We start from the raw sequence: 144,179 nt of genomic DNA, 5'->3' as shown, positions 1-144,179 counted from the left end.
ACCAAACTGCCCCAAGACCACGTCTCTTATCATAGATATTAGATGACCCAGCTGGAAGAGAAAAGCGCAGAAAAAGAGGAATCCATCATGAGGAATAAGACCTGTGTAGAGAAACAGGATTGAAGCCTTTTTTTTTTTTTTCTGAGGAAAATAATGGTTGGTAATGTTATCTTGTTCACAGTTACAAGAATCCTGTGCGCCGAGGCTATGGGTTTCGAGTTTCTAATATGTATATAAAGTTTCACTGCACAATGGATCTTTTGTGTAGTGCAAACTGAACCCCCCCGTCCTCTTGTAAAATAAATGCATTCATGTGCTTGTGGGGCTGCGAGGACTCAGGTTTCTGCTATCTTTGTGTTCCGTGTCGTCACTCGCCCCCACATCTCACACAGGCAGGCGCTCTGCCAGTGCCGCTTCCAGCCACGGATTAGGGAGAATCCGGGAAACAACGGGGTCCTGACAAAACGGCAGCATGACAGGTAACCGAAGTTGCACAGGGGAGAGAGGAGGCAGACGATAATTACAGAGCTTTTTGTTTTCTGGGCATTTTTAGCTGGCTACTTAAGTGCCTGATCCCAAATCTGTGCCTTGTAATTACAGTAGTGGGCCCCATTAGGGCAGAGGTCTTGGGGGGGATTATGCTCCTTCTCTTCTTTCCTTTGTGTGTGTCTATATGGGTTTGAGAGAGAGTGTGTAGTGTAGTGTGTGTAGGTGTGTGAATGCAGGCACATTTGTGTCCGTGGTGTCATTGTGGTGTCTATCTAGCTCGCTGGTCAGGCTCCAAGCTTCAACTCACAGTGATACAGTCTATTCACTTCCTGGTCATGAGGAGGCTGTGTAGCTCTGCTCTGAGCATGTGTGTGTAGTACAGCAGGGAGCCCCTCTCATCCTGCGTCACACAGCCACAGAGCCAGGCAGAGGAGCAGGAAGAGATGGGCCTCCCCCAGACTGATCCCCCTGTGTCCACACAGACACAGACCCAGCTCACACACTCAGTCTGATACGAGCCACTCTGACTACTGCCACTGTTTCTCTTCCCTTGTTCCTTCCTCCTCCTTTCTCTTCCCTTCTCTATCTTCCTCCTCCACCTCTCTCTCCTCCCTCTTTCTTTCTTTCTTTCTTTCCCTCTCTCTTTCTCCTTCCCCCACTCTCTGCTCTCTCCTCCTCCTCCTCCTCCTCCTCCTCCTCTCCCTCTCCGTGCTGATGTGGGGAGATTTGTGGTGATTATGACAGGGCTGTCACAGTGATGAGCAGGCGGCGTGGCGTGTGTCATGTCGACTTGACGGGCCCCGTTGGTGTCACGTCTGTGGAGACGGGGCGGCGCCCGAGCCGGGCCGGAACAGAGCCACCAGATTAATGGAGGAGCGCCAGCAAGGCCTCTTACGGAGGGATTTGTAGTCAGCCAGAGATCAGGGGGCAAAGCCTGGCATTGTCTTTAGCACATTAAAGGAGCAAGCAGCGGCCCTGAGTAGGCAAACAAACAAGACAGAGGGACTAAACCACTGTGGGTCGGCTGAAAATGACACATTGCTGACTCCACCCTCTGGGCTTGGGACAGTAAAATGGGCTGTCATGCTGTGTGAGATCCATCCCAACCAGCCAACGTGAGATAGATGCTGCCTCTTTAAGCTGCTAGCTTTCTTAATAGATTCTTAAGCACTGGCTTTAGTGCATGTTAAACCAGGATTACCCAATCAATTATGGCCTGTACCAACTAGGATTACTTAAAACACTACATTTTTCTTGTTTAGAGGCTAAAAGTAGGGCAAACTAAGGGAGCAGCGCTGCCGTTGATAAGAAGAGCAGTCTACCAGGGGTCACAGTGACCCCAAACATGGGGGCCACGAGGCGGGGACAACACTCCAGCGGCATCATGGGTAGTGGACGGTCCAGATGGCTGCACATCGGCCCATCTGAAGATTTGTAGAGCACAAAACTTTAGCATACTTAAGAGCTGGGAAAAGGGAAAATGGGAGAAATGTTTACTTAGAGGACACAAAATGACACACACTTTTGGTTTGACACAGAGGACTCCAGTGACATGGATCCTAGTAGTTGTGGAGAAAGAAGTCAGGTACTTGAAGCATGTTTAAGGTGCTGCCAGGCCATGAGAAGCTGTGTGAATTGTTGGAGTGTTTTGAGTGGGTGTGGAGAGCTGTGGGGGTGAAAGGGAAAAGCAATAAATATACATGGTCATAAGCTCTTCATCCATCTAGTCTTTCATTGAAGAACAGAGTGAGCTGGGCTGGAGCTAACCTTCCTGGAACCTGATATGGGAGGTGTGTGAGTGTATGTGTGTGTATCTTTGTAAGTGTGTGTATGTGTGTGTGTGTGCGTGCGTGCGTACATGTGTGTATAGCTTCAATCCGGATCCACCCCAGCTCTGAGAATACACACCCGGCCTCTCACTGAACTCTGCTTTTGTTTACATTTTAATCGCAATTAACAGCTGTAGCCGGCTGTACAATGCCTAGCTAGCAAGTATGGACATATACTTGCCAAACCAGATTTCTCTGCTCAAGTGTGTCTGTGTGTTTGTTTGCTCTGTCCAATGTGAACTACCACACACTCTTTACATTCTGCTAGTGCTAACGCACTGAAGCCCTGTGTAGTTCTGTAGTCCTAAGGTGGCTTAATGTTGGCTCACTAGCTGTCCGTCATGTTAGGTCCTCTGTCTCCCATCACAGAGTGTTAGACCCTGGTCTGCAGTGAAGAGTCCTCTTTAGAGAGGCTGTGCTGGCCCTTAGAAAAGGCCTGGATGCCATCTTAACCTCTTCAGAGGGGTCAGTCCCTTTAAAGAGACAGAGCTCAAGACCATGGAAGAATCCTGCTAGACCTCTCTCACAACTCTACCTCCCTCACATTCCCTCACTCGTTCACCTTTCCCCACGTTGTCAAGTCAGTGGCGAGTGACTGGTGACTAACAGGCCTCTCCTGAGAAGTCAGCTGTCTTAGAGGAAATAAAGAGTTGCCCAGCACTCAGTCAGGCCTAATAGGAATGTGTTATTGATGCTGGACGTGGATGGAGCTGGGGCCCGGGCTGGTGAGTAGGCTGTGTCAGGAGGTGAAAGGGACTGGACCACTCCACACGGTCCACTGTAGAGGGACAAAGGCCAGGCATACAGGCCAGGTGTCCTGTTACCCTGTTGGGGCTGAGTGAGGCCTGAGGCTGGGCCTGTGTTTATAAAACATTTATACATATGAATAAAGCGTATTGTATTATTTCTCTGTGTTCATAATTACTGAGGTTCATTTGATCTGAACAGGAATGCTGTTGAATGGTACCGTAGGTTCCCTTACACAGTTGTCAGTTTTTATCAAGTGAAAAGAGAGAGCCAAAAGGAAAGAAAAGATTCCAACAGAATCCAAAACTGGTGAGAACAGCAGAAAAACTAAACAAAAAAATGTGACTCTGTTTGTCCCCATTTTTAAATGAATCCTACTTAATTAAGAAGCAATGAGAGGCCACAGATAGCATTCCTTAATTAGCTTAAGCTGGCTGTTGTAACCAGATCCAGTGCATTAATGACAACACAGGCCCTGTGAAAAGCATCATTGTTCTCCAGATAATTGTCCTTTTAGTTAACACGGCCAGGAAAAGGCTGTCCTTGTTAGGGGAGTTGGCTGGGGATGTGGACAGCCGGAGGGGAGGCAGGGATGGGACTGGGACTGGAACTGGCCCTGTGCCCGTCGTGACAAGCCCACTTGTGCCCTCTGCTGAAATCCCCTTGGCATGCAGGGGAATTAGCCTTCCCTGGGGTGAGGCAGGGGGGCCTTAATTATATACCCTGCATCTTAATGAATGAAGAGGGATCAATAAAATAAGGCAGATGTATGCAAACAGCATGCTGATTATGCTGCCTAATGACGCCTCGTGTTGCTGGCAGAAGAGACCTGGGAGGAGAGGGGGACGGAGAAGGGGGGAAGTCAAGGTGCCAAAACCAGAGATGCGAATGAGTATGTAAAGAAATCTATTTGAACAATGTCAATATTCTAGTCTAAATGTTTATCTACCTAGAAACAATGGATGTGAAAGGTGTTTGGCCTCTGAATCTACAGTGTTTCATTAGCTAGTTAGTTCCTGGATCAGATCTTATCTGGCTGGTTTTATATTTCTCTGGCAGAAAGGGGAGAAGCACAGTGAATGTCCGGACAGAGAGACAGAGAGACAGAGATAGATGGGGGTTGTAAGGGACAGAAGGGTTGGAGTGTAGGGCCAGGGTGGGGAGGCTGGTTGGTTTGGTTCACCTGTTTGGAGCTCGGCCTGCACCTCTGAGGTCTCCATTGTATCAAGCCAGCCAGAGCTGTTAGAAACTCTATACCTGCCTTTACGAAGAGAGGGAGGGCAGCCAAGAATGAACTGCTGCTTCATCCTGGCAGCCAACGACCATGCTGTCTGCCTCCAGTCATGGTGAACATGAGAGGGGAGGGAGGGAGGGAGGGAGGGAGGGAGAAAAAGTGAAACAGTGCTGCTGATGAGTCCCTCTAAACCTCGAAAGGAGGGGAAAAGGTGGATTAGTTGAGGGAGGAATTATGTATCTTTGTCTGGGGGCTCGGTGTATCTGGTCAGGTTCTGCCAGGAAGAAAGACAGTGTTCTGAAGTAAAATAGATAAAACACACGTCTGCACTTCCTCATCGAGAGAGGGGGTGGCTGGGCTGGCGTTGGGCAGCGGTGTCCGATTACACAACGTTTCACATTTTAGCACCGCTCTCTCTTTTTGCTTTGTCTATGTAAAACTCTCTGTTACAAAACGACATTTAAGGGTGTTTTGTCCTCTTGTCTTTGAAGATGCCTGGAAAGAGCACCACTGGCCCATGGCCTGACGCCAGCAGCCGTCTGCTATAGCTACAGAGACTAGCTATATCATCAGATGTTTGTCAGTGGGAGTGGAGAAAATCCCACAGTTGACTGTGTCAGGCCGCATTACAGTAATGAAACAGAAACTGGCTCCACCTCCAGCCAATGACAGCCTCCCTCTACGTAATGCATCAGATGCTTTATAACACCTGTGCCCGAGCAGGCTGAGGGTTTGATTACGCACCCCTACAGTCTCGCCCTCACAGTGAAACCCTAGCACACCTCCAGAGGCCAGGACAGTCCAAGGAGAGACCAGAGAACAGGTGGTGACCCCGCGCGGCCCAGGAGTATATTATTGACCAGGGTCCAGTGGCAGGATTGATTGCTTTATTGTATTGCCATGAACCTCAGTGGCCGGAGACCTCTGGTTAACCCTGGCCTGGTCGCAGCGCCACAGTGACCCTAACCTTAGCTAAAGAGTTATGTGGCTTTGACCTGATCCCTGATTGGGAAGGGGTTGACTGCCCAGCCAGACGCTGGCCTGAGTGGACAGCTAATGTTGCGTACTCCTCATCTCTTCTCTCTGTGTCAGGCCAGCCTGCTGGGTAATTTAGAGGCTGGGGGTTGGCCGGAGCCGCCCTGCCACAGGACTGACCATGTGCCCTGAATCCAGACCCTCTAGACCCCAGAGATGACCTGGCGCTGTTCATCATGTCAGCAGAATGGGAGAGGGATCGAGACCAGGGACAAAATGCTCATTCATCTCCACCAAATTACACCAAAAACACTGCATAATCAATACATCTTCATCACCCGTCCTCACCTCAGCCCTAATGGTCAAGCAGACAGCCGGGGCGCTCTCTTAGTGAAGGGGATTTATTATCTTTACACCAAGCCACGGTGCTAAAAAGCCCATTTATCATGAAATATGGACGAGATGGGGTATGGAGACTCAGCTTCACTGTGGCTTCACTAAACCCAGTAGAACTGAACCCCATGTCCTCTCTGTTAAATTCAACCACAGGCAAATGGGCTGCAGGCCTAGTTTTACGGGGGTAGAGGCCATAGTGACTAACCTCTCACCCCACATACAAGGAAAGATGGGAGGCTGCAGAGTGGGTGCTCCTCTTGCTTAAATACAGCCCCCCTCCTTTCCCCCGTCCCTGTCTCACCCCTTATCTGACAGACAGACAGACAGACAGACAGACAGACAGACAGACAGACAGACAGACAGACAGACAGACAGACAGACAGACAGACAGACAGACAGACAGACAGGTTATCCTGCTATAGCTCCATACTTTTAGCTGTCAGTCCCTGCTCCTCATCAAGGGGCTCCAGACAAGCACAGCAGAAGGTTGAAATATGCACTCAACAAGCTTGGTAAACAGTTGTTTCTGCTACATGTCTCCCCCCTCTCGCTCTCTCTACCTTTATTCCTTACCTTTGTTGTATTTGTTAGTTTCTTCAGTGGCAGCTTCCCAAGGATTCCATCAAAGGGACGTTGAGAGAGAGAGAAGGATGAAGGCTTAAATGTTTGACTTACGGAGTCTTATTTTAACGATCTGAGAGACATCCGATCCCAGCTCCTCTACTGTACCTGCAAACAGCAACATGGCTCTTTCTCTCTCCCCTGTTTGCAATGCAGATGTTTAGCTGTTTTATTTTCCCTGATAAACGGGAGGCAGGGATGGCGAGAGGAGAAGGGGGCTGTTTGAAGTGGATCCTCTAGTCCCCTGTAGAGGGGGGGGATCTCCTCAGAACTGGGCCTGGTTCTGGATTGGCTCTGCTTGTTGATGCTCTTTATCCAGCTTTGCTGCTTTACCAAAGGGGAACGTCCAGAGGGCCTCAGAGGGTTGAACAATCACCTCTGTCCATAATCAGCCTTCATCAATCCCACTTCAGGCTATATATAGACCAGGCCTATTTACTGACCGCTATATTTGGATCATTAAGGAGATTTCTCTCTATTGTTTTCATCAGTTTCCAGATGATGGTACAGAAGTTACATGACGGCAGAGCCTCCGAATGAAAGTGGGTGATGGAGGCCCAGCTCCCTGTAATGTAATGGCTGTGCCCAGGAAGTGTGAGTGGTGTGTCTGTGTGGAGGCCAGCCTGGATCCTGAGACAGCAGGCAGGAGGAAGGAGTCAGGAGGTAGGGTAGGGTGTTTTGTTTTTACAGGCGCTCCCATCATACCTGCCCATAGAGGGGAATGCACCGCTGCCACGCCCACGCAACTCAACTGCAGGCGCTATCTACTGCTAATTACCAATAATCATATAGTGGTGGCAGGACAAACAGGTGTTACCTATGTGCTCTGAGTGTCAAAACACCCTCCATCTCCCCACCACATCTTTCTCTCAAAGTACAAGAACAGAACTCCAGAGCATAACGTATTAAAGAAGCACACAATAGGCATTAAGGTGCTCTCTGTAAGAGCCTATCGTTTTTTGATGTCTCTGCAGAAAGCACCTCTCTCCCTCCCTCACTCCCTCTGTCCCAATTAACACTCAGCCCCCATTACATTGATTGGGAGGGGTGTAGTATTGGATAGGTGAGCCATGAACACATTGATCACATTGACCGGACGTGTGAACCATGAGAAATGGAAACTGTTGAGCTGGAGCTTTCTTTCCTAGCAGTAGAGTGTCGAGAAAGTGCAAGCGGAGTGAATGCTGCTGCTGGTAGCCGTTGAGTGTGTGTGTGTGTAGGTGGTAGACTGGGTGTGGGTGGGTGTGTGTGTCGTTGTGACAGGGCTCAGTACGGGGGCTTTCATGTGGTTTCAGGGGGCTAATAGCGTGAGGCACACGCCACTCCTTAGCTCTTTTCTACTGGGGCCTTGAGTGTGGCGGTACTCTTTGTCCCCCCCACGTGCAGACCCCACCCCTCCTCAACCCTCCACCTCTCTATAACCAGTCAAAGGGCAAACTGCCACCCCACCCCCCCTAAAGGTGCACCTGGCATTATAGAGTCCAGTCCAATTAGGACTCCCCAATTACAGGTCCTGGGCCAATTAGTCACCCTCTCAGCTTACACTGCCCCCCTCCCCCTTGCCCTCCCCCCTCACAGCTCTAATATTAGGGCATCTGTCAGGGATGGAGCTGAACGCCCTACTAGAGGGTGGGGGTGGGGGTGATGTTCTGAACTGCACGGCAGGAGAAAGAATGTTCTCTGTTCCTGTGTATATGGTGTAGAGATGGTGGTGGAGATGTAAATACCGGTAACAGAACATGAATCACGCTGCAGGTCCCATCGACAAACCCCAACACGCACATATATTGGAAGAAAAAATGTACTCTGGGCAATTTAAGCTTCTAGGGCAAGACAGTTGGACTTGCAGTACTTATTCACCTCTGTCACTATGTACACTGAGTGTACAAAATATTAGGAACATCTGCTCTTTCCATGACATAGACTGACCAGGTGAATCTAGGTGGAAGCTATAACCCCTTATTGATGCCATCTGTTAAATCCACTTCCGTCAGTGTAGATGAAGAGGAGGAGACGGGTTAAAGAAGGATTTTTAAGCCTTAAGACATGTGTGCCATTCAGAGGGTGAATGGGCAAGACAAAAGATTTAAGTGCCTTTGAACAGGGTATGATAGTAGGATCCAAGCGCATTGGATCGTGTCAAGAACTGCAACGCAGCTTGGTTTTTAATGCTCAACAGTTTCCTGTGTGTATCAAGAATGGTCCACACCCAAAGGACAACCAGCCAACTTGACAACGGTGCAGAGCATTCGAGTCAACATGGACCAGCATCCCTGTAGAATGCTTTCGACACCTTGTAGAGTTCATGCCCCGATGAATTGAAGCGGTTCTGAGGGCAAAAGGGGGTTCAACTCAATATTAGGGAGGTGTTCCTAATGTTTTATACACTCTGTGCATGTATGTGTATATTTGTCACTGTTGTGTGTGTGTGTGTGTGTGTGTGTGTGTGTGTGTGTGTGTGTGTGTGTGTGTGTGTGTGTGTGTGTGTGTGGTAGCACTGTATTGTATGTGCATACTCGTGGCCCCTTGCCAGTTTCTTGCTGGCAGTTGTAGTGTCTCCTGCCTATGCCCAGTACACTGGCACCCTCGCCTGAGTGGAAACTCACAGCTCCAGAGAGGGATTTCATTCACAATATGGCACTATATCTGGCTGCTCTCCCTGACCACACACACACACACACACACACACACACACACACACACACACACACACACACACACACACACACACACACACACACACACACACACACACAGAGTAGTGGAGACCTGGCAGCTGTGCTGTCCTCTGCTCAATGTGTGACATATTATCTCATCGTATGGGGGATTGAGTAGAGCAGTCCAAAGGCCCGGGGTTAAGATTCAGAGTGCTTTGGTTGTGATCTCTCAGCCTGGTGTTTCCTTTAGTATTCAGATAGCACTCTCCCCAGAGCTAGAGCTTGTTTATCTTGTTAGCCGGCATGCTCTTTCAATGTCAAAACAATGACATCATTAATTAAACGTGTATTAAATGCGCCGTTTTCAAGGTCCACTAGGCAGTGCTGATTCTACTGCTTCTGAGCCACGCACATTCCCCCCAGTTTCTGCCCTGCATTTCTTACATGGGGAGTTATGTGAGTAAATGTAGTCAGTACTCTGTGATATTTTTGTTTAGTTTAGTTTTTAGCCGTACTCCCTCTGTGCTGCTCGTAAGTGAGCATGGGTTATCTCTGCTGTGTGGCGTCTCTGGTCACTGATCTGATGCCCATCTTCTTCTGTTGTAATTGTGTGTGTGTGTGTGTGTGTGTGTGTGTGTGTGTGTGTGTGTGTGTGTGTGTGTGTGTGTGTGTGTGTGTGTGTGTGTGTGTGTGTGTACATATGAGATATGTCAACATTGCAAATACTTTAGTTTGCTCACTCTGGCCGCACAATAAAGAAGAACTTCAGCCAAACTGCCTGCATGTACACAGAACAGCCACCCCCACCTGGAGTCAGTGAGTGAGGGAGTGAGTGAGTGAGTGAGTGAGTGAGTGAGTGAGTGAGTGAGTGAGTGAGTGAGTGAGTGAGTGGGCCTGTTTGGTAACAGAACCAACGGTCACCAACCCCCACAGATAGAGTTAGCCTAGCTAGAGCAGCGCTACAGTTAGCCTAGCTATGGCTTACTCCAACCTGATCCTGTTTCCCTGGGAGCTGTTCCATCAGCTGGTTTTGGGTTGATGGACAGCTGTTTATCTGAGCTTGGTGAATGGGGCCAGTATGTCTCTCTCTCTCTCTCTGACTTTACTTGGTGTACCTCTGCCAACGATAACTGTGAGGGCGTGGTCTGATTTGTCTGTTTGCTCTAAACATGTTCGTTGTTGGCATGTTTCCTTTAATGTAGGTGTGTTAGTGTTACTCCATTCCCTCTTTGGCCTGTGAGCAAGACCCTGGGAGACCCTGGGTAATGAAGACCCTGGGTAATGAAGGAGACCCTGGGAGACCCTGGGTAATGAAGGAGACCCTGGGAGACCCTGGGTGATGAGGGAGACTCTGGGAGACCCTGGGTAATGAAGGAGACCCTGGGAGACCCTGGGTGGTGAGGGAGACCCTGGGAGACCCTGGGAGACCCTGGGTGATGAGGGAGACCCTGGGTTATGAAGGTGTGTGTGTGTGTGTGTGTGTGTGTGTGTGTGTGTGTGTGTGTGTGTGTGTGTGTGTGTGTGTGTGTGTGTGAGAGAGAGAGTGAGAGAAAGCGAGAAGCACAGTAAGCCTTCAGGCCTCTCCCCACGTCTCCCTCTCCCTGAGAGATGCATCTTTCATTGGTTTGTAGCCCCTGATCCTGCAGCTAATTACTCAGCAATGTAAATTACAGTAGGGCTGAGCTGAGCCCTGGCCCCTACTGGCCCTGTCCATCAGCTCCCTCTCTCCTCTCTTTTCCCCTCCCAGCTCTCCTCCCATCCCTCCACCCTCCCCTGTAGCTCCCAGCTAAACAGAACAAGCCACATCTTAGTATACACCCCTCTCTGAGGGAACCCGGGAATAAATCCCTAGCAGATGATATTTTCTTTACTCTCTCTCTCTCCTTCTCTTTCTCACTCTCCCTCTCTCCATCTGAACTGCTTACTCCCTGCACCGCATGTGAAGTTCAGAGTGAAAACATCTTTGGTTAATATTTAACTGCTAGGTCCTGGGGTAGATGGGTGGAGAGCGGAGAACTAGGCTAGTTGGACACACACACACAAACGCACCCACAGCGGCTCAGTGAAAATGTGTGTCTGTTCTCTGAGGAATGTGTGGGTTCTCTTCCAGCCTTTGACCTTCGGACCCCAGGCTGACACGTGACTGAGATTCTTCAGCTCTGTAGAGGGCTGCAGGACACACACACAGACACAACACACACACGCACTTTTATCTAGCCTGTCTGAAATAGAAGACAGTCACTCGGGAGCAGTAGTAATACCCTGCACTGTTCCCACAGCCCTCCCCAATGAGATGAGACTCAAACCACAAACAAATAAAGAGCATTGAATTGGCTATAGGTGGACGACCAGTGACTGTTCTAAGATGGTGCTGGGGCTGTAGTTCTCCCTGTGGAGCGTGGGTGCTGTAGTGTTTCTCTCCTCGGCTCGGCTAGCTGCGCTCGGCGGGCCGCCCAGCTGGGAGCCAGATGTGGCAGGCCAGTCATGTGGTGCTGGAAGGCAGGAGATAAGAGAGGCAGGGCCCGGTCTCTGGTTCGGGTCTGCTCCGCAGCGGTTCAACTAGATGTTGCGGTCGGTACGATCTGAACTTTGACAGGTTGTGTCATGCTTAATGCCTCACTTCCCAAACACAGCTCAGTAGGGCTGATTTATATCTAACAGGTGCTGCAGTGGGCAGGCAGTGCAGGGAGTGGGATGAGAGGAGCGGTGGAGAGCGAGAGGAGAGGAACGGCATGTGGCCATTTCATTAAGGCGGTAGAGCCAAGGGGAACAAGGGCTACAGTGTGTGTATGGAGACGAGGGGCAGGACTCTGCTCTTTCTTAAACACAGCCACAGTCCACGGGCCCTCAGCTTGGCCTGCCTGGCTGGTTGTCACTCCACCCACTGCCTAGATCAAGTCTGACGAAGAGAGGGTGAGGAGGAAGAGGGTACTCAAAAACACTTGTCATGCTTCTTACAATATCAGACTGTTTTTCTTCCCGTCTCTCTGTTTCCTCTCTCTATCTCTGTTACCCTCCCACTTCTCTCTCTCTCTCTCTCGCTCTCCATTTCCTCCCTCTCTCTCTCTGTCCCCCCCTCTCTCTCTGTTTCCCCCCTCTCTCTGTACCCTCCCTCCCTCCCTCTCTCTCTCTGTCCCCCTCTCTTTCTCTGTACCCCCCCTCTCTCTGCCCCTCCCTCCCTCTCTCTGTACCCACCCAGAAAGGCTGAGGGACTGTGACTGCATTTCCAGCCCAGGCATCAATCTCTGAGCCCTGGCAGCCATCACAATGCCCGGCTTGTCTGTGAGAGTTGACGTGCCAACAACTTTGATCGTCTTATGTTTTGCAGTGCGGTGTCGGATTTCTCCCCAGCCTCCTATCTGTGGTGTCCTCCTCACCCCTTCTCACCCCCCACTGTCTCCCTGCTAGAGGGATCACTACTGAGAGATGCCCTCACTCTCTCCCTCTCTTCCTCCCTCCCAGCTCCAGTAGCAGTCCCAGGGGTCCGTTCTCCTCCGGTCCTGATACATAGATGGATATTACCCCAGGACCAGACCAGAGCAGAGCAGGCATCCCAGGCCGTTAGGACATTAGCCAGATGAGACTGGTCCATTGTTTAGTGTTTTGTTTTATGAGCGGGTCATTCTGTCTCTGCTGTTGGCAGTCAGTTGTTCCCACCCTGGGTATTGTGAGTCAGGTCCCTCAGGAGGTCTGGGGCTCAGCTCTGGCCTGGCCTGGACTTCAGTGGGCTGCTGGGCCTGTCTGTCTGGGAATCCCACAGCTCCTCAGCCATCTTGAACACAACCCGGCTACATGGTATGGTTACATTAGGAACGCTTGTGAATACGACTTCAGTTCTGCTTTACTCCTTCAATTGTTTTTGCATAGCTGCAGTTTTCTGCGGAGACGGAAATGTAGTTTGATGTTCTAACACTCCTGAACGCAGAGCGTCGAGGCCTCTTTCAGCGCCGCCCTGCAGGCCACCTTGTTACACACTTAACAACTTGTTTTCTCTTTGTGTTTTTCTTCCCTCTTCCTCTGTTGACAGTTCCTCACCGCTGCTCTGCTCTGAAGGAATGCGCGTCACCTCTCAAAGTTTAACTTGGCTTCTGTCCTTGTAGACCGTGGGGCAGGTTCTGAACCTTTTCTAACACGGTGATTGCATCAAGATATGATTTATGAGTGGTCTGTGTACAAACCGCCACACTGTTAACGATGACGTGTACCATCTGTAAGTAGACAGGTGCTGAATGGCTTGGACTCCAGAGACATATAGTCCCAATGCACCTTCTCATAGTTCCAACTGCAGTATCCTCCCTCCCCTGACTTTCATCATTTAAATGGAACTAGACAAGAAAATGGCAGATGAAAATGAAAGGGATCCGGATATGACGACTGTAAATTCAGCTGTCAACTCCTCTTTATTTATGTCTCCAGTGAGAATGAGCCTGGGTAGCCTCACTAGTCTGGGAAGCTGCATAGCTCCATGTAAAAATAGCCTGTCACTAAGTGTGAGCACGGGTGCCTAATTAGAGCTGTAGTCCAGTGTTGAATGAGAATAGCCAGGCATTACGCGCCAGTGGGATCACTAGTGCATCTCTTTCATTCTCCCTGGCAGTCCCAACTCCCACTCCCACTCCTGAGTTTTTCTTTCAAAACGGAGCGGCCTTCACATTTCTGGCTAACTCTGGGTCTGTTCTCTCGTCTTTGTTTTCTCCAAATGCCCGGACGTTGAGTGTCCCAACACTCCTCCTTCGCTTCCTTCTATTTAAGCACAGGACACATTATTCCGTTAACTTTATTAACACTCCATAATTCTTTAAAGGAGGGGAAAGCTGCAGAAATGAGTTCTCCCTCAAGGTTTATTGTTTAAAACGAGCACAGCTCTTTCCCAGCATAAGAGCTTCAACTAAGCAGACAGGAATTCAGGCCTGGCCTCATAAAATAAGTATTTGTGTACCGGAAAGTTTTTCGTTTTTTCTTTCCAAATCTTTGTCATTAATGACTTTAGCAAATGTGTAGTGTTGAGTGAATGGAGAGGCTGTGCAGGGTCTTCAAAGGAACCCTCTAATTATTTATCCAGGATATCCCGCTCTAGAATTAGAGGCTGGGTCACCATTGGCTTTCATGCCATTTTTCTGCAAAGAAATCATTTCCACAGAATGGTTTCACTGGGACACCCTCTAATCCCTACTCTGCTTTCTCTCTCTCTCTCTCTCTCTCTCTCTCTCTCTCTCTCTCTCTCTCTCTCTCTCTCTCTCTCTGTGTGTGTGTGTGTCAGTGCTAGTCTGCATGACTATGTGTCTTTCATTCTGATGTGTGGAAAGAGATCGTAGTTTAAGTGTCCATTCCTTAGACATCATTCTCCACACATTAGGTCCAGGTCTCAGCTCTCACCCCCAGACAGCTGTCACCTACTCAGGTTTCTTGGTCATTTTGCCTTCGCATGCCATCTAAAGGGTTATCTTATCACCCTCCTCAGGTTTTAACTCTTAACAAAACACTGGGCCTAACCCGAACCCCCAGTCTGTCTGGTGGCACTGCTTCAGCCATTGTCTGCTAGGCCTGGAAGCTCTATGTAACCCTCCAGCTCCCCCCTTCATTGTCCCCCTGATATCCCTAAATACCCCTGTGGGTGGACCAGATCTGGGCTTCCCTGGCCTTCATATAGCTGGCTTATTGTCACAGCTTAACCACTTGTGTCTATGTAATATATTTAAAGGTATGAGGCCTTCCCTACTAGTTTTGCTCAAAGCCCTCAACAGTCCATAGCTGTGTTTGTGTGTGTGTGTGTGTGTGTGTGTGTGTGTGTGTGTGTGTGTGTGTGTGTGTGTGTGTGTGTGTGTGTGTGTGTGTGTGTGTGTGTGTGTGTGTGTGTACATGGATGTGTTGGCGTGTGTTCCATGCCCCTTCAGGCTGTTCCAGAAAGAGAGTGTGTCCCTTTAAGAATGCTCTTCTGAGAATATTTGTCTAATTCCAGGTGCCAGCGATCTCTGTGTTTTACCAGGTGCAGGCCTGGATCATTACAAAGGTATTTGTTTTCCAGATTACATGGTGCGGCCCAGGATTAGAGGCGCGTTATCCCTGTCCCCCTCTGTCTGTCAGGCCCTGATCCTCAGTGTGGGGCCTGGCTGCCTGTGTCCTGCCTCAGTCACACTGGAGGCTAGGCTAGGCTACACCTGGCTCCTGGTTAGGGATCTGTCACGCCACAGCCCAGAATAACCGACCTCCCAGCCTGGGCCACTGTTGGCTGTAAGGGTGGTGGAGGAGGAAGGACAGGAACTGTCCCTGTCAACAGAGGCTGGGTATGCAGATCAGACTTTCACCCAGCCGTCCTTAATGGGACGAGAAGTAGTGTGGTAAGGACTTTTCCTTGTCTGCCCCTATCCCCTCTATCCCTGTGGTTTAAGATGGGCCGGACAGGACAGGGGAGCTGGCTGGGAGGTAGAGGGGGGTAAGGACTTTTCCTTGTCTGCCCCTATCCCCTCAATCCCTGGGGTTTAGGATGGGCCGGACAGGACAGGGGAGCTGGCTGGGAGGTAGAGGGGGGTAAGGACTTTTCCTTGTCTGCCCCTATCCCCTCAATCCCTGGGGTTTAGGATGGGCCGGACAGGACAGGGGAGCTGGCTGGGAGGTAGAGGGGGGTAAGGACTTTTCCTTGTCTGCCCCTATCCCCTCAATCCCTGGGGTTTAGGATGGGCCGGACAGGACAGGGGAGCTGGGTGGGAGGTAGAGGGGGGTAAAGGCCTGGGGGGTAGCGGGGGTCAAGAAGTCCAGTCCCAGTCTCCAGTAGCTGGACAGCTGAATTCCTCTCCAAAACGTTTGCATAGTGCCTTTGCGATTATGATAATAAACAGTTTTATCATCGGCCTCCCAATCAATAATGCGGCTTCTTAAGGTTTAATATTTCAATGGTATTGATTATCTTAACAACCGTGTTTGTGGTCGGCTTGCCTTAACTGCAGGCCTGCAGGACAAATTTGAGTGTGTGTGTGTGGGGGGTGATCTAGATGATCAGCAGTTTTACTGCAGCTTTTCCTATGACTGTTTAGCATGTAAAGACACCCTCAGATCAGCGCCTCACCTCTAAGAACAACTATGTGGGATCCTATCCTCTCGCATTCCATTCAGCCCTGCTCTATACATGGCTGCCTATCGTTTGCAAGCATCTAAGCGCCCATAACATTAAAACAGTCCTGCGCTTCTCGCGGTCAGTCCTCTTTCCCCCCATTCCACCCTCATCCTGTTGCAACCAAATGAAATGGACTGAGTGAAAACAGAGAAGTTGATGGCTCCAAAAGCCCTGTAGTTAGCACATTTAACTTCCATCCTCTCTGGAGAGAAGGCCTGCTTCCCTCATATATAAACAGGGGGAGATTTGATAATTAGTGGAAATGAATAGAAGGCCTTGGGCCTGGCAGACTTTCAGACCTTGGGCCTGATCAGAAACATCTCCCCTTTCCCCACTCACCTTTGGTTGGAAAGGTGAGTGGGGAGTGGAGGAAGCTTGGACTAGAGAGTTGTCTTATCTCTCTCGTTCTCTCTCTCTGGGAGTCTCTTCTAAGCTGATCTTCCCAGGAATGGGTAGTCATGATGTCGTCTGATTGATTAGTGCCAGACTAACCTTTCCACTGGGCTCTGGAATGCCCCCTGTGTCCCCGTGCATTCCCCCTAACCTCAATGAGAAAATCGTCACAGCATGCTATGGAATAGATGCACTTTTATACAAGACCATCACTAATCAGTCAACTTAGCCTGCTTGCCTGTCTGTCTGAACTGGGGCAGAGAGGGTGGACATGTAATTAACTGACCAGCCTGGTTTTTGTGAGCCTCTGTTAGCAGGTAAAGGAGGGCCTACACACACACACACACACACACACACACACACACACACACACACACACACACACACACACACACACACACACACGCTCCTGCTAACTCAGGACCCCCCTGCTGTGTTGTGGCGCATGCTGTGCCTGCTCTGTGCACCAGGTTGCCTGGGGGCGAACGTAGGTTTTGCGGTGTGAGCATGATTGCCCATCTCTGATTATACATCAATACCTTTATCCCAGAGATAATTTATGCATTTACTGAACACAAAGCTTTATCTAAACGAACCACTGGGGACATCACATGGAAATAACACAGCGCCGACATCCACTATGGTTTGTTAAAAAGAAAGATAGCTCGCGGCTGCAGTAACGAGAAGTTGTTTTTGTAGTTATTAAAACAGTGTCTTCTCTGTTTCATTTTCTACCTGACACTTTGCAGAAACTCGCATGCTCCTCCGTAATCTGGAGTCCAAGGTCACAGATCAGTTGAAAATGACTGTGATTGCATACAATGTTAAAACAGAAGAGTGGCTTTTGTGCAAACGGATCGCTTAACAAAAACAACACAGTGAGGAAAACCAATGTCTAACAGTATGCATTTTTAATCTGAATGTATTCAGTGTGCTCCCCCTCTCCCTCTCTGTGGTGTGAGTGAGATGATGTGAGGTTTCTCTCATTTGTACTCCCAGTCTGCCACAGCTCAACGGCCCCCCCATGCTGCCTGCTAATTGGCGGGAGACTGGGAGCTTCCTGCTGTGTGTTCGCTGCTTCCCCTCGCTTTGCCACCCCACCAGTTCTTTCTCCACAACTGAGTAATTAACCCACAGCTAATGAACTACTTCTAATTACACACCACTGTTTCCATCGCACCCTCCAAAAGTGAGGAGACACTCTGCCGCCACGTTTCAATTCCTTCTGGAAGGCTTTGAACCTACCTGCTCTCTGATTGCCACTTTGTTCAGACTGTCAGGAGCTATATCACAGCCCTGTCACTTTGTTCAGACTGTCAGGAGCTATATCACAGCCCTGTCACTTTGTTCAGACTGTCAGGAGCTATATCACAGCCCTGTCACGTTGTTCAGACTGTCAGGAGCTATATCACAGCCCTGTCACTTTGTTCAGACTGTCAGGAGCTATATCACAGCCCTGTCACTTTGTTCAGACTGTCAGGAGCTATATCACAGCCCTGCCACTTTGTTCAGACTGTCAGGAGCTATATCACAGCCCTGTCACTTTGTTCAGACTGTCAGGAGCTATATCACAGCCCTGTCACTTTGTTCAGACTGTCAGGAGCTATATCACAGCCCTGTCACTTTGTTCAGACTGTCAGGAGCTATATCACAGCCCTGTCACTTTGTTCAGACTGTCAGAAGCTATATCACAGCCCTGTCACTTTGTTCAGACTGTCAGGAGCTATATCACAGCCCTGTCACTTTGTTCAGACTGTCAGGAGCTATATCACAGCCCTGTCACTTTGTTCAGACTGTCAGGAGCTATATCACAGCCCTGTCACTTTGTTCAGACTGTCAGGAGCTATATCACAGCCCTGTCACTTTGTTCAAACTGTCAGGAGCTATATCACAGCCCTGCCACTTTGTTCAAACTGTCAGGAGCTATATCACAGCCCTGTCACTTTGTTCAAACTGTCAGGAGCTATATCACAGCCCTGTCACTTTGTTCAGACTGTCAGGAGCTATATCACAGCCCTGTCACTTTGTTCAGACTGTCAGGAGCTATATCACAGCCCTGTCACTTTGTTCAGACTGTCAGGAGCTATATCACAGCCCTGTCACTTTGTTCAAACTGTCAGGAGCTATATCACAGCCCTGTCACTTTGTTCAGACTGTCAGGAGCTATATCACAGCCCTGTCACTTTGTTCAGACTGTCAGGAGCTATATCACAGCCCTGTCACTTTGTTCAGACTGTCAGGAGCTATATCACAGCCCTGTCACTTTGTTCAGACTGTCAGGAGCTATATCACAGCCCTGTCACTTTGTTCAGACTGTCAGGAGCTATATCACAGCCCTGCCACTTTGTTCAAATCAGTTCGCCTCTGTTGTGCAACACGGAATGGATTAAGAGAATTTTCAAGGTTCTATTTCGAGTCCATGAACAAAGGAGGCAATTGATACTACAAATTCAATTTGTCATACTTTCTCTGGCCAAAGAAAAGCAGTGTAAGAGCTGAATGGTAACAGGCATTAATGCTGTAATACAGAATGGTCTGCATACACCAGTACACCTCCAGGGTGTTTTACTGTGCCATATAGTAGTCAGCAGGGCCATTTTTGACCCAATCTTGATCTCATTCCAGAATTTTGGCAGGAAATGTTTTGTAACTGCAGTGATGCATGCTGGGAATTGTAGTTTGGTCCACATCCTCTCCTCAGAGCCTGGCACCTGAAGATATAGTGGTTGTGGCATGACAGATGCAGCATGCCTCAGATAGCCCTGCTATCAGCTCCTTGATGCACAGTACTCCCAGCCACACTACACTGATCCCCTCCTCCCTCCTCACCCACCAATATACTCCCCTCTCTCCTACCCAGCCAGAGCCCCAGCCTCGGTCTTGACACAGACACGGCTATTTCTGTTCCACAGACTGATAGCTCCAACTGAAGATCATTGATTTTACGGGAAGCCCTGTTTACAGACTGAGTGCCATCGACCTGAGGTGACTTTTTGCCTCCTGAAGTAGGAGCAGCACTGGAGCATTCTTGTGTCTGTATTATACACTCACAGGGAGGAGGAGGAGAGGGAGGAAGTTTACAGTACACAGAGAAAAGACAAACACTGGCCTGATTTGAAACACTTTGATGTTCTGTGTTAGGAATCATACTTAATTAGCACTGTAACATATTTTGTTAATTGTGTAAAAACTAATTGGCCTAGATGTTAGTATTGTATATAGTAGAGAAAATTGGTCTGGGGGTGATAGGGACAGCCGGTGTAAGGCCGAGGCGGCGAGGAGGAGAGAAGCAGCCTGTGCCTCAATGCAGTCCCTTAGGAAGATCCCACCATCTAAGGCTTAGGGTTAAGGGTAATACAGGGGCCTTATGTTGGGCATTACCATGGACTTAAGGTAAAGAGTGAGATGTATGCATACATACATTGTTGATTAACTGGGGCAAGCCTTGGAGAAGAGCCCCTGTTCATTCTGCCTGAGGACTACAATGGTTCCCCCATCGATAAGCACGTCCCCTGTGCAACATCAAAGGCCCTCCCTGATTTATCAATAAGAAGCCTTCCTTCCCACATTTTCCTGTAACTTGCTTAGCATTTACACCATTGATTTTCCAATAAGCACCCATACCCTGCGGTGGCTGGCCAGGCCGAGGCTCTGTGAGATGGCTCAGACTCACACAGACAGTCCTCCTGAAGGACAATGGGAGATGGAGGGGGGGGGGTGTAGTGGCTTTTTGGGGGGTTCATGAGGTGAATGAAGGGGGGCTATTTTTATTTTTAAAGGTATCCCCTCGGCTAGCAATGTTGGGGTCTAGGTGTAGATGGATGGGGGTGTTCTCAGCTGGGGCTGGGCCAGAGTTAATTCCCCTGGAGACCCTAGTTCTCCATGGTCCTCTGGAGGCCTGGCCCCCAGGCAGGTGATTGTGCATGCTTATAATCAGATGGATCCTTAGCCTTTAATTCCTCCCTGGCTTGGCCGGTAAATCCCACATAATGAAAGGGCCCATAAATAAAAACTTATCTCATTTTCCATCCCTGCAAAATGACAACCAGACCCACTCTCTGACAGGGTTCATTAGGACCTGGGCCCTTTCAATAGGCTCAACCTTATCTGCTTTGTTAGGATGGGGGGAGGAGAACATAATGCTTTTTATGCCTCTAAGTCAGAGACAGGAGAAAAGAGGGTCTGGCGTTTGACTTCTATAGAAGAGGTGTGAGGATTGGTGGCAGGACTGCCCCCTATGGCCAGGCCCTGTGTAGTGTGTATGGACATGCTCCCTCCCTTTCTCCCAGAGTCCAGGAATCCATGCTTTTCTTCCCTCTGATTATCTCTTATTGTGAGTTGAGGCTTGTTTTGGCTGCTTCTTGTTTGTCTCTCAGCCCAGTGGGCCCGGTGAGGGAGGGAGAGAGACAGAGAGAGTGAGAGATGGAGGGAGGGAGGGGGGGGGGGGACAAGGACAGGGTTGGAAAGCACAGGCTATGGCAGGAATCCTGTTGTTTTCCTTTAGCAGCAGCTCAGATACCAATATGCAAAGGAAAAGTCCAAGTCATTTGCATAGTACAGTACCTAACCTTGGGCATTAATGTTAACATACTGTACTGCAGGTACTACCTTTACTGACATGATTCATCATTTTAATGTGTGGTTATTACAGCACAGAGACACTTTGCCCCATACTTCCCTCTTCGTCCTTCCAGCGCGTCTGTCCATCTCCCTCATTTAGTGCCTTTGAAAGATTCAAGCTTTTCCTGCTCTAAACAGGTGTCGCTTAGAGAGCAGACCTCCTGAAGACAAACAGGGAGAAGCTTTGTATCAGCCGGCCCATCTGCGACTCTCCGACTCCAGACAATCCCATTGCACATCAGTAACCACTACAGGTTATTGAATTAGACCATCTTGATTTTAAAGAGCAATCCTGTTTTCTAGTAAGCAGTGGACACGCTGAGCTGGCTCAGGCCACGGCTCAGCCTCCATCACTAGCCAGGGGTCATCCTCCTCTCCTCTCCCACTCTAATTGCTTTAGACACATTACAAGGGCGTGATGCTAATAGATGCATAGTGCACACACATACAGTTATACAGTAGCTACATGCTAGCACTGCTGTTTAGACTCTGAGAGCCATAGAGGGATATTGGACAAAGAACTGGAGAAATGTAGTGAATGAGGGATGTAAAGCAGTAGTTTAGGCTGGTGTGTTGTGTGTTTTTCCACCCCACCCCTCTGTGGGCTAGCTATGTGCCCCATGTAGCAGGCAGTGATGTGGGCACAGTGTTCGGGGCATGGTCAGGACAGGCAGTGATGTGGGCACAGTGTTCGGGGCATGGTCAGGACAGACAGTGATGTGGGCACAGTGTTCGGGGCATGGTCAGGACAGACAGTGATGTGGGCACAGTGTTCGGGGCATGGTCAGGACAGGCAGTGATGTGGGCACAGTGTTCGGGGCATGGTCAGGACAGACAGTGATGTGGGCACAGTGTTCGGGGCATGGTCAGGACAGGCAGTGATGTGGGCACAGTGTTCGGGGCATGGTCAGGACAGGCAGTGATGTGGGCACAGTGTTCGGGGCATGGTCAGGACAGGCAGTGATGTGGGCACAGTGTTCGGGGCATGGTCAGGACAGACAGTGATGTGGGCACAGTGTTCGGGGCATGGTCAGGACAGGCAGTGATGTGGGCACAGTGTTCGGGGCATGGTCAGGACAGGCAGTGATGTGGGCACAGTGTTCGGGGCATGGTCAGGACAGACAGTGATGTGGGCACAGTGTTCGGGGCATGGTCAGGACAGGCAGTGATGTGGGCACAGTGTTCGGGGCATGGTCAGGACAGACAGTGATGTGGGCACAGTGTTCGGGGCATGGTCAGGACAGACAGTGATGTGGGCACAGTGTTCGGGGCATGGTCAGGACAGGCAGTGATGTGGGCACAGTGTTCGGGGCATGGTCAGGTCAGGCAGTGATGTGGGCACAGTGTTCGGGGCATGGTCAGGACAGGCAGTGATGTGGGCACAGTGTTCGGGGCATGGTCAGGACAGGCAGTGATGTGGGCACAGTGTTCGGGGCATGGTCAGGACAGACAGTGATGTGGGCACAGTGTTCGGGGCATGGTCAGGACAGACAGTGATGTGGGCACAGTGTTCGGGGCATGGTCAGGACAGACAGTGATGTGGGCACAGTGTTCGGGGCATGGTCAGGACAGACAGTGATGTGGGCACAGTGTTCGGGGCATGGTCAGGACAGGCAGTGATGTGGGCACAGTGTTCGGGGCATGGTCAGGTCAGGCAGTGATGTGGGCACAGTGTTCGGGGCATGGTCAGGACAGGCAGTGATGTGGGCACAGTGTTCGGGGCATGGTCAGGACAGGCAGTGATGTGGGCACAGTGTTCGGGGCATGGTCAGGACAGACAGTGATGTGGGCACAGTGTTCGGGGCATGGTCAGGACAGACAGTGATGTGGGCACAGTGTTCGGGGCATGGTCAGGACAGACAGTGATGTGGGCACAGTGTTCGGGGCATGGTCAGGACAGACAGTGATGTGGGCACAGTGTTCGGGGCATGGTCAGGACAGACAGTGATGTGGGCACAGTGTTCGGGGCATGGTCAGGACAGGCAGTGATGTGGGCACAGTGTTCGGGGCATGGTCAGGACAGGCAGTGATGTGGGCACAGTGTTCGGGGCATGGTCAGGACAGGCAGTGATGTGGGCACAGTGTTCGGGGCATGGTCAGGACAGGCAGTGATGTGGGCACAGTGTTCGGGGCATGGTCAGGACAGGCAGTGATGTGGGCACAGTGTTCGGGGCATGGTCAGGACAGGCAGTGATGTGGGCACAGTGTTCGGGGCATGGTCAGGACAGGCAGTGATGTGGGCACAGTGTTCGGGGCATGGTCAGGACAGACAGTAATGTGGGCACAGTGTTCGGGGCATGGTCAGGACAGGCAGTGATGTGGGCACAGTGTTCGGGGCATGGTCAGGACAGGCAGTGATGTGGGCACAGTGTTCGGGGCATGGTCAGGACAGACAGTGATGTGGGCACAGTGTTCGGGGCATGGTCAGGACAGACAGTGATGTGGGCACAGTGTTCGGGGCATGGTCAGGACAGGCAGTGATGTGGGCACAGTGTTCGGGGCATGGTCAGGTCAGGCAGTGATGTGGGCACAGTGTTCGGGGCATGGTCAGGACAGGCAGTGATGTGGGCACAGTTTTCGGGGCATGGTCAGGACAGGCAGTGATGTGGGCACAGTGTTCGGGGCATGGTCAGGACAGACAGTGATGTGGGCACAGTGTTCGGGGCATGGTCAGGACAGACAGTGATGTGGGCACAGTGTTCGGGGCATGGTCAGGACAGACAGTGATGTGGGCACAGTGTTCGGGGCATGGTCAGGACAGACAGTGATGTGGGCACAGTGTTCGGGGCATGGTCAGGACAGGCAGTGATGTGGGCACAGTGTTCGGGGCATGGTCAGGTCAGGCAGTGATGTGGGCACAGTGTTCGGGGCATGGTCAGGACAGGCAGTGATGTGGGCACAGTGTTCGGGGCATGGTCAGGACAGGCAGTGATGTGGGCACAGTGTTCGGGGCATGGTCAGGACAGACAGTGATGTGGGCACAGTGTTCGGGGCATGGTCAGGACAGACAGTGATGTGGGCACAGTGTTCGGGGCATGGTCAGGACAGACAGTGATGTGGGCACAGTGTTCGGGGCATGGTCAGGACAGACAGTGATGTGGGCAGAGTGTTCGGGGCATGGTCAGGACAGACAGTGATGTGGGCACAGTGTTCGGGGCATGGTCAGGACAGGCAGTGATGTGGGCACAGTGTTCGGGGCATGGTCAGGACAGGCAGTGATGTGGGCACAGTGTTCGGGGCATGGTCAGGACAGGCAGTGATGTGGGCACAGTGTTCGGGGCATGGTCAGGACAGGCAGTGATGTGGGCACAGTGTTCGGGGCATGGTCAGGACAGGCAGTGGAATCTGGAGGAGGGGCTGATGGAACAACAGATTACAGGAAAAGGTGTGAAGGAGATCCATGTTCAGACAGGATGGGTGCTCATCTCATTGCTACTTCTTCTCATTAGACAAATCACCCACTGGAAAGTTTGTTCCTTTTTTTGTAGTTAGCTGCAAAATATGATCCAGGTGTCTTTTGTTTCATAAATAAATTAGTTATTTTATTTGTCTGTTAGACAAGGCATGTATTTTTTTATTTTTTTTATCATTCGCTGTGGTTTTGTTTACCTCAGTCCATTTGGTTGAAATGTCTGCAGAGCGCCTAGTATTCGTTCTCTTATTAATGGAGCAGATAGTAAATGCAGACTGACCTGGTTACTATCCCCTCTCTCAATATGGCAGCCAGCTACAAATCATGTCTGTCTGGATCAAGTAATCCTCTTAATAAGCCTACTATCTTTCATTCTGAATGCAAAGCAACAGAGAGGTCATCAGTGTGGCTCGGTCTGTGTGGAGTACAAACAATGAGAGCAGGTGGACATGGGCTGACACAAAATGGTTGCCTACCTTCACTGTTTTCAGTGGAAGATCCTGCAACTACTACACCCGCCTTGTCTTCATTACGCTCAGATAATGCAGTTAAACATACAATATGGGGTTTCTTATCAAACCAATTATGTGCATTAATCACACCTGATTAGAATTCACTCCTCCAGTCGGGGCATACGGTCGTAACGGTCATAATTAGCAAATCCAGTCAAAATGTGCATGCTAAAAGTGCATGCTAAAAGTGCATGCTAAAAGACTTGGCCCGTTGTTTGAGTAGCATAAGTGCATATAGGGGGGGGGGGGTATTTTCTATCAGACATTAATGAAGAGCGAGGCAGACATGATCAATCTCTCCAGTGTGGGCCAGCCCTCTCTAGTTAATATGGTAGGGGTGGGGGTAGAGACACACTGTCTGATCACTACAATTTGCATCCCTAAGTAAGTAAATAAGTAAATAAATCAAGTGGCGGCAGCGAATGTGCTAATCAGCCGGGACATGGCGGCTGGGCTGAGCATAGTGCCGGGAAACTTTGCTCATGTAATATTCAGTACTGGCTGGGTTAAAGGGCAGGCCAGAGTTATTGGTTTCAGCCCGGTCGCCCCCCTTTAATCAATGCTGCCTGCATCCCTTTAATACAATTATTAGCTCAGCAGTATCTCGCGCTATCATTTTATCTCCTCGCCACTCTAAATTGCGGCCTGTGTATTGCTGGGCCACTGGTGCTCAGGGCATGGCCAGCTCCTGAAAGCACAGCTCCCATTTATTCTTTCAGAGGCAGAGGATGGCTGGAGTGTTTGAAACCAGGCTGACCGAGGAGGTGGATGCCAGACCTAAACACAGCTGCATTTCAGACCCAACCCAGATGGTGTATTTTGGGCTTTACTGAAAACATTGCCTTTTTTCCTCTCCTCCTCTTTGAGAGAGTGTGTATGCGAGGATACAAGTAATTACCTGCGTTGCATACTGCGTTGTGTGCACTCAACGAGAGAGGAGTGGGTGATGTGTTTTTCTATGCATGATTTCTCTTATTTCAGTAGGAAGGGAGAGGGCTGTAAAATGGCTGTGAAGTTATCAGCAGTACCCTTCACTTTTTCTCTAGTTATGTAAATGTATCATGTCCTGATGGGTGGTTTCTCTGTGTCTAATTATCGCACAGTGAATCTATTTTATCCATTAAGTTAGGCCTGTTTCTCCCTCTTTCTGACTGGAAGTTAATTAAAAACGGATGTAGGATTTGGAGAATGTAAGATTAGGGGTGTTGTTTGGAAGGTGAAGATAAAAGATGGTAACTTCCTGAAATGGCAGGAAGATGAATCGTGGGACGACTTATTAGTGCTCGTCTCAGGTATTGTGTTTAAGTACCTAATCTAACATAATGAGCCCTCTGTCATTTACCTAATTAGATCTCACACTTTTGGCTCTCACCCGATGCACTATACATTAAATGTGTTCTCGCCTGGGTTCTATAGATAGATGTTCCTTTGAAGGTGCTTTTTATCCCCCTTTACGTGATGAGAGCATTAGGGGAGGGGAAAATATGGAAGTACTTAGGATGAGAACAATGCTATGGGTTATGATTATGAAAGGAGTTCGTACAAGCTCAGGGAGAGAGAGTGCATATGTGTGTGTCCTTGTTGATAACCATGGTCCTTTCATATATGCATTACCATTAGAGTCTCTTACCAATCTCTCTCTCTCTCTTCTCTCTCTGTGTCTTCAGGCCTGGATGCGATGAACACCTCATGTAGGCATCAGCATGGACAGCTGTGAGTCTCCCGTGGTTTCTGGGACAGACGATGGGCTCGGCTCCTCCACCACCTCCCAGCAACAGCAGCAGCAGCATTACCCTCTGCAGACCTGGAACGATCACTCTAACTCGCAGGTCCCTCCCAGCAGCCAGCCCTCTTCCCTGGAGCCCCTGTCTCTCTCTGCACCCTACCCCTCTGTGAGAGAGCCACAGCAGCAGCAGCATCCAACCCGGACCCCACCCCTGGCCCACAGCGACAGCTCCGCCTCAGGCCAGCTGCACCCCAGAAGAGAGGAGCTCAACGAGGAGCAGGAGGGAGTGAGCTGCGGAGAGGAAGAAGAAGAATTGGAGGACTTGGATGAGATGGAGATCGACAGCTGTTTCCCAAGTCTGCAGCCCTTCCCCGGAGTACCCATAGCTCCTGGAGGAGGGGGCATGCCCACGCTGCTACGCCAGCAGCCCAACCGACGAAGGGGTGTGGCGGAGAGCGGGAGTGAGGAAGGAGAGGAGGAGGAAGAAGAGGAGAACAGTGATGTGGAGAACCTGGCTGGAGAGATAGTCTACCAGCCGGACGGCTCAGCCTACATTGTTGAAAGTCTCAGCCAGCTGATCCAAAGTGGAGGGGGTGCTGTGCCCGGCCTGCTCCCCACAAACTCTCTCCCCGTGGCGGGGAAGCCGGGGGAACCTGCTGGGACCTCATCCTCGGTGTACCCTCAAATCATCAACACGTTCCACATAGCCTCGTCGTTCGGGAAGTGGTTTGGTTCCTCAGACCAAGGTTTCCCCAATACCTCCACCCTGGCAGGCCTCAGTCCTGTCCTGCACAGTTTCCGCGTCTTCGATGTGCGGCACAAAAGCAACAAGGATTACCTGAACAGCGACGGGTCTGCCAAGAAGTCCTGCGTATCCAAAGATGTTCCCAACAACGTGGATTTCTCCAAATTTGATGGGCTGGCCCTCTATGGCAAGGGAAAGCCCATCCTCATGTGTTTTCTCTGCAAACTGTCCTTCGGCTACCCGCGGTCTTTCGCCACTCATGCCGTCCACGACCACCGCATGACCCTATGTGAGGACGAGAGGCGGCTGCTGGGGGACAATAAGGCGTCTGCCATCATCCAGGGCATCGGGAAGGACAAAGAGCCCCTCATTAGCTTCCTGGAACCAAAAAACAAGAGCTCTCCTGTGCCGGCGCCCCCCACCATGGTCCCCATGAACTCTGGCCAGAGCTTCTACGGCACTTTCAGTGGGGTCCACCTGGAGGCAGGGAGCAGCAGTGGGGGCAGCGAGGCCCTCCTGAATAAAGACTTTGACTCCTCTGGCCTCCAACAGCAGCAAGGCTCCCTCCTCGCTCTGGGGGGGCTGGGCAACCCCAAAGCACCTGCTCTTACCTCAACCCCAGGCCCTGCCAAAGACTCCAACGCCCTGCCCAAGCAGGGAGGGAGAACAGAGGGGCCTGCTGGGAAAGAGGGGATCCGCAGGCGGGAGCACGGGGACAAGGAGGGGCGAGAAGGCAAGGTACGCTTGGCTAGCCAGGTGGGGGGCTCGGAAGAAGAGGAGGAACTGTTATTAGAGGAAGAGGAAGACGAGGTGGAGGAAGAAGGAACTCCGCTGGCCTGTGTTGGTAACAGTAGCTGTGGCGTTGGAAAAGTGGGGGAACCGGCTGTATCAAACCAAAGCATTTCCAAATCTCCTTTATTGATGCCTAGTAGCGCTCTCCAGCCTACTGCCTGCCCATCTGCAGCCAGCCCCACGCTCAACAGCAAAGCCCCAGCTTCCACTTCTTCTTCCTCTGTCAGGGAAGAGGGCTCGGCGGCAGACGGTGGGGGGAGGACCTCGGAGCTCCCTCTGAGCTTTAACTGCCAGGGGCCCACTGTCCCCATGGCGATGGCAGCTGCAGCCAGCAGAGGGAGCGAGGACGTCGCAGCGGGCACCTCCTCACCTCTGGCCTCCAACGCCTCCGCCGACGAAAGTGCCAATCGAGATAGTGCCACAGCTCCTGAACCAAATGATTGCCCGGCAGAGGGAGAGGATGACAGCGGAGCCCTTCTGCACCATCACCACCTACACCATCACCACCACCACCTCCACCCCTCAGCCCACACCCACTCTCACCCACACCCCCACCCAGGGGGGTCCTGTGAAATGGGCGGTGGCGGTGAGTGCCCTCAGAACCACGGGCCTGGAGGAAGTGGGGTGGAATGCCCCAAATGCGACACCGTCCTGGGCTCCTCGCGGTCCCTGGGCGGGCACATGACCATGATGCACTCGCGCAACTCGTGCAAGACACTCAAGTGTCCCAAGTGCAACTGGCATTACAAGTACCAGCAGACCCTGGAGGCCCACATGAAGGAGAAGCACCCAGACTCCGGTGGCTCCTGTGTGTACTGCAGCAGTGGCCAGAGCCACCCGCGTCTGGCCCGTGGAGAGAGCTACACCTGCGGATACAAGCCCTTCCGCTGCGAGGTCAGTACTTCAACCTAGTCAGTTGAAGATCCAACCTAGTCAGTTGAAGTACTGACCTCAGCCTAATGACTAGTATACTGACAGGTGGTAGGACTTTGAATAGAACTTTAGCACAATGTGAAATATGTTGATATGTTGACATGTTGACTGATATGACATATCAATCAACATGTCATGATATGATTTATATTTCATGGACAATAAGTTAGAGGCAACAAAGATTTCCACTTTACAACATGAGCAAAAATGAACATCCGTTCTCTATTTTCTAGGTGTGTAACTACTCGACCACCACCAAGGGCAACCTGAGCATCCACATGCAGTCGGACAAGCATCTGAACAACATGCAGACCCTGCAGAACGGAGGCTCCATCCCCTCCGCCGAGCAGCAGGTGTTTGGCCAGCACCCTGGAGGGGTCGGAGTGGTGACCGTGCCCTCTGTGACCCAGGCCAGCACCCACCACCCGCCCCACCACCACCACCCCACCCAGTCCTCCACTCACATGACGGGGCCCTGCGGTTCCCCCTCGCCCACCAAGCCAAAAAGCAAGCCCACATGGCGTTGCGAGGTATGCGACTACGAGACCAACGTGGCGCGGAACCTACGCATCCACATGACCAGCGAGAAGCACATGCACAACATGATGCTGCTGCAACAGAATGTGACCCAGATGCAGCATGGTCGGCTGGGCCTGGGGGCCATGCCCTCTCCCTCCGAGGCCGAGCTCTACCAATACTACCTGACCCAGAACATGAGCCTGCCTCCAGGCCTCAAGATGGACCCGGCTGGAGCTGAGGCCCAGTTCCTGTTGGGAGGCTTCCACCTGGACCCCAACATGGCCGCCTTGGCCCCCCAACTAGGTGAGCTCTCTCAGTCTGCCTCTGCAACAGTGGAACAGTGGGAGCCATTCTGGCTCTTCCCTCAGTACTGCCTCAGGTCACCACAGAGAAGGCAGACTGCAGTTCAGTACGAGTTCACAAGGGGTGGGATCGCTCTCACTGCTGCCAGCTGTTTATTTTTAACCATGAAACACACAGTTATAAACAGTATGTGTCTAAATGGAAGATTCAGCTTTGATTAAACAAAAAAATGTTTCACTTTTTAACCCATTTAGACATAGGCTAATTGTGTTCATTTATTTACTGAATGTGTGTAGCGTGGCCAGTAAATGAATGCATGAATGGTAAGTCATTTTATATTTACATTCAATGATTTATAGTGTAGTTATCCCCATGAGAAACAGTAGAGCAGCCTTTTCTCTGAACCAACATGCAGGCAAGGGTTAACCAGGGAACACATTAGCCCTCCCTCCCTCTCACACACACTGTATACACACAATCCTATCTTTCATGTTGGCAGCTCTCTTTTTCTTTCTGTTTCTGTTGCCCGGAGGTACACCTGCCCTACTGAACTTAACATCATTCCCCCTCTTTCCAAGCAAAGAGCCCCATTGAGAGATCAAGATAAAAGGGGGGAGGTGAAACAACGGCAGTGTATAAAACACAATATTTCTAGAGGGTGGACCTGACTCACAACAATGCCTTTCTGTCTTAGTGTAACAGACGACTTGTTAGTTGTTACCATATGACCGTTTCTCTCTCACCAATGTGCCAGGCACAATGACTTCCATGCCTTGTTCTGTCTAGTTGGAGCTGAATCGATATCTTCCCAGGAAAAGAGAGGATCCTCTCCAGACTGTGGCCTTGGTATTATGATAAGGTTTCACTCTGCCTCGGCTGAGAAGAGGGGACCTATAATGGCTAGTGAAGCTATTGGTGGAGCTTCAGTTAGGGACTTTTTGTGTTGATTTTAGAGAAAGCGGCCCCTGGTTAAAAAACGACCCAAGCCATTAGAGTTATGAAAGCTTTTCTGTCTCCATCAGTTAATAAGCGGTGTAGGTAGAACTTCTCTGAAAGCTCCTATATAGCCTCAAATATGCCCCCCAAACTCACATATCCACACTTCACTTCACTTCATTACAAACCTAGGAGTTTAGTTTACATTTCCCGTCTATGTCTCTCTATCTGGGTCACACTGACTGGGAAAGTCCCCCTGTTGATACCTTGTTTTCCTCACAATAGGCAGTGTGAGAGAGAGAGGAAGAGAGAGAGAGAGCAGCTCAGTGAGCCTTCCTCTTGTTCGCCCATGTCCTCCAGGCCTCCGCTCCTCTGAACATCAGCGTTTTCATGTCATTATTTCCAAACTGCCACTGAACTCCGCCACTGGAGCTCTCTTTTTTCCCTCAACGTTGTAATTGCAGCTATAAATTTTATCTTGGTCAAAGAAGGGAGGAGTAGAGGGCCCAGTATGGGTAATTCAGCGGCATAGCTGAGTGTTTGGCGTGCCAGTTACAACCCCACAGTTTGTACAGACTTGTCTCCAACTGTCGCCGGTTCAAAGACACGAACAAGAATTGATTGCTGTGACTAATTTTTTATCCCCTCTCTTGCCATCTGGTTCATTTTCCTGTGAGGGAACGTTTAATAAGCATGTTACAGGGAGGCAATGATGAGGCATTACTCTCAGCCCTAAAACGACCACTGTGTTACACGGAGGCAATGATGAGGCATTACTCTCAGCCCTAAAACGACCACTGTGTTACACGGAGGCAATGACGAGGCATTACTCTCAGCCCTAAAACGACCACCGTGTCATCCCGAGCCACACACATTTTGATTGACTGTACACACTGATACACTCCATCACACACACACACCACTCTGCCGTCATATCTCTGTCTGTGCAGCTCGAGGACAGATAGTATCCGTCTGTACCTCCCTCCCTTTGGTCCTCTTTTCCACTGTGTATTTCGGACTTTTGAGGACATTGTTAGACAGAGAGGGAGATGACAAATCCTGACCTCACATGATCTCACCCTCCTGGTAATCCTTATCCCCAGGACTGAGCTGCTGCAGATACAGAGAATGGGGGGGCTTAGCTATTGTGTGTTCTACTTTGTTGTCCAATATACTGCCTGAATGCTGCAGCATCTTAGGTAGAGCTCTCTGAAAATCTAGCAAAGCTGGTCCACCACTAATCTTTTGGAAGTTCCACCAAGCCCTGTAGAGACACGTTAATATATTCACAGCCTGGACTTGGACTCTGCTTATGTTAAAGACTAGAGTTTCCAAGATTTCCCAATGATGTGTGTTTATCTCAAGCCTTTTAATGTTTTTTGAAAGTGAAAATATTTCCACAGTGTCCTGCCTCCCTTTCCCTAAACAGTGATACGGACTGACAACGTCTCAGTCAAAATATTCTAGGTTATATTTAACAGAGGCCTGCTTACATCTAAAACACATGTAGGGACCGCAGACTGAACCTATTCTCACACAGCCGTGAAGGCAGAGGTAATCACTGTGTCTGTGTCGGAGCATGGAGTCTACAGTGGAAAGAGTGCGAGAGCCGCACGGGAATGAGAGAATAAAGATGAGGAAAGGAGAGGAAGAGATAGGGGTAGTAACTAGTGAGGTGACTGAGAGAGAGAAAGAAAGAAGGGGGGGCCCTGGCTGGGGAGGTGGATCTGTGAGTGATTTCAGAGGGCTTCGCAGAGGTCTCCCCCTCCCGGCTATAAAAACTCAGGTAATGGAGAAAAGTCCGAGAGCAGGCTGCATACTGCAGCAATAAATAAAAAGAGGCTGCTGGAATTAATTTAGTGTAAAGCCAGGCAGGGTCAGCCGGTGCGCTCAGTCTGGGCAGTGATAGATTAAAGATCAGCGAGCAAAAAACTCCCCAGCCACTCTTACCTCATTTTTACCGCCTTTTCGTTTTTTCCCTCCTCCTCTTCAGACTGTATATATGGTTGTTTCTGTTGTTGGATCTGGATGCGTGCGTTGTTCTTTTACTTCCCCCCTTTCGCTCAGTACCAAGTAGGATTCATCTGGTAGGTGTCTGTATCGATTTAGCAGCTATGCAAAGTCGAAAAAGGCAGGAGAATCCAAAGAGAAAAGTGGATTTTTTGTATTATTATTCTGTGGACAAGGGCACTGGATTTGATTTACAGTAATGTATGCTTGGGAACTCTTTAGTTCTCTTGTAATGATAGAATAACTTTCTTTTTCTGCGGAGCTCACGGCCTCTGGAGTTGATTTAGTGCCGGGCCGTGAAAGTGCACCAGTCCAAACAGGACGACGTGTATATCCTTACTCTGGCAGTGCAACATTTCTGCACCCTGCGAAAAAGTCCAGACTTTCTTTCTCTCGGCTCAAAGGAAGGATAATCTTGATTTAATCAAATTAGGTACATAAATACACACATGCACATTATCCTCAGAGGGGTATTGGAACTAGAGAGCAAATCCACTTGGACTGCAGAGACAAACATGGCTCTTTGTTGAAAGTTGAATCGTACACCTTTCACTTTTCCAAGGACATTTTCCATGCTGAGGGAGGCTCAAAAAACTGAGAGCCCCTTTGGAAAACCCCATGCTTCCACCCCTCTAAGAAACTCTAAATAACTCCTGATGTCCAGAAAAGTACATGTAACACAAAGTGAAATAGAGTGATGGCTAGATAGGAATAATCCCTGAAAGCTGTACTTAGAATTCAAAGTTTGTGAAATTTGAAAATAACCAACTACCCGTGTGCGTGTAACCATCTAAGCACTCTCTCTCTCTCTCTCTCTCTCTCTCTCTCTCTCTCTCTCTCTCTCTCTCTCTCTCTCTCTCTCTCTCTCTCATTCTCTCTCTCTCTCTCTCTCTCTCTCTCACTCTCTCTCTCTCTGTCTGTCTGTCTCTCTCTCTCTCTCTCTCTCTCTCTCTCTCTCTCTCTCTCACACACACACACAATTTCTCTCTCTCTTCCCTCCTCTCCCTCTTTCTCTCTTTCCGTCCCCGGTGCTCAGTAGGTGGGGAGATCCCCATGGACGTGCGGCTGGGCGGCGTTGGTGGTCAGTTGGTGTCTGAGGAGCTGATGACCCTGGGGGAGAGCTTGTCGCAGACCAGTGACCCCTCCCTCAAGCTGTTCCAGTGTGCCGTGTGCAACCGCTTCACCACCGACAACCTGGACGTGCTGGGCATGCACATGGGTGCTGAGCGCAGCCTGCCCGAGGAGGAGTGGCGCGCCGTGGTGGGCGACTCGCATCAGTGCAAGCTGTGTCGTTACACCACACAGCTGAAGGCCAACTTCCAGCTGCACTGCAAGACCGACAAGCATGTGCAGAAGTACCAGCTGGTGGCCCACATCAAGGAGGGGGGTAAGGGCAACGAGTGGCGCCTGAAGTGCGTGGCCATCGGCAACCCGGTGCACCTGAAGTGCAACGCCTGCGACTACTACACGAACAGCCTGGAGAAGCTACGCATGCATACCATCAACTCCCGCCACGAGGCCAGCCTCAAGCTTTACAAGGTACGTGCCTCATCTTCACCTCTCATCCTTCCTTTCACCCTACCGTTCTTCCCTTCCACCGTTCATCCCTCTTCTCTTCTTCCTTCCTAACGTTACATTCCTCCACGGTACTCCACTGCAGACCTCTGGATTCTGCTCCGCTGCTAGTCTCTTCCACCGGTCATGAATGATGGCCCTGTTGTCTAACCCTTCTGTTCACAGGGCCCATAGAGAGGAGGGGGGGGGGCTAGAACATGGCAGGTGGATCCGGGTAAGGAGGATAAGGGGTGAAATCACTAGGAGAGGGATGAAGAAGTGTGAGGAGACAGAGGTTTGGTGTTAATACTCCTCGGGGCGGGAAAGGCAGAATCGTTCTCGACAGCCGTATTGATTTTCGCTGGACTTGGAGCTTCACCTTCTCCTCTAATCATTCCATAATAGCCAATGGATGAACACTCTCTGAACAAATGGCCATAAATCTAACAGGCCTGATTCCACTTAGGCACCTATCCTGTGTGTCTGCGGCTAGGCTAGGGCTACTCTGTGTTTAACCCAACCTGGCATGGCTACATAGACGGCTAACACAATCACACACACACACTAAGACGTAAACAAACACATACCGGTCACCCACGCATTCACACACCCACACAACTGTAGCTCATCACACTGCTCTGTCCCCAAACACACTGTGCCTTTATTTACACAAAGACTCCACTCCATTCTCAAGTGTTAGGCTATTGGAAAGTAAATGGGCAAAACAAACTATATATTCTATTGGTTTTATACAAGCTTAACTCTTATTTTCTGTCCTTTTGCAGTATAACTGCTCTTGGCAAATAGTGTAATATAGGAGGGTGAAAAAGGAGGAGACATTATTGTGTTTTTAATCACATTAAAAAGCTAGGATAGAATAGACCAATTGAGAACCCTCTCCAAACGCCTGTCTCTCTGGCCCTAGTGAAAGCCCCTTGCTTTATGAATGGTTCCTGGGATCCGCTGATGTTTTTATTGCAGGTTTCCTGTCTGAAAGGCCTTTGTAGTGAGAGATCCTACAGTAACTGAGACAAATGTTTTTTCAACACTGAGGGGAGGTGTGAGGCTCTGCTCCCAGGTCGACCATTAGGAGGGCCGGAGGGAGCAGGCTGTGTTGACGTTCGATCAGGGTAGGGTAGGGCCCCGGCCGCCGTCCCAGCAGCCTCTGGGCCTGGAGAGAGACAGAGAGCAAGGTTATAGTGGAGCTGGACTGGAGCGGTGTCTCCACCACTCATGCCCAGACACGTAGCCAGGATATTTACAAATACCACACTGATTAAAATATGTAACACAATCTGTAGGACACGCTGGGCCTGGCCTGTGGAGGCAGAGAGGCTGAGAGTGGCCTCCTAGTGCCCCAGGCTGGGTTCATCCTCACTGGGCAGGGCTGGGGTAACGCTAGGTGTTCTCTGTGCCACTGAAACAGACGGGGCACTCTGCCCACATGCCAGTGGCACTGTCTCACACTTGACCGAAATAGATGGGCCCTGACATCCTGCACTCACACCTAAGGTGGAAAATAATGTTTTGTCTGAAAGGAGAGTGAAGAGTTTATATTACATTGTCTGTCTGCCTGCCTTCCACTTTATCATGTGCCAAAATGGTGAAAGGAACAGACAGTTTTTTTCCTTCCCTTAACTTTGCTTTACTGTAGAAAGTTGACATACTGTATATGGTAATACGACTGGGGAGGATTAAATATGTACAGTGCCTTGCAAAAGTATTCATCCCCCTTGGGGTTTGTCCTATTTTGTTGCATTACAACCTGTAATTTAAATAGCTTTTTTATTTGGATTTCATGTAATGGACATACACAATATAGTCCAAATTGGTGAAGTGAAATTTTAAAGAAATGTCAAAAAGAAAGAAAAAAAGAAAAGTGGTGTGTGTATATGTATTCACCCCCTTTGCTATGAAGCCCCTAAATAAGATCTGGTGTAACCAGTTACCTTCAGAAGTCACAAAATTAGTTAAATAAAGTCCACCTGTGAGCAATCTAAGTGTCACATGATCTGTCACACGATCTCAGTATATATACGCCTGTTCTGAAAGGCCCCAGAGTCTGCAACACGACTAAGCAAGAGGCACCACCAAGCAAGCGGCACCATGAAGACCAAGGAGCTCTCCAAACAGGTCAGGGACAAAGTTGTGGACGACTACAGTTCAGGGTTGGGTTAAAAAAAAATATGCGAAACTTTGAACATCCCATGGAGCACCATTTAAATCCATTATTAAAAAATGTAAAGAATATGGCACCACAACAAACCTGCCAAGAGAAGGCTGCCCACCAAAACTCACAGACCAAGCAAGGAGGGCATTAATCAGAGGCAACAAAAAGACCAAAGATAATCCTGAAGGAGCTGCAAAGCTCCACAGCGGAGATTGGAGTATCTGTCCATAGGACCACTTTAAGCCGTACACTCCACAGAGCTGGGCTTTATGGAAGAGTGGCCAGAAAAAAACACTAATAAAGAAAACAAGAAGCAAACACATTTGGTGTTCGCCTAAAGGCATGTGGGAGACTCCCCAAACATATGAAAGAAGGTTCTCTGGTCAGATGAGACTAAAATAGAGTTTTCTGGCCATCAAGGAAAATGCTATGTCTGGCGTGAACACAACACCTCTCATCACCCCGAGAATACCATCCCCACAGTGAAGCGTTGTGGTGGCAGCATCAAGCTGTGGGGATGTTTTCATTGGCAGGGACTGGGAAACTGGTCAGAATTGAAGGAATGATGGATGGTGCTAAATACAGGGAAATTCTTGAGGGAAACCTGTTTGTCTTCCAGAGATTTGAGACTGGGATGGAGGTTAACCTTCCAGCAGGACAATGACCCTAAGCATACTGCTAAAGCAACACTTGAGTGGTTTAAGGGAAACATTTAAATGTCTTGGAATGGCCTAGTCAAAGCACAGAACTCAATCCAATTGAGAATCTCTGGTATGACTTAAAGATTGCTGTACACCAGCGGAACCCATCCAACTTGAAGGAGCTGGAGCAGTTTTGCCTTGAAGAATGGGCAAAAATCCCAGTGGCTAGATGTGCCAAGCTTATAGAGACATACTCCAAGAGACTTGCAGATTGCTGCAAAAGGATGCTCTACAAAGTATTGACTTTGGGGGGGGTGAATAGTTCTGCACGCTCTAGGTTTCAGTCTTTTTGTCTTATTTCTATTTTGTTTCACAGAAGAAAAAAAATATTTTGCATCTTCTAAGTGGTAGGCATATTGTGTAAATCAAATTATACAAACCCCCCCAAAATATTTTAATTCCAGGTTGTAAAGCAACAAAATAGAACAAGTGCCAAGGGGGTGATTACTTTCGCAAGCCACTGTACAACACAATCTCACCCCCGGAACACAGAGCCCTGCTGGCCCTCACTAAACAGGCAGCTCCCATCACTCCAGACATGTGTAGTGGTGAAAAAATATGTTCACAAATTGACAAGAATTATTACTGCATTTCACGACCCAAGATTTGATTAGTGGATGATAAGTAAATGGTTCTGAGGCCTAGCTCACTGCAGCACAGGTTGGCTTCCCACTTGACAATGTCACAGCCTTTGTGACGTGTTAGATTTCCAGTCCTTGTAGAGTAGAGTGAATGACAACCAGACAGGCAGGCAGAACCCCACAGCACAGCAGGCCCTTGAGCTCAGCCACAGCCTCAGCCTTCGGCTCAGCCTGGCAGATTATGCAAGGATGAAGAAAGGAAAAAAATAAAAATAATTTATTCCTCCCAAAAGAAATGTGAAGCGAATAGCAGCATTTTATTTTAACCTTTTTGGGGAGAAAATAAATCATCAAGTCAGCATAAACAGGCTGTAAGATGTGGGAGATCCTTGGGACACTTCACCCAAATCAAAACTGGTTTGCATTAAACAGGCCCTTTGTGTCCACGGCTCCGTATAAATTGGAGCCTGTAATTACTGGAATTAAAAAGGAAGGTTTAAACTGAGGGCTAAGCTGGATGGGATAATTTGAGAGTCTGTGGTATGTGGCCCATATTAGGGCTTTCTAAAAATATCCCCCCCACCACCCCACGTATTGGAATGTTCCGAAAGACCACGGAAAACTTGAGCGATGCGTCCTCACCGCATGGACCACCACGCAGTGGGGGTGATGCTGCAGCCTCTTCCTGACTCCCTTGTGCTGGGTTTGAAGACACTCAATCAGGAGCCCCACTCTGGCTGCAGTTGACACACCCCTCTGCTCTTAAATGAACTTTCACCTTCCCTTCACATCTCCCCACTCACTGTCGGCTTTGTAGTGGCGGTAGTGATGTCATGATGGTCACCCATAAGCTCAAGCAGATGGCCCTACACTACAATATGCAGGTCACCCCAAAGTTAAGCTCTCTTTTATTGGAAGCTTCAGCTCCCCCACTCTCCCTAGAGACACTCTGGCCTGGTGGGGAAATCCACCTTCTACTCCTGATTTACAGTTATTCACAGTTACCTTATGGTAGTAGTAGTAACACATCCCTCCAAATGTCTCTGACAGAGACTCACACAGGTTTATTAAATGTTCTCAGTAGGCCTCAGGTGCTTGTCTGTAGGATGTGTAAGAGTGAAGGGGAGAGGAGGCTGGGAGCCGGCCAGCTCCCTCCCAGTCCCAGGCCTGAGCTGCTGTACTCTGCCTCACTCTGCTTCTGCCCACACAGGATGGGTGGAGCCTGGGCCGGCCAGGCCTCTGCTTCCAGGCAGGAGTTTTGGGAAAAGGGGAGGAGCATGGAGGGCTAGCTGGCTACCTTCCTTGTCTCGGAGGCCGGTGCGATCTGCGGTAATTGAGATTGATTGGATGTTATTTTTCCCCTTGCAAATGTAGTCCATTAGCTTGGCACATGCATAATCAGTTTAGAGCGCAGTTAGCTGAATGTAATCATGTTCCTCGGTGTCTGCTCGCACAAAATCCACTCCAGATGCCGCTTGGCCTCGGAAAGAGAGGAAGAAAGTGCCGTCACTATCACATGGGGAATCTTTAACCAAGAAAGCCCCGACACCCCTCCCTCTGTCCTGGCCCTGCTCTATTAAACACACAACTGTACAAACTCTCCCATAGACACACACACAACTGTACAAACTCTCCCATAGACACACACACACACAGCTGTTCAAACTCTCCCATAGACACACACACACACACACACACACACACACACACACACACACACACACACACACACACACACACTGCCTCCCTTACACCTGAAAACAGGCCTTCAGAACAGATCACATGTTCTCAAGTCTTAGCTGCTAAGACTAACGCGTTGCTGACTGGGACCCAAGCCCGGCCCACTAACCAGAGCAAAGCATCTGTATCTTGGACGCCTCTCCTCTCCTTATTTTCCCCTCCAGTGCGATCCAACTGGATAACTGAGCGGTTAGGAAAGAACATGTCTGAAAAAGCATAGTAGGAGCAAAATGTGTGTAATGTAAATGAAGGGATTAGCTGCTACATGGAAATGCATTAAGATGTTTCGTTGAGGATCCTACTCAGCACAGGCACTCTGGTCCTCTGCCCCAGACTACACACTGACCTGCCCCATTAATGATCATAATTATCAGGATTGATTCCAAATTCTCCTGACCATCAGAGGAGAGGGGAAACCATCATCATCGTAACGAATAAGTAATGGTTTCACTCCAGAAAGGATTGTTTTTTATTATCAAATAAAAGTGGAGAGAGTAATTTGGAGTTAAAGTCACAGGGGAGCATTTAATCGCTGTTGGGATCCGATCCGTCATGGCCCATTCATCTGCCAGCCGATCAGCCCAACCTCAGCCCTGTCAGGAGACAGACAGACACTCACCACCACCACCAGACAGCAGTTAGAGGAGGGGAGGGGGGGACAGACAGAGAGCGAGCGCGAGGGGGGAGGGAGACGGAGAGAGGCTCATTTAGACAGAGATACTCTGCTAATTATCATGGCTGGCCTGTGATTGTTCAGTAATAGTGCTCAGTGGGAAAGGTTGCAGCGGTTCCAGGAAGAGCTCGGATTTACTGGTACTACCGCTCTAATAAAGCGCTCGCTGCACATCCTGGGAGACAGCCCATTCCCCTGTACACACACACACACACACACACACACACACACACACACACACACACACACACACACACACACACACACACACACTCCCCCTTTACAGCAATCACCTTTACAGAGGCTAGGGGGAATAGCTACATGCGTCTGTACAGATCACATTCGTTAGTACATAGTGCAGGTCATATGATATTGTGTAGCTCAGTACAAGTGGGTGGTAGCCGGTGTAATGTAAAGCTGAGGAAGTGTTTAAATTGTGTGTGGGGCCTCCTAACACTCCCTCAATCAACAAAGCAATGATCCAGAACCCCCTTCCCCTTCCCACCTCCCTCTGGCTATAGCCTGCCTGCAGGGTGGTGAACTCTGAGCTGCATTGCCTAAACAGGACCCAATCACTCCAGAGGGTGGGTGGGACCACAGTGCTCTCTCTGAGGAATAGAGCTCAGAGGATCAGTCTATGATTGGCTGTAGTCGCTGTCAGTCAGGCTGTGAGGGGTGTGGTATCAGAGAGGGAGGGTTCAGGACTCAGTGTTTGGCAGTGTGTTGGAATTTCACAAGTCCTCCAGCTCCCACCTCGGAGAAGGCCATGCGCTGACCCGTGGCCCAGCTGCTGCACTGCTGCTGCTGATTGGGAGTGCATCTGCCCCTCTGTGGGTGTTTCCAGGGCCAGCACACAGAGAGAGAGAGGGAGGGAGAGAGGCGCCCAAGCAGGGTAGGCCCAGCTTTATTTGAGCCTTTTTCACAAGCTGTTTACCTAGATTGACTAATAGAATGGCTAAATGGGCCCTGGCCTGTACTCCCTCCCTCCTCACTGTGTGTCTGGTTAGAGATAGGGACGTGTCCAGCACTGCGTCATATCTCCGCAGGCCCACAGAGGGAGGGCCAGAGGGGGGAGGAGTGGGATGTTATGTTTCTGGTTCAGTCGGGAGTTGGAGTTCTTGGTTATTGTGTTAATGGTTGTTTGTTTTGACTTTAGTTTTTTTCTTTGGGCAGCCGGACAAGAGCAACTGAGCACGCTCCTGCCGGTGTGCAAGGAAGCCGTTGATCCTATTATCTGTTGCCTGATCAGCAGAAAAGGCTGATTGGCGGCTGAAGGGGAGGGTTAGGGGAGGACTCAGGGAGAGGAGGACTAGAGCAGCTCAATGTATACTAGAGGGGGAAATTAGTAGAGTTTTAGGAGGTATGTTTGGTGTTGTCAGTGTATACTAGAGGGGGGAATTAGTAGAGTTTTAGGAGGTATGTTTGGTGTTGTCAGTGTATACTAGAGGGGGAGTTAGTAGAGTTTTAGAAGGTATGTTTGGTGTTGTCAGTGTATACTAGAGGGGGGAATTAGTAGAGTTTTAGGAGGTATGTTTGGTGTTGTCAGTGTATACTAGAGGGGGGAATTAGTAGAGTTTTAGGAGGTATGTTTGGTGTTGTCAGTGTATACTAGAGGGGGAGTTAGTAGAGTTTTAGGAGGTATGTTTGGTGTTGTCAGTGTATACTAGAGGGGGGAATTAGTAGAGTTTTAGGAGGTATGTTTGGTGTTGTCAGTGTATACTAGAGGGGGAGTTAGTAGAGTTTTGGGAGGTATGTTTGGTGTTATCAGTCTATACTAGAGGGGGAGTTAGTAGAGTTTTGGGAGGTATGTTTGGTGTTGTCAGTGTATACTAGAGGGGGAGTTAGTAGAGTTTTGGGAGGTATGTTTGGTGTTGTCAGTGTATACTAGAGGGGGAGTTTTGGGAAGTATGTTTGGTGTTGTCAGTGTAGGACCTAGATCTACAGGTATAACCCTCCCTCCTCCTCCCTCCCTTCCACCTACAAACAGGACTTACTGACACCCCTATCACACCCCTATCACACACCAACACACCCACATCCCTCTCTTTTTCACTCTCCCTCTGTCTCATTAATTTTCCTTTTTTCCAGTCTGTTTCTCTCCTATCCCCTTCCATTCCTCTCCATTCTTTGTCTCCTGAAAATGAATAAACAAGGCAAGTACCCGTCACCCACAAAACAAACCAATACAGATTGTAGGCCAGTGGGTGGTCTTGTATGGGGCTCTGCTTAAGGTTAAATATCTTTAATCCAACCAGGCTGGAAAACTAAATATTCTCCCTAGCCAAATCCTCTTTCTGCACTCCCCAACACCGCCACCCCTCCTCATACTCCTCCCTCGTCTCTTTCTCTATTCTTCCCTTAGTCTTCTCTCTCTTTATAGTTGCTCACTCTTCACTTTGGAGCAAGACATTTGTTGTTTATGCTCTAGTTAATTTATTCACTCTTCACTTTGGAGCAAGACATTTGTTGTTTATGCTCTAGTTAATTTATTCACTCTTCACTTTGGAGCAAGACATTTGTTGTTTATGCTCTAGTTAATTTATTCACTCTTCACTTTGGAGCAATACATTTGTTGTTTATGCTCAAGTTAATTTATTCACTCATCAGGGTTTCATAAAACAGCTTATAAAGGATAAACACAGGGTCTCACCATAAAAATAGAGCAAACAAATCTAACTTTTCGAATGCTGCATTTCTCCTCTACTCCCCATGATGGACCAACCGTAAGACTGAGAGCTGCCGGCGGCAAGGTAGCCTAGTGGTTAGAGCTTTGGACTAGTAACCGAAAGGTTGCAAGTTCGAATCCCTGAGCTGACAAGGTACAAATCTGTCGTTCTGCCCTTGAACAGGCAGTTAACCCACTGTTCCTAGGCCGTCATTGAAAAGAAGAATTTGTTCTTAACTGACTTGCCTAGTTAAATAAAGGTAAAACAGATGAGAGGAGGAATTATTGAGAGCGCAATTACATCTTACAGAATCAACTTCCTGTGCCGAGCCTGACGAGAGGGTCTCTTTCTCTATCATCTAATCAGTGTTTTACCCTACCACTGCCAGCCTCAATCTTGTAAAGATGATATTACAGACGTATCAGCCAAAGTCCTATCTCTACCCCCCCCCGCCCACACCATTTCCCATCCCAGAGATAACAGGGAGATTGCATCCCCTTCCTTGTCTTCAAAAAGACCAGATAAGAGCCACATTTTATCAGCAGGCTCTATAATTTGGTGTTAACTTTGCACATATTTGCAAGTCAAAGTGCAGTGAAATGACAGGCCAGGTAGATGGTGTCTCTTTGTCTATCGTGGCCTCTCCTCTCCAGTCTCTCCTGGGGCCATCTGGCTGGCCATTCCGTAGCCAGGACAACCAGGAGAGTAAGTGCAGTCGATGGGCAGGTAAACGCTGCCTTGATGAGGCCTGGACCGGAGCTCCTTGGGATCTGTGTGGCTCCTAAGCTGAGGGGATGGAGAGAGAGGCAGGCTGGCTTACCGGCTCACCGCCATCAATACATCAGTGGCTTAGCGACCAGATTAACAGCCTGCGACTGGTCAGTGCCACAAAACTGCTCCACTCGCCTCTCTATTCAGTGGGGCTGTGGGGAAGGCAGGGGGGTGAGGGGGAGTAGGGAGAGGGGGGATCTCAGTCATCAGGATGAGCACACAGGGACCCCTGTCTGTTTAGGTTTGGGCTGCCGAGGAGAGTCTGGGGACAGATAAATAACGGGAGTGCAATGGAAATGTGGACCTAGCGGTTTGAATTTCACTCCCATTACCTTGTAACACCCTACTAGTGAGTTTAAATGGGTATTTGATGGGTTAAGTCTAATGCTGGTGGTATGCATTTTATTTGCTATATTAAAGGGATACTTCAGGATTTTGCATGCAGTTTGAAGGAAGTTGCTAACTAGTGTTAGCACAAATGCTAAGTAGCGTTAGTGCAATGACTGGAAGTCTACTTTAACACCAGCATGCTACCAGCAAAGCCATAGACTTTGGTAACGGCTAGCATGCTAGTACAGTGGGGCAAAAAAGTATTTAGTCAGCCACCAATTGTGCATGTTCTCCCACTTAAAAAGATGACAGAGGCCTGTAATTTTCATCATAGGTACATACAGTCAATAATACAGTATAAACAAGTCTATATACGATGTGAGCAAATGAGGTGAGATAAGGGAGGTAAAGGCAAAAAAAAGGCCATGGTGGCAAAGTAAATACAAAATAGCAAGTAAAACACTGGAATGGTAGATTTGCAGTGGAAGAATGTGCAAAGTAGAAATAAAAATAATGGGGTGCAAAGGAGCAAAATAAATAAATAAAATACAGTAGGGAAAGAGGTAGTTGTTTGGGCTAAATTATAGGTGGGCTATGTAAAAAATGAGAAAAGAAATTCCAGAAAATCACATTGTAGGATTTGTAATTAATTTATTTGCAAATTATGGTTGAAAATAAGTATTTGGTCACCTACAAACAAGCAAGATTTCTGGCTCTCACAGACCTGTAACTTCTTCTTTAAGAGGCTCCTCTGTCCTCCACTCGTTACCTGTATTAATGGCACCTGTCTGAACTTGTTATCAGTATAAAAGACACCTGTCCACAACCTCAAACAGTCACACTCCAAACTCCACTATGGCCAAGACCAAAGAGATGTCAAAGGACACCAGAAACAAAATTGTAGACCTGCACCAGGCTGGGAAGACTGAATCTGCAATAGGTAAGCAGCTTGGTTTGAAGAAATCAACTGTGGGAGCAATTATTAGGAAATGGAAGACATACAAGACCACTGATAATCTCCCTTGATCTGGGGCTCCACGCAAGATCTCACCCCGTGGGGTCAAAATGATCACAAGAACGGTGAGCAAAAATCCCAGAACCACACGGGGGACCTAGTGAATGACCTGCAGAGATCTGGGACCAAAGTAACAAAGCCTACCATCAGTAACACACTACTCCGCCAGGGACTCAATTCCTGCAGTGCCAGACGTGTCCCCTGCTTAAGCCCGTCTGAAGTTTGCTAGAGAGCATTTGGATGATCCAGAAGAAGATTGGGAGAATGTCATATGGTCAGATGAAACCAAAATAGAGGAGGAGGACAAAGAATGCTGAGTTGCATCCAAAGAATACCATACCTACTGTGAAGCATGGGGGTGGAAACATCATGCTTTGGGGCTGTTTTTCTGCAAAGGGACCAGGACGACTGATCCGTGTAAAGGAAAGAATGAATGGGGCCATGTATCGTGAGATTTTGAGTGAAAACCTCCTTCCATCAGCAAGGGCATTGAAGATGAAACGTGGCTGGGTCTTTCAGCATGACAATGATCCCAAACACACCGCCCGGGCAACAACGGAGTGGCTTCATAAGAAGCATTTCAAGGTCCTGGAGTGGCCTAGCCAGTCTCCAGATCTCAACCCCATAGAAAATCTTTAGAGGGAGTTGAAAGTCTGTGTTGCCCAGCAACAGCCCCAAAACATCACTGCTCTAGAGGAGATCTGCATGGAGGAATGGGCCAAAATAGCAGCAACAGTGTGTGAAAACCTTGTGAAGACTTACAGAAAACATTTGACCTCTGTCATTGCCAACAAAGGGTATATAACAAAGTATTGAGATAAACTTTTGTTATTGACCAAATACTTATTTTCCACCATAATAAATAAATAATAAATAAATTCATTAAAAATCCTACAATGTGATTTTCTGGATTTCTTTTTCTCATTTTGTCTGTCATAGTTGAAGTGTACCTATGATGAAAATCACAGGCCTCTCTCATCTTTTTAAGTGGGAGAACTTGCACAATTGGTGGCTGACTAAATACTTTTTTGCCCCACTGTATATACCATAGACTTCCAATCATTGCGCTAACGCTAGTTAGTATTGGCTCTCGAAACTATCCCTAACTTCCTTCATACTGGATGCAGAGACGTAAACATTTTATCCATAAGTTCATCTTACTCTGGGGCAGTAGATAAAGGTCTTATTGCCAAAATCCCAAAGTGTCCCTTTAATATTCAGAACTAGTCTGACATTAAACAATTCTCTCTATGGGCATTTTTTCTTTGAAGATGAGAACTCACCGAGCCAACCCCATAGCCTAAACACAATTGCTGGAGAGATTTGAACTCCTAACCTGGAGATCCTCAAGGCCTTAGTTCCATAGTGTGGGGATAAAAAGTAAACCCCACCCTCCCCCATGGCGATGACTGTCAGTCCAAATGGCGTATATTTGGCCTAATTGCCGTGTTCTGGAGTCCAGCGTTAGGACTGGGAGCTGTAAATCTATCAGTGTTATGGGGGCAATGTTTTCTCCAGATGTAGACGAAAGATTTCATCCCTTTGTAATTAAGCAGTGCAGCCCAGGGTGTCATATGGTTTTTATTGGGGCACTCTGGGAAAAATCATTTCGCACCTTGTTTTCTCATCATGCCCTTTATTCTTGTATAAAAGGAAGGATAGAAGGGAGAGAGGAGATTTTTGAGAAGGGAAGGAAGGAAAATAAAATCTGTTTGAATTCCTATATGGAAATGACTGGGTATTGATTTAGGAGACTGAGGTAGGAGGGGAGGGTGCAGCACAGGGGCCAATCAGAGACTTTCTCAGACAGAAAACAGTAAGAGGAAATAAAAAGATTCAATTAGAATACAGAGAATTTTCCCAAATGTTATCGTTTCCTCCTGGTGTCTCTGTTTCCACCTGTGCTCTACTTTAAGCTCATTAAAGGAAGGAGAGAGAGGGTGCACAGAGTTACGGGTTAGGGACAAGAATGCTGTTCAACTTCTCAAGGACAGTGCTTGTTTATAGCCTTCACATTCCCTCATAACAAAGTGATGCCTGGAATAAAGGACACTGTAGAAACGATTGTCCCTCACTCCGTATAAGCCCCACCCACTTGCCATCATCATCAGTCACCCCTCACCTCACCCTTTTTCGTTTATGTGGCAAACTTAGGGGTCAAACCTTCTGAGGTGAGTTTTTCTTTTACTAGTCACAGCTGGTGAAAGCGCGATAGAGAGGGATTGGACCTTTGTTCAAAATAAGCGGTTTCACACATTTGTGTTTTATAAAGCACTTTTCAATCTCTGGGTGATTTACGGAGCTGTGCTGTCCTGTTGGAGGGCCTCTCTCTCTCTGTTCCCTGTGAGCACAGATCAGATATACAGACAGCAGAGGAAGTCTTCACCACAGCCTCTCAGCTCCTCTCCTCTCAGCTCCCTCCCAGATCCCAGGACCGCTTCCAAATCACTGAGGACTATTCCTCATCTCCTTCCTCGCCAGTCCCCGTGCCAGGCCCACAAACCCCACTTTATAACGCCACCACATTCAATCAACACCAGACCTAAAATTAGGGCCCTCTGAATGATTCAAACGTGGATCCTTCTTTCAAATGGCCTATCTCTGTCACTACTTAGGAATGTCCTTAATTTATGCTTGTACGGTTGGAATGGTCTTGTTGGAGTAATTAGAACCATAAGGACTCTGTGCTACTGTATAAACTGGGTCTCTTGGAGCCAGTACGTTTACGTGCCATGAGAGTCGATTGCTAAATCTGGTTTGCAAATTATTATTCAAAATCATCAATATATTAATTTAAGCAACTGAACGGAGAGTCTAGTTTAATGAGTTATGTGAACCAGGCTTTATTAAATATTTGTTTATGTTGCACGGGAGAGTAGCGTATATTAGTTCTTGCAGTGGCGTGTCCCAATGGGCCCAGATCTTCATGAACACAATCCCTGCTTTTGTTCTCTCCACTGTTCCTCTGATGCACCTCCTGTGTCTCCAGACTGCTCTTCCCAGCATCATTTCACAGATGAGTTATGAGAGCACCGGTCTGTGTTGGAGATGATTCCCTCCATATTGCCAGCTAATATCCCCCTCCTTTAAGTCAGGATCCAGTTACTGGCCTCCATGGTCCCTGCAGGAACGGCCTTTGTTCCTGAATGGCTGGGAACAGGAACCTCTCTCTCTACATTAGATGTTTTTCCTTCTTTGTGAAAAATAAATGTAGCTCCTTTTTATTATTCTTAGACAAATCTGACAGGATTTCTTCTCAGTTCTTCCATTTCATAGTGCTGTAGTAGGCACCTTTGAACTTTAGAAAATATGAAATGTCAAAATGACTGGAGATTATGGGATCAAAACAGAATATCAAATTGAATAAAGTCGGGATTCTAGGAGTGACGAGACAAATTATTACAAATCCCTCAGTACATGAAACAACCCTCCAAAAACCTGATCGTTCTCAGGACCTGCTGTCTGTACAGTGATTTCCTGCCGAAGAGTGGGTTTTAACACACCTCGTCTCTTTCACTCCAAATGGGGCTTATCATTCAATTTTCCTCAATTTCCGGCTATTTCTGGCCTCATTTCAGTTTGCTCTATCATGGTGGACTCACTGACACAGAACAGGTTGGAACAATTTGTGACATCCCTCTAGAATCACTTTTGATCATTGGCATTCTTTGATTGGTCATTTTATGTGTGTTGGTAGAGTGGACTGTAACACCATTAGCTGATATGATATATACTGTAGGCTGCATGGCCTCAGAGGCCACTTATATACACAGCATATTACACATGTAGAGTAAATAACAATGGAAATATGGTGTGTCTGAGTTTTGAAGTTCATTTGAAGGATATACCAGTAAATTCGAAGGATAGATTACTGTAGAGTACTACCTGTAAATCGTACAGTTTGGTGTGAGAGCCGCCCTGCCCGTACATCTGGAGAGGTGTTTAGTGCCTTTCAAAGAAGAGCCCCAGCAACAGAGTATTCCCCGTATTCAACTCAACTTTGAAATCATTAAACATGATGAAGCCATCTCCGCAAAGTCAGGGGTTTATATACGAAAATCAAACGCCATCTGCCATCTCTGATCAGAGGCAACAGCCTTCAGGCCGGGGTTACGAAGGCACAACAGGAAAGCCATTAACTGCCAATCACTGTATCGATCGACAAGCCAGTCCACCACTACCATCACCCCCCACACACACACACACACACACTCACTGACTCACACGTATAAGCACTTACTGTATACAAACACACATTCAGTCATATAACAAACTTCCCTCATACTGCCAGGTTGGTCTGAAATGTGGAGGTTAGGCTACTCATCAGAGGAAAGTACACCCCTTTCCCCGCCTCTCTCTCCTCTCTTTTGCTCTCTGTCTAAGCGTGTTTCAAATGATCTAAAGATCGTCTTTCTGCTACCTTCCACGTAACACAAAGGTTGTCTCTTTACCTTGGCTCTGTTGTTTATGTTGTCTGAAGAACAGTCACGCTGCTTAAGATATTTTCTATTTAAAACACAACCCTGCGTTCTCTCTATCTAAAAATCACCCCAAAGGAACTCTGCCACCAAGTGAGCGCCGACACTCCACCACTCATCCGTTTCCCTCAACATTTTTGGAGCCCGACATCAGATAAAAAGGGAAAACTAATAGTCAGCCAAGGACAAAAGAGGGAAAAAAAAGGGGGGGGATTGATTTTTTTCCCTCCATTTCCAATGGTGTCGTTAGGACTAAGGGTCATTAGAAGAATATTTACCTACTTCCCAGCTTAATAGAGATGCTGTGTATCAGGGAGTGATCGGGAGCAGAGGTCAGGGCTGGGGGGAGCAATTAAAGTGTATGGATCCAGGAACCCAGGGCCCGTCCCATTGTGTGTGCTGCAGGCACCAACTGATAGGTGAGCTGAAAGTACGGGAAAGGCAATGCATATTGAACATGGCTTTATAAATGTATTGAGCCATGCTACAAATGAACTGGAGCTGCACTAGGGACAGATGCATGCACACACTATCTTTAATAGGAGTTCACATAATGCACTCATTTCGTGTTTTGCACTGTTATTGTTACCTTTTGCTTACCTACGTCAGTCCTCTTAAGATTTCAAAGTAGCCCGAATATCTAATGTTCTTTCTTATTTATTTCCTCGTATCTCTTTCTCGCTCCCATTTGAGTGGTCTTCCCTCTGGCCACACAATAGCCAGATCCAGGGCAGGCATCAGGCATGATGAATGTGGCCTGGGGCCTATGCCCTCGCTCTTCCTCTGTGGTGGCCTCATCGACACATCAGCCTGGGAGGGAGAGCGAGAGAGAGAGAGAGAGAGAGAGGGAGGGAGGGAGGGAGGGAGGGAAGGAAGGAGGGAGGGAGGGAGGGAGGGCAAGATACAAACCAGACTAGCCATTTTCCTCGTCCTGGTCATAAATATTTGTGCGGCTGATTTATAAACAACGGAGCAAGAGACAAGATCAAAGTGAACTGTAACGGTTATATAAAACCAGGGCTTTTCACGACACTGCCCTACAACACACCATGCTTATACCTATTAAAGACAAAGCCATATATCACACGCCTTATTGGCAAGACTATTGAGTGGCCCCGTGCAGTTTAAAGCTTGGTGTTGCCCCTGCTATGACTCTAGGTCTCACAGCGCTAGACTGCGAGCTGCTCACACTGCTAAAAGGCTATAGGTATGTGCTATTGCTAGCACTCTCCTGCACTCAGCCTGTAAACTCTGTCTGAGTTCAGTGGGACGTTTGATATTTTGTAAATGTCTGTAGCCAGTAAATGATATGTTGCCGTGTAATACAGCAGTTTAACAAGAGGAGTCAGTGTGTCCTACGGAAGAGGGGAGTAGACAGCTGCACAGGCTGGTTCAGGCAGCCAGCCGGTCAGCCAACACAAAGGCCATGCCATCTCCAGAAGAGGGAGGAGGGGTGGGGGGAAAGGGGAGGGGGTTCAGGGTCAGCTCTGTCGTGGGACAGCTTTATGGGTCCAAGCCTAGTCGGAGGTAGAGAGAGAGACTGAGATCCGCAGTATGATACACAGCAACACCCTCTAGACCCACTGGCCAGGGAGCAGAGTGGAGTGGGGCAGACATTCCACACCTACAGACAGTGTTTACCTCCTTGGCCCTGGTCTGACTCAGTCCCCCTGGGAGTGAGGGTGTGTGGGGGTATGAGAGGAGGGGCACTGCTCTCTCTCTGCTGACCCCGGCCCTCTCCCAGATTAATAACAGCAGAGACTGGCAGATGCAGGGAGGGCCGTGAGGACGCCTGCTAGTTGACCTCTGTGGGAGGGAGAGCAGGGTGGGTAATGGGAGAGAAAGAAAGTGTTTCTCAACGGAGATTCCCCCCTTTGTCCTAAAAATAGCTGAATAAACAGGGGATCCATCACCAGGACATGTGCCCAGGCAGCCAGGCAGGGTGACAGTGGTGGTGATGGGGCTAGGCTTCATGCTAAACAGCCTGTCTGTCTGAGGACATCTGGTCCCCTGGCTCCCAGGAAACATGGTGACACTGCACACCTCACCTTATCCCTTAACACATAGCCAGCCTCTCTATTTTTGATTTAACTAGGAAAGTCAGTTAACAACAAATTCTTATTTACAGTGACGGCCTACCGGGGAACAGTGGCTTAACTGCTTTGTTCATGGGCAGAACGACAGATTTTTACCTTGTCAGCTCAGGGATTCGATCCAGCAACTTTTCGCTCTAACCACTAGGCTACCTGCCACCCTCTATCTCTCTCTGTCTCTCTCATGTGTGAACACTCACTCACAGACAGAATAGCTCTGCCCATGTTCTTTACCCACTGGGCTTTGTCTGTGTATTATAGCAGCTATGATGTGAGAGGGTTTTATACTGTATGTTTGTGTTTGGTTGTATAACTGTTTACTACCAACAGTTGAAACTGGAGGAACCAGTTCTTTTAGTGGAAACCTCCAAGTGAGGACATGTTTGATAGGAAAACCACAGCAGCGCTGGTGTGGACATGGAAGACAGAGCCTGTGAGTGAATATTATATTATAGTTACGCCATGTATTTATGCAGAAGATTGAGGTTATTGCAGAGTCTGCCCAGGTAGGCCAGTGTTCTCTGTTCTGCATAGGGGTGTGTGAACAGTATGCGCGTGCGTGCGTGCGTGAGAGAGAGAGAGAATGGATAGCAGGCAGCTTCTCCCCAGTGTGTCTGACTCCAGCATGGTGAGAGTTGAGTTCAAAGCTCTGCTGGAACATCACAGGGCTGAAGCTGAGTGAGGCTGAGTGAGGCAGAGTGAGTCAAAGTGAGTCAGACGAGCCAGCCCGTGGTCTGGGAAGGGTTACTGAATTATTACTGATGGTTTCAGGGTAACTGTCTGACCGCAGTTCTGGCGAATATTAATCATTTATTTGATTGTCTGCATGTGCTGATTAATCAATCTGAGATCTGCAGGATTAACTAGCCCATTATTCCTTTATAAGAACAGATAAGAGATAAGACTTTAACATATCATGTTCCATTTATCATTTATTTTTAGTCCCCTGCTGATGAGGGAGAAATAAAAACTGAGGTGAGATTGGGCAGCACAGCAACAGAGGGGAAGTTCTGGGGGAAGAGGGGAAGGGGAAAGAGAGAGGGAAAGGGAGAGGGCAAGGGAGAATAAAAGGGGATTTTAGATCTAACCAGAAGAAGAAAAATGTCAGATTTAACTACGGCAGAAACATACTGTAGAGACCTCATGGAGGCATAGACCAATAGATACGATTTCATTAAAAGAGCCAGTGAGAGGCGGGAGAGAGAGAGAAAGGGAGGAGAAACAACAGGACCAGGAAGTAGATGGGAAAGTGATTGCTCTCCACCTGGAGCAGACTGTCTGCCTGCCTGTCTGTCTGGGAAAAGGGCAGAGTGCTGTTGCAGTGGACTCTTGCCCTGCTCTCTCCTCTAGGCAGAATTCCTGGGTGCAGCCCCACCCACGCCATATCCATGCTATAAATTCTCAATCCGCCGACTGTTTGTGTTATGTCATGTAATTCCTTTGATTCCGACATACCTCTGTTTGTAAATACAAGAGGCACTCAAAGGGCTGTGGTTACTTTACAAGTATGGCGCCCCCGGCGCTTTGGTGGAGAATAGTGGGAGGGAGAGACAGAGAAAGGAATAGGGAGAGGTGGTTAGAAACTGTATCTACTTCCCGTGGCTCCTCTGTCAGGCCCACTCCCTCCAGCCTCTGGTTGCACAGTCATGCAGTCAGTCAGGCAGAGAGGCAGGAAGACAGGCAGGCAGAGGCAACAGCACAGCAGAGAGGAACGGAGTAAAGCAGGAACAGGGCAGAAAGCTGAGAGGGAGGAGGAGTATGTCCTCACTCATGGCTGAACATGGCCCCTTAATTATGCGCTTTTCAGCAGGTTTTATCTTTAACACTTTCCTCCCGGGGTTGAGATTAGTGCTCACCATGCTTGATTTACTGCACAATAACTGAACAAGAGGTTTACCTAATCAATAAACAGGAAGGGGAGAAAGTGGTGGCCTTTGAGGTATAGTTTGTGTCTTTGTGCACCAGTAAGCAGGGTGTATAGGTGGACAGGGCAGCGGGACTGTGATGCCAGCCTGCCCGATGCCTGAGCGGTATGTTGTGCTCACCGCCTAGCTGTGCCTGGTCCTCTAGTGTCTCTCCTCGCCACAGTCACTGGAGTGGAAAACATGGGAGGTCAACAACAAGGGAGGTCACAAGTTGTCCTATAAAAAGTGGTTTAATGCGATCTTACAACCTACGTGAGGAATTTACATTAAAAGGGATACAAAGCTTTCCTGTGTGATGGGGAGCAGGAGGTTGCTGTGCCCTGTGTTAAATATCCCGAACATTTAATGGGCAGCTATCTCCAACGACCTCCGTGATGACACTGGGGCTAATGGCGTGAGCTCGCAGTGGTTATTTTGGGAAGCTCCGATGCCCAGCCAGGCCGGCAGAGGTCTTTCAGCACTGTTCTGGAAAAGCTTCTGCCAGCGTGACTAAAGCAGTAGGCTGCCTCCAATTAGACCGGGCTGTGCTGGGTTTTTGTGATGACCACCATATCTCAGCTGTAATTATGCTGCGCTGGGAATGATGAGGGTTTAGGTTATTGATCCTCCATTGATCACACTGATCAATGAGCACTTTGTTTGTCTTTTTATGGAAAGTGAGGTTCTGTTTTTTTTTCTATGTCTAATAAGCAGGCTGGGCAGAATGACCCTATAAAGCCAGAATGGCTTTTTGTGTTAGCAGGGCCCTGGTGTATTCGATGATATTATGGGATAGAGGGGTTAGACCTTCACAGAGCACCACTTTTCACCACAAGTGCACACACTCCCGTTGGGCATGGGTTAGAGACTGCTGGGGGTCTTAGGAAGAACTCATTTCAAATTCATGTCTAGTTGGGGGGGAGAAAGGCATGCTTTTTTCATCAGATAGTATCTCTACTGAAAGAGAACGGGACTCATTATATGAACATTGAATGAGTATCAGGTGATTAGGAAAATAATGAAATTTTCTGAATGTATGTATTACCACCTGAAGACGCATACAGGTGGTAATAACATATAGTGTTTCTAACACTATTAGCACCCTATTTGAGGGTTGTATGCTTATCTTAGCTATTATTGGGTTCTATCTCAAAGTAGTTAGATAAAGTGCTAAAGAGTAAGTCTTGGACTGTGATGTGTAGAATAGGTGCAGGGTTGAAGTTCTATCGGCTTCATAGTAGATGTTGGCATGGACCAGTTGGTGGGTGTACGGAGCTGGTGGAAGAACTCTCGACAGTAGTTTCACTCCACCAACAGGGTACTTAAACCTCCATACATAACATCACAGTCCAAGCCTTCCTCTTTACACTAGCACCTTATCTAACTGCTCCGCCCCCATTCATTCATTTGCATTTTACTAAGGGGACCACTCAACTGCCTTTTTGCTCCTTTTGTCAGCTTGCTGCTGCTAATGAAAGATGTCCCCTTAAGACTGGGTTAAATATTGACTTTGGCTCAGTCCCATCATTGGTGTCTTAATTAGCTCGCCAGTGTAGAGCGGTAGCTAGGGTAGGGCACTGAAGAGGGGCAGACTAGGGCAAGGCGGAGCGAGCGAAACACTTCCCCTATAGAGGTTTCAAACCCACACTCCAACTACTTCAAAGTGAATTTTATATAAAGAAGAACAGGAAAGTAATGGGAGAAAACACACAGCATTACACTCTCACTGCCTTATTGCATAGCCCGAAGCAGCAACCAATTATGTGGTAATGAAATATTTACACAGCCAAACTGGGAATGCCAGAGGTGAAAGCTAGATAATACAAGCCTGGAGGAGATTGTATTCTGTATCGCTCCTCCCGTTACGTCAGCATCTCTCATCTCAGCCAGCCAGGCTGGGTGGAACAGGAGGAGAGAAACAAGTGACACCACCAAGCCCAGAGGCTAAAGTATAGGGTCAGAGTTACAGCCCAGCCCTATGGACTCCTCTCCTCCTCTATCTTTTCCCCTCTCCTCCTCTCCCCTGACAAGATACACTGGCTCATCTAGGGGCTTCATCTGGGTCATGGTAGCTAGAGAGGTTGGTAGAGAAAAGGAAGGGCAGCCATCTTGGTGACACTGTGACAGACAGTGTGGTGCTGATGAGAGGTCCAGTTCGACCCCAGGGGTGTAGCACTGGGTCTGGTGACGCATCTGTCATCTGTCAGCGGATCTGAGCGGGGACAACTAGGATGTTTGTTGTCATAGACTAATGGCGTTTTGGTCATGTTCTGGCTCTGAGTTAAATTTTCACTGACTGTATTAATCATCCCAAGTGCCGTTTGTCTGTACCCCTCACCCCCAAGCCCCTACGGCTTCTCTGCTACCGTACCCCCCACTACCCCCACCCGCTCCCCATCCACCTAACAAGCAGCCTGTGGCCCACACCTCTAGCCAGTCCACAAGGCCATGCTGCAATTGTTTGGCTGGAAAGTGACAAATGGGGTACTGTGGTTGTCAGGGTCTCTGTCACCTGTGGGGTCGCCAGGCCAGGGCTGCCTCTACCTCTGCCTTTGTAACAGGCAAATTTCACACGATGAAACCAAGTACTCTCATGTACAGCCACAGTAAGTCCGTCATCTGTCTCATTTAGCACCCACACACGTCAGAAACCCTAGACATCCCTATTCAGCTAGTCAATGCATTGCCATTCAAGAACACTAGTCCTAGCACAATGTGTTGTAATGCATTCCTCAGGGTCCCTGCTGACTTGCATGGAAGTCGCAGATATTTTTGAAGGATTTCATTTTATTTGTGGCTCTAGGCCTCTTTAGTGTAGCTTTTTAGCAGTGTGTTGGAAGTGCCTCTAAGGTTTGTAAAATAAACATTTGCCTCAAGCAGGGAGGAGAATATAATTGCAGAGACTATAACTAAACCCGTCCCTGTCCCCCAGCCCAGTGCAGAGTAGCCGGCTTACCATGCTAACCATGGCTGGGCTTTAAGCCTTGCCTACAGGCCAAGTGCTAGCTGGGAGGCTGAGTGGTCTGGGTACATCCTGCTGTCAGAATCCTACAGGGTGCTGTCAGCAGGGTTTGTTTGGAAAGGGGGGCAGATAATGTAAGGGAGGAGGGGGGTTCTGGGTTGTGGCTGCCAAGTGCAGGTGTGGATTTTCCACAGACCTGCTTGTTCTCTCTCCCTCCCTTGAAAACGTCCATGTGGCCTGACCTGCATTGGGCTCATAGGAGGTGGCTGGTGAGACAATATCTCATCACTGGCTAGAACAGGCATATACCAGAACACCACTCCACACCACCCCAGCCTAGACTACTGTACAAGGCCTCAGCTCTGACCAGCTGGCTCACTTACCAGACTATCCCAGACACACCACCCCAGCCTAGACTACTGTACAAGGCCTCAGCTCTGACCAGCTGGCTCACTTACCAGACTATCCCAGACACACCACCCCAGCCTAGACTACTGTACAAGGCCTCAGCTCTGACCAGCTGGCTCACTTACCAGACTATCCCAGACACACCACCCCAGCCTAGACTACTGTACTAGGCCTCAGCTCTGACCAGCTGGCTCACTTACCAGACTATCCCAGACACACCACCCCAGCCTAGACTACTGTACTAGGCCTCAGCTCTGACCAGCTGGCTCACTTACCAGACTATCCCAGACACACCACCCCAGCCTAGACTACTGTACAAGGCCTCAGCTCTGACCAGCTGGCTCACTTACCAGACTATCCCAGACACACCACCCCAGCCTAGACTACTGTACTAGGCCTCAGCTCTGACCAGCTGGCTCACTTACCAGACTATCCCAGACACACCACCCCAGCCTAGACTACTGTACAAGGCCTCAGCTCTGACCAGCTGGCTCACTTACCAGACTATCCCAGACACACCACCCCAGCCTAGACTACTGTACTAGGCCTCAGCTCTGACCAGCTGGCTCACTTACCAGACTATCCCAGACACACCACCCCAGCCTAGACTACTGTACTAGGCCTCAGCTATGACCAGCTGGCTCACTTACCAGACTATCCCAGACACACCACCCCAGCCTAGACTACTGTACTAGGCCTCAGCTCTGACCAGCTGGCTCACTTACCAGACTATCCCAGACACACCACCCCAGCCTAGACTACTGTACTAGGCCTCAGCTCCCAGACACACCACCCCAGCCTGACCAGCTGGCTCACTTACCAGACTATCCCAGACACACCACCCCAGCCTAGACTACTGTACTAGGCCTCAGCTCTGACCAGCTGGCTCACTTACCGGACTATCCCAGACACACCACCCCAGCCTAGACTACTGTACAAGGCCTCAGCTCTGACCAGCTGGCTCACTTACCAGACTATCCCAGACACACCACCCCAGCCTAGACTACTGTACTAGGCCTCAGCTCTGACCAGCTGGCTCACTTACCAGACTATCCCAGACACACCACCCCAGCCTAGACTACTGTACAAGGCCTCAGCTCTGACCAGCTGGCTCACTTACCAGACTATCCCAGACACACCACCCCAGCCTAGACTACTGTACTAGGCCTCAGCTCTGACCAGCTGGCTCACTTACCAGACTATCCCAGACACACCACCCCAGCCTAGACTACTGTACTAGGCCTCAGCTCTGACCAGCTGGCTCACTTACCAGACTATCCCAGACACACCACCCTAGCCTAGACTACTGTACTAGGCCTCAGCTCTGACCAGCTGGCTCACTTACCAGACTATCCCAGACACACCACCCCAGCCTAGACTACTGTACTAGGCCTCAGCTCTGACCAGCTGGCTCACTTACCAGACTATCCCAGACACACCACCCCAGCCTAGACTACTGTACAAGGCCTCAGCTCTGACCAGCTGGCTCACTTACCAGACTATCCCAGACACACCACCCCAGCCTAGACTACTGTACTAGGCCTCAGCTCTGACCAGCTGGCTCACTTACCAGACTATCCCAGACACACCACCCCAGCCTAGACTACTGTACTAGGCCTCAGCTATGACCAGCTGGCTCACTTACCAGACTATCCCAGACACACCACCCCAGCCTAGACTACTGTACTAGGCCTCAGCTCTGACCAACTGGCTCACTTACCAGACTATCCCAGACACACCACCCCAGCCTAGACTACTGTACTAGGCCTCAGCTCTGACCAGCTGGCTCACTTACCAGACTATCCCAGACACACCACCCCAGCCTAGACTACTGTACTAGGCCTCAGCTCTGACCAGCTGGCTCACTTACCAGACTATCCCAGACACACCACCCCAGCCTAGACTACTGTAGTAGGCCTCAGCTCTGACCAGCTGGCTCACTTACCAGACTATCCCAGACACACCAACCAGACTATTGTTTTCCCTCATCCTGAAAGCCCTTATTTCTCATTAGGATAGATATGACATGTGTTAGTAAACCCTTGATGCCTCCTGAAGTCTTGTCTTTATTCAAAGAGAAGACAAGACAATGCATGTGCCTTTGAAATGCATGTGAACGTCTCTACTGCCTGGGTTTGATGGAGTCTGTCTCCTGTTTGGAGCTGGAATGAGAACCAGAAAAACACATTCTTCCCCAGTCAGTCCTGTCCTAATAATTACCATCACCACTGTCCAAAATGGAGGGTTGTTTTGTTGACTAGGCAGTGGGAGGCAGTGGGTTGCTGGGAAGAGCAGCACAAGGGCAGGTCCAGAGTTGCCCTCCCGATGTTCCAGATGGCATGGAGCCGGTGCAGATGTCATTGAGTGGTTGGAACAGCTGTTTGCTTCATGCCCCCGTGGTGCAACACAGCTGTCGCCTCCTGCAGGCAGAGTTATTGTACTGCAGCGTCGGCTCTGCTCTCTGCTCGGCTCACCCAGGCTAGCATTCATAAAAGCACCAGGAGGCTAAACTGTTAATTAGCTGCTCAGAGAGAAGGGCGACGGCTCGCTATTAATTTGCCATACTTTTTTCCCTGTATTATTCCGGTGCTTGACATCATTTCCTGCCCGTCTCAGAATCATTTGCAGTGTGTCGCAAAAGTAGGGGCCCGTCTCATTAAGAGGGGGGGAAATGTGTTTATCTGGCTGATATTAGAAGTGCACATTATGTATGTATGGCCATGCTTATCCAAATATTGTTAATGAGAGGGACCCGGGATGCCGGCGTGGGGCTCCAGTGGGCATAGGCCCAGGCTCGTTATCACCGTGCTGGGCATTGATCTCTCCCCGCTCAGCTTCCTCCTCCTCTCTTAGAGCAGAGTGACTCACTCATGAATTATATGAACACATTGATTAGCTGATTGAGAGCCATTGTTTCGAGCCCAGGGTCAATATTGAAGAAGGGATTACCCAACTCTTGTTTTCGCCCTGTGTATGTGAGAATGTATTATTCGGCTGCTTGTCACTACACCCCACCCGGCCTCCTCGCTCCCCAGCCACACAAAGAGACATGCTACCGCAGCATACACAATCAACATGGGCCAAATGACTGGCTGCATTGATTGCCTTCCCTCTGCAATTATGTTCCCATTGTTTACTTCCCGGTGTCATGCTTATTAAAAATAATTCAACAATTATTGCTTTATTTAATGTTAAAGTTAGGCTGAGTGGCTGCCTGAGGCCGAGGCCCAGCCAGCAGCAGTATTCTATTAAGGCACTGTGCTCCCAGCGGCCTGTGTTTACCTATTGCCCAGCCTGTAGAGAGCTACTGTCATCCATCTTTACCTCACTACCCTCCCCGATGACAAAGAGACCTCCTCTCTCTCTTAAACAAATATGCAGCCTATTGTTTATTCATTTGTAGCAGTTGATCATCGCCCCACTGGCTGTAGGGAGAGTCACTAATTGTCTGTTGTGCTTTTAGATAAAGGGGGAGAGCCCAGGGTTGGGCAGATAGGGATTAGGGAGAGAGAGGGGAAGGGGAGGTGGACAGGAAGCAGTAGGTATGCAGTTTGGGGCGGATACATGCAGTCCCCCCAGCCACAGCACAACGTCTGGGCATGTCGCCGCTCGCAGTGGCTAATTCGAACCAGCCGCTGAACTTGGCACCCGCAGCGGCTTCTGTGGTCGTGGCTGCTGTTCCTGCTGCTGCCGGCGGAGTGGGAATCACAGGCAAAGCTGCAAGCACTCAGACTCCAGCCGTTCTCCCTATCTTCTCTCTGCTAAACAGCCTACCTTCCTTCCAGGGGAATCCCAGAGCCCATCTTTACAAGACCCCAGCCTCCTGTACACCATACAACCCACCAAGTCTCACACACACACACACACACACACACACACACACACACACACACACACACACACACAACCCCAGGGCTCAGTCACTCACACACTGAGATATAAAACAGGAGTGGTGTTTTATTCTAGACCCGGCTCAGAGTGGGTTTTTCAGACCATCTTCTTTGTGTCTTTTCACAGTGAAATACAATGACCTCATTGGATATAATTGCTGCCATGACATCAGTGTGTGTGAATAACATAGGTGCTACTTGACATTATTCATCAACATGCCTTGTGCCTGGAACCAGCTCATCATTTTGCCCCTCGGTCAATGGAGAAACCATGGCGCTATGATATCACCGGATATGGTATCCTCATTGATGTGGTAAAGAGTGTGGATCAGGTTTAAATGGCAGCACACTGTGGCCTGTAGGTTCTGTGTCCTCTCCCTGTCTCTGTCCCATGTTCACCTCCTGTCACCAGCGCTCACACACACACACAAACACACTCAGTGCCGTCCCGAAAGCGTCCAGCTTTACCTTTAAGTGCTGAGAATCACTGGGATAATTACAAAGCAATACACAGCCAGACACTCACTGGCTCGTTCACACAGGGAATTTGGCAGCTCTCGCTGAATTGATAGCCATTTAGCCCGTGGATAGTCATCTGTTTTAATGCATTAATTTTATATTAACAGCACTGCCAAATGTAATGGTGGAAATTGGGGTATGATCATAATGGAGAGTGTGTGCGTGCCCGTCCCTCTATGTGTGTGTGTGTGTGTGAGTGTGTGTGTGTGTGTGTGTGTGTGTGTGTGTGTGCGCGCACCTTAGTTTGCACGTGTGTGTTTATGTGTGTGCATGTATTATACTGCTCCATTGGGGGCCATTCTGTGGAATTACCGGCTTGTGTTGGCACTCTAGCTGCCTTCCACCCTTCCAGTAATACCTATGTCCATGTCACGTTGGCTCTCCTCTCTTCTCCTCTCCCAGCTACTGTTTTGGTTAAAGGTGTATTTTTACATCCCATTGAAGTGGATGGAAATGCAGGTGTATGCAGCACTCTGGGTGGGTGTTGTAACTGATCTGTCCTTATATTGCCCACTGAGAGGCCAGGGTGCAGTGTTAAGTTGCCAGGGAGATGATGTGTTGGCGCCCACACCGCCCCAGTCCCTCTCCACATGTATGAGCACAGAGCCCTGCTTCAACCTCCACAAAGAGAGGAGGTAGAGTACAGAGGCCTGGCTACAGAACAGCACACACATTCTGCCTCCCTCGCCCCATCCTTCTCCAGCACTCCATGCTCCCATTCTCTTATCCATGCTCGGCTAAAACTCCTGTCTCCTGTACGGCTGTCGTAAATTCACAGCCAATTAAATGGAACTGAAGAGAAGTTGAAGCCATGCGGCCTGTTGAGGAGGGGCCGACAGCCATTCTCCAGCCTCTAGCCTCCACCCAACTCTGTAGCTCAGCTCCTCTCAGGGCCTCAGTGGGGTGCTTGGTGCTCAGGGGCCCCGGTGCAGGGCAGCCCAGGCAGCCTCCTCTCCTTTGGAGCGGCCAGGCCAGCTCCTCCCAGCTCTCTCTCCCAACATGACTTTTTAATTAAACCGCTGAATTCCTGCACTCCAGTTGGAGGTGATTTATCAGCTAGGGGCTTCATTGCAGGATCATAGGAAACAGACACAGGCCCAGTCTAATGCATTACTGTGTTTCACATCCAATGTTTGTGTGTACGTGTGTGTGTGCTCCTAGATAGCATCACTAGACTCTCTCACATCTATAATGCTGATGGAATCCTGTGTGTTTGTGAGCGTGCGCATGCATGGGGTGTATCAGAGAACCCCTGTCCCCATGGGTAGTGTTTAATCCCGTTTCTCATATAGAGCTCCCAACCTACAACTGGTCAAATGGAACGGTCCGGGGAGGGGGGTGCACTGCTGTGTTGGCCCTGTACTGACAGGCCCCATATCTCTAACAACAGTCCTCCACCACCTCCACTCTCTGTTTGGTATGGCCCGGTGCTGAGTACGTGTGGTTGTTAACACACTTACAGGTGTCTGTGGTCTGTAAGAGGTGGTGATACAGAGGGGATGAGGTCTGGTTTGGTCTGAGTCGGGCCCTGCCTACAGCCCAGTCAGTTTGAGGTGATATACGGCCTGTTCTAGGCCAGGCAGTCTCAGGTTCACTCCTGCATAAATCCTGTCCTTTTTATGGGAAGCTGTAAAACTCCCAGGATTTTTTTTCTACCTCCTAAAACTAACTTTGAAGTTTAGGTCAGGTGTCGTCTGTTTTTTTTTGTGTGAACTCACTGTCTCCTTGTAGATTTTTGCAGCCTTGAGTCATAATGCAGTCCCTCTCGCTCCATTTTGTTTGTTCGACATCTGCTATGCCTAAAAACCGTGTGCCATTTCTCAGCTCAGCAATCACACAATGGATTTGGTGTTATCTACGAGTAAATCTGTCTGTCAGATTTCTCTGTACCTGAGCTCTGATGCAATATGTGTGGACGGAAGAGAAAGGGGGCGAAGAGGAGGAGAAAGGGGGATACAGCTCGCACCAGCAGAATATCCAGCAGCACCTATTCAATGACATCATGGAGGGCTTCAAACGAGGCGAGGAGGGAGAGCACAGAGAGAGAGACAGACCCTTTTAGAATCACCTAATATCTCTATTACACTGAGCTGTGGGGCTTGCAAAAAATAAAAACTCCCTTCCTTTTCCTGGAAGCAGTGTCCTAATGTACGTTTAGGTGTAGAAGTGAGATATATAAAACCAGGGAGAATGGAATACAATTGCCCAGAAAAGCCCATAGCGATATTACAATATTACCAGAAAATTAAACATTAGAAGAAAATATGGGAGCATTTCTGGGAACATAATATTGTTATGATTTTTTTCTCAGCCCAGGCTGTCAACACCTGATTCAGATGTAATGTGGTTAAAAATGTAATGTTTCCATTGCTTTTGCATTTCCCAGCCATCTAAACATGTTGCCTCAATGCAGGGCAAGCCGGTTCAGGCTCCTCTTAATTAATCAATTAGTTTTTCCCAACCTTTGTCTGAGTGTGGTGGTGGCCTGTACGGGAGATTAAGAGAGTCGTGGTGGGAGGCAGATACAGGATGTATACAGGATAACAGCCATGTTTTCCTCTCTCAGCATGAAGCCACACATTCAAAATGAAAACCTGTTTCAAATAAAACGATACGGAAAACGTAGCAATCTTTCTTATAATCTGCTTGTGCTTGTGTTGTGAATTAAAGTCATTTTTTATAGCATTTTCAGTTTTCACATGATATGACAAATTGCAGTAGCAATTGTCTTGGTTAGGATTAATAATTACCTATCAAATGCCTCTAATAGTATCTCCTCCTCTAAGCTCCAATTGCCTTATATTCATTGCCTATACACGCAATTCTCAAAGGCTGTCAAAGCCATGCATGGAAAACCCCATGTCATTGTTACAATTTTTACATGTATTTCTTTTCCTGGCAGTTTTTAATGGAGCATTAATGATGTTTATTTGGATTCATTATCTGATCTAGTCCCCATCTGGCAGTGAAGTGGTTGTTGTTTTCAGTCCTTTCACCCACTCAGCCACTGAATCTCACAAGAGACTAGGCCATGAAGATTAGAATAGAAAAAAAACATCTTGTGATGATTGACATTGATTGCAGCCCCAGAAATCCACAGCTAGACTCCAGAGTGGGCCGTATGAACAGAACATGACATGAGAAGCAGTGAGAACAGTGGCCATACTGAGTCTGGCCTTTCCATTGTAAACATGAAATGATCAGGACCCTGTTTTATAGGATAATTATCAATACTTCTACCGATCCCCTCGTCAGGGTCATATTGTGTTGGCATTGTAGGGGGTAATTAGTGTGTGGGTCCGTGGTGTAGTGGGGTGTGGTGTTGGGAGAGATGGTGTCACTGTGGGGTGTGGGGCATGTTTTGTGTCATTATAGGGTGTGTGTTGGGTGTGGGGTACGGTGGAGGTGGAGTGTCAGTGTGGGGCACTTAGAGGAAATGATGGGGTTGATAGGTCAATACTGTTGAGTCTCTGTCCCCTGAAGGTCACTACCCTGTTGAGGAATGTTCTAGCTCGTTTCAGAATGTGCCCCCCCCCCTCTCTCCGCGTTCCCTCTCTCTCCCTGGTGCTTGCTGTGATAGGGAGGATTTGACTGGCCCTGATCAATATTTAGCATCCCATGCATGAAACAGGCAGATGTTTGGAGTTTCCTTCTCAGAGACGGGAGGCTTCTCTTGAGTGAAAGGGATCAATGCTCCCTTTCGTCTGCCAGGGCTGTGGTCCTGTGGTCCTCTGAGGGGTGTGTGATGTGTGCCTCTCGCCCGCGCCTGGGCCCCTGAGACCAGCCCGGCTCCCACCCCTCTCTTCTCCTGTCCTGTTAGTCCACAGACAGATACAGCCAGACACAGAGAGAGAGATACAGGGCTCAGTCCAAACAGAACAGTGTGTAAGAGGGCTGGGTGGTAAACAACAGGGCCGTGATTGGTAATTGATTTGTTCATTTGCGAACTGTGTGAGTGAAAGTGAGTCAGTGGTGCCTGGCTAGTTGTCTGCCGTCAGTTAAAAGCCCTTTCTCTCCCTCTCCCTCTCTCTCTCTCCCTCCCTCTCCCTCTCCCTCTCCCTCTCTCTCTCTCTCTCTCTTCTCTCTCCCCTCTCTCTCTCTCTCTCTTTCTCTCCCTCTCTCTCTCTCGCTCTCCTTCCACAGCACCTGCAGCATCAGGAGAACGCGGTGGAGGGAGATGCCTGCTACTACCACTGTGTGCTGTGTAACTACTCCACCAAGGCCAAGCTCAACCTGGTCCAGCATGTGCGCTCCATGAAGCACCAGCGCAGCGAGAGCCTGAGGAAGCTCCAGCGCCTGCAGAAGGGCCTGCCTGAGGATGACGAGGAGCTCAGCGCCATCTTCACCATCCGCAAGTGTCCGTCTGCTGATACAGGTAAGACACAGAGGATTTACTCTCCACTATATTTTACAAGGGGATACAGACACACTCACCAGCTACTGGCTGTACCTGTAGCTGCTTCATAATACTTCACACAGGGACTAAAGAGGGCTTTATTTTATGTCCTCTGCGGTATAGATATGAGCAGCAGTGCTTATGTTAAATATCAAAGATAATTTGACTACTTTCATGGAACCAGCCACCTTTAGACAGTGACTGTGCTGCTGTTGCTGTTGTTATTTTTCCCTGCAAGGGAAATGTAATCAAAAACATTCTGATAGACCACTGCGCCACCCGGGAGGCCTAAGGCACTGCATCACAGTGCTAGCTGTGCCACTAGAGATCCTGGTTTGAGTCCAGGTTCTGTCGCAGTTGGCCGCGACCGGGAGACCCATGGTGCGGCGCACAATTGTCCCATCGTCGTCTGGGTTAGGGGAGGGTTTGGCCGGGAGGAATATCCTTGTCTCATCGCGCACTAGCGACTCCTGTGGCGGGACGGGCGCAGTGCACGCTGACCAGGTCGCTAGGCGTACGGTGTTTCCTCCGACACATTGGTGCGGCTGGTTTTCGGGTTGGATGCTGCGCTGTGTTAAGAAGCAGTGCGGCTAGGTTGGGTTGTGTTTTGGAGGACGCATGGCTCTCGACCTTCGTCCCCCCCAGCCCGTACGGGAGTTGTAGTGATGAGACAAGACAGTAACGACTAACAATTGGATACCACGAAATTGGGGTGAAAAAGGGGTAAAAAACATTAAAAAACATACTGATAAACTGATTTTAAAAAGTGACAGTGGTTGAAATGCCGTATCGTATTCAAACAAGACAAACAGCTCCCAATGCCACTGAGTCTGTGCTATGATATTGATATAAGCAGGTAAAATGGTGCACAATTTATTTTCTTTGGCACCTCAGATTCAACATACAGCGTGCTCTAGATAGTTTTACTTGTGCTCGCACAAAGAGCATATCTACCAGGAAAGCCACCTGCCCTCTGTAACTCCTCCCACACAGGTAGAAGGCAGGAAGTAGCTACTGTGCCTCCATTCTGTCAGGCACAAACCCTACACTCTACGTTTATTTATATATTTTAATAATAGGCTCAGTTCAGAATAGTGCATGTATTCAGAATGTATATTCACATCTTTTGTTCCTAGTCACAACTAAATGAACTGTAACTAATTATTTCTGAAAGCAGCCTTTTTTTCTATATATGCACAATTCAGTTGGATGCTTTCTGAGAAATAATACTAATAATTCTGAGATCAGGCCGTGCCTGCATTGAATGGAGACTACAGGGCCTTGCTGTTCAGCCAATAAAGACACATTCAGAGATGCCATCAGGCCAGAGGTAGGAGGAGCAAAGCAGCAATAACAGATACACCCACAGCAGCAGCAGTAAAAGGCACAAACAAAAGCCAGGATTGGTTGTTTGTTAGGAGCCGATTTCAAAAGGAGTGAGCTGCGGTCAATTAACACTGTGTCTTAGCACAGATTTGGTTTTCTAATCACTTTAACTTCTGCACCCTGACAAAGGGCCTCCATTGTGTGTATCCCCACAGAGTGCCGTCACTGCCCTCCCTCACATTCACTCTGTGTGTTGTTATGTAAAAAAAAGTCTGGGCCTCTGAAAACGCTTTGTTCCAAGGAGGCAGGGATAATGAAGCCAGCGGCCGGGAAATTGCGCAAAAGGCAGTCACAGATCTGAGGCAAATCATTAGAGAACACATTTAGACGAGCAATTAAGGACAATTAAGCTTTCTGCTCACTGCACTCCAAATATGTTAATGACTACAGTACAGTGGACAAGTGAACATGTAAAAGCAAGAGGAAGCCCACTTAGGTTAAAAGGGTGGGGGGGTTGGGGATTTTGTGTTAGAGGAAGGAGGGGAGCTGTGGTGTGGTTCACAAACAAGTCTCATTTTCTCTTTTTTAGCTTGAGGTTCTGTTTATTTATATATCTTCTTTCCTAACCTTCGATGTGCGTTAATGGATAACCCTGTTTGTAAGAAACTAAATGAGGCTGTAGGTTAGGTAATGGGCTCCTGCACGGGGGTGGTGTGGGCACACACACACACACACACACACACAGACACACACACACACACACACACACACACACACACACACACACACACACACACACACACACACACACAGGCACACACACACACACACAGGCACACACACACACACACACACACACACACACACACACACACACACACACACACACACACACACACACACACACACACACACACACACACACACACACACACACACACACACACACACACACACACACAGGCACACAGGCACACACACAGGCACACACACACACACACACACACACACACACACAGGCACACACACACACACTGTACACATACGCTGGGGGTGCTCTCTCCAGCCCCCTTCGGAGATACATCAAACTACAGTCTTCCAGACCACATTATCCTACAGTAAACACACGTCAAACACTACAAGATGGTGGATAAAAAACGTTCTACTGTGTGATCATTGTTTAGGCCGCTAGTGGGGTTTAGTTCAAGGTGTGTACTTTGAAGATGACTTGATTGCTTTGCTGTCAGGTCCTTCAGTTGATTAATTTAATCACCTCATCTTTTCCCGAAAGTAATTCAGCTACTTTTGACCTGAGAGGTTGAGAAACAGAACGGGAGGGTTGTTAGGAATTAGATCACTAGGTTTGGCTGATTGTAACACACTGATGAAAGTCAAGGGGAGTTCATTGGAAACGTATCACAAGGTCAAAGGGTGGAATTGCTCATGTGTACAGGGCGTTGTTTTATCAAGACATCCAGAGATCATTATGATCCGGTACTTTAACCGTAAGCATAGAGATCTCCTAATGTCTCTCCCAGTCCCTATCCTGTGTTAGTGACTCTGTTAGCGGCTATGCACCATGCTAAGGGCCGTTGTTGTCATGCTCCTGAACAGTCTGGCATCCTGGGACTTTAGAAAGCCAGCGGATCCTTTAATAGCCTGTGACTTGATGTTTACCAAACGGAGCTCTGCGAGGCTCAGCGCTGAAGGCCTGATTGATTGTGCTATAGAGTCAGCCTCTGCTCGCTCCCGCCTTACAGGCCAGCGGACACTCTCTGCCAGGAAAAGACTGGGCTCAGACCAAGAGCGTCTGGAACGGCTGCCACATCCCCTTTAAGAGCCAGGGCAAAGTTTTCCCTCTCTCCTTCGCCCCTTTTTCCCCCCTTTATATATAGTTTTTAAAGGTCCGTTAAATTAAATGAAGTGTGTAATAAAGAATGTCAGCCTTTTCTCGCTCTCCTACCCCCCCCCCCCTTCGAGCATCTTGATCGAATTACGCTGATAATGAACATACCTTTTCATCAGCGAGAATGAACTGTTGTGAATTCCTAGACTCCACCCCCCTTCTGCCAAACTACCGCTTCACCTCCTAATGCCTTGTCCCAGCACCAGTGAATGACCCCCCACCCACCCCACCCCCTTTAGAGCTGAACCATTCCCTCCTGGTGTAATATTTAATTTCCTCCCCGCTAGCTCTTTGGAGGCGCAGGACCCTTTCTTGTGGTCGAGGCACAGTTGCTAAAGTGGTGGAAGGTTCCCCTGCTTGTTAAAACAAAGCTGGCCCTGGATTTCTGGGTCAGCTAGGCAGTAATTCCCCTGACTGCTGCTGGGTTTGGAGCGCTGCTCTGTTGGTGTTAGGTGCTGGGCTACTAGTCTCCACAGGAGCTAGCTAGGAACTAGGCTTCCCCCAATCAGCAGCCTCCCTGCAACAGCCCAAGGAGCCCTGACCACTGTATCAAAGACCAGAGTGATGTCATGAAGGAAAAACGACAGATGACAACACAAGAAGGCTTCTCTCTGCAAACAGATGCAGGCAGCACAGAAACTAGGACCGTGTTTGCAAGGTGTGTAATCACACATGCACTCACACAGGAAGCCTTGCTGGGGGAAAGGTCTGTGTTTTTAGGAAGCTGTGGGGTACGGGCGGCTGGGCAGGCGGAATCCGAAGGCCAGAGGTTTTTGGTGCCATGTCTCCCCTCTGTGGAGCGTCCAGGGTGAGTGCTAAGGCGGCAGAGATGAATTTCCTGTCCAATTAGACCAACGCTGGGATAAAAGGCAGCCATTGTTTTTAATTCCTGCCCCCGCTCTGAAAATGTGCTGCTTAAGCACGTTCCTCTGTGGATCTGCCTCCATTTGTCTTCTTTAACCCTTTCTCTGGCTGGCCGGGGGGGAACAAAGGAGGCCTCAGAGGGACCCCAGCCACACCCACACCCAGCCACACAGCTGTCCTGTCCCTGGGTGGAGATGCCACAGAGCACAGCCCGCTGCTGCCCTGTACTAACACACTGCACACAGCCCAGACACCGACACCTCACTGGATACACTGGCAGAGAGAGGGAGGGGAGAAGAGACGAGAGGAGAAACTCTTGTTCCAGGTATGTGTGTGTGGGTTTTTAGTGTGTGCATGGGGACTGATAGCTAGTGTGACACTCGGGCATTGGATGACACTATTTGTTTTGAGTGATGTTCACCAGGGCATATAACTCACTGACACATTGGGGTTTCTCATTTCATAACAGTTAATGGACTAAAGTAATTTTTTGAGCACTGAACAGAATGAGATCATGCCTTTTAAAGAGGGCAAAGTTCAATGGTTACTGCATGGTGGGTGCCCTTCTGCCCGTGACTAGGGTCCTAGTGAAGGTGTGGTGGAGGGGAGCAGGCCACAGATATGGAGGGAAGCAGTGTGAGTATGCGGTGTGTGTGTGTGTGTGTGTGCGGAGGAGGCTGAGAAGGAGAACAAACAGGGCTGACGGTGTGGATTAGCCCCTGCTGTAAATCTGCCTCAGTCACAGATGGCAGGCCCTTGATCACTGGTCTGTGACGGCTTGGCTCTCATCGCAGGAGGAAATCCCTGTCTGTGAGGTGGCTGGGAGGGAGGCTGGGGCCGGGGCCCGTCAGAGCAGCCTCCACTCATTGTCTCCAGTCTCTCAGGACACAGGGGCCTGCCTGGCCAGTCAGGGGTTTAGCAGCAGTCAGAGGGTGGGGGTATAGAGGGGTGACGGGTGGGCTGGATAGTGACACTGCAGTAGCCATGGTAAACACCCCACCAGCAGAGCTTGCTACTCAGGTCTCTAACCAGGAAGCGCAGTAACAAGAGCCTGGCCGGCACATCCCAGTGGGTGTGGCCTAGCGAGTGGGCAGAGGAGCATGCAGGCTGTTTGCATGGGCAAATGGAAATGAGGCCAAAGGATGCGTGGAATTACTGCATACTGGCGGAATCCAATTTGATTTCACTTAAAGGGGTGCGCTTCCAGGGTCACACACTTAATAGCAAGCCATGTCCTGACAACAGAGGCATCCCTCTTATCCCCACACGCCTCTCTCTCTTTCCGTCTCATACATAATTCTATGCTCCCAAAAAAGCTGGCAAAGAGCTTCATGCCTAAAAAAATGTGCTAATAAGGCAAATGCAGGATCCTCACTCATCTTCTGGGGCCCCCAGCTCTCTGGCAGCCCTTACGGAGGCTCTTGCACAGCCGACAGGACATGTCAACAGTGGGGGGGAAATGGTGGGCTTTCAAACCATCCTCACCTAAACTGGGCTGGAATACCTCACGCTCATGCAGTTTAGAAGCCAGGTCCTCTCTCTTCCTCTCACCCCCTGCCTGTCTATAGCCCCTGAGAGCTGCACATTAGCTGGGCTTGGAGCTTTACCTTCTCCAGCTCCCACAGTGTTTCTGAAGGAGCGGGTCCTGTGGCGGGGCTGTGAGAGCAGAAGCCAGAGGAAAGCAGGGGTGAGCCTGGCCACACTCCGATGGCGTTGTGGGGGCGGCATGCAGCACAGCTCCCTCCCACAGACGGGAGGAGCACAGGAGACGGACAGCAGCCATCCCTGGAATGTCCTCCTTTTTCCATGCTTGTTAAAATGCTACGTAAACCTTCCCAGAAACAGGATATTGTAGACCCTAAGCACCAGCCACTTCTTCCACGCCATACTATGTCCAATCTGAAATGTACTTTGCTCTATGCTGTTTTAATAAAGGCTGTTATTGCGGTGATGCAGAGTGGAGATGAGGTCTGGGTGAGGAGGGTTAGTAGGGTGAGGAGGGGCCCCTGTAGGGCCCGGGGCCCAGTGCCCAGTCTGGCTCCTGTCAGACGACTGGCCTCTAATCCAGGACCCAGAGGCACTGAGAGCAGAGGAAATTGTTTGCTGTCTGCAGAACGTGGCAGGAATTTCATAAATACATTACCTTTCATTTTAAAATAAAATAAAAAAATAGCCTTTTATTATTAAAAAAGCTGAAATAATGACTTTATAGACTTTCAAGTTGTGCACGCTACGCAGTCACACTCATGTGGCCCTGCTGTCCAAACTCACACAAGGAAGTATTTTCTTTCCCCCTGGTTTATAGATGCCTCTGTATAAATTCCACTGCTGGCTCATCCTGCAATAGCAAATTGACCAGAAAGCCACGATCCTATTTTGGGATAGACTATGAATCAAAACGTCCTGTGTCCATATTCATTCTTCCTGCATTTCATGACTGTACCCCAGAGCACTAAGCACTGGGTTGGATGGCACTGACCACTGGCTGCACTGCCTCAGCCTCTCTCTGCCTGGCAGGTGAACAGACTGGCCCACTGTGTGTCTGTCAGTCAACCCAATAGATGGCCTATGCAGTAGAGCACCAGGCTTTAGGGGGAAGAGAGAAACAGAGAGGGATAGTGAGAGGAGGCCAAGTGAAGGGTGAACTCAGAAACTACAAAGATATTTTATTCCGAAACAAAGTTTGGACAGAATATACTCAGTCTACTTTTCAGCTTGAACTTTTAACATAAAACCTTTTTGCATAATGAGCTTTCTACATAGATACACTAGGCTCTATTGAGTTTGTTCACTATGTGTGCTGTGCTCTGTGTGTGCTTTTCAGCATCAGGGATGGCACATGGGTGTAAACCTGAGCTGGATTTTATGTTGCACATACTCATAAATAAGTGCACACATAGGTGTCCACACACACATAGTTAGCGGGTGTGTGGGTGAGAGAGGCCCTCGCTCCCTGTCATCGAGCCCGTTTTCAGGCCTTTATTTCAGCCGCCGACGAGGTGCGTCGCCGTCAGCAGAGAGGAGACAGGCAGCGCATTATAATATTGGTTTCCCTCGCTCCCGTCATTACCAGACGCTCTCCTTGAAAGCTGATCCAAAAGATAGACAGTCCATCAGGAGACAGTCTTCTCATTTGTACTTACTAACCGTGTTAATGAGTTCTATTTCCAGGCCCTGAGGCTTTGCTGCTGCATGTCTGAGCAGAAGTGGGGAGCAGCGATTTAGGGTGCTGGGTTGCACACTCCGGAGGTGTCTGTGGGGTGGGGTGGTGTGGGGGTGGGGGGGTTATGCAGTAGCCCTGCTTGCCCACCTGTCACTCAGCGAGAGAGTGACCACAGACTCTCTTGTGGGCCTGTCAGTCTGGCTTGAGGGCATGGAGGGCTGCTGGCTCTGTGGTTGCAGAAAGGGGAACTGAGAATAGATGCGCTGAGAATGGCTTTGATGGGTTTGATTAAACCAGAAGCAGCAACAGTGTCAGACAGGAAGCATAAGAGGAGGAGAGGAAAAGCCTTTGAGAGAGAGAGTTCATTTTATAATTTATTTGAAAATACCTTGTGTACTATATGAGTTTTTAGTGACTAGGTTATTATGAGTTTAGTCAAGGTGAGTGTTTATAGGATTCTACTGCAGCGTCTTTGCAGATGTGCAACATGGCTGGCTGTTGTTCCACTAGTGCAGACAGCGGCTTGGCAGCCATCTTGGTTTATTTAGAGGAAATGCTGTAATGTAAGTGTATCACAGTCACTTCCCCAGTGTGACTCATTTCACTGGCTCTGTAATCACACTACACCAATAACGCCAAGTGTTCCATATAAATCCCATCCAATCAAAGCTCTGTTTTAGGCCATCCTGGACAGCCCACATAGGCACATCCATAAATCCATCACAGCCTAACATTTGATCGCTATACGATACGTCTGTAATGTGGCTACCTCTCCTGCCGATCACTAAGCACTTGTAACTTTTCATTTGACATCAGCAGATAAGTTTTCTTTGTAGCTTACTTGGACTTCCCCCAAGACACACATTTTGATCTCACGCCCAGTAGGCCCTTGTTCGGATACATTTGCTATTGATTGCGCTGTTTGTTTATGTCAGGTATTCTGGGAACAAGAGCCAATAAATTCTTAAATGCCGTTAGATCGCTTTATTTGTTGCTATGTTTTGGTGTTGCGAGACCAAGCAGTTCACTCACTGTCAGAATCAAGGCAGCTCAATTTGACCATAGGCAACATGAGAGAGTGGAGAAGTTTGGGAAGTTTAGAATGGAGGCAGGGAAAGCTTTATTTAGTCTTTTTTAATAAGGCCTGTTTGTCCCCCCAGAGAGCACTGGCAGATCAAAGGCCATGATCTTTGCTCTGGATGAGTTCAGTCTCAGCTCAGCAGCCCCGACTCTCCCAGCTTCTCCCAGCCTGACAGCAGAACAAAACCAGGGAGTAAAGAATGCCCTCTCCGGCAGCCAATCTGCCCTCACACTCTGAAGGCTCCATTACAATAAAGGCAGATGAAACAAACACTGGCTGAAAGCAAGAGATGATTCATTATCTGTCCCGTGATAGATGTGAATGACTGGCGGAGAGAACCACTGTGGTGTCTGATTGTGTGTGTGTTTCTTACACACCATACCCTCTCTCTCTCTCTCTCTCTCTCTCTCTCTCTCTCTCTCTCACACGGGGACACACTTTCATACACACACATACAGCATTGTGTGTGTGCGTTGTCGTCAGAGCCTTGTGCTGTCTGTCCCTCCACCTCATCAATTAAAAGCAGCCAGGCAGATGGCAGTGATGAGAGAGGAGCAGGAATAATTCAATAGTGAACCCTGCTAACCTTTACCTGTGGGCCTGCACGCCTGCCATTGATTCAGCCTGCGTCTGATTATTGTCTAGGGAGGGAGGGTATGGATGAGTGAGGAGAAAAATACATGGGGAAATATGAGAGAGAGAGAGAGAGAGAGAGTCCAGGTTTGTTATGGTGGTGACATCAGTACGCTCTATCAGTGGCCCGTAGGGGGGAGCAGGTGTTTGGCTCGGGATGTCTCCTGTTACCCCCGGCAACCATCATCACCTTTCCCCCCACAGGGATAGGCTGGGTATCAACAGTACAGGGACAGGGATTCTCACACTGTCCCCCCGGCCTCAAAGGACCACTCTGGCCTCACCTATACACCACCCACACTGGGCAGGCTATTGATCACAGCACATCTTCAGCTCCTGGCCCAGTGTCTGCATACTGCAGGGGAATATCCCTCCCCGCTTCAAACAAAGTGTTAACAGTGGTCCTAATAGAGGATGAATGTTTAGATGCAGAGTGTTGAGGGGTAGTGTGGTGGTGCTCTGTGGCTGCTGATTGGACAGCCGTTTCCGTGTGAAGGCCTGTTTGTTAAAGAAGGGCTGAAGTCTGGATTTGGAAGTCAGTCGTGCCCGTGGCCTGGGCTGGGTGGAAGTCTGGCTGACTATATTTAACCAGATGTGAGGCCCTTTTACTGCACAGTGACAATCCAAGACAAGATGGTATTTGTTTTTGACAAACTGGGACATTCCTGCTGTTTGACTGGGCTAGATTTATGGCGTCCCTCCTGATCCGGTGGAAGACATAGCCCTCACACTGTCTCTTTGTCTGGTTGGGCCCGCTGCCTTGTCACCTCTATTTTATTAGCTGCTACTAGACAGATTCCCCCACAAGCCTGTTTAGATGGGCCAGAGGAGTCCGCCCTGGCCCACTGATGGATGGTATTTAAAGTGCAAAAACTCCCAGAAAAATGACTATTGTGTATTATTTTAGTGCAGTCTGGGTGCGGGCCCCTCAGACAGGGCGGGGCGGTGGAGAGGAGATTCACCAGTCGTTAGAGCAGAAGCACTGCATCAAAGACATCAGCTCCCATCTGAGGGATTATATCTGCTTCTTAAACGTGTTGTATTATGTGTCTTGGCCATCCCCTCGACCTGGTGTCTGTTTACATTACAGTATGCAGGGCACAGCCACGGAGACAAAGGCCTGCCTCTCAAACACCACCCAGAATGAATACGGCCAAGAAGTGTGTTTCTCTCTGTTGTGTCACTCATGGGTTTCAGATTAAAGCTCTGCATTTCCTCGTAAAAGTAGTGCCTCATTTCTACTCATGATTAGAAATAAACTACTCAGATAAAATCATGGGCAGGTCTGTTTTCTGAATTTCCTATTGTCTTTGTTTTACACATTGCCTATAAAATGGTTACTGCATATGCAATCATTGCCTGTTGATTTCCAATCCCTGCAGCAGTTTATACGGGCTTTTTCCTTTTTTTTGGTTTTGTGGATTTTTGGCGTGGTTATTTGTTGAGCCCTCGGAGTTCTGTAAAGCATATTCTTTCATTTAAAAATGAATTTGGAAGACACAAAGACGGGAGAGAGAGAGGGAAATATGTTGGAAGACAGCAGAAAAAACACCCTGACCAATTTGAACCATTAAGATGAATAATCCACTGTTAAGAAACCAAGAAAAGGTCAATTTTCACGCTACCTGCTCAGTAAGCATACAGGAGAGCCCGGCGTATCGAGTCAATTCAGCCACGCTGCACAGTCAAGAGGAAAGGACACACAATTCAGGCCCACTTTAGAGTTGTGCCGCTATGTTAGACCAAGTGCTGCTATAAAAAGATTTTTGCCTCGCTCACTCAGGCTGATGGTCTCATGCACTTGTTTTTGAAGTTTTAATGCTCTCCCTGCCGTGATACATGTAGACTTGGATGGCCTGTTTAGAAATAGTTTATTAACTTGGCCCCAAAAAAGACAACATTTGTCTTTATATAAGTCCTTGGTCTGAGATTCAGAATGCACAACAACAGCCTTATTCAGAGGCATAAGGTACAGGATAAACCCACAGCATCCAGAGAGAGTCTGGGCCTTTAGCCAGTGTTCCCACAGCCGGTGTCAATGCAGGTGAGAGCAACCTCTGTCTATTCAGGAGCAGGTTAGACAGTGCTGTAACACGCTGATGATGATGTAGATGCAGAGAGAGAGAGAGAGCAGAGAGGTCAGTGTGCAGCAGGAAGCATAGCCCAGTGCACCAGACAGGCTAAAGGCCTCTCCTCTCCCCAGACCCCACAGCCCTCTGTAGGGGATGGAGCTGGTGCTGCTCCCTGTGTGGCTCTTAATAGAAATGGAGGGGGATTACACTGAAGCGTCTATGGTCTGTGGTCATCTGAATTTTAAAACAGGGACTAATGGTGTCTGAGAAGGGTGGCCTGGCACTCAGGGAGTTGTATTAGCATCCAGGTCCGTGTCACTCTTCCCTGTTCCCTTAATGAACCACGGATAGGGAACTGTGTTGGAAATGACAGGCAAGTCAATGTCAAACAGCCAGCACACACAGTTAAAATAACTAGACTAGAGAAACCCTGCTGTAGAGAGATGGAAGGGGCTAACCCCAAGTATGAGCAGCCCGTTTGTTTGGAGATAATATGTACACATCTGCAACAGTTTGGGAGCTAGATAATGTACTTAGTTCCTGTTGGGCTGTGTGAAATATCATTTCAGAGGACCTGGTGAGAAAAAAGGCATGATTATGGGGTGTGTTTTGGAAATGAGTGTCTCTCTCGTGTATATGTTGAATATCTCAGGCACGTGGGAAGGTTGAGACGGGGCACATATTTGGGGGCGAGAAGCAGTATGGCGTTACAGTGGCGGTGTCTGAATGGACGGTGCAGGTCACTGTCAATCAGCCAGACGGAGCGCTAATCTGCCGTTTGTTTGGTTTCCTCTGGTCCTGTGTCAACGGGACCCAATATGGCAGGGCGAATTAGGAAAAATGGCCCGTGTTTTTGTCATGTAAAACGGGGCGAGAAAATCTAATTGGGTGGGGGAGAGAGAACGATGTCTCCTTTGTTTAAGGGCCTTCCGCAGTCACTTTCCAGGCCCCATTGTGAGTGGCCCACAATAGCATTAATGTGTGCTCTTGGTCTGGGCTCTTCCTTTCTGTTGCTCTCTGTGCAGTCAGCTCCTGTCCGTTCCACTCTGTCTCCACGCTTCACCTCCACGCTCCAACTGCGCTGAGGACGGGGCATAGAGACCCCTCCACCACTACTACCCTTTTCCCAATCCCATATACCCCCCCCCCCCCCCACCACAGCATTTACCCTGCCTGCCTGCCCCGTTTTCTTACTCCAGCCCATTAAAAAAAAAGCAAAATGGAGAAAAGGCTAATTCTTTCCCTTCTTTGTCTGCCCTCCGTTTCCCGCCTCCGGAAAAGTAGCTTTACATTTCCTGGTACATGTTATCTGATTTCAAGAATTCAGTCATTCAATGAGACATTATTGGAATTGATTGCTCAGTAAGTTAAGAGTCAGTACTTGCCATGAGGGGTGACCAAATTCACGATGAAAGATTTGTGTCTTCATCAAAAAGAAGAAAATACTTTAAATTTCTAACATTATGAGAATACTGGACAGTGACTCATTTGATTGAGAGGTTGCTTGTGATATATTACTACTTAGAAGAAGTTGTTACTTCAGCTTACCTGCCAAAACAGCATATTAGTGAACATAGTTCATTGGAATGTTTCTCTATTGTAGTGTAGAGAGGGCAGAAACATTTGTAGTTGTTGTTGTATCTAATCGACCCAAACTGTTGGGTGACATTGTACCTGATTGTCAACAGGCAGGTTTGGAGTACACCCCTGCACTTACTGTGATTTCTCTCAAGTGTGATGGTGGTTAGTCTTCTTTCATCTAAAGATAGGAATCGTCTTTAAATTAGCCCTTGAGCCTCACTACAAAGAAGTGCACTTAACGCTTATGTGAGTCCCCATACAAATCCCCTGTGATTGGTGACTGAGTCCCAATACAAATCCCCTGTGATTGGTGACTGTCTCCCTTTTTCATTTTGTTGCATTATCATATTCTAAAGCACTAGACAAATCTAATAGCAAAAAATAATAATAATGATCAAATCTGTGTTAATATAATATTTCTTTATACAAAAGCATAGTGCATAGAGCTGGGGGCAGGCAGACATGTGAGCTTGGTGAGTGGCACCACCCCCAACCCTGTCCATGTGCAAATTGAATAACGACTAACCTTGTGGTATTTAGTGCACTATTAATGGCCCTGTGCCTTGTGAAGGTGTAATCATGCGTGATAAAAACCGGGCTGAAGTTACTAAGCTACGAGCTATCTTGTGTGCATTAAAGTGTCCTTTTTTTGTTGCAAAGGTCATTCATAACTTGGTCGCGCCGTTGATGTACAGTGAGAGATATTGATTGATTAATGCATAAAGTGCTCGGAATCCATTTGGCTCTGTGAAAGGGAATGGGAGAGAAGACTTGCTCTCTCTCTCTCTCTCTCTCTCTCTCTCTCTCTCTCTCCCCCCTCTTTTCTCTCTCTCTCTCTCTCCCCCTCTCTCTCTCTCTCTCTCTCTCTCTCTCTCTCTCTCTCTCTCTCTCTCTCTCTCTCTCTCCCCCTCTCTCCCCCCCCCTCTCCCTCACTCACTCTCTATATTTTCACCTCTCCCCCCATTGTTCGAAGGGCATCATTTCTCGCCGGCTAAGTTTAAGGGACAAAAGCCCCCGATTCTGCCAAGTAATGCATTCAAAGGAACATTGATTCTCATCAGTGTCAGTTGAATTACTCTCAAAGGCTTGACAAGGAGTTGCTCTTATATTAGCCTGTCTCTTCTCCTGCCCCCAAAAGAATGTGTAGCTGCAAGGAGAGTTAGCTAGCAGTCCACCCCATCTCCAAGAACAAGAAGATCATGTTTTATCTCCAAGTGCAGAAAAGTTTTATTCTCTTTTTACTCTGAACTTTTCTGCAATGTTAGCTCATTTAGTTAGATGGGGGATAGCCTGGCACAGTCACGTTCTCTCGATCCTCATTGTGATCATTGAGCCTTCCATTCATATGCAGTGTACCAGTCATTGGTCATGTGAGGTTAATATTGGTGATGTCACAGGGTGTATTTTGCTGGGTTTAACCCTACCACGCTGTGTCTCCATTGTCCGTGCCTAGATTGATTCTTGGAGGACATGGATATGCTCCCCTCCGAACTCTGCGTGCCTCCTAAGGAGGTTTTGAAGAGCCTTTGAGGGCAGGGTCAGAGGGTCAGTACCTTAGCGCTCCGTGACAAGGAAGAGGAGCCCTTTATCCCTGAGGCCCCCGGCGGGGAGCCCTATGAAAGGGGCCTGAGAGACGGCCGTTCCCCTAGAAACATGGGACCGCATTAGGGATTCAAAACAGAGTGTGCCATCCTCTGCACCTTTCATCTCCACCGGGGTCTGCTCCATTAGGATCTTTTAACTTTGTGCTGATGGCTGCTGCTGATAATGGGGCTGCCGAGAAAAGCCCCAAAAAGTAACACACAGCCCTCCTCCTCCTATAAGTGGAATAGCACATCCATCCTCCGTGTACAGATTAGTCCATGCTGAATAAGCCATATGGTTATGAGAATGTGTTGGGGTGTATTTTTTTTAAATGAGAAAATACTACACAGCATTGTGAATGTTATTTGCTGTGGCTTGCTGTGTTGCTAATGGTTTGTGGCCTGACCGCAGTGGCAGCCATGGCTGCAGCGAGAGCACTGGTGTCAGCTGCCTTAACACTCTCCAGCCCCTCCCCCACCCCCCGTAACCCCAACCCCTCCTGCTGAACAACTATGACGCCCCCCTCCCTTCTCCATATTGCTGACAACGGATGGTGTTTGAATGATGATTCATTTTTCAACAACCAATAAGATATGCCGTGTGTGTATACATTTGAGCTATTTAGCATCTGGTTTTGTATTCAGGGATGTTGTCTATGTCTGTCTGGCAATGCAGAAAAGCTATATATGATCGGCCATTGCCTCGTAGGTGCAGGTATGGAGAGATATTTGAATTAGTCTGCTAATGCTTCTGTAGAATTGCATTAATGCCCTTCTGTGGTATCACAAGCATCTTGAAAAAGTTGCTTTTGGGGAAGAAAACACAATCGCATAAATGGTATAGTTATTCATGCAGGGCAATGTTTTTCAAATGTTATAGTAATTATGAGAAATACTCTTGCTTTCCCCTACATAGCCACGGTGAAGCAAATCTCATTTCCAAGGCAAAGCGGGGAAGGAACACAATGAATAATCATTGTGTTTAAATGCTCTAGTCACAATCCCAGGTTTTATGATGGTTTTCTAATGATGTTAAATATTAGTAATTTGAACGCAGCAGTCGTTTTGTCAACGCTCTATCAGGACACCCGATTGCAACTGCAGTGAATATTGGGCAGGAATGAGATTTAAGGGCCATCCCTTTTGGTGTTTTATTTTGCCGACTCCCTGTCCGCCATAAATCCTCATCGCCGAGCTCTTGAAGCTAGCGCCCTCGCCCACGCTCCCCAGGTGGGAATACGATTCAGCGCAGCGGCCATTTCATTCAGGGCCACTGTCCGTCCACCACAGTCATTCGTAAAAAACTCTGGAGCAGTCCCTGTGGAGAAAACAGTCCAGTGGCTCCTGGGAAATAAAGAAGCAGAGGAAGAAGAGAGAAGGAGGAGAAAATGGAGGGAAAAATGTCAGGGAGAGAAGAAGGGGGAAAATGCTTCGAATGGCTATCAAACGAAATACAGAAAGCTCAGTCCCTGATGAATGACAATGTAGAGCAAAATATGTATTGGAGACAAAGGCTTTGTCTCCTTCCTGGGCCTCTTCAATGAATTACACTGCCCCCCATAGCTTTTTAATTAAATGGCTGCAGCTCCATCTCTCTATCCGTAGCTCCCCATTACAGAGGCTAGATAAGGGATTGCTATCTGTAGTATGTTAAGAAAGGCTGCTGGGCAGCGAAGCCTCATGAAATTTGTCACAAGATCTAATTTTCCTCATTGCCAGACGTGATGCTTATAATTGATATGGAGGCAGTAGTAATTTATTGGCCGTCTGCAATTATTATCGCCTACGAACGGCGGAATGTGACTGCAATTTAGTTGGGGGGGGGGGGCAGTAGGTACGTGTGTGTGGTAGTGGTGGGGGAATGTAGTTTCAGGTTGTGGTGCAGATTTCTTTATTTTTTTGTATCTTGGTGTATGTGTGTCCAACCGCCATGATCACTTCAGGATGCAAATTGATGGTGGCCCCGTATCATAAACAATATGTGGCCTCTAATGCCTGTGTGAGGAGCCGAGGTCACCACGCCAGCTGGACTTTCATACTCAGCTGGGGGGTGGGAGGGCCTGGGGGTGGGGCTGGTGCTACAATGCTTTGTCCACTTCCATCTCTCTCAAGTCCACATTTATTTTGTCTCTTGATCTGCTCTGGGGTTTTTTTCCTGGTATAATGATGATCATGCGAGAGCTGGGATTGTTAAAAATGTAGTCATTTGAATACTGAAGAGGTTCAGGGACTCACACTCCATCAGGGGGAAATGCAATCAAGCATTTATTATTATATTTTTAATCAAATTGTGAATTTATTTACCTCATTACCTTTTGCTGGCAGATTCAGAAAAATATAGGGACACACACAGTCTGTACCCAGAGGGAGATTTGTCAGTACAATCTGAAATAACATGAGAAATCAATCACAGGCTTTTGGAAGCCTTTCCTTGTTTAATGCACGTCGGAGCTGTGTTCCGATTTTAAACAACCTCCCAAATTCATTAATTTCCCTGTCCTGGTCATAACATTAAATAAATAAATCTTCAGTTTTCCAATGCAGCCCGACGAGGCGCTGCATTGAAAACATGCACTCATTAACACAGAAATATCATTAGTGATATGAAGGCAGCACTTTAGTTTAAAAATGAGGCAGCTCAATGCCCTCTATGCGCAATGTGGGTCACGTGAACTGTCTGGGCTGAGGACAATGTGCTACTGAAGGTGTTGTCCACTCATTAGCAACGCCGCAGTGACTGGTCGCTTCCCTGGTGTGTGTGAGTGGGTGTCTGCTTGTCTCTCAGTGTATTCATGTGTCTGGCGTTAACCCATGTTCATGTATGCAGTGTGCATACTGTGCAGGTGGAGGCATTAGAAAATGGGAAATATGACCTCTGGAAAAGCAGGACAGCTCTGCAAAAGGCTAGCTAGTGGATCAGAAATGAATGAAATTAGATGGCTACTTCCCTGCTTGTTTTCCAGAACCTGATGTAGAAGGTATTGTTTGAACCCCATGTGTTTTATAACTATATATGTACATACACTAGCTAGTATTTATAACTATATATGTACATACACTAGCTAGCATTTTGATGTGTGCTTTTCATTGTCAGTTTGGCATGTGATGCTACCTTGGGAAGAATGTTAGCTACATGCCTCCAGTCTTTATCACTCTTTGACTGCTTATGTATAGTATTGCTGTCACCAGCGCCCACTACAGAGCATACTCATTGTGTTCAGGAAGAGGGATCCTGTTTGTTTTGTCTACCTGCCTACCTGTTGTGCTGTTGCAAAATTAGACTTTCAAATCAAGAAGCCAGTGGGAGACGGAGACTCTAGTTTTCTCTCTGCCTTTAATAATCATACCTGTTTACTCTTCAGGGAGTCATCTGGATATTTTTCTTAAATGCCCTCCTCTAAACGACCATCGTCTTTAATAAAGCAGACAGGCAGGCAGAGCAGCCATTACACTATTATCTGGGATGTGAATCATGCAGGAGAGAATTGAGAGATGGAGGCAATGGAGGACCACCGGGGAGGAGGAGGAGGAGGAGGGGGGGCCTACTGCGCCCTTCATGCTATTATCTTTATAGCATAGCAAAACATGCTTCAGGCAATCAGCATGAAATTGTTAATTGCTCAGCCCACTTCTGTGTTGCTCTGGGGACAGGGACTGAGAGAGCCTTCAGGAGGACTCGGATCCAGCGAGCGTGGGGTGCCCGACTAACTGCCTGCACGTCTGGCCTCAGTATAGGACACAGTAATAACACTGTGAAACAAACAGCCACCCCCTCCCTCTCTCCCTGACCTTCACAGCATTCATAAAGTGGAAATACAGTTACCAGAGGCACCTTTTAATATCTGTACTACAGTCTAGAAATATCTTTTAGCCAACAGTTTAGTACAAATGTATGTTCCTGTCGCATTTATATACAGTAGTTTACTCCTCAGTGATGTTGAGTTATCTCACTAACGTTGCTACAAGGTTGTTTGAAAGACAGTTGAGACAAGGTTTTAGGCAGTGATGTTAAAAATGGTCAAAAGGTTTCTTCTACCCTGAAAAAGCCCTTAAACACTATAACCTCTGCCTTTAGTGTGGAAAGGCAAAAAGTCCACTTTAAACAGGACAAAGGCTCAAGCCTGTTTAGCCAGTGCGTGGGTGCAATCAGGCATGTGTCTGGGACGAGCATATGTGGATGCAGGCCAGGGCATTGTTGGATGTGCCTTTCGGGGTGAGGTGTTTTGATCAGGCAGTCATGGATGTGATGGAGGAGTCTGGCAGATAGCAGCCAGATAGGAGAGAATGAGCCCTGGCTGTACCCATAACAAAGGGAGGCCTTTGTTTTTTAACAAGACTCAAGGGGGGTGTTTGCGCCCCTCCGCTCCATGCGTGGTCATCATAGAGTGCAGTGGTGGTCCTACATGATCCTCAGCACCCCCACACCCCCCTCTGAGTGCTCCGACCCCCCACACCCTCACCCTGCTACATGCACAGTCAGTACCCATGGCCCCTCCTTCTCCCTGGCTGTCATCTGGGTTTTTAAGTTGGATAGAGCATCATATTAATACGGCCTGTCATGCGCACTGATCGTCTCAGGTGTGGAGGAGGATGAGCCCTCACAAGGTGTTGTCTTCAAATAGGATTTCTGCGAGTGAGACATCCTCGTTGGGCGATATCCCCCTCAGAGCAGCCCCTTTCTTACAGAATGATCTGTTATTAAGCAAATGAAGTGCTGCGGGCCCAACGTTAAATCCCTCCACTTTGTCATGGTGTGCTTTCAGTTATCACACCCTGCTCCCTCATTCATCGCTCATGTTCTCCCCGACTCTGCCCACGTTTTACTGGGGCGACACTACACTGGCATAGTAGTATTTAAAGTCGTCCATCCCTGTGGAACAGCCATGACAGAGAAGAGGATTCTAAGTGCTAATCAATGAGTCTTAAAAAGCTACATTGATCTCAATTTTAAAAAGGAAGTTTGAAATGAAACAGGCGGTTTAGCCAGTCAAAGCAGACTTATACAGTTAAAGAACAGGGGCTGAGTGCAGTTAGCTGTGATCTGCTTGGGAGTATCAAGCGACGGGTGTTTGAGATGTGCCACTTGCCATGGTGTGTATGGCAGATAATCCGATTTGAATTTCCTCGGCTGTCTATGAGGAGTGTGGAGAGTCAGTGAGGAGTCCTGTGGAACCATTTGAATCGGTCTGTTTTCACCCACTGGAATCAGCTGTTGTTAAGGGAGTTGGAGAGTCAGGTGAGGAGTGCCCCCAACACTGGTGTGTTAGAGTCAGTGAGGAGTGGTGGTTACTGAACTCAAACCAGTCAGTGAGTTAGTGTGGAGAGTCAGGTGTGTTACTGAACTCAGTGAGGAGTGTGAGAGTCAAACCAGTGCTCCCAACACTGGTGTGTTACTGAACTCAAACCAGACGAGAGTGTGTTACTGAACTCAAACCAGAGTCTACACTCCCAACACTGGTGTGGAGAGTCAGTGAGGAGTGTGGAGAGTCAGTGAGGAGTGTGGAGAGTCAGTGCGTAGTGTGGAGAGTCAGTGAGAACTCAAACCAGATGTGGTGGTTAGAGTCAGTGTGTTACTGAACTGGACACTCCCAACACTGGTGTGTTACTGAACTCAAACCAGACGTCTTGACACTCCCAACACTGGTGTGTTACTGAACTCAAACCAGACGTCTGTTTTTATCCACCCCCAACACTGGAATCTTCTCAAACCAGCTTCCTGGTTGTTACTGCAGAGAGGTGTGTTACTGAACTCAAACCAGACGTGACCCAACACTGGTTTTCCTGAACTCAAACCAGACGTCCCCCCAACACTGGTGTGTTACTGAACTCAAACCAGACGTCTACACTCCCAACACTGGTGTGTTACTGAACTCAAACCAGACGTCTACACTCCCAACACTGGTGTGTTCCTGAACTCAAACCAGACGTTCCCAACACTGGTGTGTTCCTGAACTCAAACCAGACGTCTACACTCCCAACACTGGTGTGTTACTGAACTCAAACCAGACGTCTACACTCCCAACACTGGTGTGTTACTGAACTCAAACCAGACGTCTACACTCCCAACACTGGTGTGTTACTGAACTCAAACCAGACGTCTACACTCCGCCCTGCCTCCCCAACTGCTCTGCCACACCTCCACCCAGTCGATGAACGTGCACCTCTCAACTTAAGCAATCATTTGAAAATTTCTTTATAAAGTCTGCTTTTGTCTTGGTCGTCCAGAGGCCGAGGAGAATGGGGGGGGGGGGGGGGGATGTCAGCTGCTAGGCAGGAATTGATTGCATTAATTGATATGCCAATATGTAAGCTTGTTACATCCACCATTGCGTAGGATGATGGCTAACAAGTCCTGTTGATCAATGGAACCAATAAAGGCTTCATCCGTTAATGAGCAATGTGGTAATTGATGTTATCCCCAAACCAATTAGAGCAGGCAGTGCAGCTGCTGGTGAGCACAGCCAGTGGCCCTACCGGTTTACCTATTTTTCTCTACTTCCCTTCCTGCAATCCTCTCTTCGTCTCTGTTGCTGTTGGATTAGATGTGACTGCATTCTGGTCTATTCTGTTGACTGATTGGATTTTTAGGTTTCTTCCCCTACCTGACAGTTTATCTGTATTGTAAGGGGCCTTGTTTCCTGTGTTTCATTTTCTGTCATTTATATAGTGCTACTTCCTGTCCTCGAACCGGACTACTCCCTTTGTGCAGGAAGTGTTGCTTTACAGACATTGTTTTCTGATAATGTCACCCATCTTACCTAGCAGGCAGTGGGTGCTAGGCTAGGAGGGTTGGTGCAGTCACAGTGTGGTATCTATCTCTACAGAATGTCTCCCCCAGTGAACACAGCCCAGCTGTGAGCGCCTGCTTCTTTGAACAGCTGGAAGTGAGAGGCTGCGCAGCGACAAGCCCAAGCACTCAATAAAATGACCTCTGATAGACATGCAGTCTGTACAGGAAATACAACACGCTTATAAATCAATACTATTGTTTTCACGTTGAAGAGCAGGACTGGTCCTGCCTGGAATCCATTACCTCACTTATCAGAGAACAACGTTTCAACAGAGAAAATGTTTTCTTTCCTCTCACTCGTTCTCCCTCCCTTTCTCCCTCCACATTCTTGACTGATGTGAACAAAGTACTTTTTTCCTCATTCCAGAGCAGGGTTATTACTACAGGAGCTGATATTGAAGATAGGGTGACACCTGGTAAATCTAATTGAAGACTTGGACTCTGAATTTGGAAACAAAAGAAAGCGAGGAAAGAAGAATAATGGTGCTTGGTCAGCCGTTGCTCCTAAGCACTGGTGTCTGAGTAAGTAGCTGAGTAAATGTGGGTTTTCTCTCAGTGAGAGTACTAACATGGTGACTTGGCCCTCTGTAATTGTTTTTCATAAATTATGGGGGCTGGTCTTAAATATATATTTGTTTGCTGTTGCAAGGCCTATCAGGAATTGTATGATACACGTTCAATGTGTGATGTCTTGCATGGTTAAGTAATGTCAGGCGACAGTGAGTAATTTCTCCTTTCTCACTCATCAAACAGCTCCTAACTGAAAGCTGATATGAACAGGTGAAACTGTTTAACATACTGAGGAAATCTACTCAGACTGCTCCTGAAACTACCCCACCTTTAAAAGACAAAAAATTGAACTATGTGTAAGATAATTAGTTTGGACAACATATTTTCACCAGAATCCAGTTTATTTAGTGTGTGTTGTGGAAGTGGAGAAAGGCCCATCTGTCTCTCTGCCTGTTAGTCAGAGCCGTAATCGGTGCTTACAGCAAGGCAGGCTAAATAAACAGTAAGTAAGTTGTCTTGGGTAGAAGAACGTCAATGCAACTGCAACTTGCTCATGCCTTTGCTCTGAATGGTTCTGTATTGACCACTCAGGACCCCCGAGAACTGCCTAATTGAAAATTAATATTGAATCAATGCCGCGGGCCATTTGCATATTGATTATAAGCATCCAGGAAGGCACCAAGTATGTGTGGGATCAATAGGGCCTTCTGCAGCGGGCCCGGCGTACTACATCACATGCCAGCTGCCTGCTCCAGAGGTTAATGACTGGCGCTTGTTAAGGAGCTCCTGTCAGGTGGAATCCAGCCGCAGGGGTCTCCCTGCCAAACCCAACCCTGGCAGCAGGCGGGGGTGGAGGGTAGAGGAGGAGGAGTGAGGGGGGTCTGGGCACCTTCTCTGCCGTGTTTGGAGGTGAGATGGAGCTACATTCTGCTCTTGTGTTGAAGCCTGAATAGACTGAGGCTACTTGCAGGATGGCAAAGCATCACTGCTGCATCACCCACTGAGAAAGGTAGATGTGTTTTTTCCAAAAGAGTAGACTCTTGGGTAAATCTTAAAAGTTGTCATGCAGGCAACTCTCTTGTTGGTATTGTTGTTTATCACGTTGATATGTGCTTCCTGTGTAGAGTTGAATACCATACATGCTCTCCACTATGACTCTGACAAACAGCAGGCATTATGGAATATGTTTTTGTGATCTTTTTTTGGGGTAATAGATTCTTCCACCAAGATTTCTCAATAAAAATAGCATAGTTACCTCCTCCAGAGATGATTGTGTTGAACAGGAAATATTATCATTATTATCATTACTCCTAACGATTCAGGAGTTTTTGTTGTCATAGTGGTTTTAAGTGCTGTTAGTTTGGAAATAAGCTGCCTAATTTGAAAATAATCGTTGTACTTTGTGTTTGTTTGTGGAGTTAATAAAAGAAAATACCAGCTTTTTGTGCCCTAACATTGAACTCTGACCATTTCAAAACTCAGCAATAGCTCGTAAAATAGTACAGCCATGTGCCCCCCTGTGAGCCAGGGAAAGAAAGATGGAGGGGGGGAGGACGTTGTGGGATCAGAGGAAACTTGGACTTTCTCCATCTCCCGAAGAGAGCGAAAACAATATTAGGTAGATCAAACGGGTCCTCTTTAATTTGAGATGAAACTTTCACAGCATTAGGAGACAAAGGAGAACCAGAATCCTCCACTTTACGGCACAGATTAAGATTCAACACATGCATTCCTCTCCCAAACTTCCCATAATAGGTTCCACATGTTGGAGAGGGGAAGACGTGAGAGGCGGAAGAGAGAGAGGCAAATGGGTAGAGCGAGAAAAAGACAGTGAGACGGGGAGAGAGCAAGAGAGAGAGAGAGTGAGAAAGAGCCCTCGGCACAGCCTTCTGCTACCGTTCCATCAAACCACCTCCACAGGTGACAGCAACACATCCTCCTGCTCAAACTCGATTGGCCGGTTTAGTGGCCAGTTCAGCCACAATAATGGAAGTCTGTGAAACTGTCCGACTCTCTTAACTCACAGGAGACAGGAGACCTGAGGTTGAGGCACATATGAGAGCCGCTTATCCTTCAGTCTATGAAGACAGGGCCATGAATTAATGCCAGTGTGCAGCCTGTCTCCATATGCCCCCCCTCTGCCCCCTCCGCCCCCTGCACTGGGAGTTGGGGCCTGGGAGCGGAGAACAGAGCACCTGGCACAGGGAACCAGCCTGCATCTGATTGCTTCATTACAGGCATTTTCATTGACTTGGCTGCACTGAACTGATGAACTGAGGCAGTAGACAAGAGCACATAATTGGGAGAAATGAATTCTTATCACAGCCTTCTCAGGAGGCTGCTGGTCCTGGCTGGAGCCATGAGAGGAGAGGCTTGGACTGGATGGATGGAGGGAGGGAGGGAGGGAGTAGGAGGGAGGTCCAGGCCTTATGAAGCCAGGGCCTAGATTTGAACTGAATGCCACAATATTTTGGAATGGAAAAGAGGGAATGCACCCCAAATCCACAGAGGTCCTTATTTATTGTGGGCGGTGTGTTGCTTTGGCTTAGTGATTAGTGTTTCATTTCTCTTGATAACTGACACACGGTTCAGAAGATTTTTCAGTAGTTTATTCAGCGGGCCTCAGGAGAGAAGCCTCTGCTAGTTAAGAGTTCCTTCACTGGTGTCCTCATCAGCTATCACCCAAATGGTGCCTCTGGGATGAATAATTTATGCCCTACCTGCCCGACTCTTCTCAACGAGCCCTTTTGCTAATTAAAGAGAAGGGTGTTCTGCAGCAGCGACAATAACAACAACAAACAACAACAGTGCTAACAGCTACAGCTATATGCATACCAAGGCACAAGGAATGTGGGGGCACCTAGCCTAGCGGAGGCGAGCGGTGTGCCACAGGACCAATTTAGCGGTGCAGGCCGTGGCCTCAGAGGGCCAGGGCAGGGGGTTGTTAATCCCTGGCCATTCCTGGGAGAGACGAGGGACTAATGAAGGCTCTGGCCCACCCTCTCATTTCCATGCATGTGTGCACAGTCAGCACTAAACGGAGGAGCGAGGAGGAAGGAACACGCTGGCTAACCTTTCATTTCACAAATGCTGCTGATGTGATCCTGAGACCATTAGGCTAACAGTTTCCTCTGAAAGTTAGAAAGTAATATTAAATTATGTGGCAGTGCATCCCTCATAATGTTCTCCACACTGCATAAATTAATAAGCCTATTTAGCAGAGCCCGCTGATGGGCCGAACGCACAGCACTGTCTGTACTACTCCGCTGTCCCCTCCTCCCCCTCCATCCCCTCCCCTCCGCCGCTCATACCTGTTCACTCGGCACAAAATGGATGCCGCCAAGCCATTTAATTGGCCCCCATTTTAGTATCCAAGGGCGTTGGCTCTTTAAATGGCTCTTTTCCCGTAATGTCTCTTCTTAACTGTTCCCGTGTATGTTTCTAACTACAGTATTAAACCTGTAGCTCTCCCCAGTGATAGAGAGTCATTGTTCTGGTCTGTACTGAGAGAATGCTGTCCTGGGCTCAGTGATGGACATGACAGAGTCAGGAGGTGAGGGGCTGTAACGTGGAGGAGTAAATACTACATGAACAGGGTCAGAGGTATTTTTGCTTTTGGTTATTGTAAAGCAGCTGTTCCATGTTCTGGCCGTGTCGGTGTGATCACTCACGGCTCTGCTCCTTCCTCTCCTCTCCTCTCCCCTCGCCGAGCCGAGGAGCCAAAGATAACTCACTGAGTAGCTGTGTGTGACTGTAATCACTTCAGTTCCCCTCCTCAGGAGAGCATCGCCTCAGTCAGCAACCCAGCTCTGTACCACCACCAGATCTCAGCCCCTTTTCACTCTGTTATGACACGTGCATGAGGAATCAAAGGGGTCCTGAATACACAATGACACAATTCCACTTAGCATGAACACAGACCGTCTGGGAAGCCCTGGTCTTGGACTACAGGAAGTAGTTGTCTTAGGTGACAGCAGGCCATGACAGTAACTTAGCCCGAGTAAATTACAACAAACTACTGTAAAATGTGTAGGGTTTGGGGGTCTCAGTTAAGAATTAAGTCTCAATTGGAGTCTGGCTGCAGTTAAAAGCCAGATGGTGAGCAAGGGTAAAATTGAAAAGAAATGAAGTGTGTTCACTTGACACATGTGACCCAAGCTGGTGTAGCTGAATGCAGCTGAACCGGTTGTGGAACTGCAGTCAGTTTACATTATGAGAACTTCCAGAGGAAATGCATCGAGATGGAGGCTGAAAAGAGAGAGAGAGGGTTCGGATGGGAGGACAAGGGAATTGTGGAGGCCAAATTCTGCCTACTTTGACAAGATGATCTTTTCAGGGCATTTTTGAGTCTCTCTTCTTTCTCAGATGAGCTTGCGCCCATACAGCAAATTGGTTAACTGATGAGTTTCAGATTACTACAGGCTGATAAGAGATTGGATGGATATACTGTTGAGATTAAACAGATAAATAGATTGACTGATAGATGAGTTGGTGCATCCCTTCCTCTGGCTCCTAGTCCCTTTTGTAATTAAGGTTTTAAGGTGTGTGCATAATCAAATAAATAAATAGTGTAAGAATTATGTGATAATGAATTAATACATGACAAGAAGTGAAGAAAGCAAGCAGCAGCTAATTGCATGAGATGAGTCTTTTTCATGAGCTTTTTCAGGGGAAATCTCATTATATGCATCACAAACTATAATGCCAGATGAAATCCTGCTTTAGAAATATGTAAATGAGCAAACATTCTGTTGAGTGAAGGAAATCACGAGGGGGTAGCAAAACTACCAACCAGAGTGGAGTGACGACCCCAGTTTCCAAAGAGACAGCTGTAGTCTCAAACACTCTCTGTTTACACTGTGCAGTTAGTAGTGCACTGTACACACGGAGTACTGCCCAGGTCCCTAGGGCTGTGTAAAACATGTCCACCTGTGTTCAGTCCTCTACTGTACCCTGTACCCCTCTGTGTTTCAGACCACCAGTGGTTCAGTCTGCAGGAGTAAGAATAATCACTTAACCTTGAGATTCTGGGGGTAAATTTGTTTTTGAGATTTGGGTTTAGGATTGTTAAATTGCTCTTTATGAAGTAATTTATTTGTTTTGGCAGATGATTTCAGAGATGAAGAAGTGCATGGCTCATTAGAAGATATGGTAGATGATAGATGATATTTCACTTAACTGACAGCAGTTTTGTTTTGACAGTACCTATTTACAATCCACAGTCGACAATATGTTGCATATCATTTTGTATTATTTTATCAGGTGCTGTGAACACAAGATAAGCGGAGTTGATAAGACCTATCTGTAATAATTGCAATTAAACCGAGATGGGCTGATTATGTAGTGCATAATTACTGTGGAAAAAACAGTGTGCCTATTAAGCTGCTCTCGAATGGCAGTAATACAGAAAGCAATCCAATTACAATAGTTTCTCACACTGGAAATAAAGATTTCTCTAAATAGAAAGGATCCACTAACTGCTGATAGGGATAATTGTGTGAGTGTTTGTGCAGTTAGAGATCTGGTGGATTGTTATCACTTGTAGGGCTAAATGCTGATGGGTGGAGAAGGCCTTGTGACACATACGTCCTGAGTCTGTGTGTGTTTTTGGGACTGGCTCTGCTCTGCTGCCAGGAGTCTGATAGCTGCTAAATAATTTATCCAGGCTGCAGCCCGTAGCCACGGAGACCAAGGCCCCACCATGGCTGTCTGGCGACATCTCTCCTCTGATGGACGGATGGACAGCAATTAGCAGATAGGGGCAGAGGTGCTGATGAGGGGCAGAGGGGACCAGAGTAAGATCCCCCCACTCCACCCGACACCCCGTCATACAAACCCAACTACCCCTCCTTCACAACAAGTAACGAACAAGGAGAGGATTTATTCTGATCAAAGTGCAGAACTTTTAATTAAGTAAAGGAGAGGTTAAAAGAAGAAAGCTAGAAACAAAAATTATAATTAAATTATTTAATAATAAATTATTTCTATAAATGACAACACAATCACATTACGCTTCAGTAGAAACACAGAGAGGATATTGCCTTTTCATATTTCATGTGAAAGTAATGGATGGGATATGTAAAGAGGATCAGAAAGAAAGACAAATGGAGAAAGTAGCTCCATGTTTGATTTGTATTAGAAAGACCTGATAGAGGGAGAAAGTAAGCTCCGTGTTTGATTTGTATTAGAAACCGACCTGATAGAGGGAGAAAGTAAGCTCCCGTGTTTGATTTGCATTAGAAACCGACCTGATGGGGAGAAAGTAAGCTCCCGTGTTTGATTTGTATTAGAAACCGACCTGATAGAGGGAGAAAGTAAGCTCCGTGTTTGATTTGTATTAGAAACCGACCTGATAGAGGAGAAAGTAAGCTCCGTGTTTGATTTGTATTAGAAACTCCTGATAGAGGGAGAAAGTAAGCTCCCGTGTTTGATTTGTATTAGAAACCGACCTGATAGAGGGAGAAAGTAAGCTCCGTGTTTGATTTGTATTAGAAACCGACCTGATAGAGGGAGAAAGTAAGCTCCCGTGTTTGATTTGTATTAGAAACCGACCTGATAGAGGGAGGAAGTAAGCTCCGTGTTTGATTTGTATTAGAAACCGGACCTGATAGAGGAGGAAGTAAGCTCCGTGTTTGATTTGTATTAGAAACCGACCTGATAGAGGAGGAAGGAGCGGAATGTTTTCTCAATAAGTGGTGGCAGTCTTGTGGATGTTTTAAAGTGCCTCCACAATGTATTCATTGAATTCCTTTAGCAGATTGCTATTAGCAGCCAACTGGGGTTGAATCCTGATGACACAGACCCAGTAATGGAAAGGAAGGTACCCAGTGTATCCACTATATTCTCCTCTACAGTAATGCATCATATCCTCAGTACCTGGCCACAGTGCTACTGTTTGGACTGAGCTTTAGTGTACGTGTTATCCTGAGGATGGTACATTTAGGTGGACCTGTCACTGTGCTCAGTGAGTCACACATACAGTAGCTCCTGTCACACTGTGGGCTGGCCTGGCAGTGCCTGGCTGACACCCTGTCACATTGACCCAACTGAAACATTTCATGTCCAGTTCAGTTCAGTGCTGAACCACCTCTTCATCCTCTCCCCAGTAAGATTTCCCTCCAACACATTTGATTTAGCAGGCATAGCAGACAGATAGTATTAGAAAGAAAACACATCAATGATAGCCCCATATCTTATATTTTTTTAATCAAATTGATTAGCCATATTGGTATTCAGAAGCCTAGTCAATTCTGTTTTATCTAGCTAGGCGTATGCTTTTATAAACAAGCAGCCCGTCAAGCCCGGTGCTGACCGCGTGCATTTGAGCCAGAGAGGCAGGCAGGCGGGAGGGCTGGAAATGACAGTCTGGAGAGAGAGGGCTTGTGGGTAGTGTGTTTGTGTATGTTTATGTACGTGGCAGGCCCGGGAGGACTGGTGTAGACTGAGCCATGTGGGGGCTGTGAGCTGGACTCCTAACACATCGAGTTTTTGTGCTACATACATCCAACCATGGCCACATTGATTTTCTCAGCTGATGCCTCCACAGAGCGATCCACAGGCTGGATGGATGCACTACAAAGATATGCAAATGAAGCATTCGATAAACCGACAGGCAGAGATCTTTTTCAGATGGCCCGCTGTACTGGTGGGTCGGTAGTTCTAAACAGAGCGTAAACAGATAAGTACCTGGTAATGGACACACAGACACGTGTATGCACACATACCTGGCAGCTTGCTGTGCGGTGGGACTGAAGAAGCCTGTTTCAATAATTCCACATTGAAACGAAGCCCCTTAGTGAACTAGGCTACGGAATGTGAATGTAAAGTAGCATCAACTTAAATATAAAAATACTCACACACAGTATATTAAATCACATGTTTTCCAAAGGCTTCTTCAAGGATATTGTTAGCATTCAATTTCTACAGCAGACATCATTTGTGTATATATAACAATACCGTGTGTATATTCACATTCAGTCTGCTTTATTTGTCAGATATTCAACAACTTGGTGAAGGTCATATTTAATACATGTGTGAATGTAAGAATGGTGCTGTCTTGTTCAGCACAGCGGGCTGTGTTGTGTGGCTGTGTGTGTGTCTGTGCAGAGAGTGAGGCTCTGAAGGTAAGCTGTACTGTGCTGTACCTGGTAATTAAAGGGAGTTTGTGGCAAAAAGCCAGACATCGGGAGAGATGAGCTATGAACAAAAGAGCTGTGACAGTTTTGGGTTATGTGATTTTTATGTCCCTTTTTTGCCAAATGAAAAAATCAATACATTTTCCGGGTTATACATATTCAGAGTGCCCGCCATGCTTCCTCCCTGATGGGGAGTGGGGAGAGGAGGGGAGGATGAGGGGGCTACTTTGCCTGTCACAACTGTACCATCGCATTTTCCGACCCACTGGTGAATACTTCAGAGTTGATGTGATTGCCCTTCATGACAGCGGTGATGCATTTCTCTTAACCCCCTCCCTCTGGATCCTGATTAGCTAGCCCCCTTCAATAGTCTAGAAATAGTTGAAGCTATTGTGGTGTGAGATGACGGAAAAGAGGATGCATTAAGAAAAGGTTGATTTTAAAGAAAGACAAGAAGGGGAAATGTTAACATAAATGTGTGAGCGTGTGTGTGTGTTGGTAGAGGAGGGTGTCTGTGTCTTTGTGCAGGCCAGATCTCCCCCAGGCATGAGAGGGAGGCAGTAGTGTGCCCGGTGATGTCTTTGTGCAGGACAGATCTCCCCAGGCATGAGAGGGGAGAGCAGTAGTGTGTCCGGTGATGTCTTTGTGCAGGACAGATCTCCCCAGGCATGAGAGAGGGAGAGCAGTAGTGTGTCCGGTGATGTCTTTGTGCAGGACAGATCTCCCCCAGGCATGAGAGAGGGAGAGCAGTAGTGTGTTCGGTGATGTCTTTGTGTACGGACAGATCTCCCCAGGCATGAGAGAGGGAGAGCAGTAGTGTGTCCAGTGATGTCTTTGTGCAGGACAGATCTCCCCAGGCATGAGAGGGGGAGAGCAGTAGTGTGTCCCTGATGTCTTTGACAGGACAGATCTCCCCCAGGCATGAGAGAGGAGAGCAGTAGTGTGCCACCTGATGTCTTTGTACAGGCCAGATCTCCCCAGGCATGAGAGGGGAGAGCAGTAGTGTGTCCGAAAGATGTCTTTGTACAGGCCAGATCTCCCCAGGCATGAGAGGGGGAGAGCAGTAGTGTGTTGATGTCTTTGTATTCAGGCCAGATCTCCCAGGCATGAGAGAGGGAGAGCAGTAGTGTGTCCCGGTGATGTCTTTGTACAGAGCCAGATCTCCCCAGGCATGAGAGGGCAGGCAGTAGTGTGTCTGCTGATGTCTTTGTGCAGGACAGATCTCCCCAGGCATGAGAGAGGGCTTGAGCAGTAGTGTGTCGTGATGTCTTTGTGCAGGACAGATCTCCCCAGGCATGAGAGAGGGAGAGCAGTAGTGTGTCCGGTGATGTCTTTGTACAGGCCAGATCTCCCCAGGCATGAGAGGGGAGAGCAGTAGTGTGTCCGGTGATGTCTTTGTACAGGACAGATCTCCCCAGGCATGAGAGAGGGAGAGCAGTAGTGTGCCCGGTGATGTCTTTGCACAGGCCAGATCTCCCCAGGCATGAGAGGGGGAGAGCAGTAGTGTGTCCGGTGATGTCTTTGTACAGGCCAGATCTCCCCAGGCATGAGAGAGGGAGACAGATAAGTGTCCTGGTGATGTCTTTGTACAGGCCAGATCTCCCCAGGCATGAGAGAGGGGCGGAGCAGTAGTGTGCCTGTGATGTCTTTGTACAGGCCAGATCTCCCCAGGCATGAGAGAGGGAGAGCAGTAGTGTGTCTGCTGATGTCTTTGTGCAGGACAGATCTCCCCCAGGCATGAGAGAGGGGAGAGCAGTAGTGTGCCCGGTGATGTCTTTGTGCAGGACAGATCTCCCCAGGCATGAGAGAGGGAGAGCAGTAGTGTGCCCGTGATGTCTTTGTGCAGGACAGATCTCCCCCAGGCATGAGAGGGGAGAGCAGTAGTGTGTCCGGTGATGTCTTTGTACAGGACAGATCTCCCCAGGCATGAGAGGGTTTGAGCAGTAGTGTGTCTGCTGATGTCTTTGTGCAGGACAGATCTCCCCAGGCATGAGAGTGGGGAGAGCAGTAGTGTGTCCCGGTGATGTCTTTGTGTGGACAGATCTCCCCAGGCATGAGAGAGGGAGAGCAGTAGTGTGTCCGGTGATGTCTTTGTACAGGCCAGATCTCCCCAGGCATGAGAGAGGGGAGAGCAGTAGTGTGTCCGGTGATGTCTTTGTACAGGCCAGATCTCCCCAGGCATGAGAGAGGGGAGAGCAGTAGTGTTTCCGGTGATGTCTTTGTGCAGGACAGATCTCCCCAGGCATGAGAGAGGGGAGAGGGAGTAGTGTGCCCGGTGATGTCTTTGTGCAGGACAGATCTCCCCAGGCATGAGAGAGGGGAGAGCAGTAGTGTTTTCCGGTGATGTCTTTGTGCAGGACAGATCTCCCCCAGACATGAGAGGGGAGAGCAGTAGTGTACCCGGTGATGTCTTTGTGCAGGACAGATCTCCCCAGGCATGAGAGAGGGAGAGCAGTAGTGTGTCCGGTGATGTCTTTGTACAGGCCAGATCTCCCCAGGCATGAGAGAGGAGAGCAGTAGTGTGTCGGTGATGTCTTTGTGAGGACAGATCTCCCCCAGGCATGAGAGGGGAGAGCAGTAGTGTGTGTGATGTCTTTGTGCAGGACAGATCTCCCCAGGCATGAGAGAGGGGAGAGCAGTAGTGTGTCCGTGATGTCTTTGTGCAGGACAGATCTCCCCAGGCATGAGAGAGGGGAGAGCAGTAGTGTGCCCGGTGATGTCTTTGTGCAGGACAGATCTCCCCAGGCATGAGAGAGGGGGAGCAGTAGTGTTTGTCCGGTGATGTCTTTGTGCAGGACAGATCTCCCCCAGGCATGGGAGAGGAGAGACTTGAGAGCAGTAGTGTGTCCAGTGATGTCTTTGCCTCCTGCCCAGGCTTTTAGCCCATCGCCTGCCAGGGAAAAGCACAGTCTGCATCCTCCTTTGTCCATAATATGTGTATAGGCGAGGCTACCGTCATACAGGACACAGCGTAATGGCCGGTCAGAGCTGTTTGCGTGTGTGTATTCTGTCTGTATACGTGTGTGTAGAGGTTAGCTGGAGAGAGTGATCCCTGAATGCTCAGTCCCTGTGCAGGCACATTAACCTACATCCCCTGCTCCTCTCCTCCACGAAAACACAAAAGAGAAGAGAAATAGAACTCCACTCTTCACAGATGTATTTATAATGTGTCTAAGTATCAATAATACAAGCAATAATTCTACTAATTAGTACTAATTCCTATGAGATAATTACTTAAGGGAAAATACTTCATGCTATTTTTTAAATTGGCATATGCTGTGTGTAGTATACTGCCCAATTAGATAGTCATATGTGGTTTTATGTGAGCTCTATTTTGAAGGGAGAGGAGCCATTTCATCACGATTGATGTCCTGTTTACAGCTCCCTACTTATTGGACATGCAGAGCATCCATTGCATTAGACATGTCATGTTTGCGATGCGGTGTCACATCAGGTATTGAAACAAAGTGATGTCTATTTAGAATAACAGGATATTCCGGTGGCATGTGTAAATTAGATTTCCCCCTATTAGATGCTGCTGCCGTTGCGGACAGATAAAATAATTTACTCTGTGTGACCCTCGGTGACCTGAATAAGGGCTGAATGTCCACTGAAATGACCAGTGACTTTGAAAGGCTAGGGGGATCAAATTAAGTGTTGCTTGGAAGGCTTAGGAGGGTTGGCCCGGGACTGGCAGGGGGGTTAGGAGGGGAGTGCTGGAAGAGAGAGAGAGGGAGTGAGAGAGCGGGAGAGAGGGGATGGGGCCCACTGGTATTGTTCTAAGGCAGTGTGAGCTATCCCTGCTGTTTGTGATTAACTTGCTGTTTAAAGTTTTTTAGCTATTAGCTGCCCTAACCCCGGACCCCCTTTACCCCTCCACCTGCTCCTCCTGCGCCTCCCCCACTGCCCCCAGCCCATGGAGACACAAAGTATTCATTCACATTTAGATGGTGAGGTCACGGCAGGGCCAGTGGGGAGAGAGTGTCATGTCCTCCCTTAGACAGGTCAGGAATCTAGCACGTAACTCAGTCCCACACCGCCAGAGAGACACTGCAGCCCTTTAAACCAAGGTACTCTTCTTTCCTTCCTAAATGTGAGGAGCGTATGTGTGTGTGTGTGTGTGTGTGTGTGTGTGTGTGTGTGTGTGTGTGTGTGTGTGTGTGTGTGTGTGTGTGTGTGTGTGTGTGTGTGTGTGTGAGAGAGGGGTTTGAGAGACTGAAAGAGCATTAGAAAAACAAGACACTCCTCTTTGAATGTGTGTGGTGTGTGTTGTGGCGTGTATGGCTAGTGGAGTGTTGGGCAGTCAGTCGGTCAGCTTGTGCAGTGTGTTGGTGTGACGCTAAGTCTCAGAGCGCTTGAGTCAGACACTGTGTTTATGGTAGCAAGGGAATCACCCAATCCTCACCACATGTTTGACTTGCTTAATTTCCGTTTGTATCTTATGCTTGTATTTACAATTACTTTGGAAGTTTCCTGTCGACATCCACTAAGTATGAAACATTATTAAATACACATTTGAGTATTTTTTTTAATAACAAATTCTGCAGGCGGTGTGTGGTTGCTGTGTGGTACTGTGGTTGACTATGTTGGGTCCAAAGTGATCGACCATATTCCCACCAGAGGGAGTGGGGTGTTTGCACGTGGTTTTCAGATTAAGGCCTACACTCGCATGCACAATACGTTTGGTCCAATTTGTAAGTCGCTCTGGATAAGAGCGTCTGCTAAATGACTTAAATGTAATGTAATGCATTTATCACTTATATTTTGTATATCCCTTTTATATATATCTTTGATTGTATCTTTTGATATCAGAGTTTGTATGGACCTTTGAATGGTGTTGATTGCTTTTTTATTGTATCGACAGCGCGTTTGAAAAGGACTGTTTGAATGGCGGTGTAGTTGCTTTGTGGTACTGTGGTTGTATCATATGTTGTGGTTGACTATTATTAGCTAAGTGATGGCCCATACCTCTCTAACCTCTCGCCTCTCTGGTTAGGGAGTGGCCGTGTTTTACTCATTCGTGGTTTTCTGACAGCTAGCTCATCAGGGAGGGCATGAGGAGGGGTCTGGGCCGGGCAAGGATACTTTTTGGGAGGGGTGGTAGTGTTTTTCAACTTGTGTTGTGGTTTAAGACTGGGGCAAGGAGGGGAGGGCACAGCTCAACCCCTGGGGCACTTAAGGTTTAGGGCAAGACTGATATGAGGGAGAGGTGCGGACAATGCATGCCCCTAGACATGGGGCACAGCTCCCCCTGTCCCATGGTACCCTCCTGTCACTTTCATTTGACACTCCAGTCCGGAGTCAGGCCAGCTTTGATATGGGAATGGGGTGCAAGGGTTGATGGGGAGCAGGGGGATTTTAAAGACTGGAAGAGGAGAAAGATAGCTCAACCCCTGTGAGGTGTGAAGATAAGATTGCTTTTTATCTCTAAGACTGGGGCTAGGTGCTGAATCCTGGTATAAGACTGATTGCTCAACCCCTGCTCCTGGTATCTAAGACTAGGGAGAGGAGAAAAGGAGTGCAACCCCTGCCCTGGTACTCTAAGACTAGGGAGTTGAAGTGCTGTGACACCTGGTTAAAACTGGTATATCAACAGCCTCAATAATCACTAATGAGAGTAATGAGAGCTCCTGACTCAAGACAGCCAGCTCCACACCACAGAGGAGCACCAGTGACTAGCACAGCTCAACCCCTGCTCCTGGTACTCTAAGACTGGGGAGAGGGAGGGAGGCACAGCTCAACCCCTGCTCCTGGTACTCTAAGACTAGGGAGGGAGAGGCACAGCTCAACCCCTGCTCCTGGTACTCTAAGACTGGGGAGAGGCACAGCTCAACCCCTGCTCCTGGTACTCTAAGACTGGGAGGAGAGGGAGAGGCACAGCTCAACCCCTGCTCCTGGTACTCTAAGACTGGGGAGGGAGAGGCACAGCTCAACCCCTGCTCCTGGTACTCTAAGACTGGGGAGAGGGAGGGAGAGGCACAGCTCAACCCCTGCTCCTGGTACTCTAAGACTGGGAGAGGAGAGGGAGAGGCACAGCTCAACCCCACTCCTGGTACTCTAAGACTGGGAGAAGATTTGCAGGGCAGGATTGGATTAGCTGTTGGTACTCTAAGACTAGGGAGATGCTCAACCCCTGTCCTGGTACTCTAAGACTGGGGAGAGGAGAACGGGACAGACAGGGACAGGCAGATGAGTCTGTTCATGAAAGGGAGACTGCAACAGAAAAATGGACTTGTGTATGAGGAGCACTGAGCCATTTGCAGCAGGCAGGATTGGATTATGTGTTAATAGAATGGCTGTTAGTTTAGCCTGTGTTCAGCTGCAACAGAGGATGGAGTTTGTCTATGTACACTGTCTATATATATATCTATATATATCATTATTTCAGTCTCAGAAGGAGTACTGGAAAGTGCAGTGGTTACCATCCATTATTTATTAGTCCGTTTGTGCCTGTCAGTGGGATTAGTATTAGTGTAATCACTGTTCTTCTGGGGGAAGGAAGGCTGTTCGGCCTCATCTGAAGGTTATCGCACTGTCTTCCCCGTCTCATCTTCACTGGCCGCTTCCTGCAGAGCATCTGCTTTGTACATCTCCACATATTTTTTTCTCCTTTTTCCTTCCCTGTGTCTCTGTTGCTCTCTCTCTCCTCATCCACCCACCCCCCCATTAATGTGTGTGAGTACCTCACTCTCTCCCGGCTTGTATAGGGTGACACCTATGGGTCTGCTTAAGCCCCTGCACTTGCAGGCAGGCAGAGGAAGAGCGAGGGATGGAGAGCAGCAGCCGCTTGTGGTTGTGCGTGTGCGCACACAAATGTATGTGGGAGCGTGTGTTTGTGCCAGGGGGAAATAGATGCTTCCGTTTGTCTTTTTCATCTCCATGTCACACCATTTCACCTGGCTGCTGTGTCTGTGATGCCTTCTGCAGACAGAGAGCTGGTAGGATGGTCTCCGTGGACATGCAGTGGAGGGCTGATATTTTTATGGGTGTAATCTGTGTGTCTGCAGCAGAGGGCTGATATTTTTATGGGTGTAATCTGTGTGTCTGCAGCGGAGGTTTATTCAGCTTGCCTGATTTTCTATGAATCTGTGTCTGCACGGAGGGCTGATATTTCTATGGGTGTAATCTGAAGTGGAGGCTGATTTTCTAGGGTGTAATCTGTGAGCGGAGGGCAGTTTGGGTGTAATATCTGCAGCTGATATGAGGAGGGTCTAATGAAGACAATTCAGCGGAGGGCTGATATTTTATGGGTGTAATCTGTGTGTCTGCAGTGGAGGGCTGATATTTTTATGGGTGTAATCTGTGTGTCTCCAGGCTATTGTCCTTTACATTTGAACTGATTGAGGGTTAATCTGTGTGTCTGCAGAAATGGTTAATATCAGTAGCTCTGAGTGTTTCTCCCTGCAGTGGAGGGCTGATATTGGTATGGGTGTAATCTGCTGCAGTCTGAATTGTTATGGGTGTAATCTGTTGTCTGCAGGCTCTGTCCATTTGCATCAATCTTCTGCAGGCGGAGGGCTTGTGAATCTGTGAGTCCTTTCATTAATCTATATTTTTATGCTGTTCCATTTGTAGGTTTATCATTTAGATTAACGGAACAGTTTAATATCGCCGGAGGGTTGGACAATTCATTAATGACAACCTCCAGGCTATGTCCTTTACATTTGAACGATTGAGGTTAGAAAGGGCCTATTGTCAAAGCTCATTTTCTCCCCGTCTATTTCAGTCCTAATCTATGAGTCCGTTTTACAGGCTCTTCCATTTCTACATTGTGACCTTTCATTTCTGGGGGCTTTAATCATAGACACAGTCATTTGCCACTTAAAGATGTACTGCCGCTCGTGGATTTAAATGTCTGCCTTTCTACATTCATTTCTGGGGGGTTACTGTGCGGTGTGTGGTGGAAGTGTCATACATCTTGATTAAAAACCAAAATGAAGAAGTGTGAGCGAGAGGGGGCAGGCAGGCAGCAGAGGCTGGGGGGAGCTCTCTCTGCCACGTCCCACTAGAGATCCGTCTGGAGGATGCTGAGGTGACAGCTGATGTATTCAGTTAGGTTGAATAGAGTTCAAATCTGGACTGTGGATCAATGCAATGTTCCTGAAAAAGCACGTTAAAGTGTGGAGGTGTGGAATTAGACACGCTGTAAGAGTAGGACAGCTCAGAATGACACGCAGACCCTTTTAAAGGTGTACAATTTACCTGGGGATTATTTTGTAATCTGAGCACTTGTGCGGCTGCATGGTATTCTAATTCTCCGGGAGTTGTGTGGATTTGTGCAGGCTGGAGTTAGATGGGATTTTGGGGCTAGGCTGCAGCTCTCCTCTGGTTTACCAGGCAACGGTTTAGGACCGCCTCTCCAGCACAGGATGGGCTACGCTGGACGGAACTTGCAGGTTGCCTTGGAAACATAATAGAAACATGGTCAATAATAAAATAATGAAAAAAATGTATTTATGCAAGTGCGATCTGGGGATCACTTAAATGTGCTTTTTACTGGGAGCCAGTTATCCCTGTTAAATACCTTCATTTATACACAGGATCCCCGTCTGCTGCTAGCAGTAATGTCTAACAACATAATCCATACACCAATCATTCTGTTGTGAGGAGAGGGGCTTCTTACTTTGGGAAACAGTCAGGAACGCCTGGATATTGCTCTTGCCTCATGACACAGAGGTGTTTTCTGTTGAGTTAAAGCTTTGTCAATGACAATCTCCTCAATGCTGTAGTTATTATCATACCTGGTATAATTATAGTTATTGCAATTATGATGCATTCTTGTATGGTATCTTCAGTTTACAGTAAGAAGCACTTCTCGGGCCTCTAAATCCAACCTTTTGTTAATTCAGTGAGAAGATCGCACATTTCTATGCTATTATTGAGCTATATATTATTGCTGTCTTTAGTGAGTGTGTTTCTCTTGGTGCATCAGTGATTAGGATAGCAGAACTCCAATAGCACATTATCATCGCAATTTCAGCCTGATCTAAATGTGTAATCACTTTACACACGCTATCATGTGTCTCTCGTCATATAGCTTTCATTTCTCTTTGATTTACATGTGAATATGGAAGCACAGGAAATATCTATTTACCATGAGAACTGAAGGAGATTGAAATGTTTGAAATACTTCACGGATTGCCAGTCATGAATGAATAGAGATAATACCATACCGTGCTGGTAGTGAAATGTACATCTTTGATTTGATTCAAAATGTTCTATCCAGAAACCATTTTTAGAGGCTATTTGTGCTAGTGAAGTTTGATGGGACTTTGGCTCTGTGTTTCGGTCCAGGTTACATAGTTGGTAACTACAGTATAGGGGTGTAAGTGCTGTAGTAGATCATATGAGACCATAAAAGTCGTGTACGTATTGGCTTGTCTAGTGGTGAGCTCAGATCAGATGTGTGTTGACTGCAGGGCTGAATATGTGAACAGGATATTTCAGTGGCTGTTGTTGTAGTATTGTCAATATATCAATAGACTGTAGAGTAGAGACCCGAGAGTGGAAGCATTTTCAAAAGAACATTTAAGTACATTTGCTGAGAATTAGCTGACTTGTGTAGTAACTGATAGGCCTTATTGACTGCGGCCCAGTTTACTGTTGTCAAATCAATGCTGTTGCGTGCTAGTCGCACTACTTTTAAACAAACTTAACAGGCTGAGGGGCTGCTCGGGGGGCACTGGAGAGAAATAAAGAAGATTGATGCCCTTTTTATTATCAGTTTTCTGCCATATTCCCCTCTCTGCGTTACTTACAGATGGCATTATCAGATATCCATTGTTTGGAGTTCAATGCTTTTAAATGGGCTGATATATTGAGCTGAGGCTTTTAAGGTCATTACAGGGGATTTCTGTATTTGACTTGGTAGAAAAATCTAATGAATTGCCGGTCTGAAAGTTTTAAATATTTATGATTTTTTTATTTCGCAGTAGCGAGGAAGTAGAGGTGAAATGAGCCCTGTATTTGTAAGTAGCCTAGCAGACTGCAGCTGGGGACAGTACATGCATGTGGAGAGAGAGAAAGTGAGTGAGAAAGAGAAGGAGAGAAAGAGAAAGAGGGAGCGAGAGAAAGAGAGAGGGAGAGAGAGAGAGGTCTTTCTCTAGAAACACGCTCCTCACACAATTATTTTTCCTGTCTACATACTTCAAACCGCTTTGGAAAATGTGTGTATGTCTCTACCACATGTGTGCGGTTTTCTGCAGTTTTATGTCCACATTAAAGAGAGGAAGCCATAAAGATATTTGTGTCATGGTCTTGAATAAATGAAGAACTATAACTTTGGGGCTTGTATAAAAAAATCATGATGGTTATTATTATTATTGTTATTATTATAATATTTTCAAATGAACTGTAATTATCTTCTAAATGTGTTCATATTAGTGTGGATACAGCAGAGAAAATAGATGATAAAATATAATACATTTCCTCTATCTCTGTTTTGATTTAACAAAAATGATTTCACTAATTTTATTGTTTTAATTCAAATAAATGGCAAAATGCAATCAAGCAGCACAGGGCAGAACGCAGATCCCGCCCTCTTTGTCTGGTAACCTTTTAACTGCGTGTCAGCGAATGTAATTGTTGTAAGCTCCTATAGGAAAAAAATGCGGCTGTCCCTTTAAGTGCTTCCACCAATTCTGATGGCGTGTTGATTTACATATACCATCCTCTCCTCCCCCTTCAGGAGAGCTGAGCGAGGATGTGGAGGCTGCCAGTGAGACCACCACAGAACAGGAGGACCAAACCAAAGACAGAGAAGGTGGGGGGGAGAAGGAGCTCACCAAAGGGACAGGTAAGGCCTATATTTACACTACACACATTTAGGCAACACTGCCCTCAGGGATCATGTGCTATTGCATCTGATTTGTTCTCAACAAAAGGCCTTTTCTCTCAAATAATTATACAGATTCTACACAAATGTCAGAGTCCCTTTAATATTGCTCTGTTACAAATCCACAAATCAGTTTGTAGTGTTTCTTTTTAAAGGAGGCCTTTCTGTTTCTTACTGTAGGAGGGAGACAGGTCGCCTCTCATCAAATCCTATCTGATGAATTAGGCCAAATTGTCAATTGAGCTAATCTGGTCAGGTGACTCATGTTTTGTCAGTTGTCAGTGGATTTTATGGAGAGGGGCCTGGGCGCATAATTCAAGGCCGACCACGTGTGTGTGCCCATATGACGGACATGACCCCCTTTCTGCACTGCACTGATCGTGTGTGACAGAAACACACACCTGTGTTAAATGTTATCAGATAGGGATATTTCTCTCCCTGGGCTTTCAGATGCCAGGTGCAGGTGTTGAGTTCCATGGAGAGGTGGGGCTTGAGCTGAGGCGAGACATTAGTGTTCGGGCCTATTCTAACCTGAGGCCTACTGTTACCTGCAGATTAGAGGCCTGTGTTTTGGTGAGAGTCCATGATTGTTTGTTGTAGGTTTTTAGGGTGAATCCCATCAACTTTTAATGTGATTAGTTTACATCAGCGTGCATTAGAAATGGTTTATCTGATTTCTGCTGCTAGTTGAGGTCAGCAGATCCAGGCTGAATGTGTGTGGGTGTATGAGTGTGAGGAGGAGGTTCACAGACAGGAAGTGTTTGTGACTGCCCCCCACTGCTTGGCTCCCCTGGCCACATGTTCACGTCAGAGCATAGCTAGGGTTTGTGTCAAGCCCTGTTGGGAGTCTGGCCTGGATATCCAATCACAGCACTCCTAGACCAGGGGTTTTTCTAAACTTCCTTGTTAGAATTAGTTAGAAGTTATAGTAATAATAGTTAGGTAACAATCTAGTAATAGTTACAGTAATAGTCATTAGTTATAGCAGTATACTATATAGGGCTCTATTTTCGACTGCTGTTGTTTTTTGTTTTTCAGCCCTAACGCCAGGTTCGGCAATTTACCTTTCTTATTTCAGTTCGCTTGGGCTCAGATGGGCAGGGTGGAAATATTTGAGGCGTGTCCTTAAAAACATGATCCAAAGTTGTGATTTCAGTGCTGGTAGGGATATTTAAGACCAACCAGAAGCTGGTTTTAGCGGAAACGCAGTTGCTTATGGCATGAACTTTGACAGCTAAAACACAGCCTATCCAGCCGTGACGCACACTGCCCATATGCACACGGAACAAGAGTAGCCTATGTGCTTTTGGTGCCTTTAGAAACATAAAAAACAGTCTGTTTTTTCCTCATTTCATGGCCTTACCCTCCTGTCAATTAGGCTTTTTTTTGTCCTGCCCTATGCAATTGCGAAGTAGTCAAGACTGCAGATAAAGGGTTTGTCTCCTGAGACCGCTAGGAAATAAATCTTAATCCACCAAATCTTTACTAAAATATCAAGTTTGAGAGGAGTAAAACAGTGAGCTGACATTCACTTTTTATCTATGCATTGTAGGCAGGCCCACATTATAGCCATGCAGGTCCTGTTTTGGATGTGCATAACACCCTCAGTTTTCTGCCTTGTTTTATTATTATATGCCCGCGGGGAGAAATGATGGTGCCTGTAAGTGTGACATAGCCTATTTAAAACAAGTTTGTTGTTTTGTTTAGAATATGATTCAAATTATTTGTTCTCTTTTAGGCTTTATCAATAATGAATTGAATCTAGCTTATTGACAATGTTTGGCTTGTCCATGCTCAGCCATAATGTAATTTACAGTAGGCCTAGCTCCTCTATCTGTGTGAATGCTGTTGAAGACATGCAATTACTTAAAACAATGTGGACTGCAAATGGGTTCAAGCTAACGTATTTAGCAAAGTTAGGTCTACATTTAGTTACTTCGTTTCTGTAAGCCATTTAACAAACTATAATGGACTAACATTGGAATTGGAGTTGATTCCAAGGCAATACATAAAAGACTGTAAATACAAAACTTGAAGCAACCACATATTTCACCAGGGAGCACGTTCTGATTGGCCAGTGAGGGGCCAAGCCTTCGACACACCCACAACTTGTTTATTCATCAAAACCCAGCCCTTTCGCACCAACGCCAGCAAGTGCGCCTATAATTGTGATAGTGAAAATAGCAAAAATACTTCTGATACACCCCTGAACCTTAGTGGGGTGCCTTAGGTTTAGGCCTGATTGTGTTAGGTTTGTTAATAAAAGAGAGCCCATAGAGCGTTGAGGCCTGAGGTGCTTTCCCATTGGTAATTGGTAGGGTGTATGGAGCGTTGAGGCCTGAGGTGCTTTCCCATTGGTTCTTGGTGGGGTGTGTGGAGCGTTGAGGCCACCTGCTTTGAGACATTGATTCTGGTGGGGTGAATATCCATCTAAACACTGTTGGCTGGTGGACTACTGCTCCACATGTATGAAGCATGCTTGTCCATTTAACACACAGTATGCTGGAGTACTGTGGAACAGTATAATACAGCATGCTTGTCCATTTAACACGCAGTATGCTGGAGTACTGTGGAACAGTATAATACACCATGCTTGTCCATTTAACACACAGTATGCTGGAGTACTGTGGAACAGTATAATACACCATGCTTGTCCATTTAACACACAGTATGCTGGAGTACTGTGGAACAGTATAATACACCATGCTTGTCCATTTAACACAGTATGCTGGAGTACTGTGGAACAGTATAATACAGCATGCTTGTCCATTTAACACACAGTATGCTGGAGTACTGTGGAACAGTATAATACACCATGCTTGTCCATTTAACACGCAGTATGCTGGAGTACTGTGGAACAGTATAATACAGCATGCTTGTCCATTTAACACACAGTATGCTGGAGTACTGTGGAACAGTATAATACAGCATGCTTGTCCATTTAACACGCAGTATGCTGGAGTACTGTGGAACAGTATAATACAGCATGCTTGTCCATTTAACACACAGTATGCAGGTGTACTGTGGAACAGTTTAATACAGCATGCTTGTCCATTTAGCACACAGTATGCTGGTGTACTGTGGAACAGTTAATACAGCATGCTTGTCCATTTAACACACAGTATGCTGGAGTACTGTGGAACAGTATAATACAGCATGCTTGTCCATTTAACACACAGTATGCTGGTGTACTGTGGAACAGTTTAATACAGCATGCTTGTCCATTTAACACACAGTATGCAGGTGTACTGTGGAACAGTTTAATACAGCATGCTTGTCCATTTAGCACACAGTATACAGGTGTGCTGTGGAACAGTATAATACAGCATGCTTGTCCATTTAGCACACAGTATGCTGGTGTGCTGTGGAACAGTATAATACAGCATGCTTGTCCATTTAGCACACAATATGCTGGTGTACTGTGGAACAGTATAATACAGCATGGGTCCATTTTGCACACCATTAACAGGTGTTTGGAACAGTATAATACAGCAGCTTGTCCATTTATGAAGTAGTATACAGGTGTACTATGGAACAGTTTAATACAGCATGCTTGTCCATTTGTCAGACAAGGATGGAAGGTGTAGCTTGGAACAGTATCCAATACAGCATGCTTGTAATTTAACCAACATCAAGACTATAGGCAGGTGAGCTGTGGCAGTATAATACAGCATGCTTGTCCATTTAGCACACAGTATTCAGGTATATTGTGGAACAGTTTAAAACAATGCTTGTCCATTTAGCAAAAAGGTATACAGGTGTACTGTGGAACAGTTATAATAAAGCATGGTTCTCTGGACAATGGGGTCTCCTCTTATGTTCAGGGTTGAATATGCATGTCAGCCTGAAAAATGGAAGGTCCTTTTTATACTTTGAGTTTTTACTGTTATGAAGTAGAAAAGGAATAAGTATTATCAGTAATTAGCTTTGATCTAGCTATTTGTTTCCTGTTGTCAGACAAGGATGCCATTTGATACAAGCATAGGGGATTTCTTGTAATCTCCTCCCATCACAATCAGACAGAGTTGTGGTAAAAGGAAAGCCAACATCACAGACTAGCAGGCAGAGTGAGAGATGGCATTTTAAAAATAGACCAGCTGAATCCCTGGACCTGGGGGATGGTTAGAGTTCTGATGTCATTTAATTAGTGAGGTTAAAAGCTGGAAAACAATGGAGACCTTTTGGTACCTACATTTTTTTCAAGAAGAGTTCTGGAAAAAGGTGGAGGGGTGGACCATGGAAGCCCCATCTTTGTAAAAAGATGGTCTTTGATATTCTAACTTTTATTTTAAATGAGCCTGAGTTGTGTGTGTCAGTGAAGAGGGGTGGGTGGAGAAGGTGATGGGAGAAATAATAATATGCATGCCTGCCTGAAAAATGGGTAAAAGTACATTTTAACACATGGAAATATAGCACTTTAAAAGCATGGGGGCCAAGCTTAATTGTCAGTGAAGACCTGGGTGGGTGGGAAGAGTGGAGGGATGGAGGGATTCCTGTTTTCAGTGAAAGGCATGCCATTTGATACAAGCATATTCAGGGATGGGGCCTTTCCTCCCCTCTGTCAGTCACTAATCAGGGATAAGGGTGTTTCTGTGTTTTCAGTGAAGATGTGGGTGGGTGGAGAAGGTGGAGGGGTTCCCAGGGATGGGAACCGCTGTGTTAAAAGATAGGGTGGGTGGAGAAGGTGGAGGGTGGAGGGATGGGTTTCTGTTTGATGTCAGTGAAGATGTGGGTGGGTGGAGAAGGTGGAGGGGTGGAGGGATGGGGGACTGTGTTGTCAGTGAAGAGGTGGGTGGGTGGAGAAGGTGGAGGGGTGGAGGGATGGGGGACGGCTGTGTTGTCAGTGAAGAGGTGGGTGGGTGGAGAAGGTGGAGGGATGGAGGGATGGGGGGACGGCTGTGTTGTCAGTGAAGAGGTGGGTGGGTGGAGAAGGTGGAGGGATGGGGGATGGGGGCGGCTGTGTTGTCAGTGAAGAGGTGGGTGGGTGGAGAAGGTGGAGGGGTGGAGGGATGGAGGGACGGCTGTGTTGTCAGCTGAGAAAGGAGACGGGGCGCTAGTTTAATGGAAGGTCGCTTTTTCTCCTCTATGTTATTATGATTGATAGGTGGAGCGATGGGGAGACCCTCTGTAACCCTGTCGAACAACAGCACAGAGGAACACAGAATGCATTTGGTGAACAGAGGCATGCTTGTTGCGGCTGATGATTGTCTCAGGGTGTCTGGAGAAGGCAGACAACACACCGTTGCTGTTTGTTGGACTAGACTGTGAGGGACTGAGCTAACCTGTGTTTGAGTTTAATGGAAGGTTTTTTCTCCTCTAAAGGACTGTCTGAAAAGTGATCCGTCTCCCGCTGTCTGATGGCAGAGCCGCTCTCCCAAGGACCGTCACAGAGAACTAGAAAGTGTTTGGTGAACAGAGTCTGACGGCGATGATTGTCTCCCAGGGTGTCTCGTTAGAACTATTGAAGTGTTTCGTCTCCCACTGTCTGACTGGCGTGCCTGTGTCCCAAGGACTGTCTGAAAAGTGATCCGTCTCCCGCTGTCTGATGGCGTGCCGCTCTCCCAAGGCCCGTCGTTAGAACTATTGAAGTGTTTCGTCTCCCGCTGTCTGATGGCGTGCCGCTCTCCCAAGGCCCATCGTTAGAACTATTGAAGTGTTTCGTCTCCCGCTGTCTGATGGCGTGCCGCTCTCCCAAGGACCGTCGTTAGAACTATTGAAGTGTTTCGTCTCCCGCTGTCTGATGGCGTGCCGCTCTCCCAAGGCCCGCCGTTAGAACTATTGAAGTGTTTCGTCTCCCGCTGTCTGATGGCGTGCCGCTCTCCCAAGGACCGTCGTTAGAACTATTGAAGTGTTTCGTCTCCCGCTGTCTGATGGCGTGCCGCTCTCCCAAGGACCGTCGTTAGAACTATTGAAGTGTTTCGTCTCCCGCTGTCTGATGGCGTGCCGCTCTCCCAAGGACCGTCGTTAGAACTATTGAAGTGTTTCGTCTCCCGCTGTCTGATGGCGTGCCGCTCTCCCAAGGCCCGTCGTTAGAACTATTGAAGTGTTTCGTCTCCCGCTGTCTGATGGCGTGCCGCTCTCCCAAGGACCGCCGTTAGAACTATTGAAGTGTTTCGTCTCCCGCTGTCTGATGGCGTGCCGCTCTCCCAAGGCCCGCCGTTAGAACTATTGAAGTGTTTCGTCTCCCGCTGTCTGATGGCGTGCCGCTCTCCCAAGGCCCGTCGTTAGAACTATTGAAGTGTTTCGTCTCCCGCTGTCTGATGGCGTGCCGCTCTCCCAAGGACCGTCGTTAGAACTATTGAAGTGTTTCGTCTCCCGCTGTCTGATGGCGTGCCGCTCTCCCAAGGACCGTCGTTAGAACTATTGAAGTGTTTCGTCTCCCGCTGTCTGATGGCGTGCCGCTCTCCCAAGGCCCGTCGTTAGAACTATTGAAGTGTTTCGTCTCCCGCTGTCTGATGGCGTGCCGCTCTCCCAAGGCCCGTCGTTAGAACTATTGAAGTGTTTTGTCTCATCCTTGTCATGCAACCATTGGAACTTGGTGTGGAGACGTTGTTCCCTTTACAAATGACAGTCACTATCAGGCAGGCAGCATTAGCAGAGGCAGAAGAAAGGTGTCTTCCTTTTTAAAGCTACTGTCAATCTTATTTTCCCTTTTTAGTGCCACAGCGCTTCAAAATTCATTAAAGCCATTTAGAAATGCATGTGTATTCTGCATGTCTTCTCCTGCTGAAAGATTTCTACAATATGCCGCTCACACAGGTGAACACACACACCAGACTTTGTAATTATTTTCCATGACATACATCCCCATTTTAGTTTGTACATTGAATTCATTACTTATTTAAACAATAAAGTGAATGTTGGCAGAAGCTGCGATTTAGCCAACTTCCCCAATAAGCTATCCAGGGGTCGTTTCTAATGCGGCCAATGAAATATTTATAAATGGCCAGCCCCGAGCCTTGCTCCCCTTCTACTCATGCCTTGTTCACCTAGCTGAGGCAGCATTAGTGAAATGGAGGGGTTCTGCTCCGGAAGTCAAGGGGAGCTGTACCTAGATTAGAGCAGGACAGTATTAATGCAGGAGCTGAATACACAGGGATGAAGGTAGGAGAAAGGTAGAGGAGGAGTGGGAGAGGATGGAGGGGCAGACAGAGGAAAGGGGGATTGTTAATACACTTAAGGGCTAGGAGGAATGGCCACAATATGATTTGACATGCTTAACATAAATGTATGGGAAGGGTTTGTATTGAGGTGGTCTATATGGAGAAATGGGAGGGAAGGGTGCAGTGTGTGTGTGTGGGGAGGGAGAGGGGGTTGCAATCTTCTGCAATTGAGGTTTATGAATAATTCCTCTCATACCCCCCTTCCTGACTTTCAAATGATGGGAGCTGGAGCGAGGGAGGGGGGAATGATATTACAGCGCAGGGTCATCCGCATTCTGTCACCGACAGAGCACCCAACCAAATTGGTCCCATCTCTTTTCCCTTAAATATTTACTTTTAGCTATGAATCTCTGTGATTGGATGAGTGTGGAGGAGCCCGGTGCTGTGAGTGTGTATATGGTTGTGAGTGTGTGTGCTTGCATGCTTGTTTATGTATGTGTGTATGCATGTGTGGGTTTGTTTGTATGTGTAGATTTGTGTGTGTGTGTGTGTGTGTGTGTGTGTGTGTGTGTGTGTGTGTGTGTGTGTGTGTGTGTGTGTGTGTGTGTGTGTGTGTGTGTGTGTGTGTGTGTGAGTGAAGGGAAATCAGACGACGGATGCATCTCTGTCAGTGCAGTGAACATTAGCAACCCCTGGATGCAGAGGAGTGATACTGCAGGCTGAACATATAATGGCCTGTGCTCTCTGGTCTTGGGAGTGGTGTGTGGCTCACACTGGAACGCACACATATGGGGATGTGGTAGCTTTCACCTCTAGTTTTAGGAATAGTCTCATGAGTTGTCAGAAATGCTGTGCTGGCCAGTAGGGTAAGGTTAGCAATGGACAGTGCTCGTTATTTTTTATATCTCATATTTTCATATTTTTGAACAGTTCAGCTTAAGGAATGTATTATACCAATGGTCTTTTTTTCTACATATTCATATCATGTCCTTTGAGTGCTTGTCACCCCTCAAATTATAATTCCTTTTGTCTTTGAAGATTGTAGACCATAAATTGTCCTTGTTTGTGAGCCAACTCCCTGAAAGATCAGTGTTTGAGTTTTATTGCTATAGTGTTATGGGCCAGCCATGTTGCTGCTGCTACTGCCTCTGTGCCGGCCGGGTGAGCGGGGAGGAGTGTCCTTTAAAGGTGAACGCCATGTCAGCCGGCTGCTCAGTGGCCTGAAGATTAATAACGCGGACACTAATTACTATCTCCTTTTAATTTCTTCATTTTAAATGTGTCTTTGTTGCAGTCATGCCTGTAGGCCTATATAAACCACTCTCTTCTTTTCCCATGCAGTGTGGAGCTGGTTTTTCATTTAATAAAAGTCAGGGTTATCCACCAAGGATACTGAGGAATGATGAGCCTCGATATAGAGTCGCTTTGGCGTGGGGCTTTGGTTGTAATTTTCTTTATTTGAAATTAATTGATACAGAGTAATTACCTGAGAAATATGAGGTGAAGTGGAATATAGCCCTTTGTCGCTCAGGGCTCTAACATGGCCTGTAGATTAAAAAAGACAGGCAGAAAGGGGAGGGGAAAAGAGAGATCATATTCAGTTATTGTTAGCATATGCATTAAAAGTGAATGACTTGTAGCACTGGGGAGTTGAACCTGCTTCTCCATATTAATGGTTAAATTGCTGAGGGACTAGAGGCGAGTGAAGAGCAGAGGGACATGGGGAGAGAGAGCTTCAGTAATTTGGCCCTGTGAAGTGTGGAGTGGGAGGAGGGTTAGTGGGGAGGGGGTGAGGAGGAGACGGGATGGAGGGAGTTCCAGTACAGTAGATGGCTGTGAGTGTCCCTGAATGATCAGGCCATTGTGGGAAGGGATTGTGAGAGGGGTGGTTGTGGATAGGAAGCGGCTGGGCCTGGGCCCAGGGCAGAGTGGTGGGTATCAGGCAGTAGGGCCATATGGCCTGGCTCCATCGGAGCCTAAACTGTGGCTTGTGTTTTTACGACCGGAGGCTTCTGGGTTCCGAGGCAGAGCTGGGTCTGCAGACAGGATAGGGCCAGTCGGTAGGAGAGGAGGAGACTGAGGAGCTAGTGACCACATGCATCCTTTTCCCTGGCCTCCTGAGGGACAGTATCCATACTGAAGGTCAGGCTTCTTCAGCCAGTGGTGAGGGAAGAAGGCACCATCAGGCCTACCATCCCAGACCCAGACACCCGCCACAGGAAATCATTCTCTCCCCCTTTCTTCTTCCCCTCCTCTCCATCCTGTTAGCTCCAACTCGTGGAATATCCCTTCCCAAGGACGTAGAGGCAGATCAATGACACAATAGCAGCTGTGATTGCATTCCTCAAAGATTTCAATGGCAGAAGACCTGTTGTGTTAATTCAGCCTGGCTTGTGTCGGTCACTCACTCCAGCTGCCATCTTTTTCCCCCCTTGAAAGCACAGCAAGGCTGTGATTGCTACAGAGACCAGGCTGTGTGCTGACAGCCCCCTCACTGCAGCCTGAGTAGTGCAGCCCAGGGAGGTGAGACAAGGTGCCAAAGTCCAATTCACTTACGGGACTCGACAGCACAAAAGCCCCTGGTTTACGGAAAAGGCCCATGAATTAATAATCACCTAATTGACTCTTAAGGGTTCTTTCCCTCCTGCTATACCTTTTGTGCTCTCAGATGAAAGTCCACTCTGTGTATCTGTCAGAGTTGGTTTGGGCTGGATGTGAGGCGGGTGTGTAATGAGCGGAGAGGAGAGGTCAGGGTCACACACAGGGTCCTCTCAGTCAGAGAGGTCACTGGGGAGGCCCCACAGTGATCCACATGTATGGATGAAGCCATAAAGATGAGCCCCTCTGATGACAAACTGATTCACACCCTATCACAGGTGAGCTACACATACAGTTCCAGGACAAGGTCACACAGGGACTCCATATATGAAAGCTCAGAATGTCCTCCGATGCTAATTTGACAAGGAGAGACAGCGATATTTGAATATTAAGGGACTTGATATCCTTGATTGCCATTTTATGCAGCATATTAAACTTCAAATTGTCTCCCAAGGGCAGGCCAAAAGAAGTGTGACTTTAGAGAGCAATAGAATTCACCTTACTGTACGCTTTCCCTCCAACTGAACCCAATGTCTTTATTTTGCCTTTCATAGCCAGAATGTGGCTGTGTGCTGAGCCCAGTGCACATGAATTACAGTGTAGGTCCTGGAGGAGGCAGAGACCCTTCCATCAGGAGCCAATGTTCTGCTTCTAGCCCCTGTTAATGGATCTGGTCGGCCCCGATGCTCGGCCATGTTCTGATACAAGCCCAACCATGCCACGCTCAGACCTCACACGCTGCTAAAATCCCCTCACCCTCTGTTTTTATCAGCCTCCTTTTCGTTCCGGTATGTTCCCAGGCTCGCTCTGTGTTGGTCTCTCTTTTTTCCCTCTTCACTTGACAACGAAAACAGGATACGGTAGCTGGACTTTAGTCACAGGGCTGGTGGCAGGAGTGGGATTTTGGATTCTTAGGAGAGAGCGATTGATCAGATTTATGGACTCCTAACATGCCGTGACGAGGTAAGGCTGTGCCATGAACAAGCCTTCCCACCCTGCTCTCTGACTCTCTCTCTCACACACACACACACACACACACACACACACACACACACACACACACACACACACACACACACACACACACACACACACACACACACATGCACACACACAACACACGGAAACACACACACTCAAACACACTGTAAATGTACACCCACATACATTATACACTGGTAGACCCAAGCAGCTGCTGGTTGTTGTTTGAGGGCTTCTTGTGTATTGTTCAATATATGTATTAAGTGTGTTGGCCTCGCCACTCCATAGCCCATGCATTATGTTGTCCATTACTCTGGCCTGATTGATCATATCAGCCTCATTGAAGACGGTTGTCCAGTAACGCTGCCTCTCTCAGAGCAGAGCAGGCTTCAGCTGCTTCCCCTTCTCCAGCTGTTTGCCCTGTACTGAAGGCCTGGCCACATATGGGCATTTATGGGCCTGATTTCCACCCTGATAGTGAGCAGTTATTTCTGAGACAACTAACTGCTTAGCAAGGCAGCAAGGACCTGATCTGGTAGGAGGGCTTACCTCATAGTCTGTTAACGTGAGGGGGGGACTACCACCAGAGAGTGAGTGGGCCAGGAAAGAGAAATAGGGAGAGAGGAGGAGTGAGGACAGGGGGCAGTGAGTGAAGAGGCAGTGAAGTGTAGTGAAGTGGAGGAGGAAGTGGTGAGGACAGTTCATGACTGAGAGGTTAATGTCAGGGAATGGGGAGGTGCCTTTGTTTAACATTTCCTTTGTTTATTGGTTGATGTGTTTAATGGGATTGTGTCTGACTGGACCAAATAGGGCCTCCCTGGCCGATCCCAGTGTCTCTGGGAGATCTAGCAGGCTGCTCTGAGAAAAGCCAAGGCAGGGCCCCCACTGGGTAATCAGCTCAGCTGCCCCCGGCCTGATTGGAGCTGACATTTTAATGTCTGGAGCAAGAGCGTGGTCAGCCCTGCTTAACCTGACCCCCCCCCCCTTCCCAATGCCCCCTGTTCTCAATTTGCCCTTCCAGGACTGTACAAATCAGGCCAAATTTAACTCTTTATGGCCTTGTTAAGGGCCAGCAAGACACCTCCTTAAGTTTCACAGTGAATTCTTTCCGCTGGCGGCGGGGCACTGTGGTGCTCTGGCTCCCCCACGCCGGCTCCGTGTGGATTTAGCTCCTTTACGAGCGCCGGCTTAGCTGAGTATTTTTACTCAGCTGTGATTCTTTTCTGTTTGCCGCTCCCATTTTGTTTGGCTTTATTTCTCTCTGTCTACCTCCCTCCCTCTCTTTCTCTCCCTTTCTCTCTTTTGGCTTTCTAACAGGGAGTGCTCTCCTCACTGGTTAGCTGAGCAGAAGCTTCTTGTTGTGGGGCCTGGCTCAGTGGAGACGGAGAGAGACAGGGAGCGGGATGGAGGGAGAAGCTGGCTGCATTGTTAATGCTGCTGCAGGTTGCATTAAAAGGATTAGCTGTGTGATACGTTCAGCTGGCTAGTAGAGCAGAGCCCACTGGAGTCTGCAGTGATACTAGAGAGGGGGTATTCCTGCCTGAGATGGGCAGGTACCTGACAATTAGCCGCTCTTTACATTTCAGCCCACTGTGTGTAACAAAGCATGGCTGTCTTGTACATCCTGTGGTGCATATGGATACTAATCAGTAGGCTAATTCCCTATTGAACCCCCCAAGGGAGTTTTTGAAAAAAGTTTTGTTTCTCCTCAAAATTCCTGCTCTTTCTAAGAGCTGAATGGGGTGTTGTGGTTGTGAAGCCTGGTGCCTGTGTTGGTTTGTGAAGGGGGGAACCCACAGTTGGGTTGTGAGGGGCTGGGGTGTGAATGAGTCTCTCTATCCACTCTCTCATTGTCACAGTCCACTTGGCCCGACCCACAAACCACTGGAGGAGGCTTAGCTGGTTACAGAAATTCCAATTAAGTCGAGAGTTGCACTGGCACTCACTTGCTGTGTAGGCACAAAGAGCAGGAGGATTTACCCAAGCGGGGTCAAGCTATAGGTCAGTGTTTCCAGCAGGATTTCAGAGGATATTGGGTCCACAACTTCTAAAGCTCTAACTGCCATTTCATTCCTGGCAGAGGAATCCAAATTCTCCTTCCTCTGTCACCTCTCCTTCCTCTGTCACTGTTCCTATTTCATTCCTGTTCCTATTTCATTCATTCCTGGCAGAGGAATCCAAGGACCTCACCTCTCCTTCCTCTGTCACTGTTCCTATTTCCTGGCAGAGGAATCCAAGGACCTCTCCTTCCTCTGTCACTCCTGTCACTGTTCCTATTTCATTCCTGGCAGAGGAATCCAAGGACCTCACCTCTCCTTCCTCTGTCACTGTTCCTATTTCATTCCTGGCAGAGGAATCCAAGGACCTCACCTCTCCTTCCTCTGTCACTGTTCCTATTTCATTCCTGGCAGAGGAATCCAAGGACCTCACCTCTCCTTCCTCTGTCACTGTTCCTATTTCATTCCTGGCAGAGGAATCCAAGGACTCACCTCTCCTTCCTCTGTCACTCCTATTTCATTCCTGGCAGAGGAATCCAAGGACCTCACCTCTCCTTCCTCTGTCACTTCGTTCCTATTTCATTCCTGGCAGAGGAATCCAAGGACCTCACCTCTCCTTCCTCTGTCACTGTTCCTATTTCATTCCTGTCACTGTTCCTATTTCATTCCTGAGGAATCCAAGGACCTCACCTCTCCTTCCTCTGTCACTGTTCCTATTTCATTCCTGGCAGAGGAATCCAAGGACCTCACCTCTCCTTCCTCTGACTTCGTTCCTATTTCATTCCTGGCAGAGGAATCCAAGGACCTCACCTCTCCTTCCTCTGTCACTGTTCCTATTTCATTCCTGGCAGAGGAATCCAAGGACCTCACCTCCTTCCTCTGTCACTCTGTCACTGTTCCTATTTCATTCCTGGCAGAGGAATCCAAGGACCTCACCTCTCCTTCCTCTGTCACTGTTCCTATTTCATTCCTGGCAGAGGAATCCAAGGACCTCACCTCTCCTTCCTCTGTCACTGTTCCTATTTCATTCCTGGCAGAGGAATCCAAGGACCTCACCTCTCCTTCCTCTGTCACTGTTCCTATTTCATTCCTGGCCAAGGACCTCACCCTCCTTCCTCTGTCACTGTTCCTATTTCATTCCTGGCAGAGGAATCCAAGGACCTCACCTCTCCTCTGTCACTTCCTCTGGCAGAGGAATCCACTGTCACTCCTATTTCATTCCTGGCAGAGGAATCCAAGGACCTCACCTCTCCTTCCTCTGTCACTGTTCCTATTTCATTCCTGGCAGAGGAATCCAAGGACCTCACCTCTCCTTCCTCTGTCACTCTCTCCTTCCTCTGTCACTGTTCCTATTTCATTCTTCCAAGTCACTGTTCCTATTTCATTCCTGGCAGAGGAATTTCACCTCTCCTTCCTCTGTCAGTTCCTATTTCATTCCTGGCAGAGGATTTTGATGAGGAGCAAGCCTTCCTTCCTGTGGTCACTTGTCATGAGTGCTTTGAAGAGGAAAATCCAATTTCTTGCTCCCTTCTCAACCAGTCCACAGCCACCTCAGCAGTATATATGGCCTTGCCTAGCATGACAGTCTGTTTTGATAATTGTTCCTGAATTGGTGAAATTGAAAATTCCTACAGTTGGGAATTGGACCTGAGGTTTACATTCTTGGCATGAAAGTCTGGCAGTAGATTCACTCCTACTTATAGAGGAATAGGCCCTCTTGCTAGCTAATTGGTATGTACTGTCACTCAATGGGGACCAAGGACCTCATTCTATCATTGTAGACATTGGTCAAGTGCTTTGAATCTGTCCACAGCTAATGTCATGCAACTATTTATAGACAGGTGTTATTTCTATCATAGTTGTGTAAATGGAACCATAGAAAATTGGATGAGGTGTGAATGAATACACACCTGTCATCTGTTTATAGTCAGAGCTGGGTACCTGTATAAGAGCAGATGTAAAAGAGTACCTGGGAGAAACTAAGTAAAGAAAACGGTCACATTTGAAGTTGAACTGAGGACGGACCTCTTTACCTTAATGCTGGAGTGCGAGGAGATGTTTACCTTGTCTCAAGTTTGGCGAATCCCTCATCTCCAGCGCCACTTCAAACTGCAAATCGGAGGTAGAGAGAAACCTAAAGCTGCACAATGTGGCAAACTAATGTTTTGATTAGCCATATGTGGCGCTGTCTGGTGTCCTAACGATCCAACATGGGGAGAGAGAGGCCGTCAAACATATCTTGGCTGTGTGTTGCTGCATTGGCATGGCAGGAGAAGTATACAGACTGGTGGTTTGGATGTGGAGCTGTGGGTTGGCTGATCAACTGCTTCCCTGCCCAAGTCCCATTAAACGCGGTTATATCACATTGAAGAAAGACATTTCAAAGCCCTTTATCCACACTTATTGATTGACTTGTTCTCTGGCTGCCAAGTCTTCACCTTGCTTTGATGAGTCTGCTTCTCTTCTTTGCCCCTCTGTTTGTGTGTGTGTGTGTGTGTGTGTGTGTGTGTGTATGTGTGTGTGTGTGTGTGTGTGTGTGTGTGTGTGTGTGTGCGCGTGCGTGCGTGCGTGTGTGTGCGTGCAGCAGGATCCAGCCAGTCAGAGAGGGACCAGACAGACTCCCCGAACCCCTCTAAGAGACCCTCCTCACGGTCAGGGGCCACAGGGAGCCCCCTCTCCTCCAAGCGTCCCAGGACGGCTGAGAAGAGTGCTGCTGCGGAGCAGGTAACAGCCCACTCCTTCTGCTCTATCTTTAACACGCAGCCTGCTGCCACTTCCAGAAGTTGGTTTCTTAAATTATAGAGGATGGTCATATTAAGACTCACTATTCTAACTATTTGAACTTGCCAATCAACTCAAGGTTATCCCATCCCCAATTACCATGCCCTCATTATAAGCAGTAAAACTTACACATTAATTGAGAAAAGGAATGTAAAGACGTAGCTACTTCTAAGCATTTTTCTTAAAGACATTTGAATAAAGACGGGCCTTTTTGCATTATGCATGATTTTTTGGAAATCTCCTTAAAATGAGTTTTGCTTTCCTGCTGCAGTTGCATTGCTAATTGTGCAAAAGGTGGAAAATCAATATAGTATTTGACAGATGAGAGAGCTTTGAAGTGTGTGCCAGGACTGCTGCTCTCCGTATTGCCTAGTGGTCCATGATCAGAGGGACCTGCCTGGTAGAGACACAGGGGGCAACACTCCTCCATTCATCCTCCCATTCCAGCTCCTCTCTCTCACAAAGCAGACCTACAGCTCTCCTTCTCACCTCATTAACCTCCCTGTGCTCCTCTCTCCCCCCTCTCCTCCTCTCTCCCCCCTCTCCTCCTCTCTCCCCCCTCTCCTCCTCTCTCCCCCCTTTCCTCCTCTCCTCCAGATGTACCAATGTCCCTACTGCAAGTTCAGCAACACAGACCTGAACCGCCTGAGAATGCACGTGATGACGCAGCACTCTGTCCAGCCCATGTTCCGCTGCCCGCTCTGCCAGGACATGCTGAACAACAAGATCCATCTGCAGTTCCACCTCACACACCTCCACAGCGTGGCGCCCGACTGCGTGGAAAAGCTCATCGCCACGGTACGTGTGTGTGTTTGTGTGTGTTAGGGTGTGTTCGTGTGTGCGCCTGTGTGGACTGTGGATACAGTATGTGTATACATTCATCCTTAGGTACTGTATTCTTTAGAAATATTTAACCATGGCCCCTGCAATGCTGTTACATACCAATAGTCAGCTCAATTATAACAGGGAATGCACATCCCCTCAAGCTAAACGAAACCATCCTAAAATATCAATGCCAAGCCTCCTGCACACATCCATCTCTGTAAAATAGGGTGAACACAACTGTTGTTGTAATAATAATGATAATAATTGATTGCATTTATATAGCGCCTTTCCACCTACAGTAGGTGCTCAAAGAGCTTTACATAGTAGGCTGGGAAATCATCTCTTCCACCCACTTGGGTGATGTACTGCAACCATTTAATACCAGAAGGCTCACCTCACATTAGCTATTGTACAAATACAAATATGGTGTTTTAGAAGCTAAACAGCCGTAAATGGTTCTGAGATGTTCAAGGTAGTTCAGTCCATAATCCTCTCACTGGGTTTTCCTTCCCTTTCTTCTGTTGCATTGTGGTCTTTCTGTTTGTGAAGTTACAGGTAGGCGCCTGCCTCTGAGATGTGTACATTGATTACTGTTATCCTCCTAATCCATGGCCACTGGATTGCATGGGGGCTTCATGACGTCTTTTTTTCAAGGGCCTTTTTAAACACACTGAATACGTTGAGAGGAAGGCACAACACAGGATGTCATGGCTCTGCCACTTAGCCTTTAATACCCAGCCCATCCTGTACAGTATGCATCCTTTACCACATTTATATTTACCATTGTGTCTGTTTAGCCATTTACTTTCTCTGTGGGAAGTGAGGAAGCGGCCATGGGAATACGCACAGCCTTTTTGTTTCTCTGCGTGTGTGAGCTTAGCGCATGTAGCCTATGCCTGTGCACAAAAGGCAATGTAGGCAGGCTGGCTGGGCCCCATCAGGTCAAGGACCAACGGAGGCCTTAGCTGTGTCTCTTCTCTGCAGCCCAGAGATGACTGTTACTCACCCTGCCTGCCTGGCTGGCTGTTTGTAATGGAGCATGTCTCTCCAGTCTTCTCTCTTCCAAATTGATGACATTTGAAGCTTCATCAAAATACAAAGGAAACTGTTAATTGTGAAATGGCTCCAAGGCATCCCATTGACTCACTGCCAGTCAAATATTATGGGGGTTAGGTTCAGATGCTTTAGCCATATTCTAATGTGGCGTTGTCTAATGTGCCCATGGTCAATGAGCCCTTTTTTTCGGTCTCATTTTTATCGTAGTCAGTTGAGATAGTGAGGGGGGGAGAGAGAGACAGATAAGTCTGTTGTTTGCTAGATGAGCTGCTCTCTTACCTCCCAGTCCATTTATTCTCAGGAGCACATTGATATTCTCCCAGTGTCTGATCACCTTAGCGCTGTTCAAAACAAAGGCTTTTATTAATAATATATTCAAGTTATTGTGACACAGATTCATTTAAATTGAATTGATACTTTTTTCCCCTTTAATGAAATGCAAGTTCATGCAATGGAAATATTATTATTCACCATGTCTTTAATCTAGCGTGCCAACCTCAAATCTCACGTGAATAATGAATGCACCAATTTCACAAAGAGACAATAGGGACTGTGTGTCTGTACAATCACCCCTAACGTTTCCCATACATATACCACTATCTAGGAACTATCTCCACCCAGAGCGATACAAAGAACGTAAAGCCTAAAGCATTAATATAAATTCTGAAGTTAGATATAGACTCACACAAATGTAATATCAGTATTTACAACATGGACTCTGTCTACCTCTGCTACATTACCCCAGCGAAATAACCCGGCTCATTTTGTTTTAATCAGCATCAAATGGAAATGTGGTTTTTATTTTCTCTCCTTTTGATTTCCTGTTAATGACTGTGCAAATGTTGACGTTTGTTCTTGCCTGTGGAACAGAATTGCTCGCTGGACAATCATTCAGGAGAACGGTGCTCTACCTAGCTGCCTAGCCATCTTCCTGGCCCAGCTAGAAAGCAAATGGCGAACACTTTAGTATAGAAGGCAGCAGTATTTATCTTTTATAGAGATAATAATGCACCGAGCCCCTACAAAGACTCAGGAGAGAACCATAGGTAATATAATGCACATTAAAACCAGTACCTTTTTTTAAATTTCTACTGGTGGATATAGATGGAACGGTACTCTATTTGTTTTCACATGTGTAGCAGACGAGCCTAATGAATTCTGAAATAGGAGACTTTTATTTCATGTCGACCATGCATAAAGATGCACACACTCTCTCAGCCTTCAATTTTATCCACCATGTTCTCTCTCTCTCTCTCTCTCTCTCTCTCTCTCTCTCTCTCCCTCCTGCAGCCCCATCCTTCCATTACCCCTCCCTCTCTCTCTCCTCTCTCGCTCCCTCTCTTCCTCTCTCCTCCCCTCCCTCTCTCATTCTATGTCTCATTTTCTGTCTGTCTAAGATAGGGGTAATGAAAATAATTGTGCTTCATTAATTCTGAGTCTGGCTAGATGATAGCCATTTTGAACTATGTTTGCCAATTAGGCGGTCCAAATTAAAAGTGACCTTGGGATACTCTCTGCTCTTGCCTCTCGTCGTCTAATGAAGCGGTTGTCTAGAAACAGTCCACTTTGTAATGTAAATCGCTGCTGTGTTTTGTATTTGTGGTATTCTCCATGCTGGTTGCATTCATTTGCCACTCTCTGTTTGGAGGAGAGAGAGAGAGAGAGAAGGGAGAAGAAAACAGAAAGTATGTGAATATTTTCCAGTGAATTTCTGATGAGACTAATCGCACAGTGATGGACTCGAGAATGTTTACTGCTCCACTTAACCCCGAGGCCCTATGCAAACCCGCTGTTGCTTGAGGAGGACTCAGCCTTGTGTAGGACTAGAGTGGACCTGTTTGGAGCTGTGTGCTTTGTTCACAGACATGTCCTCATTGTCACTATTTGCAGTACACACTGCCAGTTGCAGACTGACAGAGAGTTTGTTCCTTGTAGAAGCACAGGCCAGACCAAAGGTACACACAAATGTCGTTAACAGTTTCTTTTATGTTTCATAAGACTAGGTGAATCCATTATGCCTTTATACATTACTCCTGGTGACTTAAGGTTAAATATATGTTGATAAGATTTGACTGATTATTTTTGAAGAATATGAATATTGTGTTAGATAGTAAAGGTCAAAACAGCTATTTGAATTAGATTGTTCCTTTTCATTTTGTATAGCCTCGTTTGATGTTATCATACACACATTTAAGTAAAGAGCTAAAGCCAGGATGACCATTATGGGGTGATAGGAGAGAAGAAGGGTGGTCAATTGTAGTAAGGAGAACCTGAAATGGATGTAGAGGATTAATAGAGGCACGGAGAGGGGTGGGGAAAGACTGTGGGGAGTAGGGAGAGGGGGACTGTAGGGAGAGGGGGGGACTGTAGGGAGAGGGGGGACTGTAGGGAGAGGGGGGACTGTAGGGAGAGGGGTGGGGAAAGACTGTGGGGAGTAGGGAGAGGGGGGGACTGTAGGGAGGGGGGGACTGTAGGGAGAGGGGTGGGGAAAGACTGTGGGGAGTAGGGAGAGGGGTGGGGAGGGACTGTAGGGAGAGGGGTGGGGAGGGACTGTAGGGAGAGGGGTGGGGAGGGACTGTAGGGAGAGGGGTGGGGTGGGGAGTAGGGAGAGGGGTGGGGTGTGTTGGGGTACTGTGAATGTACTGTGAATTGAAATGCAGCGTGGGGAGTGAGGCTGATTATTCTGTTTGGGGAGTTAATTGAAGGAAGGTGAAGCAGACATTGCCTCATCTCCCGGCCTCTTCCAATCTCAATCACTGATTATTGTTAAATAGGAGCCGCTTAATGAGTGCATTTGATGAATTGTTGCATTTCTGTAAGGGGAAAGAGGGGCTATGAGGGGGAGATATGGGAGAGGAGGATGGGTGGGGGGAGATAATATGGAGGGAGGTGGCTGTCATTCACCCATGATTGACTTCAACCTTTTGAGAGCAAAGAAAACCTGGCCGCTTCTCTGCAGTTTTTTAATCAATATTCATTGCTCCTTGAAATGTTCTAATTAAAATGGTAGAAACAAATTAAACCATTGTATAGTGGAAAAATGCATAGCATTCCTCCTGAAACGTCATTTCTTTGCGTATTTCTTCAGAAATCTTTATTGAACCTGTTCATGTTTGGATTTATCCATAGTAGCTCCAGTTTTGTATTCTTAACACACCTGAAATAACTCTAACGTAACTGACATTAAACCACTATATTGTGACTTATGCAGGGTTGGAAGGCACAGACTATTTCCCCAAATTAATAGTGCTTGTATTACCCAGAATGCCTCTTGTCTGCTCTGGTCCTTATCATTGTAATGGGATGCGCTTTTTTCATGGAATAATTATTTAATTAGGTGGCCTAATAAGCTTTTCAGTTGGCCAAGGTAGGCTTTTCAGGCCGTCTCACTAATTGGCTGTAACAGAACTATCCATTCGCATGACAAAACACCAGTAGTGATCAAAGTGCAAATTCCAGGGATGGCAAATAAAGTCAAAAGTAATATGATTATTTGTGAGTGATTGCGAGACAGAAACCTTGTGCAAGGGTTTCCACGATCTTTTAAGATGTCTATCAATTCCATCAGGAAAATATGTGTGCAGTTTTAAATGGAAAGAATATATAATAACATCATATTTTTGTGAGCTTACAGAAACTCAGTTGTATAATAGGACCAGACAGTAACTAACATGGGACGTGTCTTGTGTTTGATTTTCCAGGTGACGGCATCAGAGGTTCTGCCAGAAAGCATGTTCATACCAGTACCAGGCCCAGACAGAGATGCACAAAGCAGCACCCCACAGGCCACGGCTAACTCCAGCTCTGAAGATATCAAGAAACAAGCCGGTCAGTATAGCACCATGTATTTTCCTGTGCTTTAATTGTCCCTCCTTTCATTTATATGTGAAGGATAGCGATGGTACGGTTCTCCTTTTGGAAAATGTAATGAAAATGTAGGGGATCATGCCAAGGCTGTCATTGACAACAAAGGAAAAATAATGATTCCTGCATCTGCAGGAGTCTGAATTAGTTATTACGTCTGTGTGTTGCAACCTCCCCCTTCCTGGTGATTCTGAAATGATACATGCGTCAAGGACTCCTAAGTAGAGATAAGATGTCCTCTGTTGAAATTACATTTTCTTGCAGAAAGACTCTGCTTATGTGGGAGCCGCTTTAATTAATTAATTTTCTTTCTCTTTATTTATTGACAGAACCTTTAGATGCTGAGCCTGAGAAAGGGGTCTCACTGCCTACAGAAATAGCTGAAGCTCGCAAGTCACCTCTGGAGGATCAGCAGTCTGGAAGGGAAGACACAGGATTCCTGTGTTGGAAGAAAGGCTGTAACCAGGTCTTCAAGTCCTCTAACTCCCTCCAGGTGCACTTCAACGAGGTTCACAACAAAAGGCCTCAGCTGCCTGTCTCTGACCGGCATGTCTACAAGTATCGCTGCAACCAGTGCAGCCTGGCCTTCAAGACGGTGGAGAAACTGCAGCTGCACTCGCAGTACCACGTCATCAGAGCAGCCACCATGTGCTGCCTCTGTCAACGCAGCTTCAGGACCCTGCAGGCCTTGAAGAAACATTTGGAGACCAGCCACCTAGAGTTGAGCGAGGCTGACATCCAACAGCTCTATGGAGGCTTACTGATGAACGGAGACCTTATGGTCATGGGAGATCCATCACTTGGAGAGGACCACGGAGGACTGGGAGAAGATGACAAAGAGGGAGAGGACAGTGACCAAGAGGAAAAGCAAAGCCCAACAGGTAGCGACTCTGGCTCATTGCTAGAAGATTTTGGATCAGAGCCCAAGCGTGCCCTGCCATTCAGGAAAGGTCCTAACTTTACCATGGAGAAGTTCCTGGACCCATCTCGTCCTTTCAAGTGCACTGTGTGCAAAGAGTCATTCACACAGAAGAACATTCTTCTGGTTCACTACAACTCTGTCTCACACCTGCACAAGGTCAAGCGGGCCCTACAGGAGTCCACTACTGGTCAACCAGAGCCCACCAGCAGCCCTGACAACAAACCATTCAAGTGCAGCACTTGCAACGTGGCTTACAGCCAGAGCTCTACTCTAGAGATCCACATGCGCTCTGTCCTCCACCAGACCAAGGCCCGAGCAGCCAAGCTTGAAGCAGCAGGAGGAAACACCAGCTCCAGCAGTGGTTCTGGATTAAGTGGCGGTGGATCCTCCATCAACACTTCAAGCCCAAGCCCAGCTACTAACTCAACAACCAGCTCCAGCAACCACAGCTCTTCTGGGGCTCAGACTACACAGACTATTCTTGGAGGCAACCACATGAGCCAGTCTCACAGCATTGAAAGCCTTGGGAACTCCTCGATGACTTGTCATCCGTCTGAAAACCATGAATCAAAAAAGAAGAAATTTGCAGACATGCTCTCTGCAAGGGGACAGCAGCACCAGCAGCAGCAACAGCTTCAGCAGCAACAGCAACAGCAGTTGGCTCAGGCCCAAGCCCAAGCCCAGGCCCAGCTCCAACAAGAGCTCCAGCAACAAGCTGCCCTCATCCAGTCCCAGCTTTTCAACCCAGCACTTCTTCAGCACTTCCCCATGACAACTGATGCTCTTCACTCACTGCAGCAACAACAGCTGCTCTTCCCTTTCTACATCCCTGGAGCAGAATTCCAACTGAATCCAGAGATGAACCTCAACAGTTCTGCACTTGGCCTGTCAAGCTCCACTGCCAACTCTCTGTTGGAGGACCTGAAGAACTCTGCCCAGCAGGCTCAGGCTCAGAGCTGCCTGCAACAACAGCTGATGCACCACCACCTTCAGCAGCAGCACCAACAGCAGCAGGCCCAAGCCCATTCTCAGGCCCAGGGCCAGATGGCTTTGCTTCAGCAGAGTGCCAATCTACTTCACCAGGCTGAGAAAAAGCAGAAGGCCGCTGCCGCCCACAATGAGAAGCAAGAGAGAGAAAGGGAAATGCAAAGAGAAAAAGACTTAAGAGAGAAAATTGAGGAACATGTCACAAAAGACAGCTCTGACAACAAGTCAAACGAAAAAAAGGATATGCAACAGACTGCAATGAACTCCAACCACGATCCTGGCTTTCCTCCACCAAGGATTGCTTCAGATGCTCGTGGAAATGCCACTAAAGCCCTTCTGGAGAACTTTGGGTTTGAGCTAGTGATTCAATACAATGAAAACAAGCAGAAAGCTCAGAAGAAGCCAGCGGGGCCTGGACCAGCTGGAACAAACACTCCTGGTGGGATCACGAGAGTGGTGGACCCCATTGAGGGATTGGAGAAGCTGGAATGTGAGGCCTGTGGAAAACTATTTTCCAACATACTGATTCTGAAGAGTCATCAGGAGCACATCCACCAGGCCTTCTTCCCATTCCGCTCCCTGGAGAGATTTGCCAAGGAATACAGAGAGCAGTATGACAAACTGTATCCACTCAGACCCCAGACACCAGAGGCTGCTCCTCCTGCTCCTGCACCTCCTCCTCCTCCTCCTCCTCCTCCACCTCCACCCCCTCCACAGAGAGCCCCAACACCAAATATTCCTGTCTCTGCTCCCTCCATCACACCCCCAACTGTGTCGACCCCACAGCCTCCTGTTCAAATGGCTCAAATGTCCATGCCAATGGATATGCCCCTCTTCTCACCACTCATGATGCAGTCAATGTCTCTACAGTCCATGCCCTCCCAAATGCAATCCCAGATGTCATCTGTGGAGTCACAGTCACTGGCTAATGATCTGGCCCAGCTTTACCAACAGCAACTTACACCAGCCATGCTACAGCAGCAGCAGAATAAGAGGCCCAGGACACGTATCACTGATGACCAGCTTAGGGTCCTTCGGCAGTACTTTGACATCAACAACTCCCCCAATGAGGAGCAGATTAAGGAGATGGCAGATAAGTCAGGGCTGCCCCAGAAAGTCATCAAACACTGGTTCCGCAACACCCTCTTCAAAGAGCGCCAGCGCAACAAAGACTCACCCTACAACTTCAACAACCCACCCATTACCACTATGGAGGATACCAAAATTGACTCTAAACCCCCTTCCCCTGAGCCTCAAAGACAGGAATGTTATGGGAGTAAAAGGTCCTCAAGAACAAGGTTTACAGACTACCAATTGCGGGTGCTTCAGGACTTCTTTGATGCGAACGCCTACCCCAAAGATGATGAATTTGAACAGCTCTCCAACCTTCTGAGCCTCCCCACACGTGTCATTGTGGTGTGGTTCCAAAATGCTCGTCAGAAGGCACGCAAGAATTATGAAAACCAGGGGGATGGAAGTAAAGATGGTGAACGAAGAGAACTGTCCAATGACCGTTACATTCGCACCACCAACCTGAACTACCAGTGCAAGAAATGCAGTCTGGTTTTCCAGCGCATATTTGACCTCATAAAGCACCAAAAGAAGCTGTGTTACAAAGATGAAGACGATGACGGGCAATACGACAGCCAAAACGAGGACTCTATGGATCTTTCTCATGAATACTACACCCCCTCTGGGTCCTCCTGTCACACCCCTATGCCTTCTTCCTCAAGCCTCTGCCCTCTCCCTCCCTCCACGTCAGCCTTTTCCCACCTCTCATCCTCTGAGAAGGAGGAAGCCTCACCAGCTAACACATCAAACTCTTATGATGAGAAGCCCAAACATTTGGCTGAAATGTCCTCAGATCCACGTGAGCATCAGACCACCATCAAACAGGAGACTGTGCATCAGCCCCAATCTGAGACTCAACATCAGAGAAGAGAAGCACGAGATGAGAAGCCACAAACAGCCCCAAAGACAAACAAGCATTCTTCTCCTTCCCTCTCTCAGCAGCAACGTGAGTGTGGTCCCTCAGCCTCTCAGACAAGCCAGGCTGAGAGAGCTTCTCAGAGCTCCCACATGGGCCTCAACCCTCACATGAGCTCTGCATCACAGCAACAGCTTACACAGCAAATGATCCAATACCAGTGTGAGCAGTGCAAGCTTGGTTTCCCAACCTTTGAGCACTGGCAGGAGCACCAGCAACTCCACTTCCTCTCTGTACAAAACCAATTCATCCACCCTCAGTTCTTGGACCGCCCAATGGACATGCCCTTCATGTTGTTTGATCCTAGCAATCCCCTGTTGGCCAGTCAACTCCTCTCTGGGGCTATGCCACAGATCCCAAGCAGCTCTGCCACCTCTCCATCAACACCCACCTCCACCATGAACTCCCTGAAGAGGAAGTTGGAGGAGAAAGCAGGCACTAGCCCAGGAGAGAATGACAGCACCAACAGTGGGGAGGAGCCACAAAGAGACAAGCGCCTAAGGACTACCATCACACCTGAGCAGCTGGAGATCCTCTACCAGAAATACCTGTTGGACTCAAACCCCACTCGTAAAATGCTTGACCACATCGCTCATGAGGTGGGACTGAAGAAGAGGGTAGTGCAAGTTTGGTTCCAAAATACCAGAGCCAGGGAAAGGAAGGGTCAGTTTCGGGCTGTAGGGCCTGCTCAAGCTCACCGGCGATGCCCTTTTTGTCGTGCTCTCTTCAAGGCGAAAACTGCACTAGAGGCACATATCCGTTCCCGCCATTGGCATGAAGCCAAACGTGCCGGTTACAACTTAGCTCTCTCTGGCATGTTCACTGAGGAAGGGATGCAAATGAAGATGGATCCTCTGGATATCTCCAGCTATTCCCAGCTTGCACCTTCTAACAATGATGGACAATGCTCCTCTCTGTCACCAGTGAGCAAAAACATGGACTTGTCTCCAAGGGCCCTTTTGAGCCCTTCATCCATTAAAGTTGAAGGAGGAATGGAGGACTTTGAGAGTCCATCTATGTCCTCTGTCAACCTTAGCTTTGACCAGAACAAACTTGATAATGACGACTGTTCTTCAGTGAATACGGCCATCACAGATACCACCACTGGTGATGAGGCCAATGCTGACAATGACAGTGCTGATCAAAAGCATGGTCAAAATAGTGGTGATTATCTATCTAAGTCTGTGGGTACAGCCCCCTCCCTTGAAAATGACGACCAGATGTCCTCAGGGCTGGTGAGCCCTGCGACAAGCTATTATGCTAGAGACTATGAAAATGAGAATATAATTGACTACAGTGAGACCTCCAGTCTGGCTGATCCCTGCTCACCAAGCCCCGGAGCTTCCGGCAGCAGGAGCATCGACAGTGGAGACCGTCCTGGTCAAAAGCGCTTCCGAACTCAGATGACTAACCTCCAGCTGAAGCTGCTCAAGTCCTGCTTCAATGACTACAGGACACCTACCATGCTGGAGTGTGAGGTACTTGGCAATGATATCGGACTTCCAAAGAGGGTGGTTCAGGTGTGGTTCCAGAATGCTCGCGCCAAGGAGAAAAAGGCCAAGCTCAGCATGGCTAAGCACTTCGGGATCAACCACACATCCTACGAGGGGCCGAAGACGGAGTGCTCTTTGTGCGGTGTCAAGTACAGTGCCCGTCTCTCCGTGCGAGATCACATCTTCTCTGCGCAACACATCAACAAGGTAAAGGACACCATTGGGAGCCAACTGGACAAGGAGAAGGAGTACTTTGACCCAGCCACTGTCCGTCAGCTAATGGCCCAGCAGGAGATGGATCGCATCAAGAAAGCCAATGAGGTCCTGGGACTGGCACAGCAGCAAGCCATGCAGCAGCAGGGGATCTTTGATAGCCCCGCCCTGCAGGCCCTGAACCTTCAGTCTGCCTATTCAAATCTGCAAGGGATGCCCCCTGGACTTCTGCCAGGTGTCGGAAGCACCTCCCTACCTGGCTTTAACTCATCAAACTCAGGTATGTCGTCGCTCAGACGTCACTCTTTCATCAGAGTTGTCTTAAACCGATGAAGCACTCTTGGATCAAATGTAATATTTTGTCATATCCATAATTGAAAAGAAGTGATGTACCAGTATGGAGAGGGAAATGTAGGGTCTCATTCAAGTAAAACCATTAACTAGGTCTTAACTGGGAAAACTAGTAAGCACTTTGGAATTATTAGGGCTCTGAATTTCGCCTACATTTTCCAGTATGTAGCGTTTCGACCTTCTTCAGATGAAATATCCTTGTCATCAATCAATCTGTCATCTGGAAATATTCACATTGGAATACATACATGTAATACAATGTAACAGTGTGAGGGCACCTTCCATTTTAATCTGGATTTGCCAGGCACCTGTAAACAGGTTATTTTTACATCACGTTGTATTTCATAATGAGTCATGCTTTCTAGTAAATGTCATTCATTTCATTCATTTGACAGTGTTGGCCTGCGTTATTGTAGAGACGCTGCTACAACCAACAAATACAATATAAAATCTGAATGAGCATCTTCAGACATCTGCTGTCAGCTTTATGATCTACTTGAACTGTTACCACTCAGTTAGAGAACATTAAACAAAGTCCTAAAATGAATACTAATAGCTCACTTCCTTCTCTAACCTCTTTGACCTTGGGAACATTAGTAGTACTTGACATTATTATCAATTAAATTACATGTTTTGATTTCCTAAGTTTGTTTAAAGGTCAGTGTCATACTTTATGTAAAGAAACCATTTGCACATGTTTGAAGTAGTAGATACTGGAGTCCTTATTATGTTAAGATGTATCTAAATCCTCAGTTTGTCTGTTGTTTTCTTTATTATTGCCCAGCTACTTCTTGATTGATTAACTCTAGTAAATATTGTGATTGAGACCTCTTCTCATGGGCCTTCCTGGAAAGGTTGAGTTTCTGATTGGCTAACGTTGAATCAGCAAATGCTATCAAATGAATGACCTCTGGTGAAAAACATTTATCTTCAATAAAGTGCTCAGTTATTAATGCACTGAGCTCCAATAATTAGTGCGTACAGTAGCTCTCTGGAACACCTTAGAAAAACACATACATGCATCTATGAATAACTAATGTCTTGAATCCCCCTCTAACTCTGAATTCTCCTATTTCTCTGTTTCATCTCCTCTAGCTTTAACTCCTCCCAAACCTCCAAACCTCCTGAACATGCCTGGTGCCAGTGTTCCTTCACCCAGCCTCCCTACATCTGGATTACCCAACAAGCCTCCCTCTTCATCCTCATTGGCATCACCCAGCCCAGCACAGGCCAACACTTCTGTCGCCCACTCCAGCCCTACTTCCACCTCCACCACCACAACAACCCAGTCAGGCTCCCGGCCTGAACACCCCAAAGAGCGTAATGCTGAGAGGTCAAGAGAGAAGGAGAAGCCCCACCACAAGGAGAAGACAGAGAAGCCCTCAACGCCATCCTCCACTGGAGGCACCCCAGCCCCATCCACCTCTGCTGCCAGCGCCAAGAAAGAAAAACAAGACGCAGCTGTGCCCGCCACCTCCATGCCCACACCGGGTATGGAGTATGTGGTAGACCCTGCCCAGCTCCAGGCCCTGCAGGCTGCCTTGGCATCAGACCCTACAGCTCTACTGACTAGTCAGTTCCTGCCCTACTTCATGCCTGGATTTTCCCCTTATTACGCCCCGCAAATACCTGGAGCTCTCCAAGGCGGCTATCTGCAGCCAATGTACGGCATGGAAAGCATGTTCCCCTACAACCCAACATTGTCCCAAGCGCTGATGGGCCTGTCCCCAGGCTCCCTGCTTCAGCACTACCAGCAATATCAGCAGAGCCTGCAGGAGGCACTACAGCAGCAGCAGCAGCAGCTTCAGCAGATCCAGCAACCCAAAGCGAGCCAAACTCCAGTTCTCCTTCAACCCTTGGGGGACCGCAAAGAATCTGCCAAAGATCCAGCGAAAACAGAGGAGCAGAAAGGCAACCCCCACCGAGAGACCTCTTCCTCCTCCTCCTCCTCTCACAATAACCTACCCTCCAAGCAGAACGAGATGGATGGCAAAGTCGCAGACCCCCTTCTAGACCAATACATCGTCCCCAAGGTGCAGTACAGGCTGGCGTGTCGCAAATGTCAAGCAGTCTTCAGCAAGGAAGAAGCGGCCATCAATCACCTGAAGTCTATCTGCTTTTTCGGTCAGTCTGTGGCAAACCTGCAAGAGGTGTTGCTGCGTGTCCCCAGTGGCGCAAGTGCAGGGGTGGGCAGCCTCTATGACTGCCTGGCCTGCGACACCACATTGGATGGGGACAAAGCGCTTAGTCAACACCTGGATTCGGCTTTGCACAAACACAGAACAATCAAGCGATCAGCCAGAAATGCCAAAGAGCACGCTACTAGTTTATTACCTCACTCTTCAGCCTGCTTCCCCGATCCTAACACCGCATCTACCTCGCAGTCTGCCACTCATCTCATCAGCACCCCCCCTCCTCCGCCAACGACATCAGCCACCATGCCGTCCTCCTCTGTCTCTTCATCCTTGTGCTCCACCTCTGCCACCCCACTCAACACCACAGCTGCCGGCAAACCCTGGCCCCAGGCCCCTTTCTCCAGAGCTTTAGCTGGGAAGCCCAATGCCACTCCTTCTTCTTCTTCTTTTCCTCCAGTATCCTCACATTCAACGGTTACCTCAAGTTCATTGAGCACCTCAGGAGTTCAGACCTCGATACCAACAGACGTCTTTACCGACGAGTCTGACTCTGACAGCAGTCAGAAGTCAGCAGACAGGCTGGGCAGGACGGCAGAGGTGCCGCAACAGCCCGGCTGTCTCAAAGACAGTAGTAGTTGTAGTAGTAATCTTGCTAGTGTAGGAACGGACTCCATCAGATTGTAAAAGAGCTTTCGATGATGGACAATATTTTAAAAACGCAAAAGACAAAAAAAAACACAAATGGGAAAAAACAAACAAAAAAGCAGCGATGTTAAAATACGTTTAAAAGTATACAAAACAATTTCAGAAAAAGATGTGTAAAGACTAACTGCAATTCCAAAGCTTGTAACCAAAAATTTAAATGTTAGTGGATTGTTTTCCCATATCAACATGCTGGTTTTCGTTTCTTTCAACTGAAATATATACATATATATGTATAAGAATAGAAAAGATCACTGCAGTTAAGTTTTGGGTAATGATAGAGGAATGCTGTATAGCAATGGACTGCCTCAAAGTTGTTAAATGGCCCAAGAACCCTTTTGACAAAGTCAACAAGCTGTCCCTTGTTTGTGTAATGATTTCCACTTAATAGCACAGTCACAAAAAGCCAGTATGTACTGTATGGGAGAATAGTCTAACAGTTTTCTGCTGTCAAAACGTTCAAATACCAATGGCTTGCAAAAGTAAAAAGAATAATGTAATGTCTATTTTATTCTCAGGTCAACAGCTCACAGACGTTTTTCTGTTACAGAAATTCATTGTTTTACACCTTTTGTTCCGAACAGGAGAAACATTTGTGTTTTTTTCTCCAGAAATTGATTTTAACGACAGAAAGTTTTCAAATGAGTGAAAATATCATAAAGGCATAGCTTTCTGGGCATTTAAAAGGGTAGCTGATCTGCTGATTTTAAACATTTGAAATTCTCTTAAAGGGGGAAATTTAGCAATCCCATTGTACCCAGACACGGAGAGCATTGCAGACATGTTGATGGGGGATAAAAAAGATTTTTTTGATAAAAAAACTTTCTGTATTTATGATAGATATGAACATTTTTGGTGTTAAGTAGATTGTTGCATTGGAAATGAATTTAAACAGTATGGTAGATTGAAAAAAAACTTTGTGTACATTTAGCTTTTGTATCGTCCAACTTTAAGGCGCTTCATTTGATGTTGTCTTGGTCATTCTGATAGACTAGATTATGGAGCAGTAACTTACCTGAACTTTATTTCTGTCTTCTTCTCGGCTTCTTGGCTAACGTTCACCCAACTGCCACTCTCCCACTAGGCAGGATCCTCTCTTTCAAAATGTTTTTTCTCTCTGTTTTGGTTGGTATGGTTCTAACCAAAAAAGAAAAAAAGACCTGGGGTGAAATGTTAAACAATATTTAATTTTATTTCTGTTACCTTTGTGCACTTAACTCTGTCTGACTCATAATTCTCACTTTACTTGTTCCTCTCTCTCCTCACTTTGTTTTTCTCCTCCCCTGCATCTGTAGATATGAAGATAGTTACTCCTCGTGCACTACGAAGCAGGCCTTTTGTTCTTCATGTAGTGTGGCTACAGTCTTTTTTCGGCTTTATTTTCATTTAGACTTTACGTTGTTGTTGTCATAGATGAAAATTAAAAAAGAATAATAATAATAATAATTCTCACGCTTTAAAACAAAAAGAAAATCCAAAGACTAAACACTCTCACCATTGGTGCATAAAGATGAGAAAAAGAGGCTTCTTTATACTTGAGAATTTGTTGCTGTTTTTAGAGGAAAGAAACAAAGTTTTAAAATAAAGGAGTACGCATCAGAGTTGCCGTTTTTGCTTCTTTGCAAGCAGATAGGTGGCTTTTTTACGTAAAATACCAAGAATACCAAAAACCAAAAAAGGGCCCTTGTCCTTGCATTGTGGAGTAGCACCGTTACAGAGCCATTGCAGTTTGTAAGATAGAGGTTATAAATCTTTGTTTTAACTTTTCTGTCACTCACAAAAGTACTTTTTTTTAAAGAAAATGTATAAGGTCTGGTCTTCAAGGACATACGTTTTGCTGCTAATGTAGAATTTTGAAAAAAGAATACCTAGCTAGATGCATGCTCATTTTGCTTTTTGGCTAAGCTTTAACTAAAACAACAATAAACCATTTTCTTGCCTCTGCGACATCTTTTTTTTTTCTTCTTGCAAAAACGGAACTTTGAAGACTGTGAATATATGTTCCAAAGGACATTTTTGCCGATTTTCTTTTTGAACAGACCAATGTTTAAAGCCAATGATATATAACATTAGTATAAAACAGTGCATTCCAAAAATCACATCAAAGTCGTTTTTTTTTCTTAAGCAAGGACTGATTTCATTTGAAATAATTAGAATTATTATGATTTTTCTAATTTCTAAGGTGACTGTAAGCTGTTGTGTGAAGTTAGCATTCTGTTTGCTGAACAAAATTACCTAGATCTGTCATTTGGTGTCTGGCATGGAAAGTTGATAAGAACCCCTCCTTCCAGTTTGTTACTCACTTGATCAGCAAGTAATAGTGGTTACCAATACATGTATATAATACATCTGGTACAGACGCGTCTCCTAGGTTACATCATCATGCCTCTCAACTTACAAGTCTCAGAAGGAAATAAAGTCTGGAGTGTTGGCCCAACTTCCTGGGACATCCAATTGTGACTTGCCCCAGGTGTCTGCAGGGTGTTAAGCCATTTTCACGCACGATGTTGATTACAGGTTTCTAAGGGACGTCTTCATTCCAAAGCGTTATAAGTCTGGAAAAAGCAGGAGTTTTTTTGAAGATGTCCCTTGTGTTCAGATACTGCAGTTAAGAGGTATGTCATGCCTTCATGTCCAAAGAGGTCACTCGCTCCATCTTATTGCAGTGGAAATGGATGTGCTTAATTATCCCCACTCTCTCATAGATGAAAAACGTTTATTTAATTCCTTTACACCAAAACCAAGGCATATTTAAATTTGTGAATAACTGGTTTTCGGCCACTAGTGTATAGCAAGTGTATTTGCCCTAATTGATACAAAGCTGCAATCTAGGAAGTGTGTTAAAAGTGTTACGTCTTGCAGAGCAATGTGATTTGGTGTTAATACTTCCTTACGCATGCTGTTGAAATTGGGTTGATTTGGTCTGCAAGCTTGCCACTCCTCTAATCATGTTCTCTAGAATATTGTTCATATGATTCTTTTTTGAGAATTCTAATGTTGTACAGTTTATTCTTGAATGCGTTTGCTTTATTTTGGTTTTCAGATGTCAGACATGTATTATTATTTTCTTATAACTATTTGTATGTTATTTTAGTTTCTGTATATTACTTTTCCTCATATAAATTAACACTAGCTTTAATTTCAATTGCTGAATTAAAAAAAAAAAACTTTATTCTATGACCTGGCCACTTTATGGTGTAATAATGTTCTTATATTTGTTTGTCTTTTTTGACACTGTTTGATCTCTTATTTCCAAAGTGTAATCTTTGTTTTGGGCTCTTTCGTGGAAGACGGTCATGGTCTTCTTCACAACAGATTCAGCCAGCATGGACTGTGTGTGTGAGTTTGTATGTGTGCGTGTGAGTGAGTGTGTTTCATAAGAGCCAGCATCAGTTTTGAGTTTTTATACATTTTATTTTATACTGTACTTTTATTTACGCACCAAAACGTACTGAACCGAAAGCTGGATTATGAATAAAGTGGTGAAGTTTTAGAAAATTTGAATTTTAAAGTTAACAAAAATCAAAAAGAGGAGAAAGACGATACCGAAGCACTGAGCAGTTTTTATTTTGATTGAATATATGAATGTGGCCAAAGCTTTATGCAGTTAAAAACAAAAATTTAAATTACAATTTGTGCCCCAGATAAGTGTATATTTTATTGTGGCACAAAACAATAGATAACTGAGATCCTTTGACTCACATTGGGATACTTGATTTTCACGGACAATTACAAAGAAATAAAAAGACAAGGTTTTGCTGTAGAGGTCATCTTTTGCCCACTGTGAAAATGAACATGTATACAGATATAGATATATTTAAAACAAGACATCAACTTTTTTGTTTGAAATGATAAAGAAGGAATGAAAAGAAGAAATGAACTCTGGGAAACTTTGGAGATCTTGCTGAGAGGACAGGGGAGGCTGTGGGCACACCAAAACTGGGCATGGGAGCCAAAGGCAGGCTCAAGGCGGCTTTAATATCACAACCATATTTGCTTACATCTCTGAGATGGGAATGGACTCTGGAACCAGTGGACATGTGACACGGAGAGGAAAGACATTAGATAAAGAAGCTGAACTATAGTGGCTCCAGCTGCTTCCTGGCTCTGTCTGTCTCTCTCTCTTCTCCAGCTCGGCCTCGGCTTCTGCTCTTTTACGGACATGTTTCCGCACTTCTGGACGGGATGGACAGAGATGCTCGCTTCATTTCTCCCGGTTCATGTTGTTGCTACCTGTTTCATTTCCTCCTGCTTGTCTCGCTGATGGACAAGTATAAGCTCTCCAGTCAGATGGCGGCTCGCCCCTCTCTCTGTTCATCACACCAACCAAAAAGAGAAATGAGCCAGAGAGAAAGGGGAAGGGTTTTCTAGGCTGCCATTCCTAAAGAGGCAGTTACACACAAAAAAAGCGAATCAACCAAAATTAACAACCAAACTAACAAACAACCAAACAAAACCATTTGCTCCAACTTCAAAGATGAACTGTTACTTGGAGCTCTCTCTGTTCCTTTTGTGACTCCTGGTGCCACAATGTTTTTTTAATGCATTTTCTTTTTCTTTTTGTTTCCTTGAATTATTCCTCCTCCGAGCCTCACAAGCATGGCTCCGTGGCTCCAGGCAGCCCACTGAGGGTAGAAAAAACAGCCTTGCAATGTACAAAAAAGAGCAAGTTAAACCAAAAATGTTGTTCTTGATGTCTTTTCTATACTGTAGTCTTGTTAGCTTTTTTGTTACTGTAATTATATGATGAAGATTTCCAAACTGTACCAAATTACATGGAAACTAACATACATAAAACCACATGGAACTTCAGACTTTTAAAGAAACTTTTGTCACAAAAACCTTGTTGTCCTAGTTAAGTTGATTGTAGATGGTAATTGAATATACTCCTTTGAAAATATTTCATCAAGTATGTTTCTTGCTCATTGTGATACATTAAAAAATTATGAGCATAAAATGCATTACTTTGTGTGCCTCCTTGTGTGTTTTGTTTGAATTCAGTTGTATTGTATGAATGAAGACTGCAGATGAAGAGTGCAAAAGTCAAGAGTCACATACAGAGAGAAAATGTTGAACACTGAATAGTAGTTTGTTCATTTAGCTCAAATCAGAATGCCTTTCCTGCTATGAATGATTTGTATACGTTGATACAACTATAGCTGCACTCTCTGTACCAACCATGAACACTTGATCCTTTATGCTTTGTATTTACAGTGTAGAGTTGAAATACAGTAACCTTACACAGCCATAGCTTAGCCGTATTCTCCATAATATCTATTATTTTCCAACCTTATCCTTCACATTTGTATCTTATTAAGGGTAATAATGATCTTAAAACATCATTTGCATCGTCATTGTTTTAATTAATGCGTAACAAGTGTGATCTTGTCAGATCCCTTTAGCCTCTTCTAAATCTTCCATGCCCTGAGATGTGTCATCCTTCATATTTAGATCCCTGGTAGGGATGCTCTCTGGACATGATTAATTAAAACATATTAAGGAACGACTGCAGGATCTCACTTAATTAGAAGTGGCTGTTTGTGACTAATTCAACTTGATTAAGGCTGAGAAAAATTCTAACTCCAAGTGAAGTATATTGTGAACAGCAGTACTTTTGAATTCCTTTTGACTGATGTTGGAACTCAAGTGCATTGTGTATTACTACTGGGCACTTATTGGAAAATGAAGTCATTGAGAAGCTTGGATTTCTGATTGTTAGTGCTTGTGTGTGCTGTTCGCAGCTCTCAACCTTGAGAATGCGCTACATGTATTTGCTAGCGTGAGTGTCTGTGTGTGTCATTGTTTTACATGTGTTTTGATGACTATTGGAATGAGGATGTGAGAATGAAAGGCAAATGAGCTTGTACCTGATCACATATGGCACAACGAGACCAGAGCCAGATCACATTTGGCACAACGAGGCCAGAGACATGTATTTAGAGAGTTGGGCCAATGTGGTTTCTGCATTATGATGCATTGACATGACACTACAATATTCTATGGCAGCCATGTTAGCTCCCCATTAACATTACATGGGGAATATTTAAACCATAGAATTAGAATTAGAATGCTACATTTCAATAGTAATTTGGTATGATCTCTATGATTTAAACAATGCTATGTAACTGAATGTCTAGAATTAGAACAATATTCAACATTGTAAAAGTTGGCCCAACTCTCTAAATATGTGACTCTAAAAGAGACCTTTCAAAGGGCTGCGGGGACAGGATGTTCTATGATTCCTAATGAGCAACCTGGAGGCCAAGAGACGACTCACTCTGGTCCAAGTAGACCTGGTTACTCCTGTAGCCAACCATAGGCCAGGAGCCTGCTACCACATATAGCTCACAAAAACCATACATTTCCTAGCATTTGCCTCTTATTTGCTCACTATGGAATCAGCACTAAAACACTTTCAACAGGGATGGTTTACACCATGACATCAGACTTATGAATCTGACATTGATTTAGTGTTAGAGTAGGTATCATATTCAGTGTTATCCTGTGTAGTTTTTGGCATGCAGTAGGCTCCAAGCTGTTCCCTTACTTTATGCACAGGAGTCACAGAGGTTAGGGGGCCATTACGATTCACCCTACAATATTAACAGTAAAGGGCCTTTTGCATTAGTAACACATTTCCAATGCGTTCTTTGCATTTTTCTTGTCTTTGCAAGGTTTGCATGCACAAACGTGACACGGTTCCACCATATTGGTTTGATTGTAATGCTGGAAGACTTTATGAAACGAGATGCTTTTTGTGAGAAACCAAACTGAAATAACAAGGGAGGACCTTGATAGGGGGGCCCCCTCCTATCCAGCCCCAGTCAGGAACGGTGTGACACACGAGGGCATGCGCTCCCCTTTGGAAGTTTCCTTTAATAAAGGAGTATGCTGTTATTATTGCCTTGTGACCTTTAGTGAGCTCCAGTCTGATAAGATTTGATTGAATTGCTGTCTGTTTTACTATAAATAGGGATGAAGAGGGTGGGCGGAGTCCTTGAGAGCCTTACTGAATTCTTGAAAGTTTCAAAAGGATTTTCATTGAAATATGATTTGAACTTGAATTTAATATTATAAATGAGAAGTGTAATGTGAACGTGTGTTTGTTCATACAACATGCATGCTGAATTAACTACGGTGCACGATGGGGTTCTAGGAGAGGGGGTAAAGAGTTCCTGAGAAGCCCCAGAGAGAGAGAGAGAGTTGGAGGCAGGGGCCATCCTGTCTAGAGCAAGGAGCCTGATTCATCGGCCATGCTGAGCCAATTAACACGCAAGGGTACATCCCGAATGAATTAAAAACACCCTAATCGGATCAGAGTGAAAAACCAGGCCGCTTCCTCCCCAGCCCTGGACCAGATGGCACCCACACTCACATGTAGCATTGTAACAGCCCAGGCCCAAGTCGCAAGAGTGTGAAATTGGGTTAGCGCCTGAGTCTAACACTGGCCATGGGCAAGGGGAGCTCCCAATCTCATACTCCCTTGGCCTGGAGGAACAGGCCCCACATTACAAAATGTAGGGGCCCAATATTTAATTATCATCCCAACTGCCCCTCACATAGCCTGTCAGAAGGTCACAGTGAGTAGAGAGGGTCTGTATGTAGGCCTAGATCTGAGTGACAGCTCCACAGGATCCTGTCTGCCGCTCTTCTCTCTCTCTCTACCCCTGTCTGCCCTGTACATATCCAGAAAAGGCCCCTGATGTATCAGAGCTCACTCCCTCTCAGGCCCTACAGGCAGATTAGAGCTCTGCTGGATAGAATATCTGTCGCTCTGTATGACTGGATGGCTCTAGCTGGGTGGTAATGCCATGTAGAGGTTTGAGGCCTGGTCTCACTAATGTCTCTGTGGGGTTTCTTAAGCTCTTTAGGATCTGCTTTCAACATTTGCAGGG

The 144,179-nt window shown here is 47.4% G+C and overlaps 1 protein-coding gene across 1 annotated transcript; it reads left to right on the top strand.

Annotated features, from left to right (window-relative positions):
• The first annotated feature begins 26,669 nt into the window (after positions 1-26,669).
• Positions 26,670-141,245, top strand: LOC115116255 (zinc finger homeobox protein 3-like). The gene is made up of 10 exons (XM_065011949.1): positions 26,670-29,153; positions 29,426-30,014; positions 33,997-34,499; positions 65,559-65,790; positions 106,143-106,250; positions 121,553-121,692; positions 122,347-122,547; positions 127,332-127,458; positions 127,824-133,376; positions 134,543-141,245. The coding sequence occupies exons 1-10, from the start codon at positions 26,700-26,702 to the stop codon at positions 136,264-136,266; spliced, it is 11,631 nt and encodes a 3,876-aa protein (XP_064868021.1). The 5' UTR covers positions 26,670-26,699; the 3' UTR covers positions 136,267-141,245.
• The last annotated feature ends 2,934 nt before the right edge of the window (positions 141,246-144,179 follow it).

This window comes from Oncorhynchus nerka, linkage group LG27 (genome assembly GCF_034236695.1).
Source record: "Oncorhynchus nerka isolate Pitt River linkage group LG27, Oner_Uvic_2.0, whole genome shotgun sequence".
NCBI classification, from domain to species: Eukaryota; Metazoa; Chordata; class Actinopteri; order Salmoniformes; family Salmonidae; genus Oncorhynchus; species Oncorhynchus nerka.
Note: the sequence above shows the minus strand (reverse complement) of the source record. Positions and strands in the feature narration are given on the sequence as shown.

Bases quoted from the DNA above. Each gene is read 5' to 3' on its own strand.
- LOC115116255 (XM_065011949.1), top strand. From the start codon at position 26,700: ATGGACAGCTGTGAGTCTCCCGTGGTTTCTGGGACAGACGATGGGCTC. The intron at 30,015-33,996 runs GTGAGCTCTCTC...CCCGGTGCTCAG, and splicing joins CGCCTTGGCCCCCCAACTAG to TAGGTGGGGAGATCCCCATG. The intron at 133,377-134,542 runs GTATGTCGTCGC...CATCTCCTCTAG, and splicing joins CTTTAACTCATCAAACTCAG to CTTTAACTCCTCCCAAACCT.